The sequence below is a fragment of the Dufourea novaeangliae genome, unplaced genomic scaffold, assembly GCF_001272555.1.
Source record: "Dufourea novaeangliae isolate 0120121106 unplaced genomic scaffold, ASM127255v1 scaffold412, whole genome shotgun sequence".
In the NCBI taxonomy this organism is placed as follows: Eukaryota; Metazoa; Arthropoda; class Insecta; order Hymenoptera; family Halictidae; genus Dufourea; species Dufourea novaeangliae.
The window spans coordinates 58,779-202,957 of NW_015374293.1; the positions used below are offsets into that span (position 1 = coordinate 58,779).

The window sequence follows — 144,179 nt, forward strand, 5'->3', positions numbered from 1 at the left end:
GAAACTGACTAACTGGTAATTAGCATATTTCCAGAATATTTCGGCAGCACGCGATCTTCCGGTGGCTCGTTCCGAAAATGCTCCCCATCGTTCGGATTCCAGCGAAATGGGCCTCGGCGAATTGCACATTATAACGACGTCACACACGATTCCTATTTCTGATGATCGAGATCGTTATTGGGATATATACCACTTTAGAAATCCGTCCAAGAAATTTCATTCTTCCTCGAGAACGTGGATGGACATTTTTATGTGTTCCATCCGCTGGTCCTTTTCGATTCCATCTGAAAGGGTAATAATAATAATATTTATTTCAACGGGAAGAGCCCTTTGATACAAAGATATTATGAATATAAGCAAGGGCACGTGAATAATAGATGAAATAAAAGAAAATACACTTACTAAAAAAATGTTGCGAAACCAGTCAAGGTCGATATTCTAACCGATCATTCGCGGAATAATCATTCTTTCACCGACGGTGGCCGATTATCCGTGTCGGTAATTGAGGTTTAATTGGGCATCATCGATCCTGTGTGTACGATCTTACGAGGGAATTGCTGCGAAACCGTGCGCGATCTCGTAGATCGCGACAGAGAGATGGGGTGGGGGGAGTGGGTGATCGTTTGTACCATATAGGCGCGATTATTACATCGCTAATGACACGATGACTCAATTAGAAGGCGACGTCCAATCGGAATTCAGGCGCCTCCGTGATTGTCTCTTACGCCCATTCACGGGTCCACGCAGTCCCAAGTGCAGCACGATATCATTTCGTATTTGGCATGTCCTGCGCGGGAACCGATCTCGAACGTGGGCCGATCGGTCGCCGTGGCGGTGCACGACACGAATCCATCGAGCGTAGATCGTATCTGACATTATGTCCCCCGCTATTAGAATGATTAACGGTACTTCTGGGTAATCGAGCCACGGGTATTGTCCCCGTCGTCTGTCACCGTTCCATCCACGTCTTGGTTCCTGTTCGAGGTGCGACTCTGGGTTAGCATCCTTTCTAGTGGGCGCAGTCAACGGTTCGCATCGGTGCTGATTGTTCCGCTCGAAAATAGAGAATATTTCACGAATTTTAAATGATTTGAATTTTTTTTTGAGAAATTAGACGGTTTGGGTTACTAAATGTTGTGTCAACAAAATTTGGAAAAAGTTGCAATTAGTCGGAATCGCGAAGAAAATAGTAAATACATATATGATGGTAGCGAATGTGTTGAAGGATCCAATAGATAAGAGATTCACTATTTTCTGAATGAATGTTAATACAGTTTAAATGCAGAATTGCTGATCACCCTTGTGCTTGATAAAATGGGGCGTGTCTGTCTTTCTATTAGGAACAAATAACAAATTTGGTAAAAAGAAGTATATCAGTCGAAATATGGGAATCTTTTTTGTTGTAAGGGAACATGAAAGGTATGTTAATAACAACACAACTGTAAGAAATATACATCGTCGTTTAACCCCCGTCGTCCTCGTCCTTCGAGGGCTTGGTGGATCATTAGCCCTCTTCCGGTTCCGCGGCGTGCCGACATAAGCAGGACAAAACACCATAAACCATATTAAGCAGGCCCATAAAACTCGCCCTTACATGCACAGTATATATACCTGAGCTGCTTGATTTCGAATCCCGGGAAGGATGCACGATCGGGCGTCCTTCTCACCTTGACACAGCCGGTTCGTGTCGTATTTATTCAGACAATAAACCGCAATTATGGCCACCATATGAACGACTAACTAGCCACCTCATGTTCCTCGATCATAATATTTTTCGACCGTCGCCCATTCCTCTTCCCTTCTTTTCTTTCCTTCATTGGAGGTCGAGGGAAAAAGATTTTGGGTTAGTCTTCGTTGACGCCTCGAGCGTAAATCATTTCGAGATTGGAGGAAGAAGTTCTCTGTGCTGCTTCTGTGTAATATAAAAATTGGACTACTCGTTGGACTATACGTTTGACTACACGTTTGACTACACGTTTGACTATACCTAAGACTACATATTGTGCCACACAGCTACGGTACAACCAAGTGTCGAAAAGTCAGTTCCCTAAAGCAGTAATAGTAAGGTAAATACAGTTTAATAAGGTTTCTATATTATTTGGGTACTTGGTAGGATTCCTAACATTTACAGTAAACGATTTTCATGTTCTAATATTGGGCAGTTCAGAACGTAATTTCGTTTTTTGCATGCAAATGAAAGACCATTTGTTTTATAGAAAGAAACAGTTTTATTCAAAGTCAAGAATGCCTCTAAAACCAATGCTACGAGTTCCAGGTTTTGAATCTTTTCCTAAACAAATCAGAAAACTATGTCTGTCCGTGCCAGTGTTGCTCGTTACCCTTTATCGTCGTAGCGCCAACGAGACCAAACGAATCAATCCCGGGGTCTAACGACGAGCTTGTTCGTGTGACCGTGAGTCCCGCGGCTTCGGCCAACGGACTTAATGATTATTACCGCGCCGATGATTGCACCATAAAACAACATATTGCTGTACCTGGAACTCGGTTGCGATGAAACTTCGGCCGGCTCGTGCAACCTCCGGCCCGATAATAGTAGCTGCCCTCGTTTCCGGTTGTTCTGTATACCGGTTGCTCGAACGTAAACGCGAAATCGTCGTGATTTGACCACTCGGGGGATACGAGCGACGATTGGAAAACCGTCGAAAGTGTGAGTAGATGGGCCGTAAAGATACCCCGACCATTTTGTTCTCTTGATTTAGGAGTTAAGACTGACACTTGAGCATCCATCTTTGAGGAATCAGACCACCACTCGTATACAGTGACTCATACATTCATTCACATACTTCTGGCAGCACAATTAACAGTAAAAAAATTTATTTATAATTTCTATTTATGTATAATATACGCTCGGATTAATCATATGTTATTCTAAAGAGGTCGATGTAGCGAAATTATAGGGAGGGAAGACTGCAATTTCATGATCTTTTCCTCTTAGACCAGACTTCGTTCGGTATTTTCCGTCCGTTACGAAGCGAAACTCTTCCCAGAGGGTGCCAGCAGTTCCTTAACAGTCATAGAATTAATTTCCACGAAGCTCGCCCATTCCTTGTCGAGCGATTTTCATGGCGCGTCTTCGAGTCGCCATGAGGTGTAGCTTCGCGGTTCCACGGAAGCGGTGGGCTGTCCTACGCGCGTGATTTCAAATGAATTTTTCATTTTTCACTTCAGTCCGTCCGGAGGCCGTATTAGTCAACGTTGTATCGCGTGTAAAACGTGTGGCCCGTGTACATTCAATTAATTCAGGGCGGATGTTGTGGGCTGGCGATACAGCGCTGGGGTCGCTCCTTATTCTGCAAAACAGGAGAACATCCGTATACACGATCAGGTTAATTAACGCGAGTGAAGAGAGAAAGAATACTTGGTTGCGTGGTACCAGTAACAAAGTATTACGAAAAAGTGATCTTGTTGAACTGTTGAATAATTGAGACTCCAACGTAATTCGTTAACAGGTTGATTGCCACAGTTTTACCTATTGGGACAATATCGTAATAACATACATTTGTTTCAGTTTTTGTTATTAACGATATAAATATTTACGTGTTGAATTGAACATTTATTTACTTTACTACTATTTGTATTTATGAGATGCTTAGTTCTCCTGTTTGGAAATTGAATATTACTTCGTGTAATTTATTAGTTCCGGTCATTGATGATTAGAATGGCAGTCAACGTGATAAAAAAAAAGGGAAATACATTTGTAGGCTTTGCAATATTCAGGGTCACACAAATATACCGCACAATCATCTAATCGCGAAGTCACGCCATTTTGTGTATATAGTATATTATAAATTCTATAGTATAGAAAGACCAGAAGATACTTTAAGCTCCAAGTTATTTAAAAAGGTTCAAATATTTAATATTCCAACATTTTCTGTGACTATTTTAACTACTCCATTCAAGTACATAAATAGTAATTTAAAATGGCGTCTGTGATCTCTCGAAGAAGCTACAGAAAAATGTAGAGGAATGTGGCTCGTATCTTAATTTCCTTACGGTATAGAATTTCTCTCACCTACTTATCTTTATTAGGATTATCCTGACCCACAAAGAAAGAGGGTGCGAAGAAATAGTTTCACGTAGATGTACACAGCATTACATGGGTTATTGGTTCAAACGTGTATCGATAATAAACGATTAGGGTGAGCAGGAAGCGTCGGTAATTTGCGACACGACCCTCCGTGGCTTCCGTTCTGAATGTATCGATCCACTGGACAATTGATAATATTTACCGAAGTGTTTTGCGATATATAGAGCCCCGGTAATAAGCGTGCATCGTCACGGCAGTTGTAGAACCGGCTATTACACAACGCCGCAATAATTAGCTAAATAAGTGGCGTAAACGTTCTACTTTTCTAATCTCCTCTATACAGTCACTTTATGCCTACATTTTGTCGATGAGCGTCAATTAGAAGTTCGTTACTCCTTATCGTAATTATACTAACGCGCTGTTGGTTCGAACAATGTTGTGCGATCGTGTATATACGAGCATCCATGAAGATCTCGTGCGGTTCTATTGATATAATTTAGTAACAATTGATAAGGAATAATTTCGTAGAACTGGCGATCGGAACGGAACGTGACCTTTCATACCTAAGTTAAATAAAAATTATAGAAATTATGGATCTACAAGATCCAATTACCTTGTGCATGATGTAGAATGGAAGTGGAAAATAAAAGATTGGTATCAATGATAGTAATTTTACATATTAGGTGTATCGACATACTTGTCAGATACTTTATATATTAGCGGTAGATTACTATCTACTGTACTTTATTAAATTTAATATTTATTTTGTGAGGAATTAAACGCCTGTACTGTTTAGTAATATTTGTTCTTCTTCTACAGCTGCCTCCACCATTAGTAACGCTAGAAATATCAGCATTCGATCATGCACTCGAATCATATGAAACTAAATTGTATAATACATTGATATGTGTATTATGTAATATAATATGGCATAACATAGTATAATATAAAATGTATTTCCATCAAATTCAGTGTTCGTTACTTTAAGAAAGTGGAAATTCATGATCGGTTACTAGTCCCCACGTTTCATAGTTAGTGCGCGAAAGGATGCAAGCAATATTAGCTGTTTATTCAGGAAAAAAGTAGTGGATTGCGGGAAAAAGTGGTGGATTATACAGTGGTACATCGAATAAAAGTTAACCGGGTGTAAAGTGTTTATCGTCGTAAACAATTCGTCACAATTCGCCGCCTTTTTATCGCCCCCGTCACGAATTAAGACGTTACAGAGCCTCGAACCGACACGCTGATTATCGTTACGCATTGTTCTGGATAGCGCAAAAGCATTAGTCTCGCCGGCGGCTAATTCCGGGGCGAAATTAACGGCAAGGACAGGCTAATTGATCTATGCAATTAAGCCGGCCCGAGTGTAAGTGGTGCTAAGTGAATACCGCGGTGAGCCTCGATTCCTCGTGAATTATCGGACAGCAATTTAGAGCACGGAAAAGCAAAAAGACCACCCAGTACTGGATCGGTTCGATCGCGACGAAAATATCGAACGGTGCCTGATAAAGCATCCTTTACCGAGTATTATAACACACAGTCTCTATCAAGAAAATATGATGCTTCGTTAAAATTATATATTTCATGCTAATTTTATTACTTTATAGTAGCATAAGCGTTGTCCATCGAGCTTCAATATCCCCCTGACAATATTTATTTCAGACTTTCAGAGATTTCATAATGCCTCGTAACATTTACCGCAAATTCGATAAGTGTCTTAATACTTACGAGCGGGAGTGTATATACTTAACGTCTTATATTTTACCAGGTAACTGCTTTACATACATGTTAACACCTCCATAATATCCCGCAGATGAAAATGACCTCCAAGTGGTTAAATTCCGATTCTAAAAGATCCATCCGTCGTTGGTCGCGAAGGAACCGAGAATTTCGGAATCGTACCAGCTCCGACGACCCTAACATTAAAGCCCCCGACTTGTTTTCCCGTAATGACAGTCCGCTGGAGCTCGGCTCGATGAGGGAGAATCCTAGGCCGCGAAGATCAAAGACACCAATGGTCTCGTTCGTTGAAATCCCAGGGTTTTGACCATAATTGACATTTCCGTTTTTAGATTCTCCGATTCCAGTCAATTGTCATGAGAACCTATTACTCGAGGACCGAAATCGTCCTTCGATTTCGTCGAATACGCGGCACGAAACGCGCCCTAGGTATCGAGACTTTCTGCGGATTGATTCGAAGTCGTGTTAATTCTATTAACTGCCATCTTTCTCTCTCTTTGTCTCTTCGAACGACCAAGAATTTCGTGAAAAAGGAAGGGTTAAAGCGACGCGAGGAATAATACATTAACCGATCCCCTTCGTCGCGTTGCCTGTCTTCATTTCCAGGGAGCTTTTTCCGGTAAACGGCATGATGGACGCGACGGCAAGAATGCAGTGGATGGGACAAGAAGGAGGCAAGCTGCGCATTCTTACATAACGATTGCGAATTCAGATGATAAATTATGACTGGGACTCGCGGATTGTGCGCGTTCCTGGTGAAACGAAATAGAATAGAGGTTTTAATAGGATTCTAGCAAGAGTTTCCTTTATTCTTGACGTGTTGACTGTTCTGGGGGCTGCTGATGTCTGGTACCGCGACTTCTATTAGCGATCGTAGCTATAGGTAAATTCGTATATGTTACAATTACCTTTATAAATATAAATAAATACTTTCCAATGGTTTGAAATAGTAAATATCCATATTAATCCTCGGAAGTCAGACGTTTTTGATGATCGCATAGACGACGGTACCTGGGTCCAGATAGACCCCTACTCACCTGTCGTTAGATTAGTTTTGGAACCGATTTTTTGAGAATATGCCAGTCTAAAACATAGAAATCTTGTATTATTTTTAATTTTTGTAACAATGATATTATCGCCACAGTACTTCGACCCTTTAAATCATAGTTTCCCAATCTTTCTTAAAAATTCAGATTCACATCAAGATTACAATCGAGATCAGGATTTAGCGTTTCGTTTCCCCGTTATTTATAAGGAAGGTGGTCTTCCGTCGGGAGATCTCGGGCGGCGCCGAAAGGGGCACAGAGACGTACCATTTCCCAGGCAGAAATCGTGGAAATCGAAAGTGAAAGGCTGACTTTCGGAAATTCTTTTAGACGAAATTGCTTCTACGTTTATTGACACTGATGTGGCCGTCCTGAAATTCATGGCGTCGACGATCCGCGGGGCTAGTAAACCAGACGATAAACATTTTTATACCCTCCGCGCGTACACTTTCCGCCAGTTCCCGAGAAATAAATCCAACTTTCCTCCGTGTATTAAGGAGCCGTCCGCACGGAACGGGTCTCACGAAGACATTTGCATAGACCGACGCACGGAAAGGCAATCGCGATCACGCCAAAACGGCTCCGTCTAGAACTGTGAAATATCGTCCGAGTTCGAGGTCTGGTTTTGGTTTCTCGGAACGAAATCGCTGATCATCGATAAAAGAAAACTTCCTCCATTTCTATTGATCCTTATTTGTAATAATAGGAACGAATGTATACATGTCAATGAAATCAGTGGTTTATCTGGAACGACCTAATATTTCAGGTATTTCAATCCCAAGTGTCTCTTTATGGTCGATTTTTAATGCTCAGAACTCTACGGTTACGACAATCAGCATTCATCCGAGTAATTCGTATGAGTGAAATCTGCCATTTGCTTGCAACGATCTAGGGGAAGAGTGCCGAATTTGGACCATCACCTAGGTTGGACCATTACTATCACTTGTCATGTATGAGCTACTTGCACCAAATTTCTTACACACGATAAATAACAGTAGTGGTCCAGCCTAGGCGATGGTCGAAATTCGGAAATCTTCCCTTAAAATTTAAAGGAGTATTACAATCCCAAGGGTTTTCATATGATCAATTTTTAACGTTTAGAATTTTTTATAGTTACCACAATTCGGCACTGTAATATTCATTCGAGTTCAACGTATCAAGATTTCATTTGCTCGAAAAGAAAATTTATAAAATACAATCCAGGGGGAGGGATACGGGCGCTTTTCCTCTAGATCGTGAAATTCAACCGCTCCAGAGAGAGGCACACGATAACTTTCCTTTCCCTCGACGATCTTTTTCGCGAACGGTGAACGGCTCACGATCGATGCGAATCGAAAAAATGCGGTCGATGCGGCAGGAAGGACGCAAGGTGGACACGCTCGAGAGAGGGTGCAGCAGGGTCGGTGCTTTCCGTGAATGCCGGCGGCTTCGTTTGATGGTTTTTACCGGGAGTCCTGGATACCGTGCGTTCCTATAGCACGATTGGCTCCTTCCACGGGCCCCCGATCGGTCATTGGTCCTTTCCAACAGGATCTTAGGTGCCCGTGGGACGACTTAAACAGACTGTCGCCTTCTCTAAGCTGGAGTTGACATTCTTCGGGCCACGTCCAGGTAACCTTTACGAGGTTCGACTTACCGCGAAAATGAAATAGCACACGGTAGACGGATTTCGACTTTTATGGACAGAGGTGGGGAAACTAAGTTTGTTCTTGGAGCTAGGAACTGTCGGGGATAAAATTCGACGAGGTCTGAAAGGAACTGGGATAATATTTTGGATCGAATGTCCTCCTAAATCTTTGGTTCGAAATATTGTAAGAGAGAGGTTGAAAGGTTAGTCTGAAATTATTCTCAACATATGATAGAGATGATTGTCCATTGGTAGGTACAGGTTATTGCATTCCATAAGTTCAAAGTGGAAGATAGATGATATTCTTTGCATCAAATTTTTCTTGCACGCTGTTAGTGTAACTGACGTTGTAGTCCCTCTTTTTGAATTTGCTAAATTCCTAGAGTATCTTTTCCCCACTTTCTTCGCTGACTATATACAGGCACATTTCTTTGAGAAAGTTGTCCACGCTTCTGAACAAATGGTAATCTATGGGAGAGTGGTCGGGTGAGAAATGCGGATGAGGAAGAATTTAACCCAATTGTTGCAATATTCAGGGGTCTATTGTTGCGCGGATTTGCTAAAATTGCCAATTATGAACATTTCATTGGTACGTGTGCTTAGAGAGACTTTCCTTTACGAACTCTTCATATACAATCTTCATGTCCTATGATTATCTATTTACTTGAATCGAAGACCACTTCAAAAATTCGTAAATCAATGAAATTCATTATGTTATAAAAAGAGGTGTTTAACAAAGCATTTTGTTATCAATTTTGCATTAACATATTAAATATAGGCCCAAAGTCGAAGAGTCAATTAGCAGAGATGCATTTCATTGACGTTAGCTCCACCAGGTTTCAATGATCTGCAGTTAAATCTGATATAAATCGTAACGTTGATGGGCAGTTTGTGGTGTTTAAGTAGTTCACTAAATCGGGGAGCAATGAAAGTTCCAGTTTAGTGCATTTTACATGCTATAGTTGTGATATTTCGAGGTTTTATGGGGAATCTTACGGTCGGATAAAGGCGATGTGCCGGCACGATTCCATTCTGCAGCTCACGAGGGTCTAGTTCCCCATTCTCTGGTTAGATGGTGCCACCATAGTGGTCGATACCTCTCACTATTCAAGAAGAAGGACTGGAGAAATGTTTTAGCTGTTGATGTTTCTTGCTGGACGTAACAAGAGCTACCGAAAGGTAATAATAACTATTATTTATGACTGTAAGTGGTATCGGTGTACCTAATAAGCGAAATGGAATAATTTCTGATCTTAAAATAGCAGTAGAATAGACGTTATGGGTAGGTAGAGAGCTTATACGTATGTAATCTTCATAAGGACATTGAACTTCTCCGAATATTTTAAGTAGATTGTCATAAGTTATCACACCTTAATCCAAATCGAATCTAACATTGGTCCGACGTATTAAAATGCAATTATTATTTATGGTTTACTATCAATTTATGAAATGCTAATTTCAGTATGTAATAGTTTTAATTAGCAGTAGTTTTCATCCTAGATACAATTTAGTAGCACATATGTTCATGTGTCTACGAGGTCTTCATTTTATTTTCACCTGCGTTCGTCTAATGGCTGAATACTCGGCCGATATTGCTTTTACATTACCTGATAAAGTGTACGCAACTTCCAGAAATGAAATCATAATCGTGCCTGATCGTTCGGCACGATGTGTTAACTACAAGCCGGTCCTGTTTCTAGCTACACGTAGACGTGTCCACGGTTCTATTAATTATGTAGATGATGCTATTGCGTCACGGGTCGACGCTAGAAACGCTTCGCCGATTCCCATATATCGAGGAGAGCGGCGTTTAATATTCCTTGAAAAGAAATGGCCTGAAGAGGATTACTGGTAGTCAGCCTCCTAATGAGCCGTTGTATAATACACCGCAGGAGAAGGGGGGGACGTAGGAACCAAACTGAAGAAGCCGATAGAAAGCGCTAAACACGACGATAAACCTTAGATTCTCATGAATCAAATGGAAGATATGTATACCTACAAGATGAACCAACCAGAATGGAGTTTGGAAGTTAGCAGATTAGCGAAATTTCAGATCACAATTGAAGATCTTGTTGGATGACTACACGCAAGACACGAAGAAAACCGTAATAGGACGCAAGTCTCATGAATCAAAGGGACAGTTCGACAATACTCATAATCTGGCCCAATGAACTACATAACTCGGGGCGAAATCTCGTTGGACGTCCGATCGTTAGATGGAAAGTACCAAACACGTTGATGAAGTGCTTACAAAACGTTGTCCAGGAGAGAGACAGAACGGCAGGAGGGAGGAGGGAGGAGGAGGACTCCCCTTGCTGTTCCTTCAATTCAATTGAATTCTATTCCAGCGTGCAGTTGATATCATTGAGGTCGCCACTTAAATCCTCATTGTCGTTCGTCGCTTATTGTTTCACCCTTCGTTCGGCTACCGACGAATGTACATACGTACGTTTCTCTTTCACATCCGTACCCGCACCTCTAACCGGCCTAAAGGAGAACCAGTAGCCGAGGGTTCGGACCAGGCGGCTAAGAATGTAACTGTCGTTGCCGATCAAAAATACGCGGTCCAGACAAGGAGGAGTGGTTTTCAACGTTTCCGGGGGAGGCTAGCACTCGATCGATCCTCTGGTGGTCTTATTGGTTAACTTTCTAGGGGATCGAAGAGATATATGGTAGCTCTACGCTGGAGATTTGAAGAGGATTTCAAAACTCTCTTATTGGGAACACCCTACAGATTCTATGAATGGAAACTACTAGACGGTTTGTCGTTATGTACCACGGTGAAGCTTTCAAACTCTCGGATACCTCGCTGATAGAGTCATCGTTCGTACATTTTAATATCCCAGACGTGTTTGAATAACACTCCGTCCGACTTGTAATCACAATCATCCTCCCAGAGACGAAGCCATCCATACGAGACTGGGTAGCACGCTGGAGATAGATGAGTCTGGACATTAACCAAAAATTTGGTCACCCAAACCTTCCCCTCCCATCCGTACCCGCCTGAAGGGTTTCCCTCGACTTCATCACCGCTCGAGGACGCAGGTAGCGCCATGCGACTCGACGCTACTTGCCGCGTAGCGAATTTCGAGAAGTGCACTCCAGGGTCTTTCAACAGTGGCCGGTGCGGTGGAGAACCCTTCGTGTACCGTGGAAGGCCTGTAGTTCTGGGCACGATGTTGTTGGCAACGCTTGGCGACGGGGAACACCGCCGGCACCCCGGCCACATGGAAACGTGGACGGAATAATGGACGAAGTGAAGTGCGTCGCGGTTGCTCCCGAAGTGGGCATTGTTGGCCCACATGCTCGCTCGAACAAACCAGGTTGATCGACTTCGTAGGAACACATGGGAACGTCGACCGACGGCGGCCTCTCCTTCTCCTTCTTCGCCTTCGCTTCTATTTTTCTCACTTCTATTCCGTACGCTTTTGTTTCTCGGCCCGGGTATACACGTCTAATCTGGTTCCTCGGTCTTCTATTTCCCACCGCGATGCATGGACGACAACATATTCGGGGTTCAATGTGCTTACAACCCTAACGATACTTCCACGACGTGTTTCCGTTCGAGATCAAAGGGTCTCGAAGGATCAGAACTTTTCCCCTGGGATAAACCCGACGGAGTCCTGGACAGGCTTCCAGAGGCTCGTGGCGATCATGTAAAGTGAATTATCCTGACTGATTATGTCGTCATTGTCATTAGGTTCTGATCTCGATCGCCTTCTCTCTGTCCCAGCCACCTACGGTGCCCCCGTTAACAATCCCACTTGATTCCGTCATTGGCGACGTTGGAGTTCCTGAATGAGTTCGTAACGAGATGCACAGCCAGAGGGCTGGCCCACGTCGGGGTTGCCAGCACGTGTCCTCAATGGACCAATCAAAGCTCACCCTCTTCTCGTCTAGTCGATCTCGCCGACTCCCTGCGTTTCTCTCTCCCCGGAGTCGAGGCTTACGTAGATTAGCCTAATACGATATGCTCGCTGAGGATTTTATGGGTCGGGTTGTATCGTGTGTAGGAGGAATTGCGGTCGGCGTGGGACATTTCATCGTCTGTCTTGACAAACTTCGTACCCCTTTGGCAAAAGTTCATGTTTTCTGGGACCATATTCAAATAGATGATCTTCATACACACAGGGAATAATTGGAAAGTTAATTAACTAAATGCAGACCATAGATTTCACTAGAAAATGAAACTCGACTATCATTAAATCACGCAAAATCACTCGTTCGACGGTGAAATATAAAACTGTAAGAACGTATTACAATTACCCCCGTTTCACCGTTCCTTCTCTCAGCCGGAGAATCGAGGCTAGGTCTGTCTCGACTTGCCAGAGTCAAAGTCGTAATTAATCATCGGACCACTGACGTCCAGTCCCTCTTTCTCCTGGGGAATACTACAAGGTATCCCGATAGCCCGTTAACGATCATCTTGCAAAACGTTTTCTAATGAATATGGTAATTGAATCCGAATCCGGCAAAGTACGAAGAGAGGACGTGGATGACCAACGGGAGAACACACGACGTCGATTCGCACGCACGTGCGATTACGTGCATGCTTGTTCGAGCGAGATGAAACGCGCGATCGCGTAGGTTCCAGCGAGCAGCCTGAATGCGCGTCCAAAGAAGATCCGTAGCCCCGGCTAGATCGAATGGATCGTTTAATCGCCGCGTGGTACGTAGCTGATGTATGTTGCCAGTCATCGTAACTTTCCGCGGCGACGAATTCCATGGGGGGGCTGAGGGGCGCGCAATTCCGAGCGAATGAACACGACGCGCACCCTGTGGAGTGGACCGCCACGTAAACGCGCTTAATTTGCAATTTGACTTCTATAGCGACGCATCTCGGGCTTGCGGCCGCTTTCAGAGCATGTAAGATGATTCATCGAGTAGATTCTGCTATTGAGAACCAGCGAACCAACGAATTTGTTTGCTACCGGGTGGTGCGAAGGGTTGTTCGAGTTCCTCGAGCAGCTTCGAGATTTAACCCCTTGCCTTACAATATCGAGTCAGACACGTGATAACGATTTCAAACTGAATCTAGTAAACATGTGTATTATTCGGTTTTCTTTGAGTCGAAGTGAAATGGCTGGTGAGTTGCTGGCATTAATATTCAACTTTTACAGTAAAAATACAGTTGCAATAAGTACAGAATTCCTTTTGTATCTGGGAAAATATTAACGATAAAGTAATTCTCCAGAGTGAAGTCGTAAAAGAAATTGTATGGCAAGGGGTTAAACTTTGCACGGATAGTATCGAGTCCAGTTTGTCATCGGTAATAATCATTCAAAAATTGAAAAGAATGAACAATTCGAAGATCACTTCGAAGAATCTTTAGTACGATGATCGAGAACAGATATAAGGATGTAAGGGGTTAAACCATACATACGTAACAGTTATGTAACGATGGCTGACAAAAGAACCGCAAGAACAGTTCTGGACGTTTCGTTCCTCCGCAGAGTTCCAGGAATAAATAACTGAACGCAATTTGCTACGGCGCAGCTCCAGAGCCACACGTACAAGCCGCGTCGGCGAGCGGATTCAGTCCTGGATTATTCAGGCTGCAAAAAAAAAAAAGGAACCACTCTGCTACACCTCGCCAGACCGTAAACCTCGAAAATCATAATTGCACGCGTAGGTAAGAACGCAATAATGCGTTCGTAACCGTGCCTGGTCCTTCGTGTGTGTGTGTGTGTGTGTAAGTGCATAATACACGTTCGTATATTCGAGAGATTACGGAAAGACGTTGAGTTGCGCAGTCGGGGCTCAACCAGCGCACGGTAGTTCGCCGGGAACGATTGCGACACTCCTTTTAACAACCACTCTCGACATCCAGGAGAAACTTGTGACATCAAAACTTCAGCCGATTGCCGACTCCGCGATTCGCCGGGGGACCCGGAATGCCCTGGATCGAGTCTGGTTCGTCCCTCGACTCGAGAAACCCGTGAGACGGTCTGCTTCGTCCTCCAGGGGACTCTTCATCGCCTTTAGAAAACGCGTATATACATCTACAGTTGAGATACCTACGCTGAAACTGAAAAAGAATAGTTCTTATAATCAAAAAGTTTTCGATGAATTGGCTCCTACATTACGCTACAAGTTAGCAACTACCAAATATCGGGATTATACGAACCAGCAAAGAAACCAGAATATATACAGAAGCCCATGCATTTGAATCCTGATCTAGTCTATTATGAATGGGTTCCCACATTATACTACAAGTTTTCAACTACCAAAGACCAAGCCTGAACGGACCATCAAAGAAACCAGAACAGCCTTACCGCCCTTGAACCTTGATTGAAATCCTGGAAATCCAATCGAAATTCATCGTAAAATTCCTATTTCCAACCACTGGATATATCAAGATTCGCCAATGTTCCCAGCGTTCGCTGGAAACTGGCATCGTCCGCGAAAAGAACAAAAGCACTCGACGGATACGCGGGCCTAATTGAACGAAATCTCATGGACAGACGACTGGTCCAGTAACAAAACGGTGGTGACTTTCGCCGCGGCGCGGCTCGTGGAACGAGAACACGAGGATTGGCTCGGGTTTCCACGGCGCGAAATAAAAGCCGGGCGCGCGGAGTAGATTCAATCAGGGCATGAGGGGGTTTGATGAGGGGATCCCGGGGGGTGCGTGCGGAACACGGTCACGATGGGGGAGAGAGTGCTGTTGCCAGAGAGGCGGGCCGGTTGAAGTGCAAAAGCAAAGGGCTCGGTAAATGCACGCAGGCACATGCATTGATCGAAAAAGGATGGAACGTAGCCATGCACGTAGCCGCGGTAGCACTGAGTCTGTGTGCGCGCGCTCCCTAATATCGTGGGGTGCATTACGAGCGTTAAGTTAAGTTACACTTGAGGATCGTCGTTGAACAGGATTACGTACATACACGTTAATGCACGCGTAGTCGAGTGCGTATTGTCGAACGGCAACTGGGAATTAAATGAATTCTATCTGACGGATACTGATACGAAATTGGTATATGTATAACTATGAACTGTGACCATTTTGACTATCGTGTTATGGGAAAAATTGATCCTATTGATCAGATACGAAATTAAATCAAATTTGTTTGGGCCTGTGACAGTGGTGGCCAAACATTGTCAGAACAGGAGCCATATATCGCCTATCAGAAATGCTCTAGAGCTGGATCCTCTATTTGGACCGGTATTAAATTGTGAGTTACACTTTTAATCTGCGTGTATATCACATTGTATAATGAAGTTATAAAAATGATAAAAATATCATATTACACATGTGTAAATTCAAAACTTTCCACACGATTGGGTAGTCGGTTTCAGCGGAACAGTATTAGACTAGCCAATTGGCCGCATCTGTTGACTGGGAACCGGGTGACCTCGCCTCTTATCAAATGCGTTGATGCGATAGAAACCAAGAGGTCCATTTGTCGGGCGTTAACGTTGCATAAAAGGGAACCAGGCAAAAGGGAGGGGGGACCCACGGTGGTGATTGTGCGATGCGATTGTCTCCGGGCCGATAAATTCGGTCCTTCGTAGGGCTTCTTTTCTTCACTTGTCCCTCCATGGCCCACCACGTAAATTAGACAATTACGATTAAAATAAAGTCCCTTTTGATCCCCTCTGGTCGAACGGACGTCGCGTCTTCGGTGGACACGTAGGTAGCCACGAGGTCGAATCAATTAAATCCGTCTACTCGCGACGGTGACGGATCGGGATGAATAAACGTCTTCGCGCGCCGGGATTTGTGTGGCGCAGTTCTGCCACGCGCAATGCGATAGCTTTGTGAAAGCTCGGGGACGAGGCTCTGTAGCAGTCAGAGTGGACTCAAACAATGGATTTCATGATATACTTACGTATTCTTGGGATTGTCAGGGAACAGGGGACTGGGCCAGATGGTAGCACAAATTATTAGGGGATGACTCAACCATTAAAAATGAAGTAAGTAACATTAATTTACATATTCTTGGATTTCTCAGGAAATAGTGGATTGGATCAGAAGGTTCGACTTATTAGAGGCTAATTTAACCATTAAAAATGAAGTAAGGGAATAATATGCACATATTGGATAACAGTAATCTATACATCAATCCCAAGTGTCAGTCATCGTGAAATTATAAAAATTACTGATATTCTAAGGACCCCCCAAATTCTTTCCAATGCAACATTAATTGAGTTTCCTTCATTTCTTTAAACCCTTCTTCCCCGCGTAAGTACAAGTGGACGTCGTTCGCTTGTTTTGCGATGTTTAATTCAGGATACGGTCAGAGGATAAGCAGCTCGATTAATCAGTTCCATTAGGTCGTACAACTCGTCGTTAAGGCGTCGATGTCCGGCATCGAGGGGCGCCGAAAGAGTAGTCGGTCGTTAATCGTGGAAATTCGGTGAAACCGTAATTAGCGAGACTGATCGTCGTTTATGGGGGCGCACGAAAGTTCGCCGGACCAAGCAGCAGCCTAATGAACTCGTTACATATTTACACGTTGTTCGTGCCAAGCCAAGCGAGCACGATGGGCTCAGAAAACCACATCGAATTAAGAGGTCCTTTCGCAAATTGCAGACGGAACACGAGAGAACGATTTAAGTTTATCGATCCGCCGAACGACTTTCTGATCTGCTTAACACCCACGTACCAACCCCACGAGCGTTCCCTGGTTAATGACACTGGACACGGTTGTTGAACCGCTAATTCGAAACAATTTGTATATATGTATATAGGTATACGTATATCTATACATATTTAAATACACCTGGCCTGTAATTTTACCCGCGTTCGACGTTAAACACTTTCGAGGTGGCTCTTTATGCTGTCGGAGGTATCGGGACACGTGCCATGAATCTAAAATCGAACTGTGTCGATCCTTAGTGTACTACTTAAGCAATATCAGCGAGAGAAATATAGTCTGAATTCAGATTGATCGTGATTGGACGGTACCTTTGACCGGTAGTGTGAATCTGTCTTAATTCGTAACATGGGAACCACTCTTCTGGAGTCCTCTTTCAATCAATGTCGATGGAAGGTCGAAGACCAGAATGATATTCGGTGGGAGATTGAAGAAGACGGAAGTTGGAAACGAGTCGATCGAACCGATGAGCGGTTTCACAGGCGGGGGGTGGGATAGGTTTCGTGCAAGACGAAGTTGGCGTGGATCCACTTTGTCGTCCAGCGGTCTCCAGTTCAAGGTCACCAGTAATCTAGGATACTCGCATGCCCAAGGAACGAAGCAACGATGTATCGGCGTTCGGTGGCCGACCACATGGTGAATTAAGGGTCAGCCCATTACCGATTTGACCTCGGATGACCCGGCAGTGTATACAGAGCTGGTTGCGTGCTGCTTGATTCAATTAACCCCCACGACATACAAACACGCGCGCGAGCGCACACGCACCGCGCGTGTGTCGTGTCCACACACAGACACGGACGCGTTTGCACGTGTGGACGAGAGTCGAAGCCTCGGTCGAGGACTGAACCACGACAAATTGGCGAACCTCGTTGTCCTCGTGAAAGAACAGACGGAAAAAGAAGAAGTTCCCGTCGGGGATCAAACGAGACTGAGATTCGGCAATTAAATCGTCTATGGATAGATTGGATCATCCTGGGAGTGATGTAATTTCTGTAGCTATGGTCTCGAGTGGCTGAAAATATGGATCAGCTGAACTGAAAATTTGCAGTCCAAATCTGGGACCAGTAGTAAGCACCAGTTTAAGTAGGCTAGAAACAAAGTGGGGAATAGAACCTTTATTGAATAAGTAGAAACATTTTAATGCGATGCATCATTGGTCGCTACCAGAGGGAGTCCACTGTGGTTCCCACCTGCATAAACTAGAACGAAGTCCTTCACAATCCCTTTTCGACTCGTGTAAAACAATTTCGCTACAAAAAAATGTGTCTCCAGTCCTCACCCAGTGAGCAATAAAATTCTAAGAAAAGCTGACCACCGTTCAGACACGAGAGAAACTCGTTCCGCCTTTACCAATATCCCATCGATCAGCCTCTGATCTCGTTCCTCTTCGACACCAAGTAACACAAGCTTCGAGACACGATTTCAGACCTCACATCGAAAAGTTAATGGTGTCCAGCACTTGTACACCGACGAATACAACAAAGACGATAGTTGATTGCACGCTCGTACGTACGGTACCTTAAACGTTCATAAGCCTGGACCGGATACCAGGGTGGAGAACCGTGATTTTGGGGTGGACGTAATCATCTCATCGGGGACACCACACGATAAAGAGTGCGTGCGATTCCGGGAATTGAATTACCCGAGGCGTGCCGCGTAACATGCTTAATATCTTCATGCGGCAAATTACGGATACGATCGACCCCGATACAATGTTCGCCGGGAAATTATACGTTCCCGTCACATTGTATTACACGGTACAATATTCCCAGTCGGATTCCACGAATCTCAATCGCGGTGTGTCCTGGTCCGTGTTTTCGCGTCACAGAAGCGAGGACGCTTCTTCTCCACCTCTTGCCGCGACGGGAGCCGAGAGTGTGACCAATAATTCTTGATTAGAAAGCCGGCTCGTCTCATCGGATGCGAAGGCGTACATGGAGAAGAACGCGAAGCAACAGAAGAAGGGGAGGAACGTTAGGGAAGAGAGAACCACAAGTCTGATTCGCCGGACGACCGCTCGGAGAGAGGAACCATCAATCACGAGGTGTCACCGGGCACCTCAGCACAGAGAGAGAGCGTTGCTTCTCGCCGGTAGCAAGAAGCTGCAGAACCTCCGCAGCCTTTACAACGACGTCGCGGAGGAAGTCCAGAATCGCCTCCACCAGGCTTTGCTCGTTCCCCCCTAGGCCTCTCTGACAAGGCAAAAACACCGTAATAATCGGCCGTTGTACCCGAGGATACGAAGGAAATGACATTGTTCTATTTTCGAGGGATTCGGTGAGAATCAAGAGAAAATTAATTAATTCGATACCACCTGCGTCTGGAGAAATGTTGGATGTGTTCGGTCTATAAGATATACCGAAGAATATTGTCCGGTAGATATTATAGTCTCGCTAATTACGACCAAAGCATCGGCCCCTTAACATTCGTTAATCTTCCGTTTGATGAATGAGGGTTGAAAAGATGGGCGATAACTAATTCCTTTTTTTTTTCATTTCGATGGGATTAACCGGGTCGCCAGATTCTAGGAGATTTCCGGGCCCCGTGACGAAACACAGTCGAAGTTATGGGGGACGGAAAGACAGCGGTATGGAAAAGAGGAAAAGAGGAGGAATCGAGACTGGTTCAGGGGTCGGATGGAGGAGGAGGACGGCAGCGGGCTATCTCGGAGGCGAGATTGTGTGTTAATGTATGGCTGGCATTCGGACGACAACCGTGACAAATTGCTTTATTAGGTTGGCAGCCCGGGAGCCTTTCCACTCGCGGCTCGCACCTCAGGGCCGCTGCCTCATCGTGATTGTACGCTCTATTCTATCTCTCGCCTCTGGTTTCTTCTTCCCCTCCCTCCAGCGTGGGTCATCCTCTTTCAGTCGGCCGGAAGACAACGTAACTCGCGGCCTGGGATGAATGGATGAACGAGAATGCTCGCCGCGGGAGGCCGATGCTTTTTTGAAATCGAACCGAATCGCCTCACCGATACCCCGGCCGACTCTGGATCCCATCGATTAGCGACCTAGGGTGCGGAGTGTGGCTACGTGGAACGATTCCCACGTACATAATCGTTGGTTCGATTATGAAAATCATAGGGCAAAGGGTTAAACAGTCTCAACCAATATAAGAGTACGTGGTATTTAATTTCGGAGCGTTATATGAAGCTATTGAATGTTCTCTCAGGATAGTTTCCTCGTCGCCAATCATCTAAAAGATACAACCTCGCCAGAGGTAGCACGTGATTACGGATCATCTATGAATGCAAGGAGGAGTCTGGTCTCGGTTCATTTGTACGGTAGGGTCGAAGAAAGACACTGCTTGCCTTCAGGAAGCCAAGAGGGAACGAAAGATCGGACGCTATTACGTCACCTGGCCAAGGCTGCCACCTTGCAGCTCGCGCGTCCGCGCCGGCGATCGTGGCGAAGCTGCGGATTATTAATGTTTGCGTCGGGTCGTTAATGGATCGGGGTCTCCCATTCGTGGCGCGCGGGGAGAACGTAGAATGCGGGTCCAGCTGTGAACGCGTTATAAGATCCTTTTTTGCGCGGTACAATGTCCTGGCGACTCCCGGATGCGGCATCATTAAGTCACCTCCTCCCCCTCTCTCCTCACCTTCTCGTCGCCCTTCTTCCATCGACCGTTCCGCCGCTGGTAGAACTTTTGTAACGCGCCGCACCGCCTGGAATCGAAGAACATCGACGCACAGGTGACTTCTCTGTCTCTCTCTCTACCGTCTCTCCTCCTTTCGCTAGGTTATTAACTCTCGGCCGGGGGTAATTAGCCACCGGGTTGTGCTTAAACCGAGTCAACTGCCTAATGATCTATCGTCACCTTCGTCGAGTCCCTCCACACCCGTTCGCGGCCCGTCCTCGACGATTCTCGGACGTGATGACTCCTCGTTACCTTTTATCCCACACCTGTTTGGCCAACGAATCGGCCGGCTTCGAGAATTGACGCATCGGTTGTTTGAAGATCGTTACCGACATGTTGGGAATTACGAGTCAAGGACTCGTTCGGCCTCGACGGATTGCCCGGCACTATTTTTTGGTATGTTTGAACGGGGGGCGATGATGGAGGATTTTGCCTGCCGGAAAATTGTTTGTGGTAGAGATGTTTGACGGTACATAACGGATCGATGGTTGTATGGGGTTACGTCGATCACCGGAGGCGAAGACTGCGGGTATTGACTGCGGGTTAGGTGACAGTAGCAGGTGTTGTGTAATTGGGAAAATATTTGAGCAACACTCTAGGATTTCAAGGATTACTTGTTGAAAGTTTATTTCTTCAAGGTGCTTTTCCATTCAGTAAGAAGGATGATCTTTTCAGTTGGAGTTGCTTTTTAGTCGGCACAACGCATGCAGGTACCTATCTAGGAAACCTGAACGATCAAATGCGAGTCCTGATAGCAATGTTCAATATTTTCTCGAAAAATGATAACTAATGCTCAGTAATTTCGAGAATATTTTTGTGTCCGGATTAGTGTGATAGAATTGATTTTATCAGACTGAACGTCACGTTTCATTGACGATACGGATTCGCGATTTCTATTTGCGGAGCGTAGAGGTCTGGTTTGATGGGGGACGTTTGCGTCATCAGGATCGGGGGATGGGTGTTGATTCTGGGGGCTATCAGACATCGTCTAAAGTCAGACGCGTGCGATTGGACCAAATGCTATAAGTGGAACATGGGAACAGTCCGGATTTCTGGTCCACGATCACGTCGCGCACGTCGGGCTCGTTAACGAATAGATAACGAAGGAGAATGAGCTAGTTGAGGCGGTTTGATACATCGGCGACATCGCCGCAACATTCATCTGCATAATTCATTCTTATCAGTACGATTCCCTCAAGCAGGGTTTCTCAACCATCAGTCACACACTTGAAACCACAATAATAAACGCTATCACTGAAAGAGTTTCTACCATTTACGATTTAACAATGTTGAAGAAGATTATTCTTTAACGACACCTATTCCATTTCAATCTACTGTCTAGTTCAATTCATTTGAAAACACTTTCAAATAGTTTCACTATCAAGACGAATGATACTTCGTGAAAAGTGTATATATACAGTAAATCATCGATCATCCTATTTTCTTAGGAAATAAAATTAATGTTCAAGGATCAATGTTTGTAATCGGGATGATTCGACGCGATTCGGCGTATTCGCATTCACCGGAACCAGAGCGTGTTCCAGCCGGGCCTCTTTCGACTGAAGTGCCGACATTGTTAACGTCGTTAAACTCGCCCGAGGATAGGCTAAGCCGAGCGAAGCGACGGCTTTGACGCGATCGCGCGATATTAAGCGTGGTTCACAGGTCGCGGGATTCGCGTTCTCCGCACGTAAGAATACGACGCCCACCGTATTTACCCGCTCTGAATTCCTGAGTCGCGGTTCGCCCCCTCGCGAATTGTTGCGCAGCGCAAACCCAAACTCTTAACTCTTAAGCTCGCATGACTCGGCCGCCGGACGATCTACGGGGTGTCCTTAAAAAAGCGTATCCTCCGAAATTTCCCAAACCATCGATTTACCAAATAGAGATTCAAAATCACTTACTTTCATATTCTGTAAATTATTTCAAGTTAAATCTAAACAACGAATACTGTAAAAGTATTCCTTGTAATTTTTATATTTATCCGAGTATCGAAGAAGGTTCAATGAAGAGGATAGTCATAGATGATGACAAATACTTTATTTTCATTTTTTGTTAGTGTGACTAAATGTGCGTGTAAATGATAGAATTTTTAGGTTTCAGTTTTTGTTTAATGTTAGAGTAGGTCGAAGATAAATCGAGATACTTCAAGAACACCCCGTACCTACACAGATGTTTAAGAGCTAAGCAACTACTCAGAGCGAGTGAGTTGATGCGAGCCGCGTATCACGAGAAGGAAGTTCAATTTAACCCAATAAAGGACAATCAGAGGCCGACGGCGACCAGAGACGAGTACCTACTACTCCTCTGATGGCTAAACGGATCGACCGAGGGACTTCGCCTTCAGGTCTTTTCGGCTCGGAAGACGGAAAGACCCAGATCGAACGATCGTCAGACCGTGTACGTTTTCTCGTCGAATTGCAATCGATCGTCGCCATCTTAACTTTCCTAATGATTCGAGGATATTTTTAAGGTATTCCACAATTGTCAATACCCAGGTAAAATTGACATGCACAGTTCCATCACCAAACTTAGGATACACTTTTTACTTAAATATCAAAGTAATTCAGTTGGGACAGAAGTGAGACTGTAAGGATCATAGGAAGCTAAGTGAGTTAAGAGAAACTTTGAAAAATACACATTTCTCGAGCGATTCATATAAATTTTATTCCATTATGAATTGATTAAAGCATACAGCGGGAAATTTTTCTTTTCACAATTTAATCGCCGATTTGTTTCCAACGTTACGGTTTTTATCTCCTATAAGTATTATCGATTCACATATCGAGATTTCGAATTGCCCAGGAGAGCCCATTGCCACCGATAATAAAGCGCATTGCGCGGGAATATATCATCGTGCTTTCCACAAAAGATCCACGGGGATACTCGCGGGATGGGTGATGGCAAAGAGGCCGAGAGCACTTTCAAAAATCTCGTGACTCGCCTTTTCCCTGTCATGGTAATACCCTGGTGGATGAAAAGAGAGGCTGGGTCACCGGGGAAAGGAAGGAAGAAGAGAGACGGCGGTTGCGCCTCGTAAAAGGAAAACGGAATCGAGGGTGAGCCAGAGCGTGGCCATTTTGTCTGTTTAGTTCCACACGGAGACACCCGATGTATGGGCTCCGCGGTGCGTATAATCGCTAATGCTCAAACCCCCTTATCCATCCACGGGGTGGGCTAAGGCCGGACCCCCGCTAATCTCGTAGCCTACCTCTCCCTTTTTCTGCGACACTGTCAATGGAACCCGTGAGACCCTAAAGACACTCTCGGTGCCAGTCAACTGCCCTGTATACTCTTGTTAATCATTAGACTGTCCTGGAGCATGTATAGCTTCGGATCCTTTGGTAATAAATACTAAATATAATAATACTAACTGTTACAATAGATTCTATGTAACTTTGATCTTTAGCCATTATTTTGTAAAGAACACTATAAGATCGAAATAAAGGGAAACAAAGTGACCGAGGCTATGCAATGTTTTCTGGGGCACTGTCTTGTCAGTAACAAAGGGTGTAGGTTTGTCTACTATAACTCTGCTTATGCACTATGTTTACCTCTTTTCGGATCTGTCAGACGCGATGTTCCCGATCAGCGATCCGAAATCAACCCTGTAGAGAGAGCCATTTCGTTCCATCCCCTTCTCACGGTGGATCGTCCGCGGCCTTTTTGCGGTCTTTTTTGTGGGCTTTTGTAAGGAGGCTCGCTGCTGCCCCGAAAATCCACTTGGTCCATGTCACTGTGTTCACGGTCCATTGGATCGTGAGCTAGAACGGTCCTTGTTCGCGGGGCAGCGAGCCCGAAGAATGGCCCCGAATTGGCCTTTTCCATTTTCGCGTGGACTTACTGGCCCGTAATACGCACTTTCGCCAATCGAGAACCATCCCCCCGGTGGCTGGAACCAGGAAAATGGTTGAGCACCGGGTAGACCAGATGTGGCTAAACAGAGTCCTAAACTGGGATGTCTGCGATCCTTTTGGAATATTTTGGTACCAACGTATTTGCTCGACTTTCGTTAACTGGAGTAATATAATAGTGATTTATAAATAACAACTTCTGTTTCAAACGGTAGTCTCTTTGATGATAGTCACCATCGATAGGGTATTAATATAATAACTGTTTTAACAGCATGCAATTTAGGTATAATTACGTAAAATTAGATATACATTAGGAAACAAGAGTGAAAGAACACCGTTTCATTTTTTCCAGTATTTATTTCAGCAATAGAATCACCATTACAGTACAACTGTCGTAAATTGAGTGCTAGTTTCTCCAAACCAAAGAGCTTATTTTATCACCAATCTTCTTCCAATTCCAACTTCTCCATTCCTTTCGGCAGGATCCACCGATTACCTCCCCGATCAAAACACGTCGGACCATATGGTCTCAGCGCCCCGTTCCCCTGGAATGTCTCCCATAGGGTGCCCCTGTCGCGGCGTGTTGCGGTATGCATCGCCAAACGAAAGTAGCTTACCCGTCGTGGGTACAAGATCTCGGTGTCATCCCCTTAAGTGGGCACAATGGGGACAAATCCGATTTTCGGAATGATCGCGTTAAACGCGCCCGGGGATTTGCCGAGGGCGGATGCCCCTCTCAATAGCCGATGTTTACCGGCTCTCCGAATGGAAAGGGATTACCCCGTGCGTATCCATTGCACGGGGAAACAGCGCGCGTTCTCTCCGTCCGAAAACCCCCGTCGCGATGGGGTGGGGATGCTCGCTAAAGTTTGCGCCGCGGGGCGCACCAGCGCGTGATCTCCCCGAGCGGAGTTCTTACGGTGTCCCATCGCAGACAGACGAGAACTGGAAGGTGGAGGAAAAAAATTGGAGCGATCCACAGCTGCGTCGTGTGAACGGAAGTCGCCTTTCATCGGGATTTCAGATTACAACTGCAAGTATTCAGACATTCGAACTATTCGAATACGAATCATTTATTCGAAGTATTCGAATAATTTATTCGAAGTATTTGAATGGTACGAAATATTCGAAAACATCCGAACACTCATGTGTCCCTATTAGTTCGAACACAGGAGGCTCTACTGTGCTCGGAGACTCAATGGATGAAGTAATCGTATCCCCTAACGATCGCGAGTAGGTACAGTACAACAGGAAATTCCGTGCGATGCACGGTTTTGGGGCCATCGTAGTTCGAGTGTATTGATCCACGCGTGCACTGTCAGGAAGTTCATTCAGAAATTAAGACAACCACCGTTCGGCCTTTGCCGCGACGACTTTAATTGCGGCTAATTGTTACGAAGGTCGGAAGCAGCCTGTAAAGACGCGAACCCACGCAACTGATGGTCACACCACGCGATAATACTGGGTGATCGAAGAGTAAGAAGTCACGTGTCGTTTCCTTATCGATAACTCAACGGGGCAAAATGATTGTCAACGATACATTCGACGTCCACCGACCAAACGTAACGTTAATTTTTCGTCCTTGAACGTGTGTGTGCACGTAATATTTCACGTGTACGCACGTTACGCCCGCAGGAACGAGAGGGGGAGGGATACGTATTGCCTGTAAACACGTCGAAAGTATCAATCACCGATAATTTATATCTCCGGGAAGCACGGTGGAATCGTTGTAATTACTTCATTAGTCCTGGAATTCTAATCCATCATTGTCAGCCGGTTTGTCCTTTAGTCCCTGCCCGATACAGTAAGGAATCAATTATAATGGTGCCCCACGGGTAATCGCATTAGCACACAAACGCCCGCTTCTAGACGAGAGAAAAGATCGAGCGAGAGAGGAATGAAAAAAAAACACACGGAGGAACGTTACTTCGGTCGTTGCGTAACAGAGATGAAATCACGGAGACGGTTTTCCCGGGAACGAACGGATATTTTCTCGCGAACCCGTCGACAAGGACAAAGTTGGGTTACTTAACGCTGTTCCGCGATTGGAAACTTTAGGGGAACAGTTCAATCTGGTATTTGTTTTCAAGCATACAAATGAAATCCATTTTATTAGGTGCATCGATAAGTTCTAATATGGTAGCGATACATTTTGGGTTCAGAATATCGTTCCTTCTTCTGTTTAGTCAAAATTTCGGAGCATGATGGGAACTAATAACGAATATTGTTAAAGTAGGATAGGTATTTGAATTATTTCGAAAGGAATACGATGTGTTACAGAGAATAGTGGATTACTTATTCGTACACCTAATATAATATAATTCTACACTGCTCGAAACAATTAGTGGGTCGTGTATTACAGTCTTTCATATAAATAGCACTAGGTGTTAGTACTGTACGGAAAAGATGTTTATTTATCAAATCTGTAACACTTGTTTTGTTTCTTTAACGTGGTGGCTGCAACACATGAAGTGCATTTGCTGCTTATAACATACAGTTGATAGTCATGACATCGGTTGATAGTCGTGTCATCAGTCGATAGTCAGAAGTGGTGTAGTATTATGCGATGAAAAATAAATGCATAGTACAACATTTCATTGGCACCCGGTTCTGAAGTAGAATACTCACAGCAAAAGCGTTAACATTGATTCAGTTGCCTACTGGGTTGCGTTAGAGCGTTCAAGAAATTTCCGTGACCATTCTGCATTGAGCCCGATGAATAAGGAGGGACGAACAGAGAACGAGGAATCCCATGGAAAAATTCTAGCGTGCGTTTCGCCGTGCATCCATTCGTCCGACTTCTTTTACTCTCATCTCTATCCCACGTTACCGAAGGAACTCGCGAGGTCTCCCAAGGTTGCGGGCTCCGCTTTTCGTGCCGGCCACGCAATCTGCCTTTCGGCCATTGTCATTTCTGCACGATACTCGTACGTGGCCTCCTGTGCGTGTATCGTCCTCTTCCCGTCCATTCTGCGAGTAGAATAGGGAACCCTGGGCACGACGGAATGCCACCGGACCGCGGCTGTCTTTTCGAAGAGTTTGCATAAGAACCTGAAAGTTTCTCAGACGGAACGCATGAAAACGACTACGGGGGTATACTCGCGAACGGGATGGATCGTCGATGATTAATTATTCGCGCGATTAGCACGTTAACCGTGTAATTCCTCGATAACTGACATCCGTTTAGGCAAAACAGAAGATAAATAGAGAGGATTCGATGTGTCTTGTCCACGACAATCATGACTACAATGTAATTTCTGTTGACGTGGATATTAAAATGCAGTTAAGCGCAGAAACCGTTAGATTAACGACTAGAAGAAGGAAGCCTGTTTTTAATCGTCTGTAGGAAAACCTACATATTTTTACACATTCCGTAGTCAAACTGGGTCGTTTATTCTCAAGTTTCGATTTTTTACGGATGTAGGCATTCAAAGTATTTAAAAGAATTCCGAGGTACTTATCAAAGTCTCTAGTACATTATACAATCATTAATCAAGTCAAATGTTTAAAACTATTTTCAATTCAAACAAAAATTCGGAGGATAGTCCGGAAAGAAGGAAAATGTTTGGTTAATTCAACGTTCAAGTTTAATATTAACTCTTCTTCCTGTTCTCACTTTCTCAAATGCCGTTCACGTATACCCGCGACAATTTCGTATTCCAAATTAAACTGTTACAGCTCACGGCAAGTAAATGAAATAAATTTCACGAACATTCACAACTTCGTTAGGAAAGGAATGTTAAATGTCAAGAATTTGCTGTAAAGACAATTGCTGTCAAACCGATAAGTTACGTACGTAAGAGGATGGACCGGGGCACGAACATTCCCCAGAGCTTCCTCTGTCGTTCACCTGTCGATAAGAAGGGGGCTGGAAATAATAATTGAAGTTGGCGAGTTTCGGTTCGTTTTTCATCCTGGCAAGAACGAAACGAGGCGTAATGGCCGGTCGAGGAACGAGAGAGTAGATCTGGCCGTTGGCAGCAGGCGCGACTCCGTTGGCCAGGTATAAACCGATGGGATTCTGGGATTCATTAGCGTAATTAACGGGCCCTCATTAAGCGTATTACGGAACGAACGGGCCTGGGCGACCTTGCTGGCGAGCCTCCGCATCGGGTATATCGCTCTCCGCGAACGGAACCACGCGTCAATTACATTCGAGTCGCGTGCTGGCTCATTTCGGTGTGCCTGCGCTCGCGCGCGCGCGTTCGTCCGTTTGTCCTCCAACATCGCCAGGACCTGCCTTTTATCGAGGGGGAAAGGAGGGGTGAGTTTACGCACTGTTTTGCAGTAATTAACCCTTTCAAATTGAATTCATTTCAACGGCGCGGTCTTAATGAACGTTAAAAAAATTGTCATACTCTACACTTTGAAATATTATTTTGGATTTTCGAGGTTAGGATCATCCCTAAAGTAAACGAATGTCTAACAAATTTATCAGAGGATAAGGATAGTATCGTTTTAGACGTCTGGAAATTCGGTTACATTATGAAAAAGTCCTTCGACCCTTTCTGTTCTAAAAGTCCTTTGTGCGGCCGTATAATGAGTCCTAAGTTGCACATTCGCGTTGATCCCTTTGCCCGGCAAATTCGAAAATAACAGCCAACCGGGGCCCTGGTTGTAAAATAAAACGGGCCGTGATGCGTGTGCCCGACAAAGGTCGAAGGGCGTCGCGCAACAGGGGTTGACGCGTGCCACCCGAGCCCTGAAATCGGAGTCGATGATAGGCTGAAACTGTGATCCCGTCCCCGTTCTGGCTCCGACTGTTTCGTTATCGGGGCGGCTACGAGGGATCCCCCCATTGAACGCCCCTTAATTTTTCATCTTACTTTATTCGAACGTTAAACTCGTCCGCGAGATACGATCTATGTGTACACACACAGCCCCAGCGACTACGTGTGTAGGGATAAACCGATAACGTCCAGGTATCGATACTTTTACTCATAACTTGTGTCGAAAAAAAGTACCGGTATCTACTTAGTATCGGACCAAAAGTATCGACATTTACTTGTATCGAAGGAAAATCAATACAAAGTTCTCTTTTATTAATATAATATATTTTAAATATATTACATATATATTATTACTTTGACCATCTATGATTTTAGCGAAGATATAGCTCTATACGTGTGTTATCAGGCGAGGCAGGCTCGAACAGTTGCTCGTAAATACGGTTTCTTCGCGCTAGGAACCTGGCTGGAGAGCACCTGAATATGGGGGTACCTGGAATGCAAAGCTATGGAAACACGTGCTCCACGTTCAGCGTGTGCTCGGCTTCGTGCAATGTATGTGGCTAAACGTTGATATGTAAAACACCATATGTTCTCGTGATAGCAGAAGAGTACTGAAACCGAGTATATTTATAGTTTGGTAAAGGGAGCATGGGATCGGGTATGGGAGGGGTCAGTAAACGCAAGGAAATGAAACACTGCGACTCAGTAGGTTTTTCTATTCAATTTTATTTGCTAGTAGCTACAACACTGCCAACAACTCAGCGTGATATCACGAGGAGGGTGTCGATGGACCTACCCAATCTGTCACATGACATCTCCATGGCGTGGTCTTGGTTAACCAACGTATACAAATATCACAGTGTCACCTATATAACCATTTACATCAAAATTTCCTTCATTACTTCATAATTTGCCCTCCAGCCTTATAAAACATTAGAAACATTCTCTGACCAATACGCAACCCTCGAAAATTCATCTGTAGACCGTAGTATTAAATAATATACACATTTGTCCGACTATAAGAGATTCTATAGGGTTACACAAATAACTATTATAACTATTGTAATAAATCTCCATCGACACAAGAATTCTTTTTTCCACAGATCAACACGTCAAAGGCATATTCGCCGTCCCGAGGTACTTCGAAGCGTACGATCTGCCATGGGCGTGTCCGGTCGCGAGGGTTGGCGAAGGAGGGGGTTGTCGCCAGGAGTATTTTATAAATTAACGTGAATGCGAACGGCCGATATCCGGTTACACCGGAAGCACCCGGTACACGCGGCCGACTTACTGCCAGGGGTGGTTGCGACCCAAAGGAAAGACAGAGGAACAGGGGGGTGTAGGCAGAAGGGGGGGGGGTAGAAAAAAAAAGGAAAAAAAAACTTTCGGGGGGCGCGCCACCGATTCCTCCCACATTGTGAAGTACCCCCGGCTTTTTCATCGCGAGCGTGTTTTTTTCTCTGCACTCCTCTCTTTCTATTCTTCACCCTCCTTTCTGCCGCGCGACCCGATCGCGATTGTGTCCGAGACACCGGGGGCGTGAACTCGCCGATGTCGGCACTGGCCTCGAGGCGTTTTTCGCATACACAAAACGGGCCCCGAAGACCGTTGGGATCCGCGGAAACCGTCCAGCTGGCTACGCGCGAATCGCTTAAGGTGGGTCGACCCTGACTCTCTAGTCAATACAGCATCATATTAATAATTGGTATTAAACACCCGCTAATATATTTTAATAATGCATAAAAGTTATATCTATGAAATTCAATGACATTTCCATTACACATTCTTCATTATATTATAAATAAAAAATATATTTTGGTTAGTCGTATGACCCCACGGTGCATGGCTAATCGCTCTTGGAAAATTATCACACATGCTATAACATTTAATTATTACAGTTTTATTTACAGTTGAATCTGAGTTTTTGTTTATTAAGATATTGCATCGATGACATTTTCAATTTTTCGAGAATAATCCTGTGCACCAAAGATCCGAGGATAATTACCCTCTTCGATTTCTTTGCTTTTGATTTGATCTACAAAAAAGCCACCGACTCTACTAACTTCTCCAATCATTTATTTAACGTATAATGGTGCGTCCGTTTGCTTTCCAGTCCCTTTTCTGTACGTCGACATTCGATTTCGAATCGTCCAACCTTCGACTTGGCTAAAGTCTCTAAGACGCGTCCACGGGAGGGTATAGAATGTCGGAGCGAGGGGTGGCTAACGTTCCAACCCCTCAATTTGAAACGTTGACCTTCCTACGTTCGTGCAACTAAATTAATAACATCAGAAGTCTCTTAATTTATATGAATTTCGTGCGAGCGAAGTTGGGAGCTTTGTTCCACTTATTCTTTACCGCTGTCGTACGTCCTCTCTGTTTTAAATATTTACGATCGATCAAGGGATCGTCAAACACTCTATTGAAAATTTTTCTATACGAACAATCACATCATATAAATGCGTATCAACTTTACGTCTTACATAGTGAATTATGGAAACAATAATTACTACGTTCATTAGTTTCTCAAATATTTAACCCACCAAGTTTTTCACCCGTCAAATTTAATATCTACTTTCATCCCCGCATCATATGCATATTTTAAACCAAATGACATCTATCCACCATATTTCAACGTTCCACCCATCTACTAAATCCTCTTAAACCTTATGTAACTAAAATTTCAGAACTATCCCTCATAAAAAATTTCCGAAACTACCCCTCAAATCAACGGCAATTCACGAATCATACATAAAGTATCAATCATACACGACACAATATCGTCGAAGGAAAAACTCCAACTCCATATAGAATGATTCAGAAACACAACGGAAGAAGAAACACACGTGAGCTCAGTCAGTTAATCTGTAGAATTCGATTTATTAAATTGATCGGTTCCCTCGGGTCAAATTGACCGGTTCGTCCAAGTGTTCCCGTCGTTATCGAGGTCCCAATTCTCGTCCTCGTGTTCCAGGGTCCCCGTGGGCCGGCCAGATACGATCTAAGATTACCGCGGGCCCGTTAACGTCAGATTAGTGTCACCAGCCCTTTTCTGAAGTGACCCCACTCGGGGCCGAGTGGGTCAGAGGGTCGGACGCGCGCCCGCTGTCCAATGGGCTTTAAATTCTCCCAGCTTTACGGCTACCGTCCTCAGTCCCCCGAATAGACCTTCTACCTAAATCTGTTTATTTTTGCGTGGCTTTGGCCCCCCGACAGGTAGGTCCCTCCGTGCCCGTGTTCCCTTTCACGGAGGCCGCCGTGGCCTGGAAGAGGACTCGTGTCCCCTGGAAGCCGTGTCACCCCCCACCCCCTCCCCCATCCTAATCCCCTTAACCCTTCTTAACGTCAGAAATAAAGGAAGATGTCGAAAGATCGGTGCTCGACGTACTTGACTTTCGCCTGAAACGGAATCGGTGAACGTGCTTCACGACTTCTCGATTTTTGCTCGACTACAGAGAATCCTTCAGATTAAGAGAATTCTTCGGTAAGTTAAAGTCGTGCGATAGACTTTTTCTTGAGACGAACGATAAAAAGCGGTGGGGGGAGGGAGATTTTACGGCGCAAGTAGTTTACGAGGATTGAAAAAATGAAAAGAATTTATGAGGATGAAGTACTTGCAGGAAATAAAGAGACGGAGATTCGATACATCGGGATTAGCCCGGGCTCCTTAATGAGCATTAATGGCACGTGATTTCTTAATCACCTTAATGATCACCATGCGCATAACTCGTCGCCGTGGACAGTAGGGACCAATAAAAACCAATTTATCCGATATACTCGCCGTGTTATGCCGATTCGTCTATCTTTCTTATTTTCTCTGTTTCGTTTCTTTTTATGCGACGTTCTGACGATTCCTCTCGACGATAAAATGATTGCGACCACTTTTTTCATACCTTATACCCGTGCTTTTTACGGTACACTAATCCCTTGATCACACGAAATATTCATTAGAGCAGTGATTTTGCATAAAATTCCAGTTGAAACAGCTCAATCCATAATATTTTGAAAAAATTAAAGTGTAATTCGAAACTTATTGTATTTCCTTGAGAAAGTTATGTGAAAAAAAACAATCACAGAGAACACTTTCTCTTAGTTTCTGAATTTTATTTGACCGATAGATTTTGATCGAAATTTTCGTGCTGTAGTTGATCTTGCTGAATCGAGTCAAGTTGCCGGCAGCCTTCGCTGCTTAATTCATTCAGCTCGTGTGCGTCTTTCCGCCACGTGGCTTCAACCCTTGTGAGACAAACGATACGCTGGGCGGAGTTCTGCGTTCGTTTCCTTTCGACCTTTGTGCCCCTGTGCCGTGCAAGTTCGCCAGCTGGATGTCCATAAGGCGTCACGACAATTCGGCATTTAAACCATTATACGGGGTGTTTCGATATTGGTGAACACCTCTTTAGGGGTGAGTTGTAAAAAAAAAAAGTATTAACATAGCTGCTGTATGAACGCCCTGTTTTTAACAAAACCACAAGACCTTCTGTCCCTGAATGACTTTTAACTACAAAACAAGCTTTGTCCAGCTTTTAATCATTTATTAAGATTTAGCTACTACAGTATCCGACCCCTATTGCTAATTTATAATTATCGAAAAAGGCAACCAAGTCCTTCCAATAGAGATCGGATCAAATAGATCATTCTATTGTTATAAAAATTCGTCTGAATATTTTCACCATTAGGAACCCATAACATTTGATCAAGAATCTTCCTATTTATTTTTCCACGTTCGCCAGGCGAGTCGGATTCGCTTTAATACCTGCAATCGCAAAAGTAATCCGGCAAAACCGACCCTAAACGTCGTTTTCTCGCGGTCTTCAAGGACGAATTCATTGGTTTTTCATCCACATAAGAGAATTACGGGATTAACGCGCGAGGGTCGTCGAGGGAAAGATGGCAGGGGGCGGCCAGAAGGTTAGGGTTGCCCGACAATGTCGCGCAAACGAGCGAGCCACCCCATGCGCGAGACTGCCACGCCCTTCTTGCTGCGTGGAATCGCAAATTGGCACCCCAACCTGACCACCTCTTGCTTCTTTCCACCTAACATTCCTCCCCTCGCTTTTCCTCTCTTTTTCTGCCAGCCGTAGCCTTCGTTCTTTTTTCCCTCGTTTCTCTCGCGCCACCCGTTTGGATCGTTGAACGCGAATCGGGCGATTCGTTGTTTCGAATCGAAACATCAAGAGGTGGTTTCACTCCTTAAAGTCGCGTCTCAGCCGATAAAAAAAAATACGTATCCCTTATTTTTGACTGCTTAACAAGCATACGAAGTTTCATCAAAATCGGAGGGGGACACTTCTGTGCCTTCCCTTGTCAGACTAGTCGATACGCGGATTAACCTTTGGTCACTTCGGTAGCTTCCAGGGCGATGATTGAAACGAAGGACACATTTATCAGCCACTTGTCACCGCGCGTCACGGAACTGTGTCGTCCCCAAAGACAATCTAGCCGCGGAAAGAGTTAGGAGGCCTCGTCTAACGACGATCCCCGAGATCTGATGCCCATGGTGGTGGAAGGAAGGGACGGAGTAATAGAATTAGTTCGAACCAGACGAGGAGACCTCCTCACTTAGCTCGCTATAATACGAGGCAAGTTCCGTCACGAAGACCTTAATATCCGCCACTTCCTCCGCCTCCCACTCGTTCGTTTGTTTATTCGATATCGTCCGACGTCTTACGAGGTCGAGCCACGGTCTTCCTGACCCCTACACGATACTAATTCCCTTTCCTGTTCTACACAACGTATGCGGTCTATGAATCCACGAATACATCAAGTAAGGTGCCTAGATTCGATGCACACGATGTAGCAACTGTCAGTGGTTTATTTATGATTTTGACCAATTTTATTCAGTAATTCTATGATCCTCAAGTTTTAAATGATCTAAGTTTGGTTCCTTTGGGAATCAAAAGGGAGCAAAGCAACCAATGAAACCAAATTCTGATCGAACCAATTTTACCATCGAACAGATTTCAACGCTTGCAACGAAGCTATGCTACTTGTCTCGCCGGTGGAAATTCGGTCTCAGGCCGAGCGATGAAGACTGATGTGGGTTAAATGCTAATTGCTTAAAGTCGAGCAACCCCGTGGCCGGGTCGTGGCACGATCAACGGCCCCGATAAACGGGAAACTACACGAAGTCCGCGGCGCGCCGTTCTTCTCCTCGCCCACTGTTCGGGGCCTCCGTTAAAAGATGATCGTGGCGCGCGATACTTAAGTTTCTCGAGCACTTTAATAGTTTAATTTTCTGCTCGCCTCCTGTTTGTTCTCCACCCGTAGATTCGGATCTCATCTTCGGCAACGCAATTAAAGACCCGCGGACAAGGGAGGTGAGAGTGAGTGCAGGGAGAATGAGGAGGAAAAGGGGGCTTAGCTAATAGAATAGGGGATGTTGAGGGAAGTTGAATTAAACGAGGCTTTATACAAGGCCCCTGGAGATTTGTTTGGAACACGATCTGACACGGATTTTTATTAGACGGAAGCGACCGTTAACGATCGACGGCTCTTGTACTCTTTTCATGCGGCATAATCAAGCTCGATGACAGATAAATTTGTGTATTTAATTGTATCCCATTTGCAGCTTCGGGTATTGATACTTCAATTATGTGCTGTTATTTGTAGAGAACAGGCCGGTTGATGCTTCGAGAGATCCTGCGGTAGATATAAAACTAGATACGGGCTGTTCAAGTCCTTTGCATAATGTGATAATGTGGCATACATGTGACGCATCGTTGGACTCGTTAGACCTGATCCCGCGCTGGTTCATTCGGATCTACCCTGTGCACTGATTCGAAGTGAATTGTTCGGATGCAATACGATATTTTGATGCGATACTTATGATATATTACAGATTACATTTTTTTTTCGACTTGGAATATTTTGACAAGAGTCAATTCGTTTGGTGTTCACTAGGCTGACAAATTACTGTTATTTTCACTGAATTTTTTTGAATATCTTCCTTCACATTCGTGAAACTTCAACAAACGACAATTCTTTTAGATTTCCTTAAGTCAGTACATAGTTATCATTCATCTCAAGAATTTATTTTCTATCGTGTATACTGCATTCTATGACTGTATGATCGATTGTTAGGTAACACGTAACTAATGATTCTTTTTTTTGTATAGTAGGCCCATGTGAATATTTAAACAGAATGATTAATACAGAATGACTTTTTGATGAGATTTAGCAAGTGATAGAGCTTGAAAATCGAAAGTCAATGATATTTGTGTCAGCCAAATATGGCCCTTCGTTTATAAAATATTTAATGATCAGTGCCCAGGAGTCTTCGACCACTAATCGAGTAGTTACTGTAAGTTCCTCAGAACTGAAATCCCTTGGCACGAAATCCAATTGAACAACAACGAACAAGTTTCCAAAACATACAAATCAACGAAAGGTACACAACATACTCCATGAAAGAGGAAAACCATCGAGCATATCCACTCGACGTAATCTTTTCTAAGGCAGAGAGAGCCATGAATACCGGCGCCTTCCAGCCGAAGGCCCGCAAACCGAGATCCATCGACCATTGTGTCCATTATAAGTTTTTGTCCCCCGTTGCAAGGAGGTTTCCCGTGCGTCTTGCGAGACTTTATGCCGCCGCATTGTCGTGCCCCGGTGGTCCCCTCCCTCCCCACCCCGTTCTCGTTGCCCTCCTTCCCTTTTTATTTCCCTTTTCGCTCGAGTATAAGTTTACGTTTGGAAACCGCGGCGAGACGCGCACGCCTTGCATTCATCGGGTGCATCGGGTACACCTTTTTCTGCCCGATGGGTCCCGCACGGACGAGCAAGCGTAGTCGCGCGTAGCGAACGATCAACATGGCCGCTTTTGTCGGGAGTACGAGTGGTCCTTTGTCTCGTGGGGGAAATCAATATCCAGATAAACGAACGATTTAATCGAGTGATAGTTAATCGCCTTATTAAGCCCCCTCCTCCCACTCCGTTGACGGTTATTAGGAAAAGAAGTGGCTATAATGCGCTGGTAACTGGTGCGTATGACAGTGATCGGCGGTGGAATTGATCGAAACGCAAGATTCGTGTGCTCTGCATTAGGATTAGTATGGATTTGAGAATGAAGGATCTTTTTACATTGTAGAGTACAGTATGTCTTCGATGAGTGCTCGAAGGTTCCTCGGCATTGAACGTTAAATATTATTGAAACTAATTGCCATATGCAGCTGAAACATATATCATTGGACTGTAACGAGGGAATCACTGTACTTCGATCGAAATACTATAGTTATTGCACTGCCCCCAAGTTTTCCCCCGTACTTTCCGCAGGTACGACTTTTCCAAGACACCAGGTAGACACTCGGCGAGACGTGGGATTGTCGGTGGGTTCGCTTTAAGCGAGAGATAGGAGTACAGTTATCCATAAAAGTAGAGCATGCGTACGCCGGCTCTAGAACGGCAGGTGGTGTCCGCCGTTGGTGAACAAAGAGAAAAGGAAAAAAAAAAGGAACTCGAACCTACCATCAGGACACTGCGAGTCCGTTCGGTGGCCGTTCCTCTGAAATGATTGAATAATTGACCGGCTCGCTCGAAAACATGGCGTTTCGTGGAACACGTCGACGAACCCACAGTTTTATTGCACCTTCGGGCGACGATACCAACGAACTGTGCATCAGACTGATACAAAACAATAAACATCATCCGCTATCTGGCTTTCAATATTCTCATGTTCGAAAAGAAAAGTCAATTTGTCGTCCGAGTTCTTAACTGTTTCAACTACATTTTTTTTGTTTTAATTTAGTTAATCAATCCATGTGCGCCTCATGGGTACAACAAATGCAAATTCACCATGATATACAGAAAATTGAACCCAGAAGACAGGAAATATTATTTTAAGACCTAACTCCGAAACTTTGAAAGTTTTCTTTTCTTAATGGTTAGATTTCCAAATACTAACAACAATTAAAAATTAATGCTGATACTAAGATAAAATTTTCTTAGATATTGTGATGAATAGCTATTCAGTAGATGATATTAGAGTGTGTTTGATTATTTCAATACTTTCCTGCTTCTATAATAGTAAACTTGATAAACTTTACATTTAGTTTATAGTTTATAAATTAGTGCAGACAGAAAAATTAAGAACTAGAGCGACGAATTGTCATCCATTACATTATGAACTCGTGCTTTCACTTATGGAAATGTTAATAAATATCCGACTAAATATATTTTTGGCGTAAAATTTCCATCCACTGGTCGAGTTACCTGAAGAACGCAAGAAAAAAATGATTTAAGGATAGGGTAAAACAGATCGACAGGTCTTGTTTAAATTGAATTAATTAGTTATTATTCATATTTTATACAATAGTAATCATAATTAAGGTATCTTAGTCCATAATATCTATATTCGTACAAGGGTACTCGATAAAATTGATAAATTGGGGTCTGCCGTGTGTTAACCTATATGTATATAGACGATTTCTGGCTTCTCTCTCTTTCTCTCGTTTTCTCTGTCTCACGTTTCTTTACACTCTTATCACAATAATCGTATTTTACACAGATTTTATTTCATTTACGACTTACACACTAAAATCGGGGCAAAGTTTGGGGGGGGGGAGGGGGGGGGTCATGGTGTAATTTTTATTGCGTCGGGGCTAGTTTAAACGCTAGTAAATTCTACGGGGGCTCTCTGTCAAATTTTTTTCAAATTTTTATCTTATAACCTCTCGTGTGTGTGTGTTTCGGCTGGGTAGTACGCGGTGTATGTGTATGTGTTCGTTTCTATTCGTCTCGCGTTAAGGTGTTGCATACCTTCGAGCTGTTAATTAAGAGGGAAACGTAAACAATTTTTTTGTATATAAAAGGTATGTAACCCCTTAAATTCGCGGCAACGTCCAACGGCCAGTGCGTTCAGTTATTCCATGGCGGCACGACTGAAAGCGTGACGGAGCTGAAATCACACGTCGTTTGATGTCCCGTCGACGACCACGCTTCCTCTCATGCATCTGACATGCTCACGCGTCGAACCACGAATTCCCGGGAAACAAAGTGTTCACGTACGAGAAATTTCAACGGGGGTTAACGGTCCCAATCGTCTTTCTTTTCCCCTCCCCCTATAGTAGTAGAAACCACACAGGCGCAACACTCTCCGTCCAGCTTCCATCTGTTCACGCCGCCTCTCCGCAATTTACTCGCTCTCTACGCGCAATTTAGGAACTGAGGGAGCTTCATCTTAAATTATACACGCACACGCCTCTCTTTATTGCACCGAATCGAAAACGCAAGTACCCGTCTCTGTCTTTCCTTTTCCCAGCGGCCGTTCCGCGCCTCGTATCTCTGCGGTCGAATCTAACGGCACTTATTAGTATACACGGAGGAATCATTGTCGTCCGGCTAGAAACGTTGTTCTTTCATCTCGGTCCATCCACCAGAGAAACACCGAGTATCTCTCAATCGTAACTGCCGTGGACGACGCTTGGAATCACCAGGAGGAATTTTGATTGACCGTGTGCGAACGACATCCGATTTTCGTCGCAGATGTCCGCACTTGTCCCATTACCAGACGTGTTCTCTCGTTGATTTAGACGTGGAACTGCGTTTGTACTACGATTCTGGTACTGAACACTTAGTTTTTTTAACGTGACCTGGCGGAATCGCGAGATCGAAGCTTCATCGATGGGGACCAATGTCTTTGCGATCCTCTAACCGGATACAGATCGATCCCCTAAAGTATTTTGTCGGGTACGGGAGGATTTCGTGAAAATTTCGCGTTGTTTCGCGAATTCAACGGCTTCGTCTGTCGGATCGTGGATCTCCGGAGGCGAAAAAAGAAGGCAGTTTCAGGAAGTAAAGGGACCGTGCGAGACCGCGTTCTCATGGGACGACCATTGTTGCACCGACACGCCGAAGGATTTGGGTCAGCGGTGGGGCTCGCAGGCCCTCCCAGTTTCCCGTGGTCGCAAACCGCAACCCGTCTTTTCTGCGGTTTCGTGGTCTTCGTCTCTTTGAAAGCTAGCTATCGCTCGCGCGGATGCAAGACCCGGCCATCGTGACCCAGCATGGCCGACGGAAAACAGTCGGGACGACGTGAATCTTGGAACGTTTTGAATACCCTCTGGAATTTTACCGGGGACGGACAGGATGGGAAGTTTGGGGAACACTTTCGCTACCAGAAGTCACGTATCTGTGATGGTCTGATTCTTACAAGGGAAGTTCGATAACGCGAAAATTCCGATTTTTTTAAAACTTTCCTGGTTTTTAGGGGACCTCAAGAGAAGTATAGCGCAATTTTTGTTTTTGGCCCAATTTCAGTTCTTCAGGGTGAAAACATTTCTTGAAGGTAGATAGGTGTTACCATATTTCCCTGTATATCTTTAAAACTATTGTAGATATAAAAAAATGGTTATAATAAAAATTGAATGGTTTTTTATGCCATATAAAACGTTGCAATTAAATTGATAAAAATTCTTTGTTTAAATAAAAGCATCCCCCCCGTACTTAATTATCAATTTAATTGCAGCGTTTGATAGAGCATAAAAAACCATTCAATTTTTATTATAACCATTTTTTTATATACCCCCCTATGGTATTGCGAGGGTTAATTCACTAGACAACATGACAAATAACATTGTGCATATAATCTGACAAAGAAACATCACGTGAACAGATTTCCAGGTTACTGAACACATACACAGTTTATTACACTTTATTCTTCCCATTCTTATTTATTATACTTCTTTCGTACCAATTCAAAACACACGAAATGTACCCCAGTATACGACCGAAGATTCCAAAAAATGCCCTGTGGTAGCGAACGCGTCGTTGCCAAGAAAATTCAAATTGCTTAATTTTTATTCTGGGAGGGTTAATTCCATAGAACATCAGCGAAGAGCTCGAAATTACCGCCGTTCTGCTCGACATTCGGTTCTCTCATGAATTTAATGATCAGGTCAGGACCGTCCACACGCGTGGTCCGAGAGGGTGGGGAGGTTGGAGGGAACGATACTTTTTTCCCCATCGTGTGGATTCTACGAAATCGCGCGGACTCGTATCTCGCTCTCCGTCTCCGCTCCTTTTCGGAGGAGGTCCCCGGCGGCGGGTTGCTTCATGCGGAAAGGAGGGACCAGTGATTACACCGTGATTGCCGAGATCGTTTGACTCACGAAAATGTCATTAGGGTTTCATTACTTCCAACCGCCTTGAGGAACGACTACTCAACGGGTTTGTGCAACGCGTTCCTCCCTCCACTCCCTTCTCCTTCCGTTCCAAGTTTCGCGTCACCCTTCCCGTTCTCCGTCGTCGTTTGATCCCAGCGGCACGAAGTGGGTCAGTACACGGGTTGGCCAACTGTCACAAGGGATCGACCGATCTAACGTCATCGACGATTGACATTTACCATAGGAGATACCAACGTTACACGCAGAGGATCGTGCTGGACTCGAAAGCACGATCCTGTGAGGGTGACGAAAATATCCATTGTCCGAGCGTAGGATAATTATTCATCGACCGTGCACCTAGAGGATCGACCGCTATCTTGACATTTAAGAGGATCGACGACAGAGTGTGTAAATCTGGATCATTGAAATTCTACAGAAATAATGAGCGGTGGTTAGATCGTGCCGACCTCCTTTGATCAGTTTCCTTTTCATACATTCTCATCGTGAAACAATGACTCACTTGATCCCAGGTTTAAATGAAAACTTGGATACTTGATGATCTACAATAAGAGGCTTTCCTCTAGTTTTCGGTCGGTTCTTACTTCGATTCTCAGCCGTGCAACTCTTCCGTTGACGTCTTCTTTCGTCGAGAGTGTCGTTGCATCTTATCTGTCCAGAGATAGAAAAAGGGTTCACACGCGATCGTCGAGTATTAATTGGCGATCACCTGGATCTCACACACGGATCGTTCGTGGGTTAAATCGCTGGTTTGATTTTCACTGAAACTGTTCGACGACGTGTACTTCCGTTGGTCCCCCGCCCGAGATACTCGTCGTGGTGCACTTCGACGGAACCGAGGGGTGTCTCTGCGTGTGTTCGCGGCTATTAATTACTATGCTTAGATTCCCTACGCGGACATGTATCACGGCGGCGGCGTCGCGATTAATCTAGGTTTTCACTTCGGCGTAGGACCAGCCGGCCGGCCGGTCGCGGCTCTCGACGTGAGAACGAGACAGGAAACAATATTAACATCGAACGCGAATTCCATCGCGACAGGTGCTATACGTATTCACACTTTGGGGCTGGGGCGCTGGCACGGCCGCGGTGCTACGATGAAACGGTTCCTCCTGCACACAGCTCGAGGGACATCTTCGTTAAACCGCCGGCCACACCCTGAAAAATATTAAAGACGAACGCGAACGTTAGAGGTGCACTGTTTTCCGCCACTGATCGGGAACGAAAAGTGCAGTACATGATCGATAAATGCTCGAGGGCTCCTCGGCGTTGTACGTGAAATATTTTATAAACTACAAACCCTGGCCATATTAACACTAGAACTACGATAAACGCATATTTGTTTCGATCGGTGGATAAACGTGAAAAACTTTTGAAAATTTAGAAATTTAGAAATTGACTAATTTCTTCACTTTCATATCGTAATAAAAGGTGTAAAAGATCTGAGAAAATGTATTGTTGTAACATTTTGAGTTGCTTGGTAGTTCTACTGTTAATGTGATCACATGTCTACTTTAAACAAAATGTAACTAATGCCAGTTTTCGGAAGCATGACATGTTTCTATATCAAAAGGTGTCCGATTTCGTGTGGAATACCCCAAACGCGTCTCCGTTAAAAGATATCGTCATTGACGACCAGACAATATCCCCTACGGTTCAAAAGTTATATCAAAATGTCACTGGACTTTTCAATTCCGACCACTGTGAGTCGGAGTTGTCAGTCGATCAGAGTCGGTCCAGAAAGAAGCAGTACTCACGTGAGTAGTCCGGGATTGGGGTCCGCCTGGTACCAGGAGTACTGTGGCATGTAACCCGCGTGATGCGGCGGCGGTGGCGGCGGGGGTGGATGGTGTCCAGGCGTGTGGGGGTGGTGGTGGGTGTGTGGTGGCGCGTGCGGATGCGGATGGTGCTTCATCTCGCCCGGCCAGGAGGGCGCAGGCGGGCTTTCGTTGTGCTGAGGCGACATCTCGCTTCCGGGGCTCGAACTGCCGGGGGTGTGACCCCCTGCACCACCGCCCATACCGCCGAGATAGCCCGTCGTCGGACTGCCCGATACCGAACTTCCGCCCCCTGAAACAAAACGGAGAACGATCCCAATTAATTCCGATATATTTCTTCAATTACACCTACACAGCCCTGCTAAGGATAACAAGGGAAGACACGGAAGTGTCCCTCCGATTTTGATGGAACTTCGTATGTCTGTTAAGCAGTCAAAAATAAGGGATACGTATTTTTTTTTATCGGCTGAGACGCGACTTTATGGGGTGAAACCACGCCTCGAAGTTTCGACCCGAAAGTACTATCTCGAAAACCAGAGGAGATACATGAAAACTTCTAATGGACGAGGTTTGCGGTTTTTTATGCAGAATAATATGGTGATAACAAATTGTCTAATATATAATTTGTTGACACCTTTCCCTTATCTATGATTTTTACATATTTCGGATTATGAGAGGGATATTAAAATAATGTAAATAAGTTCAAATGGTTTCAGTGAGCCGTAATAACATTAGCCTAGGTAGTCACTGTGAGTAAATTTCTGGGATACGGTCGATTGTGAAAATGTGGATAGTAAATATATATTTATATCGCGATCGTGTCAAATCCTTCAATTTTTATAGTCTGAGCTTGTAATTTCGTTGCAAGAAGCTGAATACCTATGCGAAATATGTGGATAAATCGTGTCTCATGAGCGCATTATTTTCTCGATCTAATATGGATGAATTTTGATGTTGTCAGTGGATATTCCAGACAACATTTCAACCATATTTCATTAGTTGCTGTGACAAGGAAGCTCTCAGAAACCCGACACGTGTCGATGACTCGTTACACGTACTGACGCAACCAGTCGTATCATAAAGTCGACCCAGAGATGTGGATCGGCAAGGTTGTCGAACGGTTCTGCGCCGGTGGCGTTACGATTCGATCTCTTTAATTGATTTATATCTTCCGACTGGATTCGCAAGTCTCGTTTGTGCCCGTAGATAACACCGATTCAAGCTTCTCCTGACCCGTTTCGACGATAAACTCCGTTGCAATTAACGTTATTTCAGGATTCGCGTGAAATTCAATAGATACGCATATTTTTAACGCAATTTAGGTGCAACAACCATCTGTTATGTTATTCATACGACAATTATAAGGGAGCCACGTACCTCCTTGCATGAGGCTTCCGGGTTGTCCCGGTTGAGGGGATGGTCCTCCGGGTATCCGCCTTGCTGCGCCGCCTTCATCATCTTCTTGTACTTACTCCTTCTGTTCTGGAACCAGATTTTCACCTGCAACAAAAATCGAAAGAACGGGTCAGGTGAAACTCGTTTCGCTGGTTGTCAGTCGTTATTCCACACGAAACGAACAGCCGAGGGAGAGAGAAAGATAGAGAGAGAAACAAAAAAGAAAGAGCAAGAGATGAAGAAGAGGTAGGGGGTGGAGGGGGAGAGGGGCGCAAAAAAGAAGTCGAAGAAAAGGAGAAGGGAGACGGGACGGTCGGGTTGATGCACTATTTAACGTGGTTCGAGAGACGTGGGAAGCCAGCAATTTTCACTGTCTCCGCGCCTGTCCTTCCGTCCGTCAAACATCCGATAATTACAGGCTCCGATAGAAATTTTCTGCGAGTACACGCGTAATGATACACGCTTGTTCGGTTCGCGTATATACATATATACATGTATTTTGCGTGAAAGCGAGACCTGGGTCCCCTCGACCACGATAAGAGGATACATTGTGTCCACCGCCGTTTTCGATCGGTACCACCTGTACAGTATATCCTCGATGAGTGTTCGAAGGTTCCTCCACACTGAACATTAAATATTTCATAAACTAATGGCCATATACCACTGTACTCAACCTCAGTAAACGATCAACGTTACACCTGAGGACCTCACCTTGTCAGTGCTGAGGAGCCTCCGAACACTCATAAAGGATTTACTGCAATACGCGTGTGTGTCCGCGTCGTATCGTCACTACCGGGACACAGAGGAGAAGCAACGAGGAGAGAGAACGAAAATAAAAAAAATACAGAGGAAACAGAAAAAGAAGGAACTGCTCGTTTCGTAACTGTCGTTTCTTTTGCCTGCCTCTCTACCTACACGCTGCATACAACGCCGGGTACGGCCTGCAGCGGATACTAATGCGCGTGTGCCGCTGTTAGGATTGCACATGCGGTATTTTTTTGTGTCTTCGCGATCTATACGTACGCCGCGTGCACGTGACGGTGCTGCTCAATCTTACGTAACCTTAGCCTCATAGAGGCGAGCTGCGCCGCCTGGCCGATAGAAACGTCTCGGATGAGGAACACGGAGTTGTTTTGCACGGGGACCCGAGCGGTACACCGCTTGAACCCTTGTTCCTGGACGGTTACAGGAAGACGGAAGGATCGTTGGTTGCTTCGTTGACTTTTTAAGGGAACCGTTAGCGAATTCGTTTTTTCTCTCTCCTTGGGACGATCGTGAGTTCGATGGGAATTCGAAGGCATGAAGAGGAAAAACATAGCGAGGTATCTAGCTAAATCGGTTAGCCGTGATAGATCAGTTCTGTAACTCCACCAGTTAACGATACATCTGGTCAAGGAAACAATTCGTTCGCTAAAATGTATTCCCAGACCTAAATTCTCCCGATACATATCTGAATACACGTCGTTTATGGCAAGAACCAACGCACGGAGCTGCATAAATTTCGAACGCATTTTCATACACTTTCCTCGCCGCGAACGATAACGCTCGGGTGGCCAATACATCAGACTCTGATAAAAGAACAAGACTTTCGTCATCTATCATCAGGCGTGCTTACATAATTCTCGACGGTACCAATTCCAGCACGCTTCTTTCCGTACACCTGAGGTGCATCAAGACCCACGACAGGCGGGTAGCTAACGGATGAACGGGTCCTACTTGTCAACCCTACGGTTCCGTCGTTGTGTAATCGCTGTCGGAGCCCTAGGTGCCGAGCGTCCACGACTTCTGACGCCTCGGGGCGTCAATCAAAACCCGTACGGTTACTTTAATTAACCGAGGTCCGTGGGCGGGGGTGTAAAGGCGAGGTGGTTAGAACCACGTACTTCAAGATGCAGTAAATCTTCAATGAATGTCCGAAGGCTCTTCAGCACTGACAAGTAGAGGTCCCCAGGTGTAACTCTGACTTTTTAATGAGATTCAGCACAGTGATAGAGTAGATATATACTATACTTTATTTGTGGAACTCAAGTGGGTCACTTGAAATTATGAAATGGGTCATTTGGTGACTCGTGGATCATAGATTGCCGACGCCTGTTCTAGATATTAATATATTATACAATATAATTTAGTGCGCATTCAACTTTGATAGTTCTAATGTTAAAGTTCAGTGCCCAGGAGCTTTCGAACACTCATCGAGGGTTTACCGTAGAGACTCTTCGCGCAAAACAAGGGGTGGGGGCATCGTCACGTCAAAACGAGTTCATTAAAACCGCACTGCGGGCTCGTCCTAGCCACGAAAGAAACGCACCGGCCCGGCATTGTTTCACGTTTCGTAAGCGTAGTCGGTCCGCTGGAAACCGCGACTCGCGTGCACACCCATACACACACCACTGATGTACCCGCCAGGCAACGGAATGCCTCGTGTGCCGTATAAAATGGCCGTGTACGCACGGTACCAGGCCGAAAAATATGTTGCTGGTGCAACGCTGCTAGAAAGAGAGAAAGAGGAAGTCCTCCTCTTCCCTTCACCCCCTATCGGCGCGAGCGTGCGCCCGGCGTGCCGGCGCAAATAAATCTCTTTCTAATTGCTCGCTGAAAAACTCGGCCGCGGGTTGCGCCCGGGTAGATGGCGCCCCGACAAAGGGCCCAACGCTGAAGCTCTCATCCCGCCGGTGGTTTATTTCGTTAGCGAGTTCTGGGCCCACGAGTCGGTCTACCCGTCGTCACGGCTTTGTTTATTGATATTTACAACCGGGGTTGACACGCGAAGAGCGACGTAACCCGGACCGGAGGTGAAGCTTTTGCCCGCGAGGCTGGGACTCTAAAGGGGTCGCTTTTTTCGGACGCGAAGCGTCGGCGTCCCCTTGTCGCGAGCGCAGGTGCAGATTCTTGCGACGTCGGAGGACGGGGATACTGTAGGCGTTAGTGTATGTAAAATTGTTTTAGTAAAATGTTCTAATACTTGAATAACTTGCGTGAGTAAACTTTTCTGATTACTCTAACCCCTTGCCCTATGATTTTTTTCGTGTCTCCGGTCTCCAGAATTACTTTATCGTCGATAATTCCCCAGATAAACGTCTCGAGACTCGACCCCAAAACAGTCCGTGAATTAAACCACTCGAGTTCTATGCACTAACAGGGTTAGTGAATAATAAACCGAGCGTCCGTGTTATTTAATCAGAGGCTCGGTCGTTTCAACCCTCTCCTCCCCGTCGGGCCGATTATCGCAATCAGTCTAGCCGCACGAAGGGACATCCGTGGGCCGGACGGCAGCCGGGCAAGAATTCCGGCAAAAAACGCGCACGGTCCGCGGTTCGAAATGTATGCAAATGCGCGTGACGAGTCAGCACCGCCTCGCGACGGAATACGTAAGTACACGAAGCCTAGAGGGATAGAAGGGGGTGGAGGAAAAACCGAGCGGTGGAGGAAGAAGAAGCGGACGAAAGAAGCGATGAAAGAAGAGGGTGAGGTGTGTGTGTGCGCGGACCGGGGCATATAACGCCGATGGCCACTGAAACGGCACGGTGGCAAGCTGCCTGTTTGTCTCTTTCCACTATCCTCGTGCAGCCACGTCGAATGGCCGTCGGGCGTCCAGCGCGCAAAAATCAACCGCTTGCCAGCCGGTGGTCGCGCGAAACAATTTTTCGCGACACCAGACAAAAAACAAGAGACGATCCGAGGGGTACAAGGTGAATGTAGCCCGCCAAGTTTCGTGGCCCCCCCTTCCGAATGGGACCACGCTCACGACGTGTAGCTCCCGGCGAACCAGAGGAGGCAGCCTTTCGTAACAGCCCCCGCGCTCTCTGTCGATATCGACGATGCATACTGAATGAGCGACGGATCGCCCAGCCGGAGGGTGAACGGGAGGGCCGCGAGGAACACACTGGGAAAGGGGTACAGCAGCAGCAACCCGGGACAAGGTCTCCGAGTAAAAAGCACACCGTTTCGCCTCCGTGAATCCGAGAGCGCGCGCGGCCTGTTTAATATTTATGAGGGGCATCTAGGAATAATCTACGTCTAAATGAAAACGCTCCACACCGAATCGGGACTCCGTGAGCCCAGATGCCTCGACACTATTGCCCGCTTGGTTAGGTGAGGCAGGAAGGAAAGAGGGACGTGGTGGATGTGATTTTTATTTTGGATTTTGGGTCACTTTAGTCGTTGTGTCTGTGTACTTCGTTCATTGATTAGTTAACTACTTTTAGTCAAATTATTTAGAAATTACTGAAGAAATATTTTGTTGTGTTTTAGTGTATATTACGTGTCACATAGATGAGTGACAAGGACATGTCGAAACTAATGCCATTTTTCATTCGTTGCTATTTGATAAGTTTTTTACTTTTGTCGAAGTTATAAGTGATCATTCGCAGTATAATGTTAGTATACGTAATAGGAACCAATTTTTCTTGCCTTTAATCAATGAGCCTTCTTGAAATATTTGAAAGAAATTAGAGATTTGTATGTTTCTATTATATTTGTAACAGTGCTCGACACTTGAATTCCATAAAATGAAAGGGACAAAGGACTGATAATGTTGTGTTTTACTGATGAGCTTTTAAAAGGACATTCAAATTTGTGCCTTACCATCTCTACGAGATTGGAAAAAAATATTATATGCTCACACTTGGAATGAAAGAATTAACACGATAACTGTCACAGTGAAACAAACAGTATGTAGCCAGACACACTTTTTTTATTTTTTAAATCACAAATCGTCGAAAGTATATGCGTTTAGTTAACCCCAGATCGCTCAAGTATCGTAAAAATTACGACCTTGAATTTGCGATTCTCAGAAACTTTGATGTCAATGTTGTCAACATGTGCCTAGATTGTGTTGAATAATTACTACCTGAATTTTCCATTATTTTTAAGTATGACAAGGAAGAGTGATGTTGAAAATGTGTATATGAAGATTAAATTTGCATTTTAGTTTAGGTCATAGATGACTTTCATCTATTGCTTGTGGAAAAGAAGCTTAATTGTGATAATCTTTGGAAATTGATGAGTTCGGTCTTCATAAGCTTTGACGTCTGATCATAAATACCTAATTTACTGTATAATTTGTAGACAGATAATAGAAATTATACTACAGTTTCTTACGGTTTTAGCTAGTTAACCATTAGACGTTGGACATAATCGATGTGTTAACTAAGAAAGATTTCATTAACGATCTGTTTCCACTGTCTAATTTGTACACAGCCAGTTATTTATATCCTTGACTACTCCATTATCAAATTATACTTCGTTTTTAAATTGGAATGGTAAATATATTCCTATTTAAAACGAAGTGGTAGCAATTAAAAATACGCTTTTAAAATGAAAATATGTCTGATCGTTGACGATCTCATTCTACTGTCCGGTTTCTGTCTAACCGCGAACAAGCATCGATTCTTTTATGTTCGTGAGAATCGGTTCGAGCACTTTTCTAGCCTTTTCGTGGTTTCGGTTGACCGATATACGTTCTGTGTTTTATCGAATGATGTATGCCAGCCGTGGATACCTGTAATTGGTGCTTGCAAAAATGTAGTCCTTGACTTGATAATACCCGCCGATAGCACCACCGCGTTTCAGCGTAGTTCTGTTAACTGTAGTTACAACCTAGTTACAACGGCTCGAGGCATAAACGATAAAAGTTTTTTGGGGAAGGCTTCGAAAAGTTATGATAACGCGGACGTGAAAACGTAGAAGTTCTTCGGGGAGAAGAGTTGCATCTGACTCGCAGCTGCGAAAATTTCTCGTGAAAGGATATATTAAAATTTTCTTATGTCGATCCAATTAATAATGATCATTATCAAATTATTATCATCATCGATCGAAATCGAACTCTTACGATTGTCATACCACGAATAAACGTAAGTTTCTCGAACGTTATTGGCCATGAAACCTGCTAAATATAAGCATAAATTGTGTCAACGTAATGGTTTTCGACAGACTCGGCGTGTTATCTATTTTTTATTGGAAGGTTATCTATTCCATTAGTAGGTTCGTTCGAATAATCGAAATGGACGAGTCGTACAATTAAATGCAATTACTCTAATGGCGTTGGGCTGAGCGAGTAATAACACGATATGAAACCAATAAAGCGATGCTCGGAGGCTACGAATTCACAGGAATTGATAAGCTCGAGGGTTGACATTGTTTCACGTTTTTAACACATTCCGTTAGACCACCGGCCACGATCGTTATCTATAATATATATAATTATTTTGTTTTCGAATAAAACGCATCCAGGGGAACCAGTTTACGCGTGCTCGCACTGCGCCAGATATCGGCCGTGTACCTGAAGAGTTCGATCGCCACAAAAACTAATTACTCATTGTGTTCTTCTATTTATATTTAGAAGCGACTGAAGTATTCTTTTCCTGGTATCTTAATCAGAATTTCATTAAAATTAAGTGCATACCTATAGGGGCGTAGGTATTCCATTAGAGGGTGTAACAATCACTTCAAGGTAGCGTCAATCGATTCAGAAGGTACAACCAAGACACCCCAAATAAATATGAATTCTGGATCAATTCATTCGGTTGATGCACATGAAATGTTGACAAACACAAAAAAAAATAAGGTCGAAGAAACCGTGTGTGGTTAAAGTTTCATTCGTGAAAACAACATATTTCGTATGACACCAACGCAACCATTCACTAAAGCCATTTTAATATTCCAATCCGCTCTCCTCCTCGTAATGTGCTCTCCACCCCATTGGTCTACGATCGAATCAACGAATCAACCCCCAGACCGAACCCCATATCACCATCAGCGTATCAGACACGAGTCTTATTCCCCTATCCATAGTAGACACGCGTTTCTCCAGTTACGCAACGGTGCTAGAATTATGCCCATGAAAATCCAGCCGCGAATTATATTTCGCCAATCATCGTGTTCCCACCCTGTTGGGCCCCAGCCACCCGCAGCGCGTGCAGATCGTCGCTGACACAAAATTGGAGGTTATATCGCCGTATCGCCGAATTGGATCGAGTTATATTCCCGCGGCGGGTCGATCCCCAACGTACAGAGGACGAAGAACGGAAGGGGGACCCCCGTCGGCGTGTTCTGAATGATCCAATCTGTCCGCACAATAAATAATCACGCGTATCGGCACGGCCTACCTGCGCCCTCCGTAAGCCGAAAGCCGTAACAAACTAATCCGTCATCGGTACCGGACGACCGCCGCCCGTACAAATCGCTGAAGGGTTTTCCAACGGGCTGCAATCAGCGCCGCGCGCGCGCGCGCCGAGGATCGATCGCGAGGCGAGAGAGCAGACTCCCACGCGAAACTATCGGAATTCTGAACGGACGAAATGAGACTATTTAATCGTTCTTTGTCGTTGATAGAAGTGGCGGAGACTTCTGACGATCCTTATGAGACTGGTCGATGATCGATCATTGGAGAGACTGGACATAGGGCTCATGATTAAAACATTGGAAGGTGCTTATAGGTATGTCTCACTGAAAAGTTATGAGAAAATCGTGAATTTAGACTATGAGACTGTTAGGATTATCAGATGAATATTAGGTAAAGTGTCTAGTGATAGGTTGTTTGGAGTTGGTTTCATTGTGGACGTTCCTGTTAGGGGATACGAACCCAGTTGGCCCACTGTACACTGGGCATCATATTCAGTGATTCAGGGCAGGTGGTGTGAATTTGATATACTCACATTCAGTTTTAAAATAGTCTAATAAAATTTAGTCTACAGGTGTAATACACTGAGACTTCTGTTGTGGGTCTAAATGACTCCAGATTCGCTGCTGTAATGGATCCGTGATATGCACCTTCTGAGGATCGACGAGTATGATCGGTGTACACGTTTCTCTTTGCGCTGTGTACAGATCAAGAATTGGACAAATGTTGTAGCTATTGTCGATGAATTGAACCTGATCCGAATGTGATCGCTGTTCATGAAACCGTTCGATGATCCACGTGAACAAACGACATATGTCGCGTTTTTCAAACATGGTCGCCTGTGTCGAGGCGTGCAAGCAGGTATCGTAGATACCTACGTTTTCTACCAGTCGAGGGTTCGCCGTGGTGGGGATAATAACAGCCGTGTAAATGCGTCACTAGGACCCCGTTCGTTCGCATAATGCTATAATGCCTCTTTTTTTTTTTTATTTCGCTCGCCCCGCTCACTCCCACAATGCAACGTCGAGTTCCCCCCCGTGCCCCCTCGTTCCCCCGCACCGGCCCTCTTCGCTGCTTCGGCGATTCCCACTTCCTGCCTGGCATCGGTGATGCGCAGTGCCACCTTAACAACAACGAAATTCCCCAGTGGTGCAACGGCCCCCTCGCGCTTTGTTATTCATCGCTGCGCTTATGCTTCTTTCCCCTCCTCCTCTCTTTTTTCTTTTCGTCCACGACGCTACATGGATACTTTTCTGGATCGCTGGGACGACAGAAAAGTCGTGAAGAATGTGTGCTTGGAGGTGTGTTGTAGCAATACTCGAGGAATCGGAAGTTCCGTTATGCCTCTCGAGGGAAATTCAACGTGTGTCACATGAAATTTTTTGTTCTTTGGTAGCAATTTTGCTGCCATCAACGTTATATCTAGAATATATTCGATAAAATTAATAATTCATCACAGTTAAGGATCATGAGATTCCTCCAGAGGCATGAAAGTACCTCACCAAGTCTTGCGTAATAGATCTTCTTAGGAAATGGATTTCAGATCTCTGGAATATTTTGTGATCTGCTACTCTGACGTTCCAAGAATTTCATCGTACATTCGACGTGTTTCTGTTCATCGATGATGCTAAGATAAAAAAGTGCAGTTTCATTTGAAACTTCTATCGTGGACCACCTACCGTGGTTAATTCGGTTTTCTGTTTTCAGACAGACTGTCCATAGAGGGGAGATACCGATCGACGTACGCGCGATGATTCTCTGGTTTTTTTTTTGTTTTGTTTAATCACGATTGCGAGAAGCATTTAGTTGCTCCCAAGCGATCACAATAGAGCACGTGCCCGAGCCGTTTGTTTGTCGACTGTAGGAATCTTAATCGGAAACGCGATTATCGCCGGCATTATTACTGTGGTCCCGCCGTCCCTCCTGCGTATGGATCCCGCAGAGCTCCATTCGAGGTGGCGAAAAATGGTTGAAATCGAAACGCTGTTTTACACCGCGATCACGTAGCTGACAGAACGGTGACAGGCCGGAATACGAGCGCGGCAAAACGGTACACACGCGTACCCTGTCACCGTTCCTTTGTCCCGGGACCATTTGTTATTTTGTACATATTCATAACGCCGTTACATCATCGCGTACCGATGCATTCTCTCCCGGCCTTCCTCCCCCCGGTTTTTTCCGTTTCTCTTTCCACCAGGCTCGTGCTGGATACTGTTCATCGATACTCTACGCGTTGACAAGAATTTTTCAGAGGGATTTAATGAAACCACTCTGGGGTCTGAAGTGTGTCTTCTATCTAGAAGCATCCAAATAGTCTCTCATCCAATATAATTTTCTTTCCTAAAAAGTTTCCAAAGAGTTCAAAGCGTTCCTCGTAAAGAGGGATGTCCAATTTTGTGACGTGAGTTTTAATTACCGAATATTAAAATTTCAACTGAAGTCCCGTTACTCGTTTTACGCGGCGTCCCGATAAAATGCAGATCGGAACAAAACGTTGAACCACATCTTTCTCTTTCTCTGGGCAGCACCAGCAGATCCTTGCGTTACGTGAGAAATCTTAGGGAACCGTTATTGTATATCGTACTCGGCTGTCGTTCGCAAGACACAAAGGCCCTATTCATCCGCATGCAATCGCATGCATAGGAACTGATCCTGACTTCCAGCATGCCTCGCATCGCTTCGCGCCATCCTCCGCGGCGGGTATACAGGTAGTATGTACCTCCTTGCTCGCTGAACCTCGTTAGATCGTGGTAAAAGAATAATATCCGGCGTACAGGGCTGCCGTTTCACCGAATCAGATCCCGATTATACCGTGCTTCCCGAGACTTTCACTCGCCCCGCACTGTCGCTCAAAAACTTTGTATCTCATGCATTCATCAGCCAGGAGGGTAGTGATAAATATGCTTCCAGTATATTATTCAGGGAAGTACTGATAGTAGATCGTGGTAAGAAATTCATGAAGGATCGTGGTACCCCTTGGATGACGCCTTGACCCTAAGAACGCGCAGAGAATTTTACATATCTACCGTAAACTATTCTTAAAGGGTGAATTTAAAGTTCATAATTTAATGCTTTCTCACTATATATTATTCGAATAAAATTGTGCCCATCTCTGCTTCCTATATATTCGGAAGGTAAACATATCCTCTAGGAGATAGGTCCTCGATCCTAGTCTCATAGAAGATCCCCTAATCCCATCTCCTGAACGGTACCCTAATTCATCAAAGAATAGCCAGGTAGCGAAAACCACGTCAACACGATCCGAAGATTCACAATGTCTCAGCATGTCTTTGAATCAAAAGACAGTAACAATACATCAAGCTAGTCGCTACCAGAAAAAGGAAAAAGTGAAACTGCTGAAAGGACACGTTAACGAAGAACCCCGTGATCAAGAGCTCCGTCGTTTCGGGTATACCCGTGATTGTCGTAATCAACGATAAAGCGGGTCGAGCGGACCCCGACCGATTCCCATGTCCGTATTCGCAAGTTTCCACGAGCTGCTCTCGAAATAAGTCCTCGTTTGTAGGTGGATACCTTCGTCACGGTGAGCGGTCCGCACCATGGTTTACCGGACAATCGTGGTGGACGCGCTCGAGGACGATGAGCGGAGACAGGACAAGAGAGAGAGAGAAAGAGACGCTAGGGAAGGAAGAGGAGCGGGGAAGGGGGTCGAAGGTGGGGAAAGGGGGAAGGAGGGAGGGAAAGAGACAGATGGAGAAGGGACCTTCTTCTTGGTAGCGGCCGCGGAGGAAGAAAACGAGAGACCACCGGGAACCGGGCGGCAAGGGGCAAGGAGAATGTCGTGCTGTGCTCATCGAGGTGTAGATCCTCGTCCCCTGGGTCGTTCCTACGCCGTGGTCAGCGTCCCACTAAGCCACGGTCACGTTTACATTCGCGTTCTGACTACGTTTAAATTGCAGCCGTACATAGAAAAATGAGCCTCGGCTGGTCTTCAACAACCGTGGATCAACATATTCCTCGAAAGAAAAATATCTAGGTATCCTCTTTGTTCTACGAGCACTTCGATCTAGGAACGCGCTATGTATCGCAGGTAGAAGCTGCGTTAAATACTTCAACACATGTAGTACCTTTTACATTGAAGGTGTAAGTCAGTACTTGTAACAAAATATTAAATGAAGTTAAGCTACGATCCATGAGGATGATACATGTTAGCTTGTACATATATATGGAAGTGTCTTCAATATGTATGATACGATTTTTCGACTTGCTTTGACGCAGTAATAATCCAAAGTCTTCATTTCATGAGAGGGGCTTCTAACTTCATGGAAGTGTCTTCAATATGTATGATACGATTTTTCGACTTGCTTTGACGCAGTAATAATCCAACATCAGGCTAAAAATCTGTCGTCCTGAGCGGCTGTCGAACTCCCTGTACAACTTGTCGTTAGACCAAGTTTGGTGGTCAACGAAGTTTCTCTCCCGTGTCTTTATCTCCATCGACGATCGTACACTAAAGAAACGGATAATGCAAGCACGTCGATCGTAAACCCCGTGACCAAGTAGCGCTCCCCAAGCGGTGTATGTATCCACAAACGCGTAGAAATACTGGTCCGATAAGATCGTGGTGTCGGCAGCTTCGGGGGTTTCGCTTCAGCGATCGTTTCGCGCCTCGAATCGCACCTGACGGGACCGTTTCCAGGTCGTATCCGCGGCGGCTAGGCTAGTCGAACGAGCCGCCTCTCAGACGGGTCTGAGGGGGATGTTAGCCAGACCACGGATTAAGATGTAAACGACACGTTGTAACGAGGGGCAGCCCAGGCCACGGATAGGTCGACCGGTCGGAGGGGTATCGGGAAGGGGGACCTCTTTATTTTCTCGTTCGTGGAAACAGTAAACGCCATTTGAAGCACTCGTGCACGGGTTCGCGGTCCGATGGGCTGCGAGAGCGTTTCTGGACTTTTACGGAAATCGGGAACCTGGGAGCACCGTGCCGCCATGTACAGTGCTCGGCCTATGGTAGCGAATGACCTAGCTCCGTCCATATGCGTATGGGCTGCCCGGGCAAACCACGCTTTCGAAGCCCGACGCACGCTCGCGATCCTCCCGTTTGTGAACACGTCCGACGACAACGCGTCAACGGGAGAGGAAAAAAGAAAACCCGATTGAGATATCGGGACACACCGGCTGATAAACGAGCCGCCTCGGACTGTTTTCTTTTATCAGGAACACGGTCGTTACGCGGTCGCGTACAGGGGACGGGAGAAATTGAAATGCCTTGGATGTTTCTTTGCCCTTGTTGGCGCTTTGAACTTGCCTCTGGATCGATGAGCCTTTGGTTGCTCGCGCACGTGATGTCTATGGAATAGTATTTCACCAGGGGATGCTGAAGCTTGATTCGGTGATGTCTACGGTGAGGAATTGAGTTCTGTGATATTCTGGATAGATGGAAGACTCGGTAGATGTGGATCAGTGGGAGACCAGCGGATGACTTCTGTGAGGATCAACGGAAATGGATCGACAAGAGACCAACGGATAATTTCTAACAAAATGGTCACGAAGAATCGTTTTACCAGTACACTAAGTATACATCATCAACAAACTATTCTAGAAAGTCTACCCATAAGCTAGACATCGTGTTTTCATCAATAAACAACGAGTCGTCCGATTGGTTGGAGGATTTGCGAGAGAACGACATAGCCAGTGTAGAACGATAAAGTGGACTCTCGTTTATCCAGGATACGCGTCGTATCGTAGCGTATCTCAGGTGCATCAGACTTGTATATGCATTATTCCGATCCAAAGCTGTGACGCATAGATAGATAAAATTCTTATCGTTCCGCCGAAAGCATTCGCGTATATCCGCTACCTAATCCGGGAAATCCCCGGCTATGATTAACATACAGCTTCCCAGCGGATCGTTGGAAAAATTTCCATTTGATCAGTGGTACTTGGATGCCGGTACAGTAACCTGATTCGCGGTGGGGAATTCGCGCGATCCTCTACCCCCACTGTGCGGGTCGAAGCGGTGATCTTTGGAGTCTCGTGCGATAAGATCGCCGTGAATTAAATACCCGCGTGTTGGTTTCCTTCGGTCGGGATTCCTGGCTGAAACGCGAGCGACGACGCTGCCTGCCGCCGTTGCTTTCGATTCTTATCGTCGAGCGTCTGATTATCGGGGCCGCGTGAGCCGCGGCCTTATGAATTTTGATGATATCTGATCGATGCACTCGCCGCGGCGGAGAAGGACAGAAGCGAGAGAGAAAGAAAGAGAGAGAGAGACAGAAAGAAGGAAGAAAAAAAAGAATCCAGCTCGTTAAACGAAAATTTATCACCGACCTATTCCAGTTTCGTGCCGGGCGATCCTACGGACCGACGGACGTCGGAACGGTAAATTATGCACGTGCACCTCGCGCATGCACTTTCCATCGTACATCCTGGCCGACGATGGAAGCCAGGAAAGACCGCAGCTTTCAGCGGCAGCGGCCGTCTCTTCCACAAGGCGATACACAGAGGTTTTTACCGCCAGGGGGAACGTCGGAAGATGTTGCGGTACCCGGGGAACGTCCGGCCCCTTGGAAAAAAAAGTCGGCGGTGCCACGTCGAGCATCGCGTTCGAGGGCACTCGCCTATGAAATTATTTATATTACGGTTCTACATGATTCGATTTGCTGGGGGAGATTCATCGCGAAGAAACTCTATATGGAAACAAATACATTTTTTCGGCCTGTTCGGGGCTGACGGTCTTTTTCTGCCGTGGACATTTGTGTGGATGAAATCGGACGTAATGAAGATGATACTTCTCTATAGATTGCACAGGTAGCTGGATTATTATAAATTCCGTGGACTGATGCTTGGAATCCCTTAAATATTCCAAAATAGGGATATGTAAACAGAATTATGGATCATTGAAGACGACACATCTCTACAGAATGTAGAGACTTCAAGGTTATTATAAATTCTACTGAATGATGTTTGGAATCCCCTAAAAACATTCAAGAATAGATATACTATGGTATATGTATACACGAGGAAGTAAATTCTGTGAAGAGCATTGAATCTAAATTTTTAGAGTTCGGTGCACCCGCCCGAGTTCTTCTGTCAGTCGACTCACTAGCAACAGGATGAAGCAGAGGTTCCATAAGACGTTCAATCATTATACAAAGTACTCTATGGAGTCTAGCGGGCAGGTGCAATTTTCGAGCGGTTTCCGCGAGCTGGATATTGAAGAGGGCAAGACAGAGGGGAACGATGGCAAGAGGGAGGGAGGGGGCCTGGAGAGGGCAATTTTAGACGGTAATTTTACGCTTTTACTCGGCCAGGTTAGCAAGGCGCGGTTCGTTCTCGTGGAAAATGTCCTCCTCGCGGGTCTCGTATCCAGTCATGGCTAGGCTAGATCCCGCGTCTTTAGTAAAGGCCTTCGAGTGGGTGCACACACGAAAACCGCGAGACCGTACATCCAGATAGTTACGGGACATGACTTCCTCGCTCGCAGGATTTTATCGCCCCAGAAATCTGCTGCCGTGTGCATGAACACTTACGTGGTCGTGCATGCATACACACTCGTCGTACCGTTTTGCCGTCCTGAAGTTTACCGCTGCCTGAGATTCGCGACTGTTCACTTGTTCGTGGACTCGTCTTGAAATGAGGGGAACGATGGATTGTTAGGTTTTAGAAGACGGTCCATGGTGTACTTTCAAGGAAAGTGGGTACTGGTGTAGTTTGTAGCTTTAGATACCTAGGAATCTTTGTTCCTGGTAAATCCCAAATCCCTATAAAGAGCTATTAACACGTTGACTGCCACAGTGGAAAAGGCAGTACGTAGTCAGACACGCTTAATTTCAGTTTTTTAAGTCAGAAATCTTTGAAAATATATGCGTTTGATTAATAGAGATTGCTTGTCTTGTTTTAAATTATACTGTGATATTAATCTTATGTCAAAATTTTGTAGAGGTTTTTAAATAATCCAGCATGTTTGCAATGTTTCAACTACGAGTTATCTCGTAGCTGAAATAAGGGATACGTATTTTTTTTATCGGCTGAGGGCTTTAAGGGGTGAAGTTTCATCAAATTGGAGGGGGACATTTTCGTGCCTTCCCTTGTAAGCTCGGTTCCCATACAAAAACATTCGTTTACAGCGACATAATTTCTCTGTCCCTTGAATGTCGCTATAAACGGACTCCACTGTATTCTCTAATGTACCATGTTTAACAAATAGGTCCTGATTTCTCACTGGCTTTTAAAGTATTACCTATTAAAGTGGAGGGTAGATTATCGAAGTTATACCAAGGTAAAGACGTTGAAACGGATGATAATGGCCGAGGGTAACGTTCATTTCCCGACAACCACGAGCACGTCCAATTTTCTTTTCCTCTTTCCGTGCTTTTTGCACCGTTCACATAACGGCGAAATCTACGGCGTGCGGGTTTGCGCCTACACGCGCAGCTTTTACGCACGCACGCGCTCGCCGGCGAGCTCACGCGAAAGGAGTGTAGGTATATACCGACTCGTGTTGTTGCCCGAAGAGTCAGCGTCGGCTGTTGGCTCCTCGGAGGCCCGAGTTGAAGGAGCAATCGTTTGCAAGGAGCAACGAGAGATCGTTGATAAGGGTATAGATGCGCCCCGGGTGTAGGCGTAATAAATTGTTTGCTGATTCTATTGAGCCTACACGATGAAAACAATGGGGCAAATCAGGCGGATGGAGGACGACCGACGGGGGAAAATGAAATATCGTCCTGCTCGCTGATGAAACACGCTCGATTTCTAATCGGGACTTTTTCGTTCGAGGAACGATTCATCGTGACATGTTTGAGACACAAACGATGATCGAATCACCTACTGCTGATCCATCGATCGTAAGATTATTCCTCTTCGGAGACCGTCATAGATATAATGTCCTAGTCGGACCCTTTCAAACATTTTCATTCTAATATTCTCTTCAGACATAGTCATCTTCAATGTGACTGTAAATAATTTCTACAGTACACAATAGTAATGTATTTAAAGCGCGTGTAAATGATATCTTTCTACCAGGAATTATGTTACGAAGGGTTTAACCCTCGTTCCCTGTCAATTTGATCCAAACTTTGAATTGTACTCTTTATCAGAAAAACTTGTAAATTAACTTTGACATCAGTAAGAATATTTCCCTAATTCGATTTTAGCTTAGAGTTTCATTCGAGTAACGCAACAGTTTATCGAACAGATCGAGAGATTTAAGATAAAAGTTAGCACCCGAGTTGAATAATTTCAACCTCGAGCCTCGTTTCCAACCCAAGCTTCTCAGCTGTTAATCTCCTCGGGTTAACTCGAGTGAAGCAAATCAATTAATTCGATCGAGTGTAAACCAGCGACAGCAACGAGCCAGCAGCGTGTCCACTTCGTTTGTCACGGATCGGTTAGCTGGAAATGTCGCTGGTGGCCGTGGTCCGTCGCGGGTTCTGCCTAGCCGTGAATCATTAGTGTTCCTCCGTGAAAAGAGCGCCGCGCAGCGTACACATCGGGGTTCTCCCACTTGTGTTCGGTACTCCGCTTCAGGAGTTAGGCACCGGGAAGATCGCGTATCTCCGCCACCTCGCGCTGTCTCACGCGAGAGCATTGTTTCACGTTTAGCGGCAAGGTGATGTTACGCAATCCCCTTGGCCGCGCGGAGGCGCAAGAAGAAGACGAGGACGAAGGAGAAGAAGGAAGAAGAAGAGTAGGAGAAGGAGGAAGGAGGCAGTGAGAGATCGTATCGCGACGGTACGATCACCGTAGCTAACTATGATGCTCCGTGTATGTGTATTTACGTGCACCCGCCTTTGCTTGGGTGGTTTAGGACCCCTTTCCCTTTCTCTGGGCCTTTTTCCACGCGTTGTCGACGCGTGGGACGGAAGTTGAACGGTCCCTCGTGTACGAAATTCAATGGAGGGCGGGGAATCTGAAGTCCCCGATAGCCAGCTTATCAACGTATCATCAGTTTTTATTTCAGTGAGAAGATCCCATAATAGGGTATATCATTGGCATTTGAATTGGCCCACTAGGTCTATAACATTCCTAGTGATGTTTCTCAAAAATAGAGGATCGAGAATGCTAATTCCATCGAGCAGGCTAAACTATTTCCAGATAACCATAACTCGAAGCTTCTCACTGAAGGCTACGTACAGAGAGCCTCCCCCTCCCGTCCCCTTTCCGCGGGAACCTAGATGGCCATTAAAGTAGCTCTGAAAGGCACGATTTTCGCGCAAGACAATGCACAACGACCTTAAGAAGCGTCGTTTTCCCGGCGCCTATAAGGCGCACGTTCATTAATCTCAATCGGTGAGTCAGACACCGTGGAGAACTTTCATCGAGGCGTGGGCCCCTCGTCCGTTCGAACCTCTTTTACCTACGAATACTATTCACCAATGGTAACTGGACGATCCCCGGCGACAACGAGTAATTTCCCATCGGACGGTCCGAGAAACAATGACTGGACAGCGAAACAACCGCGCCCAGAATGAATGCCAGATCCTTAATAATGCTACTAGTTTTCAGAAATGTTTATGTTGATGTTTTATAATGTATTTTTATATATTATACTTTATTCGGGTCACTTGAAATGATCAAATCGGTCATTTGGTGACCCGCGGGTCATAAGTTGCCGACGCCTGGTCTAAACTTTAAACAAACGACTCTGAAGCCATCTGATTCCAGGCCGCGGAAAGGCCGTTATAAGGTGGTGGCTGGGAATACGGTGGTTAATAGGACAAATTACACTAATAAAAGGTAACAACGTCGGCCGTTTTCACGGTAGAATAACAATGGGGCCTGCACCAGGGTCCATTTGAATATTTCCCTAATGCCCCTGGCCGGCTTGGCCAGCGCGGCGGTGCCGTTTGGCGGACATGCGCGCGCTTTTTCGTACGCATCGATGCCCCGCAGGTCCCTGTTCCGTTGGTCGTCTGTCGTCCGGAAGGGTAGGTCCTGCAGACTACCCACGAAACTGTTCCCGAACCGCTGTGTGTCTCCGCCGGGGAAAGCGGCCAGCGTGTCCGACGACGTGGCATTAAATTCGTTCTGCCACCCCGGCCATTCGTCTGCGCGCCTTGGGAGCGTGTGAGCGTGCGTATCCGCTCGCCCGATGCATAGAATTTATTGTCTTTCGTAATTGGATCGGCGAGCTGTGACCGTGGTCGCGCCACTCACCCCGAAGTTTGCTTTTCGGCTGTTTATTAATAGTTCATTTTGTGCGGAGAGAAGTTTATGGAATGTTTTAGTAAATTTTCACGGTCTATGAAGTACAAGTTTGTGGATAATAATCGAATAACGGAAATGGTCTTTTAACCCCTCTATGGCCTAGGTGGAGTCTTTGAGACTCCGCCCAGTAGAAGGGCTCTAGGATCCAAATATGATTGACGGTAAAGGGTTAAGGAGTTGTAAACGGATAGAAATTGTCTTACAATGATGTAAACAAAGAGTTAACGAAATTAAGTCAATAGGTAAATTTTCTTAATGGAAACTATACAGGGTGAACCACGAATCGTGATAAGCAGTCCGATCGAAAATGTATTTATCAGGTATTGCATGGTTTCAAGAGAGCGTTAACGTGATTATCGAAAATTTTTTGTCAACTCTTTTTTTTTTCATGATTTTTCAAGGTCACCTTCAATTTTTTGAAAATCATTTCTTCGGATATTTTGGTTTTTATTCTGTGGCTAAATAGTTGGTATACAACGAGAAATTGCTTAATAATGAGATAGTATTTTGTTTTTGTTATCGAAAGCTGAGGTAAACGCGATTGAAGAAAATGGAGGATGTTGAAACCATACGCCATGCTTGGCCGTCATCGAGGACTGGTTAGCTCCGACGGTATTGGACGAGGATCGATTGCCAGCGCAGGGCGAGAGCTGGTCGAGGGGGTCCCTCAAATGCGGGTCTGCGTTAAAAGCACGCTTAATTTCGCCGTGACACGGAGCTATCGTGTTCCGGCCAATCGGAGCATGGAACGATCCGCCTGGAAAAAGGAGAACGCGGATGACTGGGAGCTGTATGGTATTCGAGGAGGCATCGTTGAGTCGAAACCTTCACGGTTTGGAGCACACGATCCATGTTGCATCCAGCCCATATCGACGTCCATAATTCCAATATCCAATACAGTTGGCTTCGTTAAAATTATGAAAAATCTCTTATCGATACAGACTCCATAGGTTTTGTTTATCAGGCAAATATTAGAAAATTATTTTTGGACTATCGATCGTTATGGCTGTAGACTGAACTAAAGAATAGTTGTTCACATATGTGTTTATGACAATGGCGGTTAACGTTATGACGGTAAACGTACGAAAATTCGCGACGTATACGTAGGCGTCGCCTGAAAAAAAAACATACACCCTTACTTGACAAAGAACAGGATGCCTGACCTGTATCATATCTCCATTTGTTTTCAGCCGTTCGACCACCCCGTCTTCATTTGTCCTTAAGGTATCGTCCTTGGTACCAGGTATCTCCTTTGTTGTACTATTTCGACTCGAATTTTAAGAACATTTCCTCAGTTCAATCGCAGCAGTCAACGCGAACAGATCTAGTCGACGCGAAATAGTATTAATTTATTTATTATAGTGCGTTTTATTTCAGTTTAAATTCATTTATTTAACGTGTGTATACTGTGGTTTTTCTTGTGGATTTGAACGAGTGACCAGGTTTAATGTCTGGTAACAATTCGCATGTGCTCTTTCAAGAAGTATCGCAAGATAGTCCAGGATCGAGTGTAAGATGTTAAACATCAATTTCTCAAGTACCAGGTAACAGTGTATATTTTCTCGTTAGACACCAATGTACGCGCTGTCTTCAGGAGTTTTTAGTCAAAACTTTCAACTGTTCGTAACTCAAAAACGAAACCTCGAAAAGTTTTTTTTTTGTTGAATTTTTATTTTTATTCAAATTCAAAATGGCGACAATACGAAAATATGGAAGATGTGAAACCCACTAAAAAAACGTACCTACTAATACAGCACGTGCACCGTTCGATATTTTTTTCAATGTCCTGAACAGTTTTGTTTAAATTGTAGATTTAATTTTATTGTTTTTTAGGAGCGGTCCAATCTAGGAAACCGGTGGTCCAAACTAGGAAACCAGTTGCCTGGAATGGACCGGAGTTATTAGTTTAGTTTTTTTAAGATATTACATTTATCATACATTTTTTCAATACGAGTAATACACCACACCACAATCTACCTATAATGCTTGTCTTTTTTCCTCTTTGCATCCTGCGATGTTCTATGCTTGTGTAAGAGAGAAAAAAGTGGACAAAAATAAGCAACTATCCTCTATCACAAACGACGTCAATGTCGTTCGACAGAAAAAAAAATGGCGGCCACCTGCGGGATAAGGCCTCCCCGTGGTTTACCAAGTTTCTACCCACATCCCATTCTCTCTCCACCGGTGGTTAAGTAGCCAGCGTGCGCGCGCGCGAGAGGGATAGGTGGGGAAAAAACACCCACCCCGAAGATATAATTCCCGAGCGTGCGGTGCACGTCCGTGGCTCGTTAATTTCAACGTGTTCACCGGCGGATGCGCCGTAGTCCGCTCGTTTCCAGGCCACTTTTCACGAGCTCTCCGCGCGGTGCGGTCGGACCTCCTCTAACGGCGATCAGGTGTCTTCCTCGTCGAACACCGCGGTCGCATCGCGCCTGGAATGGGCGGTGTCGGACTCGAACGGAGCGTTTGAGTCCCCGACGGTCAAGAGAAACCATAAACGTACCTCCCCGTAACTTAGCGACCAGCAACGGGGCTGTAAAGGCGGCCCCCGGATTTCCATGCAACGGCTGGAAACGAGCGGACTCGCGCGTCCAGAGAACGTAAAATCGCGGGTTTCCAACCCCTTCTCCACCCCCCTTCCCCAGGGGGGGAGCTTGGACTGTAAAAATTATGGTGGTTCCTCTTTTTCTTCCTTCTGACCTCGCGCATTATTATAATACAGTGAAGGCTCTATGAGAGTTTGAAACTCTGGACCGCTTCAAAACTTTTACGGTGCACCGTGAATCGTTTCGACACCTCACAAATATATTTTTGAGAGATATTGTTCCACCCTCCCCGCCAAATAGAAATAATGAAGTCGACATTGTTCCTCTAACAGGAATATAATACACACATGTATGTTGAGTAGTGTGTAGCACTATGCCATGGAAATTTTGCCTCTTTTAAAAAGATTTTTTCCATCGTTAATTGGAAAATTAATTCTCCATAAGACATCGAATAATATATAATATACCATTTATATGTATAAATACGCTTTTCTATATGTCTGGTTCTCACAGATAAATCTTCAAATAACGATATTTGCATAAGGCTCCACGCTCTACCCTTCAGTCAATGATTCACGGCTCAATCCGTCCGTTCCCCGATTAATCCCATTAATCCTGTTCTCGCTGTTCAATTAATTGCCTCTTACCGTACAGACACCGTTTCGCCCCGTGAACGTTTAACAGCGCATAATAGGAAAATAATCGACTGGAATCCCTCGTGTGTACGCGAATGCCTACGAATGGAATGGGTGGTGTTCGAGATCTCTTCCGTGTCCGGGGCAAGATGCGGCCGATCCGACGAGATATATTATTCCGCGGGGCCGGTTGCGCCGCGGGTAATTATCAAAGTCGTAAGGGGCCAGCCGGCTAATGAGGGCCGCCTCGTTACGACCTGTCGATTAAAATCGTGCTGACCGTCGCTCGTTTCGCGCGCGCGCGAGCAACTCCGTCCACGCTTGATTCGCGTTCATTGATACCTGCGTGTACAGGTAAACGCAAACGAGCTTCGGAATCCACCGGGATCGGTTGGGTTTTCATTCGACCGTTGATTCGAGATTTAACTGATAAGGTCATTGCTCCCTGATCCAACCGAGAAATCAACTGAAATCGGTCAGTATAGTAAATCCTCGATGAGTGCTCAAAAGTTTCTAGGAACTGAACAAATATCATTGGCTTCAGAATTCCAAGCTCTATCATTGTAATAAACCTGGTAGAAAAGTCTGCGTTATATCTGGGCACTTTTCCTTGTCAGAGCCAAGAAGCCTTCGAATACTCATCAACGATTTACTGTATCACTGAATCGATAGAACCAGAAGGTACGTTCTCCTCAGATTTAATGGAGGGATCGGTTAGAATCGACCTTTGCCTCGATCAGTTCAATATCAAACAATTAGGTGAACTGGGAATCTCGTAAAAGTTGGTCTCGATTGGTAAACAGTTAGATGTAGACCAGGCGAAGGTCCGGCGAGAATGATAATTCCGTAATTAAACGTACTTTTTATATATATTTTATTCGACTTTTTTTGTCTCTGGCGGATGTTCATTAATGAATGAATAAATATCGATCGATTTTTGCCAGATAACGGACGTCACATGTGAACTTTGAGCTAGCTGACATTTTTCTTTCACGCGTTCACCGTGTTCCCTTTCTCGGTAACGTTTAATATTAATGCGATACGATTGCGTGCAATTGATAGCAATAGTGTCAATTTGACTTTCGACCTATAAATATGTTATATATTTATTACCGTTGATCTTTAAACGCGTTAATTTATTAAATTGCCCTGGATACCTTCACTCGATTCTCCATTCACAGGTGAACCATCGAGTCATACGAGCGATTAATTAGTCACGAGAAAAAAAAGTTAATGTAATCGACAAAGTATAACTTTCTTACTGAATTTGCCTCAGGTGTGTGAAAGTCAGTAGTCTCCTTGACGTTTCGATCCACGTGTATGCCATTTTCCATCGTTTTTTTTTCAGTAAATATGTTTATCGTATACAACAGGAAAATCAAATTATAAAATCGAATAATGTTCAGTTACAAATTTAATTCTAGCAAGAACGATATTCCAATTTCTCTTTCCTCTGAGTCTATCCCCGTCGACTTTCCTCCGTTCCTTTAAAAGTACGTCCATAAATCGTCAATCGTTGGATTAAGTTGGAACCCCCGAAAAGGGAATCGACACGGGAATCCGGTGCCATTCTCAGCCGCCCCGAAAGCTTTCCTCTATTTGTTTTTTTCTTCCTCGCGTCTCGTCGTCCGAGCGAAGTTCGCGCGAAGTCTGGTCGCTTTTAAAGAATCGCGTCGAACGGACACGGCATGAAAGCGAGATAGCGATCCGACAAGTTTAATTAACTTTGACATTGCCGGTGTAATTACGGGCGTCATTAAAGCCACCGGCATTGTAATTGAGTTAAGAAAAGCGATTTCTGCCCGCAAAGAACCTGGGGAAAAGTCTTTGCCCCGTTCGGGCAACTAGCGCCGATTTTGTCGTTAGCCTGCCCACATTGGACGATTCTCACGATTCCAGGTACACTTTTCATGTCACTGATATTTATTTAGTTACTGGTAGATTTTAACTGGCCAAAAATTGATGATTCAATTTTTTGAGAATAGATTTCCTTACCTACAGGATAGAAATCGATGATTCAATATTCTTTAGGACAGATTTTGGTGTTTACAAGATAGAAATCGAAGACTCAATTTTGTTGAGAATGGATCTTGATGTCTAGAATTCGGAAATCGAAGATTCAATCTTGTTTAGAGTAGGTTTTGGTGTTTACGAAACAGAAATCGAAGGTTGGATCGTGTTTAGCAGGTTTTGGTGTCTAAAAAACAGAAATCGAAGATTCGATCGTGTTTGGAACAGATATTCCGGCGTCCAGAAGACAGAAATCGAAGATCCAGAGCGCGGTCCCGCGTTTAACAGTGCGATTCCTCTTCGCACGCCGCCACGGCCACACAATCTGCCTCCGATCTCGCGGGGTCAAGAGATTATTTTATGAATATGCATAGGTCTTACTCATACATATACATGGCCCGAGTAATTCATAATGGTCCACTCCCCCTCGACGTGCAACGACTCCGCATTAATATCTAGTTTACTCTCACATTTTGCGCGGCGGCCTCCTGTGAGTGAACCAGGGGACGTTTTTAAGTGGCTTGTCGACACTTTGACAGAAACACGACTACCACGAAACTGATATAACGTCATCCAGTGTAATTTCGCTTATGAATAGTTATCGGCCACGGCATAAGACAGAGAGTAACGTTGAAGAAAAAAAAAAAAGAACGAAGAGAGGGACAGGACACAGATGTGTCGTGGAGATTCAGGCGCTGTGATAATGAAAGTCTCGCTGAAAGTAAATCTAATGAGGTCCTGATTAGCACGATGTGATTATTTTTGTGAACTGGGCTAAATTATGGGGATTGAGGCTAAGTCATGATCAAATCACTGCTGTCATAATTGTCGATCCCTGACATGAAATTACATTCAGAATAAAATCGTCGGCCGTTGAACAGTCCAGGTTGTTCCGTCTCCTCGCAATTATTCCAAGGAAAATAGTGTTAGGATCCATCGATTCGAGACTAGTACCTTATACACCATCGTGAATTATACATGACTCGTTGCCCAATCCCTTCCTACCCCAGGTACGCATCCACCTTTCCTCAACCCCTCCGCGGTGCGTCAGACGAAGACGGAAAAGAGAGACAGAACGCGCGATTCACGAGGGGGGGAATAGAAGGAGCAATGGGCGAGCGCTCCGGTATTGATGCATAAAACGTGCATATTTACGAAGCCTGTTTTCACGGATGTGAACACCCGGTATGCGCCGCTCGAGAGGAAGGCAGCAACCGGGCCCCGGGGACTGCATCACGAGCGCCATTTATTTATTTTATCCCGGCGGATGGATAAAACTTGTTTACGGTACATGGACACACCAGTAGACGCGCGCGCGTGTACACGCGTGTAGCAAAACGCCCGGGCAGAAAAGCGCGCGGATTTCGCTTGTAATAAACGACGACAGCATCCGACAGAACTCCGTGGCGAACGGTGGCCACTGTTCCTTTGTTTTTCCGTCAGCGAATACTACTCGAAATCCAGGGGAATCGGGAGAGTATTGAATCAATTATGTTCTAATACTATTTTGAAAGTATATCAAGTTAGTGTGCATACACATTTTACGAAAGGGTCTAAACTTCTGCAATGATTTCCATTATTCTTCTTTCTCTCACTTGAATGGATCAGCATTAACCAATGATCGAGTTCTCACGATCAATAACGATCGAGCAAACTGAAATCTTTCAACACAATGACCGAATTTTTACTCCCTCGTATCGGGATGATTGATTCCACGGTGATACGGAAACGTTCGCTGCCGGTAAGATTGATTATATCTGCGCGGGCAAGTGAAGAGTTAATATACATAATCGTCGTAATTTGCATATGTTCAGTGAGCAACTCAATCGGGGCTCTAATTATTAATTTGTTGCGTCTGAGATTGCAGATGGGCGTGTTGTATAGTCGTATATTCAATTTTCATCGGCCTCCTTTCTGGGAATCACTTATTCTCATGATAATCTGACAATTTTTATTTGGAAAAACATAATGTTTTTATCACATAAATTACCGATTTATCGTCCACCTTCCTCTACATTTTATCCTTGTCAATGTTAATCGATTTAATAGTGACCGATAATAGATGGAAATTTGGAAAAAACCAACTTGTGAGATTTACACGTGTAAAGAACGTGCGCTGGGAAATTAGAACGATGTTCGAAACGTTATAATTATTAGATGAATAGCGTAAAACTGTATCGATTCCACGTGGTAGTTGCATAATGAATATACAGATTAATTATGAATATTGTTATTTTTGTCGTTTCGAGAGAGGGACGAGCGAAAGAACGTCGCAGATCTATCTTCTAGAGCAACGCAAGAGTATATTATACGTGTCGTGTGCGTGGGTAACACGCACTTCCTACGCGCTACGTGTCGTGCACAGTCTGCCCACGTATCTGGATCGGCGGTGAGTACGTATATGACAGAGATAAAAAAAATTTTATGCTTAATATCACGCATCGCTACGCGAGACACACTGTGTTTGCATTTCAATGAAATCAATTTCGACGATCAAAACAATTTCATTCTCACGATCAATCGTTTGCCCGTGATTCCGAGTGGAATTGAGACTTCAATGTCCTCGAAGAACAACATACCATAATTCGAGAGACCAATGAATTTAATAATCTTATCGTCTTGAAATACGTACTTGAATGTAACATAGAAAGGAGCAATCTTGTCTGGTCGATTTTTAGGTTACTGATCTGACTATTCCTTTCTCCTAAGAGTTGAGTATTATTAATGAACATATTATCGTCTGATTTGACACTCACTGCTGAAACGAATATCATTGGCTTTCGAGTTCCAAACTCTATCACGAACATTCATCGACAACAGCTCTATTTCGAACACTCATCAAGGGTTTACTGTACACTGAATGATGTTACACTAAACATGTAATTTTCTGAATTTCCATAACCGATGTAACAAATATCGTCGAGTTACGGCAAATGGTTAAATAATCACCACCCTCATGTATGTATAATCATCGAGTAACAAAATTGTCCTGCATTCGATATCCGATACCCTGTCGTCCGTGTCATAAATTCACCCATTTCCTGACGCACGACGACGTCTAGAGGTTCGGGGCTCGAGTGTGCGGCGAAGGTTTCGTCGGGCACGCGAACCCCATTTCCATGATGTTTCAAGAAGGACGAGAGAAGTGCGGGCACCAGCCGGCACAGCCAGTTGCTGGTCGCCAACTGTTGCCGAATAATCGTTGCGTCGTCGTTCGATTTACTTTCCGCGTCGATAAATTACGTTCCCCTGGGCTCGAGAGACCGTAGTAATTCTTGTTAATTTCACCCCGGTGTCGTTCCGATGGCCGAGCTCTCGTCAAAGCAACCCTTGACAGGAATTAATTCCTCGATGATTAACTCTTCGAGGCGCACGATTTTAAAGAAAACAAAAACCCTAGTTGCACAGAATTTTTTTTAATATAAAAGGAAATTATATAGAAATAAAATATTAAACTGCATGAGTATGAGTAACTTCAACTTTTCTAGGTGGGTTAAAATATATCAAACCATGCATAAAAAGCTAAGCAAAAGGTGGGATAGTTTTTAGTTCATCTAACCCTAAAGAGTCGATTCACTGGTATGTAAAATACCTGTGTGTATATATGGGAACTGTTAGAAACGGTTCAAACACTTTCATTGTTGCAGAAAGGTCGAGGAAATAATTTTCAGCGCGCGTCCTTGGAGGAAGGGGGCATTTGTCCTCCCATCCGCCGACGGGCTCTTAATGGGTTTTTAGCCGGGGCCGTAAAACGCATTAAAACTCGTACCGATGACGAAGGAGGAGGTTCCTTCTTGCCAAAAATCAGGCTGTGCATCAAGCCTCTCTTTCTCCTCCCCACCTCCTACCCTCGAAAATTCACGGCGCACAGTGGTACTTAACACTCTTCGCTTCGATTGGCCGGAACTGGTATACTTCTCGGATCGTTGAATTAATCATCGTGATTTCTGTACTGCTATACTGATTTTTATTAATGGACCGTAATGAAAGTGACAGTAACGAAAGTAAATTTTTTATGAATCGATCTCTATGATATTGTAACTTCGTCGAAATACTTGAACTTTATTATTATCGTTTGTTCATGCTTCAGACTTATGTTTTGAAATTAGTAAAATATAAATTTGTCGGGTTCAGAAAGTACAAGATATTTAATACTGTTGAATTTATTTCTAACTTCAACTTTATACGTAGAATGGAAATTTCTTATGTTTATGATGATCCGTGACGAAATTAATTCTTTTAACAGCGAATAACCACCCTTAAATGTGTCCAGTAGAAATGTGTTTAATTTCATTTTTTTGTCGATGAAAGGTGAAGAAACTGAAATTTTGAGATTCGGTAATTATTTTATATTTGATAATCTGTAAAACAGGTTACATTTACTTTGAAAGCGTAAAAACGACTTTGTTCGTATTTTCTGGTGTATTGAGAAACACTGGCAGGACCATCGTGGGCGTACCTCAGCACATCCCATATACCTATAGACGTTATATACTGCTTTTCGTGTTTAGGCGCAGTCTTGTGGGCTCGCCGCTTTCAAAAACTGCCGCAGTAAGACGATACTAATTTTCTATTAGGCTGCAAATGTGCAAAAACCGTCGTTATTAGGTGACGAAAATCGATCCCTGTCCGCACCCCCTCTCGAAAAATACCGTGTTTCTCTGCCTCTCCAAAAAGAGGGACAGCAACTCGCACAGTTTCTCATGTCCACACAAGCAGATTTCATCATACTATAAATTTAATTTTCATTTTGAGCTACATGTACTTTTCACCTCTTAATTTAATTTAGAATGCCCTATGTATTGTTCCCTAGGTTCCCCCGGGAAAATAATAATTCAACATCATCGCGTTAAAATTTCTCGTTATTACTATTCATAACTGTTTCATTGAAACACATCGATACCCACGCAAGAAGTGAATATTTCTCCTCTAATTCCACAATCCACGCGAACGCGTTAAAAGGTGTAAACGCAAGGCTCAATACGTATCTGTCCCTTTGCACTTCCGGTACCAATACCCCATTGTCAGTGTTACGCAAGTAGCCACAGGAAGCAGGTTGTCATCGGTGTCTGCCGATTACAGACCCAAACAGAAGTCCACATTCGATTGTTTAGCATAAACCCAAGGATCCCTGGTCCCCGTAGTGCTCCGTCGAATTGGGCCCATGTTGATTAGGCGTTCGATAAACTGCTAGAAGTCTCGTTCGATCTATTGAGTCGTTAATCCGAAACGGTGACTCGATTACAATATTGGCAGCGCGTAATTAACCGAGCACCCGTTAACTGCTCGTTAAATCGTCTGGCAGAACGATACGTCCGATCACCATAACACACTCCGAGCGATCCGTTACCTTCCTGGTCGTTTGCGAAGCGAGAGCATACACGCGGCGACGGTTTCACGTTCCCGCGAAACGAGTCGCGGGGCAATTTGCACGCCTTTATTTCCTGCTAAACACGCGGCCGATCTACGCCGTTTAGCGTTTTATAACTCAATCTTGCCAGGCCATGCTGGACCCGGATCGGGAGAACGCCGTTTCTCTCAGGATTACCGCGCAAGTTGTTTCTGTCGGTCCTGTTTGCTTGAATCTCGCGAATGATTCTCGACAAAGACAGTATAATAGCTGGTATTGACGCCTATGGTCGTTTAGAAATTTTATTGAAAGTATGCTGCTGGCGTCTATAGGCGTTCAAACGATGTATTGCTCTAACTCTTAGAACTCGAGGGGCGTCTCTCAAGGAAATTTTTTATCGGCTATGACGCGACTTTAAGGGGCGAACCAATACGATGATACGCAACAAATGGATACGCACCTTTAGACTGTTCACGTATGTGCAGATATCGATTTTTTCGGATCAATATAACTTAGAGTCAAATAGGAATTTGATAGCAACATTAGGGCTTCTATAGGATTCAACGGCAAATAACCTTGGTAAATTTAAAAGTTTAACTGTAGTTTCTTTTAAACGCAGTTTTTACGCCATTGCAGCTGCATAAGTAGACTATGCTGACACATCTACCAGCAATATGTACATTGCTTTCGTGTAACTCACAATCGTTAACGAGAAGTATTCCTGTTCGTAGACTCAATTACAGTTAGGGTATGTGTCGTCTGCAAGGTTCACGTTGGAATCTGTTGCAACGAAATGGTTACTCTGTTTATTTCGAATTGGAACGATTAAGAAAGTAAAGCTTCTCTTCGTTCTTGGTGTCACGGCTTACTATCCTCATTGTACACGCAATAGGTAAAGTAGTCGTTATAATGGATATGAAATGTTCTCAGCATTATTGATCACGAAGTCAGCACCGTCACTTTTCTTTTCCTACGTCTCCCCGAATCGATACTCGTCAATCTGGGTTCAACTTTTCCATCCAACTAGGACTGTTTTTAAATTATTGTTGCACACACAAGCATCTATACACACCGTTTCGTCAGGAACACGATTTACAGCCGGACGGTGCACTTCACTCCCGTTTTTTGCTAAACGAGGATTACGTAGCTCGTACACCATGACTTACCTGTGCTCGTCTCGCAGACCAGGAATAGCTAGAGACCGATTAATTCGTAAACGACGCATCAAGTCCGCGAAAGGTCTGTCGTAAATTTTTCATTTGTTTCTAATGCGTTCTGTTCACTCCAAGTCTCTCGCAACTTCCTCGCTAGCTCGGGGTCTATATGTATATCAAAGCGGCGTGACCGGCCACACGTTCGATATAACGTCATCGAGCATCGAATCGATACACTTCCGTCACTATACAGTCTTGAGCACTATTTCGTATGAGCAATAGGAATAGATCACTTTGCTAGGCAAGTCCTCGATTTAGAGGGATTTTTTGATCTTCATTAACCAAGCTCCCAATGGCGTTGAGTTAAAAAACGTATAAGATCAGCGAGATCCACAAACTTCACCGTGGAACATCATGTTCCAAAGGGGATTTTTTTCCTGAGAAAATTACACGGGAACCCGTTCGGCCATTGTGATCCTCTTCCGCTGGTGAAAGCCAAGACGTGTATACTCGCCACACCGGCGAAAGCCTTCGAGTACCGCCTACGTTTTAGCAGCCACGTGTATTGTAATAAATTCTTTCCTCGATTCGTGGTAACACTGAAACATGTGTCCTCCTTGTTTTTCGATGATCCTTGATTGAAATGTCCTCCACGTTTTTCGATCGTAATTTTCTTGCCGTACGATCGTAAACCATGGACGGAAAAACGTTCTTGCAAGCCTTTCCGTGCCTCGTCCCCGCGATTAACACGGCTTCAGGAGCGATAATTACGTCATAGTGGTACGGCTAGGTGATAATTCCCTCGCGATGCTCTTATTCTGGTTTCTGGAACGCCGGTGATACCGGTCATACGCACCGTCGCGGAAAGTAAAAGGTATACTATCAGACTGTTGCATACGAAGTGTGCCTCTTTTTCACCATGAGTGGTTCGTTTGGATTTTAGACAAAATATGTTACAGTATAAGTGGATTAATGGAAACAGAAAATAAAAAGCGATCACAAAAGAAAGATACTAGTAAACGTTGTTTTCCCTAATACAAATGAATTAAATATTGTATTATTTTTTTGAACGTACAAAATTTCTTTTCATACAATCTCTTCTGATAAATATATAATTTCTATATTCTACAGCTCAATTAAAGCAAAAACTCAAATCGCGGCGTTTTTCCATACAGCCACACTATATTATAATTATAATGGATTATATTTATTAATAATATATTATTTATGGATCCTATAAAAGTTGCAGAACGCGTGAGATTGTAACCAGGATTCTTCCTTGACAGCGATTCTCGTAGAATTGTCCATAAAATCGTGAAATTGCATAAACATCAGCCTACTTATGAACGATCTCAAAATCGAATGCATAGTCAAGTCACGTTTAATGTTTCCGCGGTCGAACGTATACACGTCAAAAAAAAAAAAAACGAGTGATTGAAAAGGGTTTGGAAAAATTAGTGAATGTTTAGAAGTAGACTGGAGTCGCTCGAGGCGGTGTATAGATCATTAGCCGGTACAAATTACACGGAGGACAAGAATCGCGGGGAGGAAAACGGGGAGAAAGAGAACGCAAGATCGAGGGAAACGTGTAAATTGCACGCCGGTTTCGCCGATACCGATCTAATATGGTTCCCGCATAACGCTGATTAGAACACGACTCTGAACCGATTGAGCACCGTCGATCGACATCGATTCGTGGATATATATCAGAACGTCGTGCTCCAGTGATCTAGTACGTGTCAAAGTAGCTGGCTCAGTCGCCCCGGGAATTATATAACTCGTGGATTCGTGAAAAATTCATTGTTCATCGTGGCTATCAACGTGGATCTACGTTTTTTTTTCTTTTATGCAGGAAACGATCTATCAAATAAAAGTCAGAATGTAGGAATTGCACTCACCGTTTAAACCGTATCAATGAATGCTAATCAATGCTGTAACGTTCAGATTCACATAAATTCTCATAAATGAATACGTTAATACAGAAAATTCTGTCGTAAAAAAAGTCTTCGGGAGTGCATGTCATTTTTATGTGTGGTCTATAATGTACCTTTTCAGGCGGAAATTTCAGAAGACTCTCTTCTTGGGACGAACTCGCGTCCAATTTTAAAAGAGAAAAAATTTGTTTTTGCTGTTGTCAAAAATTACGTTGGAAAACTGTAATTTTGCATAAAAATCCGCAATCTAATTATCACGTTATTCCGACCACTAGGGGGTCCCCCTTTGGAACCAATCAGAACAGAGTAAACAGAAGCTAAGCAGAGTCACGGCTGAATCCGAGTTTGTCGCACTCATCGAGACATTACTGTATCTCCTCACTCGTTCACCTCTATATCCCCCATTTTACTCCGCCACGATTTTTACCCGTTAGCTCTGTCAAAAGCAGGATTATAATTCAATAGGGAAACAGATCATTGCCGACCGGTTCGTGTGCTCGAAACGAATCGATGTAAAAGCCGTAGAGGGAGATAGGAACAGAGAGTCAGATAGAGAAAGACGCGCGTAACGGCCAGGTATCGATCGGAGCGGAACCTAAGGTGCATACAAGTGCATCCGCACACGTGGCTCGGGTGTATAGAAGCGCAGAAGTGGCCAAGAGGTAAAAGCGGCGGCGGGCGCGATCTTCTTGGCCAGGTTGGCTTCAGACGCGTACATGTGTACCGGGCTTGTCGAGGCTGAATATTTATGCGCGACCTCTCTCTCTGTTCATCCCTCTCTTTCTCTCTCTCTCTCTCTCTCTCTCTCTCTCTCTCTCTCTCTTTCGCGCAACCGCGGCGGGAACGAAGAAATCCGCCGCATTCTGGAAAAGATACCGACACCACTCTAGCGGGGCCCATGGCTCTGATTTATAAGACGAGGCACGGGGATTGGAGCTAGATCAAGCTGCGGCCTCAGCTGCTCGATCGACCCGCGCAACCGATCGGTTCCCCGTCGAAAACGATCGGTATCGCCGGGGCCCCGTGCGTCGTTATTTATGCGTTTCACCTCTTGCCACCCCCTTATCTGTAATCTCTGCTCGCCTTCCACGCGTGTAATACCCGCGTTTTTTCCGGCCACGGAACGGCCTGCTCTCGCGGACTCGTAATGTGTGTACACCAACGCGATTGCCGATCGAATCGATCGGTGGAAAAAATTTCGATCGCGTTCTTTCATGGGATAATGAACTTATACGTGCGGATTTCGACGGGAAATTTGTTAATTGGGTTGTATAATCTTGCTTGAACTGTATTATTGATGTACAGTAAATTATCGATGAGTGTTCTAAGACTCCTCGGCACCGAAGATCGATATCGCTTATCGATCAATCTATATGTAAGTCTATTTTCTGAATTCGATTTTAGACCAAGTTTCGAATTTATCGAACGCAAGGATTAACATCAATTTTTTTTATAGAAGAAACACGAGTTGAAGTTTGACCTTTTGTACACTGAATACAGTGTCGAGTTCGTGTCAATCAAACGACATATAATTATTATTGAACTACTTCTTTAATATGATCGAGCCAGACTTTGTCATACTGAATCACATTTAAATTCACTTCCGTGAACCATAACAGACCTATAACACTACGCGGCAAGCACATCGATCGATCAGTCAGTTTCTGTTAACGTAATAACCATTTCTTGTTTTCGTTCGTAATTTATGATTACGACAGATAAGCCGTCGATTTTATGTGTTTATGCATAACGCATTAAATTAATAATACCAATGAAGTAGCTCAACCGATTTTTTTCAAGCCCAATAAAATCCTTCATAAATACTGAACATTAACCCACAAAAAACGTGACTTTCGCGTGTGCTTATCCCACAATATTAATCCACTTCTGTCGTTCGTTTCAGTCGGCCGACACGCGCCCCCGAACGGTTCCAAAAATAAAATTCGAGGCCGACCCCGTTGCATGTCGCTCGACGGAACCGAGTGACCGACGCGTGACGAGAGAACACAGTGCAATGTCACAAGTAGATCCTTAAATGGATGTTTCTAAACACGATTCGAAGTTTCCACTAGAAGTCGCGAGGAAAAATCGCGACGACTGGTTGCCCGTCGCAAAAATCCATCCGCCCGAGGCGGACGACGGTTAACGAAGAAGATTCATCGAACGTGTGATGAAACGCCGCTTGACAGGTGTAAATAGCCGAAGACACTTTTACCATCCACGTGGTAAAAGTCGAGAAAGAGGGATCCTGGTCCATTAGGTATTTATCAGTTCTAGACCACGGGGAGGGGGATAAAGTCAAGGGAATAAGCGATATCGAAGTGTGACTCTCCACGTGTATCGCGAGGAATTAATGCGGTAACGCATCCGCGAACCATCCGACGCGAAATACGTATCGCGGATGGTGCAATCTTCGTCAATCCTGATTAATCACTGTATGATAATTAATGACCAGCATTCCGACTGTTTTTCTACCTGTTCCCCTCCCCCACTACTCCACCTGGTTGTCCTTTTCTTTTTATCCGTCACACGAGCAACATAGTTTCAGGTTTAATTATTCATGCGATATTCCACGAGTCGGATCGAACCGTTTACATCGGACGAGCCTTCAATTAAGCGTGACTTAATGAAACGAAATGTGTTACACGTGTGTGTCTGTCTGTATCATTGCCGTAAAACACGGAATTCGATTAACGTATCATTATTATCGGCCGGTGGATATTTTGGAAGTGTTCGCCAGGTGAAAATCGGTATCCAGAAGGGGGAGGAGATGCCGTGAAGGTATCGATACTTTTACTGATAACTTGTATCGCATTAAAAGTATCGATAGCTACTTGTATCGAAGGAAAGTGAATCAAAAACTCTTCTTTTTTAGTAATATAATATATTTTAACCAGAGTTGAGTAGAATTTTTACATTTTCACATAGATTAATGGCTCCATTTGATCTGAGTAACTTCTTTCGATACCGAGTAGAATATATCGCAACCGAAAGTATCGATAACTAAAAATACACGGTATCGAAACGAAAGTATCGATTATTTCATCGTATTTACTTGGATCGGTTCATCCCTAGGCGCATGTAAACGTGGCTTTATCCTCGTGTCGTCACGTTTCGCGATTTCGATCGAGCCGCTCGATTTCAAGGTTCTCCAAACAGATGGTCCGGGGTAAAAGTGTGCTAAACAGTAGCCGCTTCCGGCTTGCCCCCCACCCCCCTCCCCTGACTCGCGCGAGCGTTCAATTTCACGCTGATTAAAGTCGCGATGTAATTAATATGGGAACGGTAAACACCAGGCTGTTGATTATCGACAGGGGTTTGAATAATAATGGCGCAGGTTCCGAGGCGGAAAGTCGATTATAGCCACGCTGTCCATGAACTGATTTTCGTGTTTCTTTTTGTTTATTAACGAGGCCAACCGGACAACAACATCGAGGATAAACGAAATTATAAAAAATACCAAGGGAATGAGAATCACGATACGAGACACGGTACGATCATTCTTTTCCTGGATGATTTCGTGTTAGGTGATCCTAGTCCCTTTCTAGTCGGCTCGCCAGGTCGAATAAAACGGAAATTTCGTATCTTGGCCGCGGCAGGCCGGCATAAATCGCGTTCACCGGCTAATTAAACCGTTGGTTATCGCGACGATTAATCGATCGCCGTTTCCTCCTGGATGCTGCCGAAGCACCGGTTTCCCTTCACCCCTCCTTCACTCCTCCTCACACACACATATCTATCGCCCTTTTTTTCACCGAGTCGTGGAACCTTTTCTGTCTAGCGTACCACGACCTAATATACCGGGCCGAGCTGTGTTCCTATTTTTTTTTCTTTTTTTCTCGTTCGATACCGTAATAGAATCGCGTGTTGCTCGTAAAGACTACGAAGCCCGCTAATGGAGAATCATCCCGATCGTACCCCGTTTTAAATGTTTGACGGGAAAGGAATTCGGCTCTTTGTTGATCCATCTTTGATTTCGACGAAAACGGCGTGGTATTTCAAAATAATTTCAAATTGAAAGGTATAGACGTAAAAATCTAATTTTCGTTTACCGAACATTTATTAATATTGTTATCATTGACAATTCAATTTTAATAGTTACACAAATCTCTTAAGTGTTCATTCATTGGTGTGTCTACCCTATTATTTGAACATTCAGCGTCACTAAATAACAAAAAATAATCAAGCCTGTAGACCCACTAGAACTCGTCAGAATGGCAAAACAGTTGTTCGATCAATACCATTCCGCGTCGATCGAATCAACTTTTGCCCTCCAAACAGATGACTTCCGGTCCTTCCTGTGCCCGTTCTGAAAGGGCCGGATGCGTCGAACCGCGGGCACTGTGTCGCGATCTTACGCAATCAACTGCGCGCATATCGCTTCGTGGGGGCAATCGTCATCGACCGCGTCGACGACAGAGGAACGCCGCAGCTCGGCTCTGTGGAGAAGACGGACGGAGGACAGAAGGATTAGAAGTGGTCTCTCGACAACAGACGAAGTGGGGAACCGGGTTTACGTAATTACGTCTTCTTCGAGCAGCTAGCTGCCGATCTTCGCGTCGCGAACTGTCGCTCTGTTACTCGCTCGTAACGCGTTATTGGCTGAAAACCGCGTGACTGTTGATGTTTATCCACCGTTTCGTAGAAATCAGACGATTCGTCGGCTTGGGTTTATTAGCACTCGCAACGCGATTTTTCGCCGACCACTGAGGACGATTTTTGTCTCTTTTCGGCATACATAGTTATAACAGTAACATTACTTTGGGTCCCAATTGACCCCAAGTTCACGGGTCACGTGAGTGTTTTACAGTCCGCTGTCCGAGGGTTAATTAAATCGAGAGAGAATCGTCCGATTAAAGCCGCTGATTCATTCGTTCCGGCTGTGCTTGCTATTTCCATACGGATATATCATTCAAATTTCCGGAAAAATCAAACGCAATACACGGCATCCAAGTGTCGCGAAAACCTAGCCGCGAGATCCTGCCCGTGTCGCGTCGTTCGCCGATCGATCGGTTTTTGCCACGCAACGCCCCAGGCGACACGTGTGGTTTTTTTTCTCTTGTCTGTTAAGATTCTTCTGGCGCGTTGGAAAAACACATATTTATATGTAGGCCGCGTGAAACTGAGGATTATTTTTCAAAACGAAGTGACGCCTGTGTACAGTAAATTCAAGATTAGTGTTCGAAGGCTTCTGGGCGTTGAACGTTAAATATTTCATAAATTTAATTACCATATGTGGGTGAAAAAAATATCATTGGCTTCAGAATTCCATGCTCCATCACTGTGCCAAACCCATTAAAAAGTCAGCGTTACGTTTGAGACCCCCTGGAACACTCGTCGAAGATTTACTGTATTATCGCACGTATGGAATTATTTTTCGTCGCGATCGAGAAGCGAAATCGACTGGTAACGAGTCATTCGCGGTGTATGTCACGTCAGCCGTTGATCGCAGGTATTCTGTGTCCTCCCTGAAACTGGATCTCAAGACCGCCCGTTCTTCCAGCTTTCTATCATTCGATGAATTCTGAGCGTTCCCGGAGTACTGGCCAGGTCGTGGAATTCATGCCGCACACAATGCTGTCGCATTGCTACGCGTTCCACAATCACGATTATTCGAAAGCGAGCTTCTTCGCTGGGTGAAAAACTTGGACGACTTTTACCTCCTAACCATATCTCTTTAGCCTGTATTGAGTTCTCTGTCTTTCAAGAGAACATCTCAATGGCGACAACGCCTGCGCAACCGCGCCTACTTAACCCTTTAACTACAGCTGTCGTCGATAGAGGACGAATGGAAAATTTCGGTGAAACACGGCTGTGGTCAATAATCGAGGTTAAGATATGTAATAAAATTATATATTTACTAGTGTATATGATTACTTATTATTTTCATTAGTATCATTTATTGACCAATTTTTCTTTCCCTTTGGATGGCCATTTTCGTGAACCCGTAGTTGAAGGGTTCAGTTACGAGTTATAGAGCTTGGAATTCTGAGCCCAAAGATATTTGTTCCAGCTACATATGTCCATTAGTTTATGAAATATTTAATGTTCAGTGCCGAGGAGCCTTCAAACACTAACCAATGATTTACTGTATTGAATATCGTATCGATGAATGATCGTGGCGCACACCTGTTCACAAATATTTCTCTCGACGACCGATATATCTATCGATCGATTCGTTATCATCTCGTTTCTGCTCACGCACGTCTTCGCGATACTTTATCGCCCTGTGAACTGGAACATTCATTATTAGCGACGTCGCGTTTCCTGGAGAACCGTGAAAGGGCACCGCGGGCGCGCAAACTAGCTACAGGTGGTTCCGCGAGCGCGTTCTCGCGTCTCCTTCCTAGCCCCCTCCGATCCCCTATTACCTGTTTCTCTCCCTTTCGCCTCTTTTCACCCCTTTTGTCGCGCGCGCATAGCGGCTCCCACTTTACGCGCGGTGCTTTTAATACGCGCCCGTGATCAAATGGAAGCGCCGCCCCGGGCATAATTGCTTGGAATTGCGGCCGTGGTGCCGCCCGTTCACCGCGATAAAATATTTCGCCTATAAAACGCCAGTTCCGGCCATTTACAAAGTGACCGGGCCGCACTTTTATATTTGGCACGGTGCAGGGCTTGGACGAACCTTCGAGCTCGACAGGGGAGACCCCTCGACCAGAAATCCTCTACGGAACTACTATTGTCGTAGACACATACACGAACTACCGATTAACAATTGCTTGTTAGTCGATTTTTAGGTACGTAAAATACTAGGACATTAGAGTGACAGGACAGGTGGAGTCTCAGAGACTCAGGTAATTCTATTTACCTCGATTTCCTTCCTATAGTTTCATCAATTTAAGTTAGGTGTAAAAAATCAGTACAGTAAATCCTCGGTAAGTATTCATGGCTCCCCAGCACGGACAAGGTCCTCAAGAATAACGATAAGTTTTTAATGAGGTTTAGCACAATGATAAAACTTTGAATTCCTAACCCAATCATATTTCTTTAAGCAGCATATAACCATTAGTTTATGAAATATTGAATGTTCAATGCCGAGGAGCCTTCGAGCACTCACCGAGGATTTACTGTATTCGTACCAATTCCACCCGTTCCCCCCGATCTTCCAATACCGTTCACGTTCGACATGATCGTCAGTGTCGTAAATGACTATATTTCCAGACGTCGAAGCAACCGAGGCCTTCGGTTCCGCTGAGGGGAAACGCGCGCGAGCGCGTCAGACGTGGAAACCGTACAACGATTGTGCGGCCAGATGCCGACGCGCGTGTACGCGCCTCTGGATCCATGGATCACGAGAGAAAGAGAAAGAGGGGAGGAGGTAGAGTTCTATAGGTGCGCGTAATGACTGCAGCCGCGGCGAGCGGCCGATGGATCGCTCGAATACCGTGGTAGCATCGTAAAGCCGCATTTTTCGCGTAACTGGTAAGACTGCGCGACTCTGGGCGCCCTTTCTGCTCGGTTCGCTGGGATGTGGAGGGGGAAACGAAGGGCGAAGAAGGAGAAATACGATGGGACTGACGGGAGAAACAGAGGGTGAAGACGGAAAGAGGATCGAGGGATCGTGGAAGGAAGACTGGGCCCAAAAGGAAAATTCTGCGTTGGCGTTTCTGTCGTCCTCGAGATGGAAACCGTCCACCTTGGTGGCAGATTGGAGCGCGTACGCAAGATGGACTGCCACGCTCGAGGGAGTCCCTGACGCGTCGCATCCGCGCAACCGACGGAATCTTACATAACCCGTCGCCGTAGCCACCTCTCGTTCCACGTTTATTGTTGCCTTCGTTTCTGTCGTTTGCTCGAAATGCCGATGTCGTCATCCGGTGCCGCAGGAACGGCCTCGGCTCGTGGAAAGGCGCTGGGAGGCCGCATCGCTTTTCAGCCGACCAGGCTGAACGATGGTTTTTCGTGGGGAATTTTAAATCGAATAGGAAAACTTTTGTTCCCATTGTTGTGTATTTCTGGGGTGGAGTGAGACCTAGATAATAGTGTTGCCTGGTATTTACTTCGTCATACTTCGCCTTGAAGCCACGGTTACTTGAGCTGAGTACTAATTTCAGTAGGAGGATGTGAAGACGTTCAGATGAAGTGTCAAGGCTGGAGGATTACATGCTCGAAAGGATGAAAAGGTTGGATAATTTTTTCTACGAGAGAAAAGTAACATTGAGCCTCTGGAATAGGTCATGTGGAAAAATGATTACACATCATTGTGCAGCAAGAACCCGAAGAGTCATCGTCTGAGAGGAATGGTGTCCGGATTGGGTGAAATTCCGTTTTCATCCTATAATCGACCCAAGGTTAATCGTTTCAAAGATTTCTCTGGCTTTTTTTGTTTCACTGAAATATCTTTCTTTGCTGTATTGTGATCGAAACGTAGATGGAACTCTTTTCAGCCAGCTTTCGTCTTTCGTGCAAAGAACATCGGCGCGTCTCGCGGAAGTTCCGTACCGGTGACTCTGATTGATCGACGAACGGGGTAAAAAGTGGGACGAAAGGAGGCGCCGCGACTCGTACGAGGCGCGAATCCCGCGGCATGAAATCGCCGCGAAGACGAGAGAAAACCTACGTGGCCTTATAATGGGCCCGAGCTGGCTGGAGTTCTCAGGACGACGCGGCGGCCCGGGGAGAAAGAGAGAAAGAGAGAACAGGTGCGTGACGTCAGGTGGGCAGCACCTCAGGGCCGCGCGAGTCAGGCCCCTTACTACTTTTCACTGAAACAGATCGCTGGTCAAACGGCGCCGCTCGCAACCGCGTGCTTCCACGACTATCGAACCACATACATATATACACATATACATTCCTCCCGTGTGAGGCTTCCTGCTGTTCTTTGTGATATCTCGAAGCATCCCCTTTCGAACACTTTCATGAGATTAGACTGAACTGATCAGTACACTAATGGTATTCGTAACGAAGACATTTACGTAGTTAACGTGCCCCGTAATCTCGTTAATTAACAGTTCCAATATGCATCCTACCTATGGTAGCTAAAACGATTTCACCTGAAGGAACCTTGGATCTCATTACAATAGGATCATATAAACAATTTTGGGATGGACTCCATCCATCTATTGACTGATGATACAAAATTTTATTACAAAACTGGACTATCTACACAGTACCCTTGGGTCCAATCCTTTCAGCTCCATACGTAGGAAGGTCTAAATTATCCCCTCCAAACGCTCGACAACTGGACACACCGTGCATCGTTATAATGACCGAGTGGAATCGTAGAAAGCATGAAGCGGATACCAGCTTTCCCGTGGCTGAAAATAGCTGCTGAAAAGAGAAAAATTGCGAGTCACGCGAAGGTGGGTTGGGGGGGGGGGGAAGATAAGATCTGCGGTGACAATCGCGGTACCATAAAACGGTCCTGGGTACAGTATCTCGAGGGTAAGACAAACGATCGGCTATCGAGGAGACAACGATGCAGACCACATTGTGCTCATCCTCGGGACTGCGTCACGGGGCGAGAGGGAGGGAAGGCGAGGACAGTGGCGCGCTTGTAAATTATGTATGAGAGTGTACTCACGGGGGATTACATAATGGCTTGTTTACGGCCACATGTAAACAGCAATCAATGGAGCGGCCCCGCGATCACTCTCGCGGTTCGTCCGAGATATCCGTTGGTTGGCCAACCACGGTGAGGCACCGAGTTGGCCTTGAAATCGCGTAAAATCAAGTTAGGCGTGGGCATAAAATGGTGGAAAAACGACGCAGAACCTGAACCGGGCGGGTCTATTAATTATTTATATAGAGACCGGTTGATTCTTTAACACCGCCGTAGATAAGAGTTCGATACCCGTCCGGCTATTTCTGAAACGTGAAATTAAATGGAGCAAATTGGACTGTGGGTAATTGACGCGAAGTAGTTAAATTGATGCCTTGTAATATAATATATTCTGGTTTCTATGTCCCGGTCAATTTTCTATTCAGCATACATTGTAACGTACAATTAACACTTGACCGAGCGTTTTATCATACTGTAGACACACTTATCCCTCCACTTTACGCATAGTCAACGTGAAATGTCGTTGGGGGAGGGCGTCGATTAACGCGTAGGATTATGCCCTGTGTCGTAAACATTCGAGCTTCTGGTCCCCGGTCGCTTCTCTGATACGATACCGCTAATCGTATTACGGAATCTCCGTAATTCCACGGTATATTGCACGCCAGGACATATGGGAAAGATACCGCGAGCGGGGCAACAGCGTGAACACCCGACGAAAAAGAGAGAGAGAAAAAAAAATGCGAAATCCTTAATGATTATAACTCTCCTGAACATCGTCGCCCGGGAGTTGCGTGCCGGTGGCACGCTAGGATTGTAAATTACATGAATTAATTCGACGGTTTCTTTAGAGGCTTCTAGCTGGGCTTAACGAGCGTTTAACACAAACGTGGCCCTCTTCCCCCTCCACGCGAACGATTATTAATGACAGGGAATGCGTTAAGTACTGTATGAGTGTCTCGGGAAATCTGTTTGCATCACGACTTGCGAGGAAGATAGCTGGCCTTCCGCGTTTAGCGGTTGGTCCCATCTTTGAACGACGACATCGCGCTTATTTTCAATTACACCCCCATTAATCTGAAATTTGCGACCTAATTACCGCATGGTCGAGCGAAGACGAATCGCTCGATTTCCACGGGACGATGATGAATGGCTTGGAATCCTCGATTTTTCGAATGATAACGCGATTACTCCCGAGAGGTTTCTTTCTCTTCATCGAACGATTCTCGGGACTTTCTTGTGGCCCTCGCCAACATCCCCCCACCAATCCTTTCTCTCTGTCTGTCTCTCTCCCTATCTCCGGCCAGTTGCGTAGCAAAAATGTAATTAAAGGCGTGCGCTCGCGCGCGGGCCCCGCACACGTATAATGAAAGTGGATGGCAACCGGCGCGGCTTGGGCCGAGTGAATGACGCCCGAAGGCCACGAAGGTGCCGCAACATGTGTGCAGTTGTGCAGTGGTTACGTGCACACACGTGCGAGCGCGCAACACCGTCGCGTAAGTGCCAGTTACACGTATGTACGTTCTACGCGGGTACACGCATCTCCTTCCCGCGGAAAAACGACTCCGATCCATCGATTTGCCATGGAGGCCAAGGGGAGAATACGCGTTTCCTGCGGAGTGCGTTTAGGTGACGCTAAGACCGCCCTGTTCTCCATGTTTCCCTGTGCTCTTTACTGCTTCTTACACGGGTAACCAGCTACCATTACTGGGAGTAGAATATGCCGAAAAGTCAGAGTGCAGTAGTACCTCGATACTTGATCACTGCTCTGAACGAGCTTCAAGTGAAGCTTGGCGCTTTATTTCTAGACAAGTAACGAAACGTTACCGTAATTTTCAAAGTCCTACGCTCTTCACAATCCTAGGTATCTATGAATATCGCATTCAAAAGGGTGGAACATGGACAGCCCAGGTTTGGGGACTGAGCTAACTACAAAAGAATAGGCCGCGGCCGCTTTCCACGTGTAATTGGGTTAGCTACCACTCCCACCTTCCCTTTTTCACCCCCGAGATTTCCCATTATTCTTTCCCCCGGTCGACTGTCGATTCACCGCTAGTAAGACGATCGATTCCACCGTGTGGCGATCCCTCGTTTGTAACCGGAAGACCGGGAAAGGTATCGAGAGAAAAAATCCGTCCCTCTTCGCCGTACACCGAGCCCCGTTGACTCGCCCGCGCTAATGGGGGGGATGTCTCTCTCTAGCTCTTCGCCTCGCGTCTCCTTTTTCCTAAATCAGGTAGACGTAACCATTATCCTCGTCTCCTCTCACCCCCCGCGTGGTCGGAGGCTGCCTTGCAGCTTCTCCTGAAAACTCTTTCAGACCGTTTTATTCACAACGCCCCCTCCAACACTGATATGGTAACTCGGTAGGGGGGATTTAATTACTCAGGGGGTGGGTAGGGAAAACCGCGTGTGAATCTACGACAGCGGACTGTCTGTCGCGATTCGAGGTCCACGTTGGAGCAAAGGGTGTGCCGTACCCTAGGGAACAAGAACCGAGGAAAAAATGCTCGCGAGGCGTGAACGCAATTAACGCGATAGTTCAACCTCGGGCGTAATTGCCGCGCGTCTTGCGTTCGGTTTTCCATCAGGCTGGATCAAGATTGCCTTTTTGGAATCTCTCAGACTTTCAATCTGCCGAGAGTCCGGGGAAACTGGGCAGGACCGACTCTCGAGCGTAATTGAAAGAGAGGATCCTGACCAATATTTTTCGAGGTACGTAATAAATTCTTCGCTGGAATACTAAATTACGGTCGTTCGTGACGAAATTTTTGTTCGAGTGGTAGATGATGAATGAAAGAAGTACACTCCCGCTCATAAGTGTATAGGACACTTGGTCTGTGCGAAAAAAATGTGATGTTTCGTAGAAATAATATGCTTTAGGGCATGTTTATTACTTTCTAGTAGCATACCTAACTTTAATATCCCCGAGACGATATTTATTCTGAAATTAAAGGATCTAAGATTAACACTCGATTTATAATGCTTGTGCTACTATACGAGACATCACATTTTTTTCTCCAAAAGTTTGAACTTTGGGTAATTTCACATTGCCTTGTACATTTACTGCATGTTCGACAAGTGCCCTAATACTTACGCGTGTACACAATCGTCCAAAAGTATGGGATCAGGTCTGATAATTAAAGAAAGAGGAAGATATTACTGTACAAAGATTTAATGAATGTAATATCCATGGCAAATGATTTGTACATGAACCGATTCCGTAACATTTATTATATCGTTACAGAACAAGGGGTTACCGTTCCATCAATCATGAACCCTCTTACTTTTGGCCGATTAGTGTGTGTATAGGAAAGTTTAAGTCCTTCGAGCCGGGGATTGAGGTTTCAAGTTGTGAAGATGTACTCGGACCTCGAGACATTTTTTAATAAGACGCTGCAACCAAACGAGCCGCAACGAAGTTGCTTTTGTTTTTGGGGGTCAGAACGAGAGGAGAGTGTTGAACAGCACTAATTGACCTCAGGGGCCCGACTGACCCGGCGTGCGTCCGAGCTGACAGCCCGGACCAGCCGACGATTAAACTTCCCGTTAATATTGTTCGCTCGTTCTCTCTTTTTGTCTCTCGTTTCCTCCCCGTCTCCGCCACCCGTGCAACTTTCTCACTCGCTCATTGTTCCACGGCCCACCTCTTCGTCTCGAACCTTCCCCTCCTCTACCCCGCCACCACGGGCAGGTTTCTAACTTCGCCTTCTGCCGGGCTCACCTACACCTTGGATCCAGCCACCTATGAATATTTATGACGGTGGTAATCTAATACCGCCAGGACGCGAATCGTGGCGTTGGGAGGGTGGAACCACCCCCCTTTCGTCGAGCCTTCCCTTTATTTGTCTTTCCGTTCGGCCGCATCGTGTGATTTCCAAATGGCCGGAACCAATCGACTTGTGAGTGAATTTCAACTACAGTGAATCTTCGATATTTGTTGCAGCCACATATGGCCATTAGTTTTTATGAAATATTTAATGTTCAATGCCGATGGACCTTCGAACACTCATCGAGGATTTACTGTATTAGTCACAGCGTGAAAGACGTAATTAAGTGAAGTTCGTGGGACCTACGAGTAGTATTTTATGAGAATATTTTTGAATAACTATGATCTGAAATAATTTCAGAAGAAATGAACTACATCTTTTTGGTAAGAGTGTTTTTTCTAGATTATTCCAAATAGAACATGGTTCTGTGCAGAAATATCTCATTAAATCGTTCCGAGTGTCTCTATTCCCTTCGACTATAAAAATATGTGTTCACGATGAGCTTCTGCACGGTTCGCAGAACCCATAACTCTACCGAAAGGAGAGCGCGCGGTGCCCCTTCCGGTCCTCATTGGAGGCCCCCGGTTTCCCAGAAACTGCTTTGCCTGTTTTCGGGTTGCTTCACGGTTCGAGACACCTCGCCTGATCTCTGAACTATCCCAACAGGAAGTCGGTTTTTCGGATCGAACAGGGAAACGAAAGGGCGAGCGCGCACCACAGAAACGGCGCGAGGAACGAGGTGATTTCGTTGATGAAAAATTTTCGTTGCCGCTTCCGGATCTGCTTGTCCAGGCTGTCCGAGAGCCAACGAATGAGCGAGCACGAGCACTGATGCAGGGGCCCCTGTCATTATTTCCCACAGCCGCCGTATGTTTCTACGGTTCCGCTAGGCTAATCCCGAGACACGAAGAGAGGATGATAGAAAGATAGGGGTAAAGAGAAGGGGAGCGAGACAGAGGGAAGAAGTTAGCGAAGGAGAGGGAGAAAGTAGCCACTGTGAGAGGAAGGAAGGATTCCTCGAGGGGCCCCGCGTACAACCTGTCGTGTCCGCCTTGACAAAACAGCGAAATTGCCTTGGGGGATAACGGCGGCGGCAACCACCGCCAAGAAGAGCAAATTCTTCTTTATCAAATGGAGAAAGAAACTGTCCGACGGTTTCGTGAAACCGCTGATAGGCCGTTTCTCACGAGAGCCGATGGCCAGGTTTGGTCATGCCTCTTGAAGCGAACGAAACATGGATTTCGATGGTAGAACCTCTGTATATTGAATATTTATGGACTTTGCGACGATTCTTGATTGAATCGTTTTAGCTACTACCTTATAGTCCAATCAAATCTTGTTGGCTGAACAAACACTTTCCTAACTTTGGACTATGTTGTGCTGAATTGTTGTCTATACTTCGTCTAACTTTTCAGGATATAGAAAAGTTGACAGTAAAAAATCGATTTTTATATTTTCATCTGGATAGCTTATAGACTTGATAGAGGAATTATCTTCAGTCTTCTGAGGCACTTTGTTGCAATCTTTGTGCACCTCGAATAGTAATGTAATCAAGACGTTATTATGCACATTAAACGGTGTAATGAATTTTTCCAGAAGCGTGAACATGAATCTCAATTAATCGATAAGCAAATCATTATATTTTTATCATCCCACATTAGAATGCAAATTGTTTCTGGAGCAAAGAAAGACAGCAATGTGCATCACCAACCAACGCGGTGGGGGATAGATTAACTCTTTTGATCTCACTCATTCATAGTAACTCTTTACATCCTTTTTGTATATTCACGCATAAATAAATTTGCAATCATGTAAACGATTTAAAAATCTATGTATTTATATAGAGTAAAAAATATTAGACTAGAGTTTAAGACCAGAAGCGGTCTATTGTTCACGGGCCAAAAATGATTAATTCCCTTTAATATCTAACCACTTAGGTGTATACTGTAAGGACTTGATGTGAATTATGCAGGTGAGGCCAGATATGAAAGTTAGGTCGCTGGGGTTCGTAGGTTCGTGGTCGGCATACCGTGGTGCAGCGGCATCCTGCCTTTGTGAGTGTTTTTCTGACTCTCCCTCTCTCTCCACGCTGCCTCCTATCCTCGTAGCTGTTGCGCCTGCACACCTACTCTGGTAACTTCGTATCCAGGTGTGTACACGTTCGCGAAAAATCAATAGACTCGATGTTCAATATGGAGCAAAGATAATCGAGAAACGCCTCGGGCTTAATTCCACAAAACCCCTTCGAGAACGCTCTACACTCGTGTATAGACGCTATCCTTGAAAAAAATCCTCCGAGCACTTTCCGACTGGTGTGTACAGTGGAGGTGTAACAGTTAGAAGATAATTAATACGTGAAGTGCAACGATAGTCAAAGTACTTGATAAAACTGTAAAAAGCTCTATCTTCACACGCCTGTATCTAACAAAAACCAGGAACGAAACTACGGAAAATTCTCAATGAGTGTTCGAAGTCTCCTCGGCCCTGACAAGGGGAGGATCCCCAGGTGTAACTGATTAATGAAGTTTAGTATCGTGTTAGAGCTTTGAAGCCTGAAACCAATCATACCTGTTTATGAAATACTTAACGTTCATCGCCTGGGAGCCTTCGAATACTCATCAAGGATCCACTGTATTTGTCTTTACTTCCTGTAAGGATCAAGAACCAAGTTTTCTCAAGACTAATCCTGACCCTTCTAGGAACGTTCGACGATTCATACTCTGCGAATCGATGTCACTCGCGTGTAAGTTCTCAGGCGATCGTCGAAAAGGTCGGCATTCAATTCCGGAGCTAGGCAGGTGTATCGACCTAGTACGGTTTGCGAGTTAATAATACCAAAGAATCTGGGCCCTCGTTTCGCTGTCGTTGCTCACGTCGCTGCGGCGTGGAGGGACGAAGGGTTCGGTAAATGAAAGAAACTTTTAATCCGTGGCCGCGAGCGTCGCTATCGATCCCACGTCGTTTATCGTGGTCGCCGTTCCGGTGGTAGTCGGGGCACGGTAGAAGTTTGCGATTTAAATTACCGGGATAGGTTCGCGCGCTCGCTTACGGGCTGTACAGTCCCGGTGATGGCGATACTCCTTGATTGTTCGACGTAATCAGGGTCCGGAGAACCGTCGACGTCATCCCCTATCGTTGACATCGTCGTGTGTCCAGGAAGTATAGTCTGGAAGTATAGTTCAGCCAACGGAAAGACACGTTACCAATGAGACAGCTGTTTTTTTTTTTCGACGTTTCTGTCACGGAAGTGACGGGACTATAGCGTGCAATCCGTACATTCGACGAAGTTCAAGTGACTGTTCCGTGACGTTGAGACTGCTATTATCCACTATCAACGCCTTGATTTTTCCTACCTTCGTACGTTACGTGTCCAAAGAACACGGATACACGGCGGAGGATTCATTCGAAATTCAGTAGGGCCCGAGATTACGGATCTACAGGGTGATACGAAAAAAGGGTTCGTAACTTCTGGGGTAGATAGTCATTTGGCAAGTACCGTCTACCTCAGGAGCTGTAAACCCTTTCTCGTTGCACTCTGTAAATACATATATAGGCTTACCGAACTTCTTGGTGTCTTGCGTTTCTTTTCGACGGTCCCATGAAAGCGACACCGGAAAGTTATTCAAAATTAAACGTTCTACCGCGGCTAGACGTTTTTGCACGCGACCATTACCTGGTCCGGTGTTGTAACGACGAAATTAACGATCCGTGAGACCGATCCAGCGATCTCGATCCCTGCCTTAAACGCTGTATTACGGTTCTCCCCCTCCATTTTTTTTTCACGGTTTTCATTTTCACGCGGTGTGATTCCCCGTGACATTATTGTCAACGATTATTAACGGTACGGTTGTTTAACGGCACGGAATGGTGTACTGTTTAATTGAATTTGCGTGGCTCAGTGACATAAATACGGAACATTTTATCGTGGATTCAGGTAAACCTGTGTGGTCACCGTTGCTCGACACATCTGATTCGATGAAAAAGGAAACATGATGGTTGTATAATTTACAATATTTAGACTACCGTGGATCGTGTACGTACAAATTAGACGTACGTGTTCCAGTATTAAGGTCTGGTTGTACACCACTCGAGGGGTAATACGATAGCGGGCCGATTTACAAAGAGGATCGATCGACAAAGGGCATCTGATAGGCTCCGTTGGGATTTTGCTTTGAATGGATCAGAGGTCCGCTCGTGGTGTGCTTTACACGCTCCCAAACGCGAAGTGGTATGATACTCGGGGTGTAAGCCTGTGAAACCTTAAGCCTGACTTACACGCGACGCTTCACTGCCATATTAACCGGTCGAATCGAATTTTGAAATTGCGACAATTTCGAAGAAATATCTCTTAAAAACCTCAATTTGTCAACCCTGAACATTATTAACCCTCGTCCGTCCCTTGTGTCAATTTTAAACAGTTTCCTCCTAAGAAATGACGTTATTCTGTGATGTGTAGGTAAATTTAGCCGAGGCTTCGTGATTTTTACTTCAAAGAATTTGCAAATTTAACTATTTATCACATCATTGTATTAATTTTTACCACTGGGTCAATTTGACACCGAGGGACAATTTACGTTGGTAAAGTAAGAGGGTTAAAAAATAAACGCCATTATTAGGGATAAAGAATTACAAACACCTAACATGGTTCATTGCTAAAAGAAGAATGATTTTTTCCGCGTGTGAGGCCGGCTTAACGCGCCGCTGTCCGATCCTACGGTTTTGGAGGAAGAGTACAGAACGCAAAGGGCTCGGAGCAAAGACGAGACGGTGGGCGGGGCGCTTCTCGGGCTCCAAGGCGATCCACTCCGACCTCTACCTTCTTACTTAGAGAGATAGTAGGCGCGCATCAACGCGTTACATCTTTCATGAAACGGCAAATGAAAGTTAGAGATTGCAGAAAAAACCGCGTGGCCTAGCGAACTTGCTCGCGCACGGCCGTTCGTCCCCCAGGAACAAACGCAGCGAACGGCAGCTGCTTGAGATACCATCTCCGGGACCGAAGATCCCCGATTCCGACAGCGCATTAAAAATCACTCTTTTTTACGGACTTCCAGTTATAATAACCTGCCCAAAATGAGCATTGCCTTGGAACATAGGTGGAGTCCACCGGTTGGGGAGTAATTACGGGCTCGTCCAAGTCACAGTCAGAGCTCGTCAAGTGTCACTCACGGGAGAAATGACTGGGACCGATCAAGAGATACCGGGGAATTTTATTATAAAATTTGTACTTCTGGGAGGATGTACTTTTAATGCCATGGGACCTACATTGGGTTTAACAGAAATTGAAAATTACGTAATACATTCTCTGATGGTTCGAAGGAAATGGCTCAGAAACTTTTGCTGCAATTCAGTTGCTAGATTCATTAGGACATAAGCGTAAATGGAGTGAACAAGTAAAGTATTCAACTACTTTGCATATATTCACATAACACCGTAATTAATCTTTGAATCTGTATATTAGAATCATTTCCGAAAATGCTAAGGACACTCTGTCTATCGAATATAATAGAAAATTTCATCAAGGGGCCCAAAAATGGTTTTATTCCGGTAGATCAACTCCCTATCTTTAAAACAGATGTTCTTAACTTTTCTACTAGGAATTCTAGAACCATAGTGTTAATGATGGTAATTCATTCGCCGTTTTTTATCAGAATTAGTTAATAATTCAGAAGTCGAAGTCGAGACGTTTAGATTCCAAAGTGGATGACAAATGCATCGAGCGGCGCATTCAAGCGTCACCGGGTCCGGGCATCGATTATTCATTCGCTACATTGTAAAAATCGAACAGATCGCGGATCGAGCCGAGGCAAAGACACGTGGGGGCTCGTTCAGCCGCCGCTGAAGCCGAACGGGTAACCGAACGACCGCTTCATTTTGTATTCAGGCTGCGCATGCGCCAGTTGTCACCGCTGACACATCGTTCGTCAATCCGTTTCTGCACACAAAGCTGCGGAAGAATAAAAAGATCGAGGCGGCGTGGATGCACCCCGAGGGAACGACTCAATCGGCATCGATCGTTCGATCCACGTCTTCTTCTTGCCATCCACCCTCGTGAATCCTCTGGGTTCCACGAGAAATTTCCCCTAATGATCATTTCCCCCGTGGTTTACTTTACGAAATACTCCGAATCATCGATTATACTCTATCTTTCAAGAATAAATTAGGATCGATTTTTGAGTCCTTCCTTCTTTTAGGTAGCAATGAAAGTTAGGTATTTGAGGCTAATGAAACTGTCACATGAACATTCCTCATATACGATTAACAACTCGATGAAAACAACATCTCTCCACAGACTAATTGCACGAATAAACTTTTCTGAGACTTATAGTGCTCTATACTGTGCAAAGATCAATGTTCTATACATATACAAAAGCCTCAGGCGCTCTATGTCGAAACTTGGAGCATAGGATTCGATGCCATGAAATATGGCAAGGAAGTCGTGAATTAAGTGAACGTGTTCTGATCGTAATGAGACGCATTAGATAGTCAGTGAACTTAACTCACGCTTTGTTATGCTCCCCGGAACGGCAGAAAAACCGAGTAAAAAAGCGAATGAAGACGTTCGTACCCGACGTGATCTGACGATCTACCCGCAGATGCAGGATCTTGCCCTAGCAATTTCCCCCTTTTTTTTCGAACAGTAGTATCGCATGTTCCCCGTGGGTATCGCGGCGTTTTTTTCGTTCAATTAACGTCATTTCGTGCGGAAGAGAGAGGAGGCCGATGAGTCTATCGGGGATCGGTGGAACACGTTGAATGGAAACGAATAAATTCCCGGGGTGATGCGAATCGAGAGACACGCGCTGGGACGGTCTCCGGCTCCGTGGCTTCCTCCGGTATTCGACTTAATTTATTTCTTTACCGCGGCGACGACGAAAGAAAACGGAATGCCTAGCCTGATAAATTGAATCGATATAGCTTGTCAATCAAGGTCGTGCCTCGCCTCACGGAAATTCTCACAGTGTAGGAATAAACGTCACGTAACCCTGGATTACATAATGCCACGCACCTGCCCGTTTTGCCCGACTGATTGGACAGAGACAGCTGCAATTGCAAATATTTTTCCGTGAATAAAGGAAAAAAAATATATGCGCCCTATTAAAGAGTGAACATCTTTATTACAGCTTGCGGTACGCTATTAACGCGACACGGCTATGTTAGCCACTTATACGATACCGTCGATGTGGATCCAATAAGATGACTATCTTTGGGATCTGGTATCGAGTGATATTAATTCGATAGGGGCGTGCATGAGGCTTGTTAACGTTCCTGAAACTATTAAAACGAACAGCCAATCCATAGAAAGTCTCTGGGAAGAAATGAATCCAACATTGTCTAACAATTACAGCGCCAATAATAGTAATGAAGACATTCAAGAAATTGTCAAGTTACTATAGAACTCCGCCTAATTTACAACTTAAACCTTCGACTTTGGTTGCAAATACTGTATCCCATAGTCACTGTTTCGTGAAAGGTCACGACTGTCAGGATTCTCAAGACTCCCATCAGCTTCAACATCAGACTTGATATACCTAGCGACCATCAGGCCACTGTCATCCACCAAATCGTCCACGAAAACTATTCTTTCCAGTATCCCTCATAGGGTACGCACCTAAGGAGGTCCATACCTTCCCAACGAAGCCCAGGGAACACGAGAATTGTAAAACGAGGCCGAGCCCGGGAGCAATGCCGCAACTATGCGGTGTACATAGGGTCCCCGAAAGGTGGAGAGAGAGAATCGAGAGCCCCGGGGATCAGGCCGAGTCGACACGGCGCGGGAAAGAGGAGAAGAGAAACGAAGCGAACGAAGAAGGACGGGAGACACGAAGGGAGCCGCCATGAAACAAACGAATACCGAAAGGGCTGACCGGGAGAGCTGTGTAAGGCTGTCGCGGTGCGCAAGGGCAGGGAGGAAGGAGGACGGGAAGAAGAAGAAGAAGAAGGCGACGGTAAGAAACCGAGAAAGCAAAAGCGCGGGGACGGTGCCACTTCAAACGACCCGCGCATACGTCCTCCCTCCACCCATCGGCGGTGGTTGCGGTCCAGGTGGAGGGAGGAAGACGCTACGGGAAGAAAGAAGGACGGAAGAACGAACGAACTGTAGGGAAGGGGCACCCAGGACGGACTACTCTGGATTCCTATAATTGTTCATTTTTGCAAATTCCCGGGTTTTTGCCCGTGGCAGAGTTCGGTAACCCCAATGGAACCACTTCGTGGCTTGGCCCCGCGTCTCCGTTGTCACTCTGGAGCTACCACCGGAGTGGTCTGCTATTCCATCGTTCTATTTCTGCAATACGGGTTTCAGAGATCATTCGTGATCTATGAAGTGATATGAGCTTCATTTTAATAGTTCACTTATGGTAGTTTGAAGTGTTCTAGTCCGATGAAGACACCGGAAACCGAGAGGCTATCTCGAAGTGAAATCTTCAGCACTTTGAATCGCTTTGCAAGTATTCACCTTTCTTGGGATTCGTGATGGGTGATATTATATAGGTACTCTAACATTATTTGAACGTTTTAAAGTGTCTTAGTACACTTCGGTACAGTTGCAAAATTGCACTGTACAAACGGTGCCCACAATATTTCCATATAGTCTCGACCGGAATCAAAATTTAAAAAAATTTATCAATCATTACTGCAACATGCATGTAATAATAAATGAAGGCCAGGAATCTTTTTTACCACATCTTCTTAGCTTTCTTTAAAAGAAATTCGCAATTGTCACTTTTTTTCCATTCGCTAAAGGGGAAAGGGGCCTTAAGTAGTAGAAAGTTCTCATGAGCTCCAATCTTGACACCTATTGCAATCGATAATCGCCACGTTTCCAGCGTTGCATGTGCAACAAGACAGAAGAGTCCTCATCATCCAGGGGTCACGAGGTGTACCCCAAGAGACAGGGTTTCTTCATAATTTGACCGTCAGAACTTCCCCAGGATATTCCCACCGGAGTCCTCTACCCTCCACCGTCTGCCCCCTATTCCCCAAGATTCCTTCTAGCCTGTTTCTTACCGTTTTACGCTGTTCCAAGAAGTCGTAGAATGGTCATACTCTCGTCCAGCCTGGTACCTACTCGTCGGCTTGCGTGCGAATCGCGAGAGTTTTCGAACTGGGACGCCTCGTTACTGGATCGCAAAACGCGGCAACGACTACTGGCGAGAGAAAGATCCGTTCCTCTTTGTCTGGCTTTGAGAGCGAGGAGAGTCGTCCGGTTTCGCGGAATCCGTTCGGTAGGAGTGGTAGAATTGGTAGCCGAGACGTAGCCGAGGTTCGGACGCATCGTAGGTCGCGGAGCTTCGGGGTAGAAAGAAATCCTGGTAAATTATAGCTTTGCGAGTCACGAAATCCGGTCCCCCCACTAGCGCGCTTTCTTCCGTTGGTGTCTCTTCGGTTCCTTGCGTGGAACCGCGGCAAATTAACGTTATCCCACTTACGGCGCCGGGTTATTTACGGAACGGGCAATTTACACAATTTTGTTTCGCCTCGATAATATTATCGCTAAACCTCCCATCATTTTATTCGTCTTTTTCGAGACCGGAGGAATTTGATTCTTAGTGAGATGACAACAGAGAGTGGTTGTAATCTAAGTCATAATCTGGTGTCAATTTTATACAATGTCTTGTTAAAGACAAGTATGGTTAGTTTCATTTCTTAATTGGGACCAGGAGGAAGCTACCTCGAACATGACAGCCGTTCACGTCACTTAACTTTTCCACGAATCCTCAGGATGTCTCCGACATGCTAGTTCCACAATGAACTGTCTTCATGCACCGTGATACATAGTATATCTTTCTGTGGATTCTTTCCTTATTTTCGAAGACTTCAATTTCATAAACGTGACGGTACACGAACTGGAGGTCACCTTTTCCCGAGGACGCAACCTAGCTAATTCTGGGTGTTCCCTGTTCCTCGAATTCTCATCGGATCCTTTCCTCGCGTTGTTGGTTGCGCGACTGCCACGGGAACCAGAGGGCTCTCGGATTTACCGGCGAAATGTTGGATTTATTAGATCGAGATACGCGTGGGCGTGCCTGGACGTGGCTCCCCTACCTCCTCTGCACCCCCGTGTGGTTCGACCTTACCGTTAGCTACGTGCACGGGGACGTCTCGTCCTCATCGCGGTTGCAGCCTAAACTCAGCCTAGACGAAAGGGATCTCTTGGCCAGCGCCGCGTCTCACGCACACGTTAACGTGCTCGGAGGATCGATGATAGAGGACCAAAGAGAGAGCGTATAGACGCGGCGTTGATGAAACCAAAGGAACGGTATACCGTCCGGAACGTTGCGCGTCGTTCTAGGAATCGAGGGAGGACGATGGGTATCGTGAATTCGATCGTCGGGCGCCGAACGATGATTTACGGGACGAGAGGGGCGAGAAGGAGACGCGGGAACGACGGAAGAAGACGCGAAGAGGAAGAAAAAGATCCCATGTAGAGAAACCCACGGGTAGAAAGGAGTAGAGAAGAGAACATCACATTGAAGTTACCGCGTGGTGTATACCTTCTACAATCGTGGGAATCCGTGATTCATCCCCCATAGGATTGCTAGAGGATTCTCTCACTGACCAGGATCCGATAGAGCCAAGAACGTTGCCGGATTGCGTGTCGTTAACGCGAGGCCGAGCGCTAACGAGATGCGTAATACGGCCGAAGCAATCGAGCGGAAGTCCCCGGCCGTGGCGAACCACTTCGGCCAGGGAAAGTCCGTAGCGCAGGGTAGCACGGTAGGAAGAGAACGTCCGAGACCTAACTACGACCTATCTAAAGACCGCGATTCACTAGCGCGCGCACATACACATAGACACACGGTTACACGTTGGAGAGGAAGCCTTTCCTTTACCTCCTGGCGGCAAGCAACGCCGCTCTGCAACTCGCCGGGTTATTTACAGCTTCTTGGCATGGAGGTGAGCTCTCTCGCGGGGGCCCCTCTGCCACTGCCAAGCAAGAAGGAAGTAAGGATGATTTATATCCGCTGCTACCAGTCCTGCTCCCAACCCCGCGATAATACCAATCATTATCATCGCTTAATAACAGGCATTACTGCCAACATTGAAATAATGTGTGTGTGTGTGTGTGTGTGTGTACCCTAACCTGGCTGAGCCATGGCTGACCCATTCCTTGCCATAAGGTGGTGTACTCTAGCTATCCTTTGCACTCTTATGTATTCATCGCTACCACTCGTTCGAATCACCACCACCTTTCTTCCGCACCCTACCACTCCTCCACCCATCCCTTTCTCTATGCCTGTCAGAACTATATGGCGAGCCAGACCCAGGGATCATCCTTGATATCGTAGACTCTCTTTCTCCTCTTGCCCATAAACTTGGTCAGGTGCAAGCGCGCGCCACAAACGAAACGCATTGCGCCGCCGGTGATCTTCCTGAAAGATCTTCCCGAAGAAGGCGGGGAGACGGGAAGAAGGAGGGTTTCGTTCTACCCGAGCTCGGTGCAGGGATTCCTCGCACGAGGGAGGAACGAGGAGGGCGCGCTTCTGCCCGGTCGAAACCCCTCGAGCCTGTTTTGCGCGAATTCTTCTCGACTCCGCCGTGGTTCTCCAGCCGAGGGACCCTAACGTGCACGCTCGGTTCGCCGCGACCGGATTTTTCTTTGTTGCTCGGAACGGTTCACTCGAAAAAGCGCAACGACGTTCACGGGATCCACTGACTTCACTAATTTCATCCGAGGCTTGATACTGATGGTGTTATTTCGAAAATTAGGCAAATTATCAGATGGAGTCGAATTGATAATATTTTGCTAATTTCCTAGGATATCTATTTTATTTTTTTTACTTTGTCTTTATTGAACGTTTCTCCTCTTGTTAGCGAGGATGTGCAATTATCATTTCACATCAGACAAAAAGAAATTATTCCTAGTTAACTTTATTACAGACTCCTCTTGATTATTGTGCCGAACTCGGGTCCGCGCCGGGACAATAATCGTGTAGGATTTTTGATCAAAAAGTATGCACTTGACACGGTTCCACCTCCACCCCCCAGTGATGGGGATAATAACTGGACAATAATCGTGTAGAACAAGCCAGACGATAATCGAGGAGTCTGTAATACCGATTTCGTTTATTTCAATCAATTTTCAAATAATGATTGGACAACTGAGAACCAACCTGACTTCCCAATAGCATTCTTAATGTAGTTTACAAACATCAATCTGAATCCAATTAGCACCAGTCAGACCATAAAAATCGATATTTACATAAACATCCATAGTCCAAGGAATCATGCCACTCGATCAAGATATCGCGTAGAAAGATGCCCCAAGGTTTTCCACACGGGAGAAAGGAGAAAGAACAGAAAAAGGAAGACCCAGACAGCTCGTTTTTCCTCTATCGAACGATGATGTGTCCCCCCGTTCTCGCGGGGATCTCTTTCTCTCTGTGTGTATGGCTTGGGCTCTTGAAGAAGCAAGAGAGGAGGCCGATAATTATTTTCACGCAGCGGCTCGTGCATGTACGTGCATCCAAAGAGCTTGGCGTGCCTCCCGGGACCTCCCACAGTGCCTCAAATACCAATAATTACCGGCAGACGAGTTCGATGTTTGCAGAAACACCGGGGCCGCGCCGCGATTCCTCGCGCACAACGACGCGAAAACACCGCCACCGTGTCGGAGGAATCAGGGGGGCGCCACGTCGAACCGGAGAGAGATCAGATGTGGATGGCGGGAGAGCAGGAGGGGAAGAAGGGGAGGGGTGCTTTTTTTATTGGTTCTCACGTGGCGTGTACTCGATGATTTCTCCGAGTCGATCCGCGTCTCCGAAGGCTCCTTTTTGCGCGATATTCACGAGGCCGCCCGAACAACCCCGGAGGATCTGTTCTTGGAAATGTCGTAACGAGAGGTGAAACACACGGCTCGAGTGATTCTTACGTGTCCCCGTGAAATTGAAATAATTGTCCACGCATGATTATCCTTATTGTTAACATCGTCACGATCTGTATTTTCTGGCATATATTTGGATCTCTTCAGGGCACTTCGGCGTGTAGTGCCACTCCGTTTATCGTCTTCACGTTCTGTGTTGACAGAATTTTTATGGTGAAGGGGATAGGCAAATGGATTTGCGAAAATACGGAGTAAGTCAGAATTTGTAAGGCAACGGGAAGTGATTGCTAAACTGTGCATTGTATGCATTTATAGGGCTCTATGGAACACGATAAAAGAGGAAACTTTCGTCAGATGAGACGTGTTTAATATTTTATTATTAACCCAATAAAATACTTTCGAGATTCTTACTCTAGTCTTTACGAAATTACTTCAAGAAACGACATTATGAATGTGTGCGGTTTAGTAATTGTGATAAGTAGAAATGGTAAACCATGAACAGACACATTATTCGACACCTATTACGTTGAACCGTTCACAGGCCAAAGTGACTAGCTCTATTATTTGAATTTCTTCAAACTTCAGTTCCAAAGCACTCGATTAGCATTCAATTTTTTCTACTTAAAATAAATTCTGAATATAAATTGTATGAAGTTAATTACATCGGCAAATGAACGGCTCAATACATATGCGTATCTAACAAATTCTATGTTGCATCACTAATTCGTCCTCGCATAATAAAGTTTCCTGAATTATCATCATTTCCGAGGAAAGTGTTTCTAAAAGTAATTATTTCAATTAACGAACAAATGTTTGAAGGAGCGAATAACGACGATTTTTCAAAACAAATGTTCAACCGCCCACTGCTGTCTGAAACCGCCAATTACGCGTTCTCCGTGACGATAAGAACATTTAAATTGAATGTCGTGTTGCGTTTGCTCAATTTCGAGGCAACGAGCGACGTCACGAACCCCTAGACCTCCGAGACAGGCGAAACCGCAGAATCCATAACATTGATGATCGAATAATTCTCCGTTCCAGACACGATCTCTAGTCCCGGCCATTTATTTAACCCGATTTCAATAATTGCTCGCAATCTACCGCGTCGATTATAAAAACGTCCGTTGCGGTCGCGAAGTTGGACGCAACGCGAAAGGGTAAAGACTGATAAAAAAAATGGTGGTTTTGATGGGGGAAAGAAGTGACCCATTATTTCAAGGATACACGAAGGAATGAAAATCGTGTAATGTTTTTAGATGCCTTATCCTTCGATGAATTGAGTGCTATTAATTAATATCGTATTTTTCATCGCGAGGAACGTAGCCAATGCGTACACAACATAATTCCGTCAAGCGTCTATGACACGCGTGAAGTGGCAGGCGAGAAACAGTGTTACCGATTGCAAGTTTCGTAGCGTGCAGAAAAACTAGTATTACTGGATTCACGTTTTCCTTTCCTTTTTTTTATCGTAGAACGGTTAAATGCGTTTCCGGAGCGATCGCAAAAAATGGCGACCGAACGCGTCAAATATTAACGAGGACATCGAACGAAAGTGGCTGATAACGCGTGTGAAACTCGCGGGTCGAGGCTGCAAGGTGATCGATGCAAAATGTAGTTTCCATCGAGACCATTCTACGCATTACAAAACTGGATATATTTTATCGCGATAAAGATTTTCCCTGAATTGAAGTACTAGTCGAATGGTAAATGTTATATTTCATACCGAATGAAAAATGTTTTTTGTCGTTTTAGTACCTAAGTGCCTCTGTGTCAAGGCTGACGGAAACAAAATCGTGGTTAAAAATAATGTCGCTACTGTCCCGACAAAATATTCATGTCGAACGTTGATCGAGCACGAGCGTGGCTGTATCTAGGTGAAGGAAAGTACACACTGAACCCGAAGACGTATGATTACAGCGACAACGCAGCCCATTAGACAACGGAAACATCAATCCTACGGCGCGTTGCATCGTGCACGACAACTCTCGTCGAATCTGAGGGAAAGTTTTATCTTCGCGTCATCGGACATCTTGCAACGGAACATCCTCGATCGGAAGACTGGAATTCCATTTTTTTTTAAATAAACGGCGTAATCTAGAATCTACAACGGAGAATTATCGTACTCATACCGAGTCAGAAAGCGTGGAAGTTTTAAGGACATTGTGATGAATCCAGGATAACTTCATTTGTTAAGGACATCTTTTTTTTCAGAATACTTTGCACCCTCTGAAAAACTGGATCGAAACGACATAATTCCCTATTCCTTGAGAAAGATTTTAATATTGACAAATTTCTTAGGTTAAACGGATAAAATAAGTTTCGAAAATCAGCCCCGATTAAACAAATCCTCACGATTTCTTCCAATAAGAATTACTGGATCATCCCTTAACAAGGATCAAGGGACATCAAGAATGACCGTACACGACCCTCCACGAAACAATCAAGATATTTATGTCAAAGGGTTAACGAGTCAAGCGAGCATGACTCGGTCCCTATAAATTTGAATTAAACAATATCATGCAAGATTTACGAGTGTATCGCGAACGTACGAAAATACACAAGGACGGTCGCGCGTGGGCGATCACGAACGTCCACGGGATAATAAGCCGTGGCGTGGCTCGCGTGTCTCGAAAACTTTCCCCATTTGTAGCCGTTGGACAGATACGAGCCGATAGGCGACACGTCGGTCGAACTTCTATTAGTTTTATTGCCCGTGTCGATAATACCGCCGCCCGAGAGAATATCAATCCAATACACGCGCAGAGACTAGGGCCTAAGCTGACCACTGGTTGGACACATCCCTATCTTGACACGCACGAACCAGGTGAACGCGTCGATGAGATAACAGTACGATAAAGCTGGTTCAATGCCGGTTAGTTGGCTGTAGACTGGGACGAAGAGAAAGATAGACAAAGTGCCCGGGGAGAAAGGAGGAAGGAGAAAAAGAACTAGCTAATCGGTCTACTTCGAAGTCCATGGAAGGCTATTTCGTATCGAGTGCACTTTGGTATACCACTTTGTAGTAAATCGTCCAGACACTTGGATTATTGAACGTCTTCTGGCTCTTTGTAGCCGATAAAAGCTTCGGTGACTTGGACGTACGATACTTTCTCGTTAGTAACTTCACTAGGTACCCATCTTATAAGCCTTCTCGCAATCTTATGACGATCATCTAGCATTGTCGAAGCAGTCGGTTAAACGCTCATAGCCGTTACTCGTGGCGATATGAAGAAAACACTGTTGCCTGAAACAATGCGAATGACATTCCCCTGGCACACCACTTTCACGCGCGGCGCGGTCGCCTAGCCCAGCCCCGCGAGCGGCGTTCTCCAAATGATTCATACACCGTCCACCGGAATCATCAATTATATTCGAGCCATTGTTCCGTGACTGGCGGAGACCGGGCCCCCCTTTATCTAATGGCATCTAACCTACAAAACTGTACGCCTCTGGCTTGGATCTGATAAGATTTCCAGGGGAGGCGATCGCGGAGGATAAGGATAAAAATTGACACCCTGGATTCTCAGCACCCTCTCGAAACCGAGAGTCTTCGAGGGAAGGATGATCTTCCGATCGAGGTGATTCAGCATTAATTATCCAATCTCAAGGGGGCCCCCTGATAGCGGTTGTAGAAGCCGCGACCGAGTGTATCACCGGCGGCGGCATGTGCGCGCCCAAGACGCCAGTGATAGGCAGATAAATGGACGCAGATAAATGAGCGGAAAGCGGCTGGAAAGGTGGAGATACGGGGCGGAGGGACATGTAGGTATACATATACGCACGGTTGTTTCTCGACGTCTGCCACCGCGGTTTCGCAAGTGATCCGGTGTTACGTAGCGGCCGGCCGGATAAAAAGGGGAAAAAGACAGCGCGAGTAGGACGATTTTTTGCGAACCGTTTTCTTTTTTACGCCTGGTCCCCGTATCAACTCTGCCGCGGTTTCATATGAGAGAGTTTTGTCGGTCTTGAAATTGTTCATCGACGTTGAGACGCAATGGTTCGGTCATCAATGAATCCTGAACGAAGTTGTATGTGAGAACACTTGGAGAATTATTGACTACTGTAGAAATAGGTTTTGTATACTGTTATTAGGCAGTTAGCTTAGGCAAAGTATACACTTGGAAGACTGTATAGTACAGTAAATCGTCGATCAGTGTCCAAAGGCTCCTCGGTACTGACAGAAGAGGTCCTCAGGTGTAACGCTGACTTTTTAATGAGGTCTGGTACAGTGATAGAGCGTGGAATTCTGAAGCCAATGATATTTGTTTCAGCCGTGTACGGCTATTAGTTAATGAAATATTTAATGTTAAGTGCCGAGAAGGCTTTGGACAATAATCGAAGATTCACTGTACAACTATAAAATTCATGGAGTTCTAAGTGGAGTACGCATTGAAAGTATTGTCCTCTGATCTAATACCTCGTGTTAACGCAATTCACAGTCGAGGTCTCCATTGACGTCAAGGCAACGGTTGAAGAGGCACGAACCGGCCGAAACATTGTCTTCGGGAATAGTTTTCGCGTTTTTATCGAGACATCTTCCTTGGTCTTTGAAACGCGAGTAATAAGTAGCTCGTATCACGCAGGAATCGCGATCAAGGTCCCGGACGATGAGGCACGCGATAGATCGTGCTCGATTCACGGAAAACCAAGCGCGTCGTCATCGTGAAAACGCCGGCGCGGCGTAGATTAACGCGTAGATAACTATCATCCATGCATGAGTGCGTGTAGAAACGAGCGTGCTCGCGTTTCCGTGTATCGTGATACTGGTGCGTGAACAGTGAAGACTCGGATGGGGGATGAAAAAGGAAAATTGTGACGGAGAAGCAGCTTGGACCCCCCCTAAAGTCGCAGACATCAGTATGCGGATAAACACGGAGCGAAAGGCGTCGTTGGTGGATCGATCGTACGGTACGTCGTCTTTCGAGTGACAGTATTATCTTATTCCCGGGGCGTGGGAGTTGACTGATCGATGCGACAGGCTAAGGGGGTAGTTCGATCGTGTTCCTTGGCTGGGGGATACGTGAGATAGCCTGACCCGCGTTCTTCTTCTGGTCTCAATAATAAATAACCAAGAGATCCTCGAGGGTTGTCTTTCGTTTCAGGGACGAGATTCCCGCGGTACGACTGACGTCGATAGAGTGTATCCCCTTGGCCCCCCAATGGCTGCCCGAAAAATTCGAGGATTTCGAATTCACTTCGCGTGCAGCTTCCCTTCTGGTGCGCGACTTTCGAATCTCGTTTCGACGCGTTGGCATTCCCGGGGCCAATGAGGAGAGATCGGCCACGTTGGTCGAGCGAAGACGAAGAAAAAGGAACCACCACGCCCAAGGTACGTGGCAGGAACGCAGAGAGACGGAGCGGTGTTGGTACCTATGTAGCCGAGGCGTCTATGTGTCTATCCACCGGTGTACATGTACACGGTCGTCCAAGACGGTGTGCACTTCGCGTGTACAAGTACGCCCTGTCTTTCTTGCCAATCGCGATTTCTCTCTCTCTCTCTCTGTGTTTCTCTCTCTCTCTTTCCCAAAGAAAAAGAGATGCGTGGTCTCACTTCCCTCGATCCTCTCCTGGCTCTCCTTCCCTCGCTTTCTCTCGTCTTTCCCTCCCCCTCTATCAGTCTATCTCGCTCGTTGTTAGCGATCTCTCGTTCCCTTCCTTCCTTTCCTCGTCTTCGTCGTTTTCCACGGCTGCAAACACAGAGAGAGAAGGAGGGAAACCGTGCCCTGGTGAGAGCGAAACGGGAGGAAGGAGGAGACCAAGGGAAGATGGAAGAGTCTGAAGGCTCGAGGCGCCATGTTGCTGGCGATGACAAGAAACCCGATGCGACGGTAGCCGGGCCAACAGTGCAGGCACAGGCGCTTGCTCGAACGACTTGATTGGCCGATTACAGATTATGCACGGTGCACCCTGCTGCGACCGAACGGCCGCGAGCTTCACCCGCCGCGCGACTCGCCGCGCTACCAGAGCCTTTGCTCGTCGGGAAAAAAGAGTACCATGGGAGCCTGAGATGGTGGTCCCTGAGCTTCCTAGGGGGGAAACTACGATTGATTCTCCGAGGACTTGAACCGAGAAGTTAGCTTCGAGTATTTATTATGAAAACGTGGATTCTGTCGTTTGCTTATGACGGTACTTTTTGCCATTCTAGGAAATAGCTTCTCCATAACTTTTATATAGAATTGTTCGAGCACAGAGTTTCCCTATTTGCTAAAAATGCTCCTAGCAAGTCCTCTAGAAATATGTCGCAAGTATACCTTGCCCTATGATTTTCTTGACGTCTGCAGTCTCCAGGATTACTTTGTCGTCAATAGTTCTCCAGAAACAAAAGGAATTCTTGTACTTATCGCAATTGTACATTTACTCTATAAGTTAGAAATTAATATCAGCAAACTAGTATTTCACTTTGACTCAAAGAAAACGAATAATATTTACGTTTGTTGAATCCATTTTGATATCGTCACCAGTAGTCTGACTCGATGTTATAAGGCAAGGGGTGAACTAGGTTCTCCTAAAAGTCCTCAAGAGATCAATAATTTCAGATCCTATCAGTCTATTTAATCTTATTCAGCTCTCGATGGACGCTGGAAGATAACGAAAGAATGCGGAAGATTGGCTTAGCAGCGCGAGACCCCTGCCCCAAACATGTCAAAAGGCTAAAGACTTTTTTTATAGGTACGCGCGCCGTGATACACAACTGCGTATCGCGTAATCACGGGGTAACTGGCTGTCGTAGCTCGTTGATGTCGTCGCAGGGGGTCCCGGACCGGATAATTTCATTAGCCTGAGCACCGCGGGAGTTATTCCCCTCTCTCTGACCCAACGAGGGAATCGAGCGCGACGCAGCCTGATGAGTAATCGCGACACTGCGTCAGGTTGTTTGGAAAATAACGATGCACCTTCTGTCGTCACTTTCGAGAGGAATACGTCTATTATCATTGTTAGATCTGCATATCATTTTCGCGAAATATTAATGAAATAATAACAAAGATCAATGTATTCGGAATATCTTCGTAACTTCTTGGACAACAGGGATGAATACTGTTAACTCTTTAGGGTTAGGTGAGTTAAAAACTGTCCCACCTTTTGCTTAGCTTTTTATGCATGGTTGGATATATTTTAACCCACCTCGAAAAGTTGAAATTACTCATAGTCATACAGTTCAATATTTTATTTTTATATAATTTCTTTTATATTAAAAAAAATTCTGTGCAATTAGGGTTTTTATTTTCTTTAAAAAGGTGATGAAGATTTTGTACTTTATGAATCGGATTCACTGTATCAAACTGGATTATCTCGCGGTACAAAGGAGCTACTGACACCGTATAAATATTCTTCATCGAACTCGGAGCTTTAGAATTTTCAACAACTCGTCAACAGCGAATAATTGAACGAAACACCCCGAACGGTTAATTGGCCCGGATAATCCGGATCCCAGGTCTCCCGATAAATCGGCAATGTACGTAGAACCGCGTGGTGGTTCGCTCCAATTAGCTTCGAGCCGCGATTAGGGTCTAATAAATCGTTAATTGGAAACCGTGGGACTATCCGCGAGAAATTCATGGCCCCCTGGAGAAGGCTACCGCCAATTAGCTTTTGACCACGAGTTCCCCCGCCCGTTCTAATAAATCGTTAATTGGAAACCAGCCACGGATAATTAGCGGAAAGTCTTTCCGATGTCCTGCGCGAAAAGCTGAAAAACCCCGACGACGATGGCGACGGTCCGATCCCGTGGAATATTTATGACCGTCTCGTTAGCCTTTTCTGCCCGAGTTCTTCCTCTGTTCCCGCGCACTGGACACTGCAACGCAACCCTATCCGCCGATGTCCAGGGCGTGGCGGATCGGTGATTTAGTAAAGTCATTTGTGCCGATAATGCTGACAGATGTCGTCCATCGAGGCTCCTGTTACGCTGGACCAGCCGTGAAACAGGACACCATTATGGTCGCGGGGGGGGGGGGGGGGAGGAAGAAATCGTCGATCTCGGCCGGATCGAGGTGGAGATCCTCGAATCTTTTATTTAGATCCATAGAAAGGCAATCATGCTCTATATTTTTGGTGGGAAATTATTTCACAGTAAATGAAAAGAGTGGAAACACCCCTATCCATTAAAATCTTCAGAATAAGACTACAGTAAATCCTCGATGAGTATTCGAAGGCTCCACAGGACTGAACATTATATATTTCATAAACTAATGGTCATTTGCGACTGAAACAAATATCATTGACTTCAGAATTCCAAACTCTATCCTTGTGCCTCATTAAACAATCAACGTTACACCTGGAAACACTCCTTGTCAGTGTCGAGGAGTCTTTGGACATTCATCAACGATTTACTGTATTTTTCAGTTATATAGAATTGTCTTCGATATTATGTATAGCCTGAATATGTCTGATCTGTTAAATTTTAGGAAAATATCAAGCGTGCAGTGAATATATAACCCGTAGTTTCCTTAGAATATTTTATATATCGGTTAATGGTACAGTGATTACAGACGGTATTAGGACAGACAGCTGCTTAATGACAGTGTGAGTAGCTCTTAACCCTTAGGTCTTCAACAAGAACCACTTGATCTTGTGTTACGTCGTGTCTGCATGAAAATTCTCTATTTTGTGAATCTGGATGTTCGATTCGCCGGCTGTATGAGTATCGTAAGGTGTATTGACAAAACTTACCTGCGTCTGCGTCAGTCCAAGGCTCGCCGCGAGCTCCGCTCTCTCCGGTAGCGCGAGGTACTGCGTCCTCTGGAACCGCCTGTTGAGCTGTTGCAATTGCAGGCTACTGTAGATCGTCCGTGGTTTTCTCATCTTCTTGCCTTTACCGTTTCTCAACGAGCCACCGCCGCCGCCGCCCAGTTCGTCGACGAGGCTGCCGCCCTTGTCGCCGAGTGGCGAGAGGTCTGCGAACATGCACCACCCTAACATCAACTTTCAGAGTCCTCGTCATCGGTGGCGTACGAACTAAAGAGAAATTTAACTGAAACCTGTCCAACCTAACCATCCGACGAATCAACGTAAAAAATACAAGACACGAAGAACGGAAGTTAAAAGAAAAATGTAGAAACCGGCGAAGACAAGGGATGATAAAGTATCGAATACAAGTGACGACGGTTACGGTAGCCATCCACCATGGTAAACGGATCGTTAATCTCCGGTAATTCTCCCAGGCCGATTGTTATCGCGGTACGAACAATATCGAAGTGTTAACCGTGGTGTAATTAATTAACAGAAGAGAATTGTTATAAATTAATCTCAATATAATTACGCGCCGACTAAATAAACGCCATCGTGCCAAGCAGACGTGGTACGCTATCGTCGGTTACGATCGCGCCATTATGTTTATACCCTAATTACAATGTAGCGTAATGCTCCGCGGTGTGAATCCTTGAACGTGTAACACAGTCATTTAGAAATCCAAACAGGCTGCCTTGTCATTTTCCCGACGGTACGGACCCGTTGTTATTTTCAAGGAAACGCGAGAAAATCCACCATAAATCGTTGGTTGCCGGGAACGGGGTTGGTGACGCTGGGAGCTGCAAGGGGGGTTGGGGGTCGAAAGGGGGGTTGGCCAGTAGGCAGAGACGAGTGAGATGTCGACGACGAAACTCGGAATTATCCGCGTAACGTAACACCGGACTGCCTCTGCCCGCGGTACCTTTCCCTGTGTGATAATAAGCGTGACTATTAATTAACGTAATTTATGGCGAGCTGACCGGACATGCATACGCGCGTACGTACACGGTTATGATTCTCATGATTTATTGTTGTCCGTGTCACCATCGCTCGGGGGCGTGGACGTCTGACCCGTGGATCAACGAGTTTTGCGATCGATCGCGAACCGACACCGAGGATTTTCATTCAGGACCATGGAAATTAATTGTGCACTCGTCTGGATCGATTAGGAGACAGCATACGAAAATCTTTAAATAATGGTAGAAACAGTTTGAAGAAACTTCTTTAAAGCGATGATACTCGTGAGTTCCTTAAAATGGTACCAAGTTCCTCAAGATGTTCATCAAAATGGAAGATTCTGATAAGAAAAATTGCAGGACAGGATTGTGTTTTTCCTTCGCCTAAGGATTTGTCCGTAATAAACGGAACGATTTTCCCCGTTTGTGGGGTACGGTATCGTGGAATACATTAGTTTCGACGATTAGGCAGGCATTGTTCCTGCATTTTGTCGCGCGACCATGTTTCCCGGTAGCCGGACGCGATAAAATGTCCATTGCACAGGTGTTTGTTTATCGTGGCACGAAAAAAAAAAGAACGTGATGTCATTGGGCGCAGTCTGAAAAGCATGGTGGATCGTTTGCCGTTTCAATGACTTCGAATACTACGTCGACAGGAAATTACGCTATGCAGAATATTTCATGATCCAGAAATAGATATTTTCGTTTGACTTTTGTACTGAATGCAAGTAATCAATTTGCATCATAGAGGATGTACACACTACCGACAGAGTATTTCGAAGTAGAATGAGTCTTTCAAGGACAGAACGCCGAAAAAATACGCGAAGTAGTCTGGTACGCAGGTAACGCAATGAAGTACAATGTATGGGACCCGAATTTAGTACCTGCTTCATTTATCAGGCGCTGTTCGTAATAAAGAGAAGGTCAGCAGATGTGGACGGTTGTAGGGTTTACCTGAGTCAGGAATGTGACCGGTATTTGGGTTCACTTATTCGTCACTTTTTAAATTTTTATTTCTGGTAGGGGTAGTTCTAGGTCTTCTGAAAGTTGCCGTTTAGTTTCTCGTTATCTATTGAAGCGAACGGACGCAGAAAAGCATATTACGTGACTCAGATAGGTACATACATAGTGAATTTAAAAAGTGAAGTGAATTATTGTTCATACATTAACATTAGAACTACCGACGATAAATGTACTATTTCTCCCGGATCGATAAACATGACAAACTTTTAAAGATATATAAATTTATAAATTAACTAATTTTTCCACTTTTATAATGCAATAAAAATTGCGACAGATCTGAGAAGATGCATTGTTGTAACATTTTAATCGTTATAATAATGTACCAATTATTTCACTGGTTTGGTAGTTCTAGTGTTGAAAATAGTGATCGATATGACAAAACTGTCCTTTGTCAGTGCCAAGAAGCCTTTGAACACTCATAGATGATTTGCCGTATTTTGGTGAGAACACATAAATGATTATAGTCCTAAACTATCCTTTACTTGCTATTGCTATGTTTCTCATTCCTACTTTCTGATCTAACTGCTTAAACATAAGATTTCATGAAAAGACCTCTTGCTTTTATCATTTTTATTGGTAGTATAAATTATGAGACGAAATCGCGACACAGCGAACAAATAAGAAGGTACTCCTAGGAGAATTATGTCGCGTTGGATCGACAGGAATTGCCTCCTTATCACGGATCACAATGTATTCCCGACTGGCATCGATCACAAAGACTAGGCCCGGTAATCATAGTCTCTGATGCAACGTCGAACGACAGGAGTGCATAAAACCAGTCGAGGAAAAAATCACTCGGTGGAAGCCGCCGCGTTTTACGATACATTTTTCTCGCGCCGCGAAAGGTTATAGTCGTTAGCGCGGCAACACAGTATGCAAATCGGACGCTGAAAACTGCTCTCCGCCAACGAGAAACTACTACTTTAGCGTAATTCACACGGGTCATTTGCGCGAACGCCGCGGTGCGTTTCACGTCTCCTTCTCCTAGGCGTAGTCTATTCTATGAAGTCGCATGATCCGCGCGCGTGTTTCGGATCGATCCGATTACATCCAGGGAATAATCGGTCTCCGAGGTAGCAATTTATTGACCTACATCCCTGCGCCTGTGCTGGAACTCATACCATCGCGTATTAATTCAGTTCCGATCGAGAGGAAACTGTGATTTCCATAATTAAGCCTGGATGAAGGAAAAGTCTCTTGGGTTCTAGGAAGTCTGTAGGGTCCAGGTTGGGGGACACTTCAAAGACAAAAGATTTCGCGTTATATTCCAAGTTCTGTGATCGTGAAAAAAAAATAAAACCGGGCAATAGAATGGTTTATCGTCGATCATCGAAGCCAGGCGAAGGATGGCGCTCCGTGCACTTTGCGTGACGAGCGTTCGAACCCTACTTTTCTCATTGTCAGCTGGGATACGAACGAATTCCCAGGATCCGGTTGAGTGGCAGCCGCGCACGGTATCTACGGATGCTATCTACCGACCGGCGAAAACACGACTTCCGTGTAAAATCCTCGGAGGACCCAACTCGGTACAGTTCCCGTCATCGCTACAGCCACCACCATCATCCCTAGGTCCAGCCTCCCGTCGAGATCTAAGCGATCCCGGCGCAGTCCTCTCCTAATCCTTGTGAAAACAACCGTTTAATACCTAATCCATCACCCTGACCCGGGGGCGCTGCCGGGAGGATTGGCCCGCCATTGTCTTTGAACCGTTCCGGATTAATTTGGCCCGCTGGTTAGCTGGCAGGTCGGTGACTAATGTAGAACTCGGTAAAAGTACAAGGTACCCTCGGCTAATTGGATTCTGGTTCCCCAAGGTTTGCTGCGCGGAGCAGCCCTCCTCGTTGGACGGTTCCTTGGACCCGTCGACGACAGGGCAACACGAGAGGATTCAACTTTGGTGATGTTAATGGCTGGTTCATTTGTCCTGGAGACGGAGATTGGGAGATGATAGCGGCTACCACTTCGGATAGCTGCTGCACACCCTTTGGACAGTGGGTGAGTGAGAAATCGTTTGATGAATCGTGATCGTTTGAACGGGTCAGATATTTCTTTATCGTGATACACATATATCTATATGTGTTATTTTCATCATATACTGTCAGCGAAGTGGGGCGATTTTATTAGGGACGGAAAATTCAATGCAGGGGTAAAGTATTGTTTGCAGTAGCAGAAGACAGGGAAATGCAACGAATACAAGTGTTCCATGCACTCGAATCATTTATCAAGCTAGAATAACATCACCCAAAAGTCTTTTCTGTTGATCGATTTTTAATACAAGCAGCATCACGAACGGTAACTTCTCAAATTTCAAGAAAATCGTCTTCCATTCGCGTCACTAAAATCCACAAAGTCACGAACAACGGGGCGTCGGGTGGCCGATGCCCCGCGGAGGATGTGCAAACAATAGCGTGCTCCTTGGTAATTAGCTCGATCGTGATTCCGAAACGATATTTATTATTTAATTAAACCAATCGTCTCCATCAGCTTGTTCCACGACACCGAGAAACAACATCATTACGCGTGGACACAGACCCGCGTTTGTCAGATTCTTGCAATTTGTCGCGCGAATAAACAAGCCTCCGTGTAAGGGATTAATTATTGATGAGTACTATGCCCGGTGCATGATAAACTTGCATTTGTTTTCGCGTATTACTGACGAATCTCGTGTTCGCTATCATTTTCATGCGTCTTTGTACACCTCCACTGTACCCACTTGCATCTAGCGATAAACCGTTATCCTCAAGGCATCGATTTTTTTGCAAACTGGATTATTTTTTAAAAAATTAAGATAAAACAAAATTGCAATTGAAGATGTTACTTTTGATACGAAATAATTCTGTGAACTCTCCCGAACAAAGTGTCATCTTTTTGCTTTTTCATATTTTATACGGAAGGTTTTTTTTTCACCTTTTTTATATAGAAATGTGTATTAAGTAAGTATTCCAACAACTTGATATTCTAGTTTTTCTAACATTTACCATAGGTACTTTTAGAACTGTCATTTTTTAGGATAACTATATCATTCTCGGACGGAGTGTATGCATACTAAATTAGATTGTATAATACAGTGATATACATAATGTATGTATTATAGTATAATTCAACATATAAAACTCGACATAAATGCCGCCAAAGGCACAACTACGTGAAATAAGAAACCTGCAATCCGTCATCTTTACTCTTCTAGTAATCCCAGTATTACGAATCGATGCCACAAATTTCTGACGTACAGATTCTACTCCCTTATAATCCGTTCCAACCTCAATCTATCAAAACACAATCAATCGAATCGCAATAGTATCGTTTACAGGGTCAGCCGTCGATACACGTGAATCGCGTGGCACGTGGCCGTTGATCGATACACGATCAATCGCAATCGTAATTCCCGATTCGACCATAAATACAAAAGGGAGTCGTCGTGGTTACTACATACAATGTCTTGTCCAACGATCGTTCGAGACCCTCGAGCGAAATTTTCTAACCGATCCGGTTCTCGCGCGGAGGAGTTCTTACGTGTCGAAGTGAACCCGTCGCGCGTCTAATGGTTTATGAAAACCGAGCACGAAGGAAATTGTTATCCTAACGAGAGAAAATGACCTATAATCTCTGGACTATTTCCTCGACCGTATCGAAAAACACGATCATTACGATCCCCGCGACCCTTCCCGACGAATCGCGGCCGTATTATTCTCGATGCTCGAGCGCTCAACTTTTGCGAATCCCCGCATGGCGCACCGATACGCGAAAGGGTTAAAGTAAACTAAAAAGAAAAAAGAAAAAAAGTTATGAGAAATGCAAGCAAAATTACCGAATGCATACAATCGTCTGTGAGAGAGAGATTCGTAGGAAGGAAAAAAACGCCACGGGGAAAATATCCAGGGGATGAACCCTTTTCTTTTTTCCTGGCTCCACCGGAATTATTCCGCTTCCTAGTAATTTTCGACATGCCCCCAGCGGCGCAATATTGCCTATAACCGATGCGCTTGCGGGTTTAAGTGCGCCAGGGGGTTGGACCCCGACATCTTGGTGATTTTCATAATGTAGAAACACCGTTCTTCGTATGTTCTGGGGGGACAGGTGGAGTAGGAGGAAGAACGTTGGGTTATATTATTAATTTACGTGCGTACACGGGGGTTGGTGAAGGGCTAAGGGAACTGTCGCCTGGCAGACGGAAACCAAGATCTGTGGAATATTCCTCCGTGATCGATTAGGAATTTGTTAATTGTGGGGAATATTAGCTTAACGATAGGAAGACAAGAGCGAATGTAGAAGTTTCATTCTTCTCCTAAGTGTCTTATTGGGTTCAGAAGAAAACAGAAAACTCGTTGCATCTGATGAATGTTTTCGGAGTCTTGTAGGCCATAAATGCATAAAATCTGCAGACTATTCATTTCATTATTTAGTTTTTCTCATAATTTTATGTTATATAAAATACAAACATTTGACATTTATTTAATAGTTTGCGTTGGGTAGATTTTCCAGAAAGTTAAGGGGATCTGTTAATGACTGTTCTGCACGGAACACAAATGTGATGTAATTTGAACAATAGTATTATGATGTAGAGGAATGCGAGGTTATTTAATTAGAAAGAATGTCGAAAAGTTCCGGCGACGAAAGGACGAGTTGACTCATCTTCTCCGGTTAACAAAGTTCATTTAGAGGTAAAACTTAACCCTGAATTGTGCAGTAATCCGTTTAACCTGTAAACTGGGTAATTTTTTCATCACAAACCAGATGTGGGCACGGTTTAAAACGAATAAAGACGGTTTGACGCATCGTATCCTGCGGACTAGTCGCTTGAAACATGCCCAGGTTTCTACAATCTGTGTCGATACGACAAAATTGCCAAGTTTTTCGGACGTTCTTCCACCAGTAAGAAGGACTAGTCTCCTTAAAATTGAACTAATTGTAATTCAATGAAAGATACGAACAATGAAAATGAAGATAAATGTAAATGACGAATTGACTCATGTTCGAGTTGGATTTCATCTGGAATACAAGAGAAACTGAATTCTTCTATTCACTCCCAAGAAACGAAAGAAAGAGTTCCTCAAAGGATAATCTAGTAACCGAACGCAAACCAATATTCTTCATCGAACGGTGAATACTCTTCATTCTCAAAGAAGTTCAGTGGCAATGTCTGTCAAAGTTCCTTCGTTCGCGTACACAACAAGAGAAATTGTCTCTCTATTCAGCTCAAGAATCGGACAACAGATTCTGTAGAAATCCGATTCTCCACTTCTTACCAAGAAATATTCTTCATCGACCAAGAAAAGAAATTCCTCCATCCGTTCACAAGAAGAAGACCCCGAATCTCTCGACTTATTCTTGAAAAGTGGCGCAGAACGAGACGCATGCCATGCAAACTGAACTTCTCATCGCGCATTGACCGTAATTCTTCATCGAAATAGTCACAGCTCTTTCCTGAACGATCGATATTCCACATCCACCAAGATAGTTCGCAAAACAGAAGTGTGCGCTCGGTAACGAGTAACGCAATTAGCTGACTGGCGATTTCACGCGATGGAGAGAAAAGTCGCGATCGAGTCGCGACTAATGCGATTCCAGGGGAGTAGAATAAGAAGAAGAAGAGGCCAGCGGAAGAAGAAAAGAACAGTTGCGTATCTGCCGGTCTCTGAATGTCCAGAAGCGCCTCTCGAGGACGCGGCCAGCCCGCGAGTCTATTCTCATTCAGGCCAGTAGAGGAGGGGGCCTTTTTGTTTCGTTCGTTAGCCGCTTTGCGGGACTTTTTCGGGTCCCAAGAGGATTCTCTTTCCTAGTCGTATATCTTATTCCGCGGCCACGGCGTTATTGTGCCCGTCCACTAGGCAGGCCGACGACCGACCGCTACCTGCTACTCTAGATTCCCTCTTCCGTTTTCGTTCCTTTTATCTTTTTTTCTCTTTTCGTGCACGCTCCTTCTCGTCGGAATCAGCATAGAGGTTTACGACACCGATTTGGCGCCCCGCGATGACGAATGACGCCGACGCGACATCTCGACACTCGAGCAACAGATCTTCGTTGTTTTGGAATAAATTGGAAGATTTATAGTATTCGAGAATTTCTGGTAGCTAATCTGATGTCGATCTATTCTAACAATGAATATTTCTAATAGCTTAATGTATAGTTTCTCTAATTAGTAGATGATTTCCAACGGGATAGGTTGCATCGTCCAAATTTCTAATGTTGTGACGAAATCTAACGGTGGATGAAGACTCGAGACACTAGAGTAGGCATGAACTGTCATTGATAGGACTTCCAAGTGTTTTCAACTATTCTCACAGGAACTAACATACATCAGGGTCTTCGAGTCCTGGCACAATGGTCGCTTCGCTTAACTCGATAGTAGGCGCGCTATGATCGAAGACTTGTAAAACTTGTCCGAGTGCACAAGGCATCGCCTCACGACGTAAACAACCTCGCGGAAAGCAGCAAGAGTGGAACGCTTTGGATCATATATTTAAAACCATAGAATCGGTCCTAAAGACCAACGCGCGCCTGCTCTTGAGTGACTACACTTACATCTAACTTGTACCCTGAAGAGCTCACGGTGAATAGCCTGAAATCCATACAAAACTGTCTTACAAGACACGTCCAGGTCAGAAGGAACAAAACACCGCCGGGAATTGGACGTTTCAGGGTTCATCCGTTATAGACGAGTACACTAATCTCATCCCGTGAGCACTTCAACCGCTCCAGGTCCCGTGAAATCACTGAACACAGCCGCGATCCCCTCGAGCCTCTCTCGCCATACCTCCGTCGATCGCGTCAAGAACGTTAAACGATCAAACGTTGCACGCGTTTACAAGCCGACTCGAGCGGAAGCGGTGATCTGGCGATTTCCAGGAACAAGGACGGCGACGGCCATCGCCGATCTGGGTTAACTATCTCTATTATAGAATAGTAGGAATAAAAAATGGCTGCGAATACATACAGTTGGGGTACTCACCGTCCTTGGGCGGCGAGGGGCATTGGGGCGCGTACGATCCCAGGTGATATCCGTAAGCGTTGTGCTGATGCATGGGCGCGAACGGATATCCGGCTAGCGCGGACCTAGGACTGGGGAATCCTGCCTCCGCGTGTTGTTGGTTCCCGCTACCGGGGCCGGACGTTTGATGTCCCAACGCGCCGACCTGATGCGAGAACTGATGGGCACCGGGCACATTGTGTCCACCGGGGTAACCGCCCCGTAAACTCGCGGGATTGTACAGATTGTTGTGTTGCAGCTCGATGAAAGCTGATTTCCCGCTCTGGGAGACCGGTGTGCTCGATGTCGTGCTATCGCCGCCGTTACCACCCGGCGGTCCAGGTGTCACCGAGCCCAAACCAGTGTGATGAAGATGTTGCTCCATGTCGGAACCACCGCCACCTCCGCCCGCACCGCCACCACCGCCGCCTCCACCGCCTCCAGATGGTCCACCGCCTCCCGACATGCTGTTCGGGGTCGGGGTACTAGACGGACAGGGGTCGCCCGCCCCGAATGGGCTCCCCAGGTCCGTGAAGTTGAGCGTCGTCGTGCTGCCCGGACGCTCCACCTTAGTCGCGACGTCGATGCCGCCGCCACAGCCCACGGTTCTCGCGGACAAACTCGCCGACGACGTCGTCGCCGCCGCCGTCGCGCGAATACCGTACGGAGCACGAATCTTGGAGCCTCTATGTCACGCTGGTCTTACCCTGGGGGGGTATATCTTTATAATTACGTGGAGAATATTAACAAGGCGGGTAGAGACATTGGGCCCTGTACTCAGGGTATATTTGGCTCCACTGTATCACGTTCCGGTTCTGGTCGAGTAGGGATCCAGAAGGATACTTCACTGTCACGATTGAAGGAACAATTGGACGGTTGTAGATTGTCACTGATCAAACAGTCTCACGTACATATATATGTATATTCACTCTACTCCTGGATGGTTAACTGAGAGTTCGAGTTTGCTCAAGTTGTGTCGTCACTAACCACTTCACCCGCGTAGCCGCGATCCAATATTCGATCCCTTCTTGATACGTATACACAAGATTGTCAAGCACAAATTATAGACTCGTTCGTCACTGTACAAGAGCCGCTGTTGTACCCGGTCAGCTCGCGATCGATCTGTACGGAGCGTCGTAGGTTACGCCGCGGTTACGCGAACTGTCCATCCACATACTGGTTCTTTTCACTTGCGCGACGGGGGTCCCTCGCTCAACGATGGATGCGCGTCACTTCTGTCACCATAGAGAGAGATAAATAAATAGAGAGAGATAGAGAGGGATAAAGCCTCGCGTCGAGATTCGTACCGCACGGATGGATCACGGCACTGACCGAAAATACGCCGCCGCCGCGTACGGTTGCCGGAAACCGACGGCGGTTTGATGGATCCCGGATGAACGGGTGTGTCGGTGGTCCAGCTTCTCCGACGGGAACCGGTAATCTGTGTCGACCCCACCGTCACCGTGACAGTATGTACACTCGCGCGAGAACCGCTGCTCCGGGACCGTGATTTAATTGTATACCGTCGCCGTTGACACAGGCCGTGCGCGCGCGCGCACACGACACACACACACACACACACTCACACACACGCTCGCTCGTTCAGGCCAGCTAGCAAATGCCGTGTATTCCACGCGGGTGCCGCCGGTTTGATTATTCGACGTGGAGGAGCATCGTGGTCGGTTCCCGACGTGGTGTGGTTTGTCGACGTCGTAGGTACGGTCACGACGGGTGTGTACACGCCGGCCAGCGTAGGAAGGAAGAAGAAGAAGAAGACGACGATGACGACGACGACGAACGTACGAACGAACGAACGAAGAAGAGAGAAAAGCACACACGCGCGCCTGGCCCAGTAACTGCAGTGCACACCGCGCGGCGCGGACCGGTATAATGATACATAATGAAGCCGGAGCCTCTCCCCGGAGCCCGGTGCACGGTTTCCTAAAGTCGCCGCTGTGGTGGCGCCACTGAACGCCACGCCCCTCACGCCCGTTACACCGTCGTGCTATTGGACCGCCCGTCTCGCCCCCCACTCCGCGAACGTGACGTCGTGCATGCTAATTGGCCCCGCGGAGGCCATTATGGTGGCCGACTGGGCGGTACCCGCTCCAAGCCACGCCCACACTCTGCCTGACCGCCTCGGGGCATCGTCGTTCGCGGAGGTGTTCTCTCTACCTGTCGGAGGCGCTGGTTTTGCGTTCGTCGTGCGCGCACCTTAACCGCCACTACTCCCGACAGACACCGCCGGGGGTATAGCTCGGGAAGAAACCGAGAGACCCACCGCTCCCGGTCGCTTCTATGGACGAAGCACAGTTTCGCCCACCGCCGAGGCATTCTCCACTGTCCCCTATCGACCGCGAATTCGACGGGGAATTGAGGGTTGAGGGGCTCGGTGACATCTGTAGCGCAAGTGGACTCGGGAGGGATGGTGAAAATATTTGCGCGCGTTTTTATTTCGGTCGCAATTTTGTGCTACTCCGATCTTATAGTTCTTGTGTTGGAATTTATTGAAAGTTTTTTATACTTGTAATTTTTAATAGAGAGCACGGGGTCGCCTGGTAATTTTATTGGAATATGACGATTTTTAGGCGATCTTTTATCGACATCCCTGAGATAAATGTTCTTCTTTGAAATTCTTGGACATCGTGAATTAAATACAGCATTCCGAAACAGAAATGCACATCTTCTCGTGTTTATTCAGACAGGCTACGATTCAAGGGGAACCCCAATTATTCGACACGCTTGCATACAGATAAGGAATTAAGGACGCGCATCGTAATGAAAGATACTCGAATGTCGCCGTGACAGTTTGGCAACAGACGACGTCCTTGGCTCCGCCCATTAACCCACCGCGAAAGGAGTGGACCGCTAGCAGGTGGAGATGGGGCGGCTCGTACGACACGTTTTTCCGTTCCCGTGTACACGCAACGTCCTCCTCCCCCTGATACATCGAATTCAATCTACAGAAAGAAATTTTTTTTCTTCGACGGATCGAACACGAGTTTTTATTAAGTCTTCATAAAACAGTTCTTCAAGGTGTATTTATTAATAACTCTGGCAAAAACTAATCGAGCGATCACTTAGTCGACGAAAAAAGAGGTGTACACTGCATGAAAAACTATTGAATCGCTTTCCGATTCCTGGACAGAGTCAAATGATCTCTTTTCGACGACTGAAAATAATTATCACTTAAATTAAAGATAACTTTTTCGATCTACTTCCATTTTGTTCCAGAGATAACAGATCGAAATTCAACAATTGCTTTATCGTACCTCCTCCAAAACTTCTCGAATTTGTTTTCCAATTTTCCCCGAGTCTATTCTCAAGGTACATACATTGAAAATTGCATACCACGAATAGGTGTAACGCGGTGCTGTGACCCAAATATTCTTCGAAAGATGCCAATCTTGCGAGAGGTCGCATTATAGGTAATAGAATTTTTTATCTGGCCAATTTCGCGACACGTTAGAATCCAAAGGGTAGCAGAGCACGGTCGAGGGCGGGAAAAAAAAATTTCACCCGGCGAGCAAATTTCGTAACGCGACAGGTCTTTTCGCTGATCGTATCTGCAAATACAGCCACGGTAGACAGGTGAAGGCGCGGAAAAAGGATCAGATCCCATACGCGGATAATCCGTAGCTTACCTGCACGCCCACGAGCTACCTTTGTCTTCCAGTTCAATTAATTTAATGTAAATAATTTCGCCTCGAATACCCTGCAATTTCATAAGATCGACAAATCACTTCCGTTTTCGCACACTTCGCCTCGCAACCAGTATTATCCCGAATCATCCAGGGTGGGGGGCGATATTTCGCGATCTCTTTCTGAAAGTCTCTGAAGGTAAAGCTTCATCGCTTAAGGTCTCATAAAGTAAAGCTTTATCATTTAAGGTCTCACAAAGTAAAGCTTTATCACGTAAAGTAATCATCTTCAAGTTCAACATTGTCTAAACCGTTCCTGCTCTCGTTTGATAGTTTGGATGTGCGTTATTGGGCCTCGTTACGGGGCGAGATTGAAGCTGACAAGATCAGAGCGACAGAAACGGGTAATTACGTCGAAAGTCTCGGAACGACTGGGAAACGACATGTTCCTCGTCGACGTTCAGGTTTTATCTGATCGTTCCTAATCGTCTTCCCAGAACAGACTCCTTTTTTCTTCCTATCCTTCGACAATTTTTTTCATCGTTCCCTCGATTCATTGTTTACTATCGGCCCCGCGGCGATCATAAGTTTACCCAACCGCGTAATTGACAAATGATTTTAATTAACGAGCAGGGTTGCTTCTGGGGCAACGGAATGAATAAAGAGAGAGAAAGAGGGAGAATCGCCGATGGAATCGAAAGCAGAACGGCTCGCTCGACAGACCCAGTCAACGCGGGGACATTTCTTCGGCCGAATGATAATTACGCCTAATCAGTCGGCGAGCACGATTACCGAGCTCGACCACAGGTATCGTCTCCGATGATACTAGTTACCGAGATAATACCCCGTTCATTAACATTGCATCACGCTCCACCGGCGCGCGCGCACACCTACTCGATACTTCAATTACAACGAATATTTATTCCCAATACCGTCCGTCTAACCACGTGAGATTAATCGCCACCTGTGGGACAATATGGAAAATGGTTTCCATGTAAGCAACTCTGTGATTCGTCTTCCACAGATGAGTTCATCTTGTTCCTCTTATAATCAACTTCACCGACCTAATATCCTGCATTGTAACGAGTACCAATAGATACATCTATAAATTCTATAATCCCCTTTTGTTAGCTACCAGCTTTCGAGTTACCATTTATTAGATAATTAACAGTTACACATTCCTTCCACAAACATTACGATAAAGCGACCCATTTCTGATATCGACCTAAAGTGGACCAAAGTGATTCAATTCGGGAGCAACTGGAAGGGTTCGAACAGAGACACGACGATTTTTATCAGTGGGTCAAAGTCTCGAGGAGAACCGGTCCCGTGGGCCGATTGCATATCCGCCGATGGATAAAACCGGATGCAAAAATAGCCACGGTGAACTGGCCGACGGTGGTTGTGGTACTTAAAATCGAATTTTTCTACGTCTCCCAGAGAAAATCACTTCCCTCTTGGTAATACAGGGGTATACCTGAGCGCCCTCAGGTACGGCACTAGGCCAAAAGAGCGTGGCACGCTCTTACAGCGCGAAATTACATTGGGGGGCTAATTGCACGGCGGCGGTAGCGCAAACACGTGTCATCAGTTGACCACCACCACCACCATCACCATCGGCATTGGTATGGCCAACACCATGTCCATGGTGGGTAGCTGCGCGCGCGCGCGAGCGGTTGGTTGTGTACGGTGAATTACGTAATTGAGGTAAATGGTGGCTATCCAAAGTGCGGGGAACTGTGCTAAATAAAATGCCATTCAATTAGGCGACGAGAGAGAGAGAGAGAAAACCGGCGTGGACGTTGGCCACCGACGATTGCGACCGGCCATCCACCGCAGAACTTTCCTAAAGCCGATAGGTCCTCCCGCAACCCGTCGCGAAACTTTCCACTTTAAAAAGATATAATACCGCCCCGTGGCTCGGTCGCGTTGCAAGAATCGACGGATAATTGGAGACCTAATCAGCAAGCCTTTTACCTTGTTTTCGATGGGGATTGTGGGAGGCGACTAGATTGAATGTAAATGAAGAGATTGCAACGCGGAGCGTTCGAGTTTTGAGAATAGTTCGAGGCTGTGACTGGTGGATTGAGGGGTTTGTTGTTTATTTCGACTAGGGGAGGGTAAGATTGTAGGAGAAATAAGTTAATCGATGGGTAATTCACCCTTGGACTAGGAGAAGGTGTCTAAAATGCTCATTATTTAAATAAAAGTAACGTAGTTTTTGTGAGTTAGTCTATTCATCTTATCATTGGTTTAAATAAAATTTAGCTACCTGAGCAATTATATTTTTTATTCGCATTTCTTTGAAGGCATACTTAAGAATCATTTTGTACATGTATGTGTATTCTAAAAATGAACAATTATCGATTTCATGAACATTAACCTTCGTCCTGTAGTGACAGAAGGAATTCTTGCCAGCCAACATGTTGAATTCTTTAGAGAAAGGGTCGGAGAAAAAATATCCAACGCTTGCACGGAACGATTTCTCAACAGGCTTTTTACAGCACAATTTTACATTCCTCTAATCGAGAAGGGGAAAACTTTAGCGGCAGTTCCCCCGATGAAAAGTAGAGTATAAACAGGAGCAGCGTAGAAACTTCCGCACGAATTGCCCTGGCGAAGTGGTAATTCTGTTCCACGGTTCTCGTATCCAGGCCGAATGAAACTGACGTAAAAATATTTCTAAATTACACCGCGAACGAACACTTTTATCGCCCGATGTAATTGCGCTCGCATCTCGCGAACCGGAGGGGGGACTTTCTCTCACCTCTAGATTTCGTAGTTTCCCTGGCCTCTTCGAAGCGAATCCTGCTCCAAAATATTATTCTCAAGTATTCTCTCGCGATCTCTAACTCTTGTGAGCTAAAAATCTATGAATATTGTCCTCCAAATAACAACTTTCAACAGTGAAAAAATCTTGAGTCTCCTAATTTCATGTTGATAATAGCAAAAGAAACGTACGAATAGAGTAAATTCGGGATAGACACCACACTTGTAATATCTTCCGATTGGGAAAAAATAATTACATTATACATAACATATATAACATACATTAATATATATTTTTTCATAGAATATGATTGTGTTACTGTAATAAAAAAATGATCGTATTAATTGGTAGAAAACCAGGAAAGTTATCGACTCTCAAAGGGTGGCGTCTCCCCTGAATTTACCCTATTGTGCGAGTGTAGTAGATTTTAGGAACGACGTAGAACGAAGACTGAAAGTTCTCCTTTCGGTCTGAAACTTCGTCCATTGACCGGGGGCCAAGTTATGAACGTTGACTTTTCGCTCGAAACGTTTTCCACAAGTTTCATTTACATTACTAATGGGCACGTCTCGGGGCCGTATACGCAGAATTGCGCGGAAACGAGCGACTTTAGGGGATCGGCTGATCTTCGAGAGCTACACGACTGCCCGGAGCAGTGACAAGCTCCGATCATAATTTTCGTTCTTTACTGCCGGGCAGTAAAAGCCGGGGCCAGTATGGGTGGGCGTTGCCCGCAAACAATGTGTTTGACCGTGTTCCACACACGGAGTATTACTCGGGCGTCCGAAATCGTTTCCTATATTTAGGACCGCGTCCCACCCTCTCCTCTAAGACACACGTAGAAGCACATAAAAAGTGATAGTATTAATAAAAAATATGATCGATAATATTGACAGAGAAGAGATGAAGTAGGTATTGTTACGTAATGATCAAACGAATGACATTTATCTATTTGTGGATAATTTGTTACCATTAAATGACGTCAGGACTTTTAGGGTTGAAAATCGTTGCTATAAGGGAAGCTACTGTTGGAAGCAGAAGTACTTCAATTAATTGTGAAATTTTATGAAATTGTGAGGAGGTATTGCTGAATCAGATTTGTGCCTTAAATAATTTATGCATTGAGGTATGTTTAAGGGTTCTTGTGTCTCTCAAACACTCAAAGATGATCCTGATAAAAAGATTTTTTTCAAGAATACATCTATTCGATCTAGAGTACACAGTTAATCATCCTGATAAAAGTATTTTTTTTGTAAAATACAGGTGTTCGGTCGAGTATACACTGTTAACAATCCTGATAAAAATACGATCTAATCAAGAATCATCGTATCAACGTATGACGCGTTCTTGTAGTGACATCGTATCTTGTAGTGACGCGGGAACAAATAGCATCGTACCTGTTTGCATTCATATTTTTCGCGAGGCTACCTGGTGCATGCAGGCGTACAGACGTATGCGGGTATGAAATTACGGATCAGGTGTACCAGATCATCAGTAGGAGAACATCCGGTTCATTAGAATTTCAATTTCGTTTAATTCAACGGCATGAGCAGCTTTTGCGGTAGAGGAGATCTCGGTAGGCGCGAAATACAAAGGAACTGTTTAAAGGGAGCACGCAACGCGCGGGAAAAGAACGGAACCGCGACGTGAGAGGGCTCGTATCGATCGTTGATTTTCAATGAGGGGAAAAACAGTGTTACACGCCGCGTGTCGATGCGGTCTCGATAAAGTGGACGAACGGTTTTCCGATCTATGGCGTGGCGTTACCTTAACACCGTTCGCTCGGGAACCGAAGTGTCGGGAGAACAAAGAGACGTTCGCGAGCGAGCGAGGAGGAGGTGGAGGAAGAATGGAGTAACTCGCAAGGGGGAGGTAGATAGTTACGTAAGATGGAGGTACGAGGAAATTCTGAGAGGTGAAAATTGGATGTACTTGCGACGGAAATGTGGACACTCTGAATTAATGGAAGTTGAGAAATTCGTTTTCAAGAACCAAACTGTAACACTGTGTTCCAAGAGAATCAAATATTATTCGAATTCAGGGATGAGGGAATAAATAGACTGAGAGTGTCAGGATTGAAAAGAATTTATTAAACGACGAATGTTCTTTTTAACAATACAGTTCGCTTGTTGTTCTAATACTAACGATATAAACTATGTGTACACGCTGGAACATTACAGTATTAACACCCTGCACAGGTGATTTGTATCCTGAAGTCTAGAGAGGTCTGTATAAAATCGATAGTAGCGTAGATCCCCGGCATTTCCCAGGATTAGACGAACCTCGATCAGGAAAAAAGAAGCAACATCCGCCGGCACTCGTAACCTCTCATTGAAAGGACGCTCATGGCTGTAGAGGCAGCGCCACACCCTTCGCGGTGTAGTCCTTTCACCCTCACCCTCCACCCTCTGAAGGGCAGGGGGGATCGTCACTTTTGACATAGCCGATGAAACGCGGCATCCTTTTGTTTCAGCCGTTCCATTCACCGTACGGGCGACGACCACCTTAAGAGCCGAGTCCTCTTTTCCTTTTCCACGTATTCCAAGGTAGAGCAAGAGAAAAAAAAACATACACACGTACACACACACAACGGGAGTAGCGGTGCCACGGCGGGATAGGGGTGGGGTGAAAAAAGGACGAGAGGCAACGGAATGGAAGGGTAGGAGACAGAGTAGGAAACGGTCCTGTATAATTACAGAGGCGATCTTACGGGAGACCCGACGTAGATGAGTGACAGTGGAGTCCACCTTTCTCAATCTAATGGGTCTTCCGCAAAGGAAGTGGCGATCCGAAATTAGCCTGGAAAAATTGGTTTTCGTCGAACCGGCGTAAACTCTCGTACACGGGGGTGGTTGGAGGATAGGGCCTGAATGGTCGATTGAATGAAATAGCTTAGACCTATAATTGCATCCAACCTTACCATTCCACGTACTATCACCGAATAGGAAAACTGAAAGATGCCAAACATCTCGATACCAAACACCATTTCAAGTCCAGACCTACATCATCCAACGTCTCCAACGTCGATCTCCTTCCCGAGATCCTCAGCATCCCTCGACTCCTCGATGTTCGTTTTCCGAAGTAGGCACCGTCACTCGAAGAGACTCTCCGGTGGGATCATCCGGTGGCTCCGGTGACTCGGCAGGGAAGGGTGGCTCCGGTGGCCACGCACAAAAGCGTGGAAGACAATGGCGGGGCGGAAAAGAGCGACGCGAGGAACGCGCGCCCGCGGGCAAAGGGGGCGGTCAAGCACGTTCGGCGAAGAAGAGGCGAACGGCGAGGAGGGTAGAGAGTGTATCGAGAGAGAGAACGCGTCAGCTGGCCGCGTTCTCGCGTGACGCCGCCGTCGCCGTCCGAACCCGTCGGCTCGGCTCCCTACGTCGCGGGAAGACCCGCCTCGGTATCTCTCTGTCCTTCATTACTATTCCATGCGCTCGTAGCGGAGAAGGGTGGCCTCCCCCTCTACCTTCCTCTCTGTCCCTCTTTGGACGAGAGACGTGTATAAACAACAACGGGCAACAATCAGGTCGTGTGCGTGCCTAAGCCCTGCGTGCACGCGCTCGCGCACGACCGAGCCTCTAGCGAGGCTACTCGCCGTTCCCTTTTTCCAGAGAACCGCACGCCGGGGTGTGCGCTCGCATGTGCGTGTTTCCGAGCTACGAGCGCGCGGAGAGCCACAGCTCGGCTCGCCGAGCCGGCCAAGCTGGCCGGCCGGCCACGCTAGCCCGCAGCGCTCGATGTCAACTCGTTGCCATGCATCTGCCCAACCGGCCTTCGGCCGTCACGCCATCGCCCCTTTCTCGTGAAACCCGCGCCGCGCTCGATCTCTCGAGACGTTCCTCGTTCTGATTCCGGACGCTCTTGGAACACGAGGAACTCGAAAAAGGACAAGCATTTTCGTCCGATCGTTGGGAACTTGAAGATACGTATCGCCGGTCCGATGGTAGAGTTGCGAGACTGCAATTTGTGGGGATCTGAGCTGAATGCATGATTTTATTTGGTGGTGTCTGCTTACTTTGACAGGATGAAAAATAAATGCACCACCGGCCAAAACTATGGGACCACGTCTGATAATTAAAGAAGGTGAAAAATGTTATTCCACAAAGAGTTCAAAAGAGTAATGTGGTAAAATTGGTTGGAAATTATTTGTGTATGTACTGATTCCGTAACTTTTATTATATCGTAACCGAATAATGAATTGCTGTTCTATCAATCGTGAAGTCTGATCCCATACTTTTGGCCGGTAGTGTGTAAATGGTATGGTTGGTGGATAAAGTCAGTGCAAGGTAATTTTACATTAATTGACAGAGTGGTTTTTTTTCACACCTGGACTATTAGGTTTTACCATTGGGATAAGGGTATTTTGTTTGATACTTCAGGGTCTAGTGAAACGGCATTTATTATTAACAGTAATGATTAATACAGTAAGTGTCATCATGATAATACTATTTCCCATTGTAGATGACGATTCGTAGATCTGTATTTTATATTTCATAGTTGCGAAAATTTTAAAGGATATGGCAGAGTACCTACGCAAAGAAGCGCGAAGATTCCTCGCGAGGAATTCGAGGGTAAGAGGGTTAATCCAACGGGCCCTAACCAGAATCCGTGTTTCCCCCTGGCCTGTAACATAATTGGCCCCTGCGCGGTTCAGTCTGGTGCCAGAAGGGATTTCTAGGAGTCGATGGGCGAGTCCAATTTCGGCGGCGTTTATATACCGTCGAGGAACCCGGGGGGGCCGGCACTTATAGGTGATCTAATAAAAGTCGAATCCGATCTCGTCGATCTGGCTACGACTGTGTTATTGTGAAGAAATCCAAGATACACATAACAAAGAGTACAACGAATTCGAATTTTAGGGTATCTGTTGTATACGATAGATGTAAGGAACATATGAACAGTATAATGAATTACAATTAATAACCAGTAAGTACTAAATGTTAACGCTGGAGAGTGTAAACCGTAGACGATCCGCTCAATGAGACAATGAACCACTTCGTGGGGACATAAATCGTATCGAATGATAGTCCCCAGAGAACAAAGAAGAATCAGTTAGAAGGGACAGACACGGGGCCGATGAGAGGGTAGCCAAAATAATTAGCGGTAAGCATCAAGAAGGTCGGGCGGAAGGTCGTGGCCAGGAAGCGGCGTGGAGAGTCCTGTGATCTTAGGGAAGTCACGGGTCAGCTATGTGTGCTTTGGCTCGTTTTTGCTTGCGAATATTACCACGAGCAATTAGCCGAAGCTCATTAGTTACTGTCCAATCAATCAAGCCCCGCTGGACGGAAGGAAGAGACTCTTGCGAAACGGATATATAAACGCGACAAAGGTGAACCCTTTAGTCTTCTCGATAAAAAGTAATCTTCCAAGAAATAATCTCGAACAGTTAGTTTCTTCTATTATCAACACGTATGTATATTAACGTGGTTGTTCTCAACGCCTACAGTAACTACAATAATTTCTTTAACACAATCCAGTAACGATTCTTCCGTTTACGAGCATTCTCGTCGAGGAAATTGTTAGGCAATATTGAAGCGGCCAGACTCCACGGCATTCATCTTCCTCAACTTATGCCGGTTGACCCTTTCCACGGGAGTTTAAACGAAAGCCCAGGCAATCTTGCCGGTTGCTTTGGATCCCGCAGGTTCATTAGTCAAGAGACTAAACACCGTTGCCCCATGCTGCTAAGTAAGCTGTAAAGCCCGGTCTATCAGACCCGGCCGAGAGGACAGTGGAGCGAGACCGAACTCGATTGATCGTCGCAGGATGATCGTGCAAAAATCGTTGTCGCGTGGCTAGTTAGATACCTAGCAGCAGGTGGTGCACTCTTAATGGACCACTTAAAAGTCAATTAATTACGCCGACAAGTGACTGGAGGAAACAGCCCTATCGACACCTATTTGCGAGCTCTCAGACTCTTCCAAAATGCTTCTGTCAAACCTCCTCAATCTATCCTACTAAGCCAATTGAGGTATAGCATCATACATATATTATTAGACCTTAAATTTCACCTTTCATCCTAGAGACTAAAAATTATTATTGTGCTCTGTATAAGTACAAAAAGAATTTTGCACTCTTATCTCATTTCAAGCTTCAGGAGTAACACCATCATCGATACATATTCTACAATATTCGATCGTAAATTGAAATATTCATTTTTGTAAATAAGTGCTTTTCCAATTAATGTAATGCACTACCAAATGTTGTCTATGTGGCTTCGAAGTGACTGCATAATCCTATCTCCAAAGGCAACCATAACTTCTCCTACCTAAGCTCACCAACGCTATCGTAAGATCTCATCTCTCAGAAGCAACCATCAGATTCCGCCCAGTGTCGCCAAATTAGTTCGCGTCAAGCCTGCTCACCTCGTTTGTACCGGGGTCGAGATGGTATCGAGGGTGGGCTGTACAGGGTCGGTCAAAGTCACGGTCCCAACTAACCCCAACTACGAGAGGGTAGCACGTGGTCACTTTTATGAAGTGGGGGGGTAAACATCGGGGGACGGTGGTGATGTGTGTGACGTGGCTTGACACGATGTCGAACCAAGTCCCGCTGGTCGGGTGGGTACACATCGTGGTCGTACATGATGTATATGGTGCGCGGGAATAGGGGCGGGGCGGAGACAGATGGGCGTGCGGAGGATCCCTTTGAGGCTGCCGCATGCGGCGCCAGTGCCTCTGCCCTGGAAGTTCTTCTTTTACCTCTTGCCTCCTTCGAAAACCTCCGGACAACGCTTCCAGGCCTGAAGAAGCTCCGAGCACCTACGAGCCTTTCCCTGGCGCCACGGCCAAGAGAGAGAGAAGGGACTCGTCGAATCCTTTCGACGCGAGAATAACGCGTTCATTCGTCACCGTGATACGTCCAGACACAAACGGGGGCCAGGATGTTCTAATAAAAGATGATGATTAAACGCACTGTACACAGAGCTGAAGATTGAGATACCAAGGTGAAATTTGTGAAACGACGCGCGAAATCAAGTTGATCTTTCATGGGCAAAAATAAAGCAGAGTTTTTGTAATAATTCTTTTCTCTCACAGGGATACAGGTTGAAAAGGAAATCCTACGCTGACTGTATATGTGACTTATGATAATTATACTTCTCCCTGAGGGGATGATCCTTGATCCTGGAGGATCTGATACAGAGGGGGACGCGAAGTGGGCGCTTGTAATGCGAATGTAATTACTCAATTCATCTTACGCCTCGCTTAATTGCGAGATCTACGTGATACTAATTATCCGGGGCTAGTGTAATCGCGGCGTTTAATTTTATGATTCCATGTCTCGCTCGGCGAGAAGATTGATTATGGAATCGTATGGGAAAAACAGTTTATAGAGACGTTAGAGTGGCGCGGAATTACTTCAAAGGCGTTGAATAAATTGATCGTCATTCCTTTAACTCTTTGAGGTACACGATTTTAAAGAAAATAAAAACCCTAGTTGCACAGAATTTTTTTAGTATAAAAAAAATTATATAAAAATAAAATAATAAACTGTATGACTATGAGTAACTTCAACTTTTCGAGGTTAGCTAAGCAAAAGGTGGGACAGTTTTTAACCCACCTAACCCTAAAGAATTAAGCTGTTTTTCTCGAAACAACGATACCTTTTATAAACAATGTTCTGAAACATGTAAAAATTTACTAAATTCAAATATTACCGGTTATGTAATTGAGGATCAAGGTTCAGGGAAGAAGCTAGCGGCCTTCTCTCGATAAATAAAAAGAGATTGAGGATCGGGCTGCGGATGAGGCACGAGAGGAGAAGATGCTAACGCCCAGGGCTACGTAGTCGCCTTTACCAAGAAGTAGAGAAGCTGGCTAGAGAGCCAGGAATTTCCCGCGAGGCTCGCGTGTCCCGGATTTCAGGATCAGGCCCCCGTGAATCCTCAGACGTCCTCGATCTTCTTGAAAAAGAAGGCCTCTTCGAGGGGTTGACTATAGTCCGCCTAGGAGACGTCGGGGATCACGCGAACCCTCGGGCGACTCGGAGGTTAGCACGGAAACATCAGCCCGCAGATTCTTTCTTCTTTCTTTCGAGAGGGCTCGTGGACTGGCGCTGCTCTTCGAAACTGACTTATGACCGCTGATTATTGTCGTTGGTCTAGATTCCCCTCGACCGTGTTGCTTTATTAGGGAACGACGTCGATTGGGTGGAGGACGACCCTTCTAGACTATCTAGTCGCAGATAGAAACTTCTAGAATTGAGTCGATGCAGGGATATTTATGGTGTCTGGGAGCAGAACATTTTTAGATTTTAAGTACTTGTTTTATTCGTTCCCTTTTTACAAGTCGTGCATTAATATTCTCAGTTGCAATAAGGGGATTAGCATTGAAGGTAAAATGGAAGTAATTATTGAATACTTAAGATTTTTTAGTAACTAATTTTATTCTGTAACATATTAATGTGTGTAATATGGGGTATGTAATGTATATAATATTAGCGCTGAAGATGGTCGGTAGGATTCCGAACGGTGGCAGATGAGAAGATAACAAAGCATCCCAACTATCGCGAATTCTATTGCCTCTGAAAGTCACAACAACCACGTTTTTTTTCGTCTCGAATAACAGTCCCCCAAGAATTCGGGTAGCAAATATACGTTTCCAATTTGTCGTCCCCATTCAAGTCCCCTGTCATCGGGAGTACTGTCGGGACACCCAGTCTGATTTACAATCCAGCCTGTAAACAGGCGACAGGGCGTGATTGTCGCGTGGCGGATCGTTAAAAAAAAAAGAAAAAAAGAAATGGTAGGAAGAATGAATCACAGGTAGCTGTTCGACCCCGGCGGGAAAAAAAAGAGAGAGATCACGATCGCGTGGAAAAGTGTGTCCTCCGACCAAACAGAAGCGACGATTGCCGCAGTGCGGTTGCATTTCCACCAGTCTAACTGGGCCGACACGACGACGACCGAAGATACGATCGGTTACCGGGTAAAGTTCGAATGGGTTTAGCACCCAATAAAAATGTGTAAATGTTTGATGCAAAAAACTTGTGTCTTCCTTTGAAGGTTCAACGATGGACAGAGGCCATCGCCGCCGCGTGGGTCAGTGTCGGTGTCCTTTTGTAGAATATTAGGTGGGTCTTTGGCTGCGCGGCCGACCTTTGTAGTTTCGACCTAACCTCGTTTGTGAAACAAGCCCTGGCTACAGGTACGCTAGAGACAAAGACCCCACGGCTTGCCGTTAGGGTATTTAGGGACCTGGTTATAATTGCTTCCGAGGTCTCTCGAGTGATACTTCGGGCTGGTGTCCTCTTATTATATTTCCTCCTCCTCCCTCTGTATCCTCATCTCAACCACGTCCGCCTCGATGAATCAAAATCGAGAGTTTGATGTAAACCAGCCCCGAAGATCACGTCTACGTTTCACGGTAGCTACGAGTTCAGGGAGGAACAATGGAGATTCGCCGGTGGATCCCGTAGAATAGACCTTAGCTAATCTATTTCTTGCCATCCTTTCAACTCGATTTGCTTCAGCTAGAACGGTGGACTGATCGGTTGCCAATAGGACACGGACCTGGAACCAACGTGAAATTTCTTGGTTCGCGTAGAACCTGAAATCACAGGTTAGTCCAGTTTCCACAGCCCCCCTCCTCCTCCTCTTCACTCCTTCATCGTTTACGTATTGTCGAACCCTTTTTCCCGGTTCGAGCGCCAGGCGCCAACGTTTCACGCCTCCTCAACCGCCCGGCAGAGCAACTCTTTTTCTTTCTTACACAGCGTTGTTAAGGGCCCCGGAGACGTCGTACCGTTTGCCCGGAGTTAATGATTTTGAAGCCCGGAGAAAATTATATCCCTACACCGACGCCCCGACTTGCCCGACAGAAATTGGTAACGCGATAGGTCGAGGCGAACCGAGAGTTCCATCTATCCACAATTGCTGGATATTTCACTTTGAATTAACGATTTAACTTTCGGTGCTCCATTGAAGCACGGAAAAGAGTATATATCCTACTGGAGAGCCACAAAACAATTTTATAATATTTTAAAAGTTCCTCAACTGCACTGTTCTCTCTCGGTATTTTTAAACAGCTCCATCTGAATCCACGAAAAAAAAAACTCGATTCACGGTGAAAGACAAAGGATGTTCTAATAAAGAACGGAGATAAAGTTACAACATATGTGCTTCAAAGTATCCGAAAAGCCGGTCTCGAGTGGGACCAATAAAGAATATTGTTCGGCAACAGACGACTGTTCGATGGTTTACTGTCTTCGGACCTCCTCATCTGCATGCCTCCTCTCTCGCTCCCCCAGAGTCCAGGGAACCACCTTCTCTCTCTGTCGTCCCTATTCCACCGGCCATTTCACTGCAAGTCATTCCAGAATAATTTATAACCCGAAGGATCGGTCCGAGACGGGGCCCGACTAACGAAACTAAACGCCGTGCTAATTTCATTTAACGCCTGTATCTGCCGCGCCCGCCGCGGGGGGTTGTTTATCGAGTGTCCCTAGCCCTGTTTTGGACCCCACCCGAGCCACCCCTTTGCCGCTTCCTTCCCAGTCGGTGGTGTACAACCCTCTCTGTCTCGCGATACCACTCCGGGAAACCAGAAGTTCTTTATTCGTTTTTCTTTTTCTTTGGGCGGGTGCTTAGTGCCACTTCTCACGTGAAAGACCGTCGACCGAGCCGCGGAGGTGAAAAAAGGGGGGCTCCTTCCCTCTCCATCTCTGCTCGGTGATCCTCGATCGTAGTTCCTTTCGCCACGGCAATGAAAACGAGGCTCGACGGCCTCGTTAATGTCCAGTTTTATCGATTTCGGCCGGGCGTAAATTCCGCGGAACGACGATTCCCCCACGTGGGTTCTTTATCGGCGACCAAAACGCCGTCTCCGTGGCGGAAACGGCTCGGCGTTAACACCCAACCCCTCTCGGGCACGATCCCCCCCATTGGAAGTTACGACGATACCGCGGCTACATTAAGAAATTCGTTCGGCTACCGACTTCTTCCCGATCCTTGCAGTAAGTTACGAGCCAATTTCTGGCACGCTTCGCTCTTCTCACGTCTATTAAACACCGTTCCCGATCGAATCAACGTTTTTCCACCGCGCCGTTTCATCGTGAGTAAAGTCAACGTAGGTGTGTATACTGTAAGTACATATTGGGATATTCGAACTATTCGATTAATTCGAAGAATTCGAACAGTACGGAGTATTCGAATATCATAAATTTGTTGACGAAGATTCAGATTCAACGTTCGAGAAACAATTAATTGTAAAGACCAATGTGAATAGAATTTTATGATAAAGTGTGAAGAAATATATTATATTCAGATTCCTTTTCAGTACAATCGAATATTTCGAATACTTCGTATACTTAAAATAATTCGAATGATTCGAATTCTACTGCCATTCGAATGTTGGGGTTGTCTACGAAACGTGGAAAAAGTATGTTGGCCTACGGAGGGTTAACCTTTGTTACTTTCACAAGAAACAAAAATCAAATTAAATTCTCTTAAAGCCGCTGTGACCTCGTGCGCCTACTTAAGGGTTGAATCCTGAAAAATTCACAAGCGAACCACAGAAAACGCGTACTAATAAGACCCCCGAGTGCTTTCCTTCCGCCGAAAAGATAATAGATTTCAAACGACCTGACCATCCTCGTCCGATCTTTTTTTCTCCCATTCCCCTTGTTGCAACAGGAAATCGTTCCGACGATGACGTTTCCTATTCTTCGCTGACGCCCGAAGTCGAGAACCCTGGGTTACGATTCTCATTGGAGGATTAATTACCGCCCAGCTCGATAATATCGGCACCGCGGTAGCTTCGTTTTGGCCGACACTTTAATGGCCGACATTGATTCGAAAGGAACGAACCGGAGGAAAGAAGGGAATATAGGTATACAGTGGACGGTAGCAAGGACGTCTTTTATTTCGTTCGACTCTCTCGGTACTACCTGTTAGACGGTTCTTTCTCTCCGTTCGTAGGAAGATAAAGGATGATAATTGTTTTTTTCTCCCTTTTTTTTTCCACTGGCTCTCCATCTCTCTCTTTCTCTCCTCTCATCCGTCTGTTCTCTCGTCGAGTTTCTGTTCCTCTTCTGAACAGGGCGTCGCGTTGCCTCGCCATCATTACACGGCATGACAAGGCGCCTCTGTTCCAGGCTCCTCGACTTCTCGCCACTTTTTCTGCTCCCCATTCTCGTGCCCACCTTTTCACACGCTTCTGAACGGCAGAAAAGAGTCTCGAACTGGAGGAAGCGACGTCTTCCCTTCGCGCGAACGCGCCCGCGCGCGCGTGATAACCTTTCAACCCTCTTCACCAACCGTCTCCGCATTGTGAACGGTGATTGGAGGGGGAGGACACGAGGAGGCGGCGATGGTAGTCAGCGTCAGGGAAATATTATTTCGCGACTGTAATTACATTTCAAGTGAAAATTCCGTGCATTCCACGACGCAGAAAGAACTGAAATAACTAAACAACTTACTCATCCTCTTCGTCTATTATCTCGATACCATGAACGGTGATTGAAGATTAGAATTGTAGTCAGCATTGAGAAATATGTTAGGTGTGATGATGTGGACCGAGAAAGTCCATGAAAATGGGAACTATTCCCAAACTTTTTTCTTTAATTCTCAGACCTGCTCCTATACTTTGGTCGACAGTGAACCTCCAACCCTCGATGACCACAAACTACAATATAAAACAAAGGACTCGAAGTGACAAGTGAATGTCTTATATTATCTACATTGTGTAGACACTTCTTCCTGAAATTCCTATCGTTATCTTCGCGATCACTGAGCAGACATCGCAAATAATGCTCACAGTTTCATGGAAGCGCTACCGCAGGAGGAATTTATTCAGAAGATGGACGCGACCGCAATTGATTTCATTCCAAGAAGATCACCTCCCTCCGTTGTCTACGGCGTTTTTGCCCCATGGATTCGACTTCATTTTTTTTTTCACACGATATCCCGAGGGAAGTTCAGTCGGCGGATCCCGCAGGTTTACGAGATCCTACACTTGCACAGTCGCCTAATTGATCCGTGGCCGACCGTCTGTTCCTACCTGCGGGGATGAGAAGGCGGCACACGGACAGAGAGAGACACTGGCCAGAGAACCAGCACACGCAGAATATCCGAGCGAAAGCCACGGTCTCTCAGGGTTGAAACGGAGCAGGAAGCAGGAACAGGCCCTGCATTAACTGCCGGCGAATTACCCCGTTGGAAAAAGCTCCGTATCCCGCGCAAGAACCGCTCCGGCTCCGCTCCTTCTTCGTCTTCTAATCTCTCCGCCTTAATTCCGACCAGTCAGAAGGTTCATCTTAAACCTCCTTTAATCGATCCACCATAAGTCGTACGCAGTATCGAGTAAGAAATACGAACTCTCTTAGTTCCTTCGATATCCTCTTCTTTCGCACACCTTAGAACACTCGTTCTGTAGCTACAGTAGACTCGTAGCATAGTGGCTACGCGCTGCGACTGGTAGGCAGCGTTACCACCAAATTTTAGTGACCTGTCTCTTTCAATCATCCATATCTTCGATTATCAAAAACAAATCACGTGATCTACCAATATTAATCCCCCAGTTGAGGATTATAAACTTCGACAAGGTTCCATTACGGTGGCCCCCGGGTGTCCCAACGATCGATTCGGCTCCCATGTCCACGGTGCATGCGAATGTCGTCGAGGTCCCTTGTCGGTGGGTATCGTTTCGACAATAGGGAGAGGGCAGTGGGTCGAAATGTTTGGCGACGCAGCGCCGCGGTCGAATTACCGGTGAGAAAGAATCAGAGGGGTGGGAAGAGGGGCGGGTGGTTGGGTGGGTGGGTTCAGGCTCTATTCACAGGATGGCAAACACCAGCCACCAACAAGTTGGTCGTAATAGGTCGCCGATCGGGGCGACGGCGGTGCTCGTGAAGCACGGACCCGAGGAGAGAGCGAGTTGGGTTGCATGCCACAAATTGGCTCAAATATTTACGCAATTGGCATGATAACCGCATTACGTGATTATGTACGGTTGTTGCGCGCGATCCCGATGCTCACCCTCTCGTCCCATCATCACCCAACGTTCCACCCCCTCCTGCCCTCCACAAGGCCCCCCCTTGCAGTCCGCTTCTCTCCGCGGCAGCGCGTTCTCCATGACCTCCCGTGTAAACGGCAAATCAGGGTTATTAAACGACCGCTCGCGGGACGCCGAGCATTGTTCGCGTTCGCCATGCAACTTCCGCCTCGGTTGTTCTTCCTGTTCTTTTTCGCCGTGCGCGCGCGCTTCTTCCCATTTTCCCTCGTTTTCCATCCTCTGCAGCGTGTTACCGCGCGCGTCTTTCCTTCCACGACCGTGAAACGAGCGTCGGTCTCGGTTGGGAAGAGGACGAAGAACGATTATTTAGCAGGTGAGAAGTATTGTGGGATGAATTATTAATTTATTTGAGGCTTGAGGATCCCCTTAAGGCATAGTTTATATAAAACATACAAATGTTCATTATTTAAATAAAAGTAAAGTAGTTGTTGTAAGTTAGTCTATCTATCTTATCATTGGCTTTAAAAATTTAGCTACGTGATCAGTTATATTTTTTATTCACGTTTTTTTGAAGGCATACTTCTGGATCATTTTGTAATGTATGTGTATAAAATGACAGATGCAAGGAATTTACTATTTTATTCTTAACTTAATAAGATACATAAGAGAAGAAAGGAATTCCTATTTATGTTATTGTCTTTATGAATTACTTTATAAAATGTTATTTTGCATAAAAATCCCCACTCTAGTGATGAATTCATAAAATCTGTAGTCTGGTTATTTATCAAAAAGAATCAAGCCCCAAGTACAGTGTAACTTTCTTTAAATAGAAACACTTAGTGAATATATTTTATTAGTGAATCTGCAAGCCTCATGAGCGAATAAATTCAGCAACAACATTCTCATATACTCGACAGATCACGTAGAGGTGACTCTCTGAAGATTTCTTAATAATTGTAGATTCCTGGACTGTTCTTTTTTCCAGCGATTGTCATACTAATCAACGCGTAAAAAAATGAGCATAATTCATTTCACGGACAATTGGCTCGTGGGAATGCAAATCTTACCTGATTCCGAACTCTGAAAAAGGCACGAAAAAAATGAATCCTGACGGCGACGGTGTAATTAACAGTCGTTTGAATTGATTATAAAACGCGATCAAAAATAGAACGCCCCTCGTTTCGCTGGCAGAAGTATACTGTGTTTTTAGGGGTAATAGATGAACTGCAAAATGCATCCGAGAAGTTGTTTCGCATCTATTATACCAGAATCGATAGGTAAACAAGATCGGCATTTATATTCTAATCTGATTTGCGAATTATTCTCTACCATTCCCAGTCTTCATCAACGTTAATAATGAGGGAATAGTAATAATTTCGTACGATTCCGTCGACAGAGATTTCTCACTAGGGTAAATTCAGAACTAAAAATGTACAACACAAAAATCACTGTGTTTACTAATTATTAAGAAATCATATTTAACAATGAAATAGATACCAACGTTGTCCTGTCAACAGTTTTTCCTTTAATGTTTCCTGCATACGACACGTGCCAGCAACTGAACAAACATAACCTTGTCGTCTTAGGTACTTACACCACTGGGATTATAAAAAAAAACACAACATATGTAATTATCTTTTTTCAATCGGAAGATATTACAAATGTGGCGTCGCTTCTGAATGTACCCTATTTCGCTTCTCAGTTCAGAAAAAACATCCCAAACGTTCCCTATAAAAAGACGTCGTCCAACCGTCATTATCGTTGTCGTCTTCGTCGTCAGGATGACAAAGTGTTTTACCTCGAATCTCGTAGCCACGGTTCCCCTTCCGTGACGCCAGCGCAAAAATGGCAAAACCTAGAGAGAGATAGACGAAACCGCCATCGTGTCCCGGAGGCGAAGTTCTGCTCGGTGATTTCGCCGTGGCAGCGGCCATGGATAGGAGGCTTCTTCTTCTTCTTCTTCTTCGAAAATACAGTTACTCCGGCCGGCGATCTAGCGCCGATCCGTTACGTAACACTCCGTGGAAACGCTCGCTCGTGTCGGCCTCCTCTCTCCGCCTTCGCCTCCTCGGCCGCCACGGCGAGAACGCGCGTTACGTGCGGTTTCCGTAAATTGCTACGTGCAAACCAGCCGGCCGATCCCCGGGCAGACGAGCCGAGGGGGTTCACCGTTTCTGTACGTCCACTAAACAGAGAACGGCGTATACCCACCTCTTGACACATACCGCGAAAAATAAGGACTTCGTGGGGAACCGTCACGCGAGTTCCCTGAGGGACGGTTTTGCACGGGAACGCGTGCCCCCGAGAAAGTATCTCGGCGAAAAATCGACGGAATACGCGGGGGTATCGTGGTACACCCACGAGCAAACTTGGCTTCTACTGGGGGAAAAAGTGACGTAGGAGAAGGACCTTCTACCACTTGGTAAATTTATTTCACGTACTGAAACAAATGTTAAGTCTAATTTTAATTTGGCATAAATTTTAATAATTCCCGATACCAAATTGTAGGAGGCTCTTCTCGTGAAACCTATTTGGGATTTATTGAGACTGACGACGACCGCCAAGATGGCGGACGTGGAGAAAGATTTTAAAAATGCTTGATTCCGTTTATAAAACTATAATCTCGTTGGGGATATTAGAATTTTTATTACGATCGGTGTTTGGTACGGTGGTTTGTGCAATTTATAGAGGAAACGAGCGAAATATATATTTATACTTTATACCAAATATATTTATACTTTATACCAAATATATATTTTGTCACTGGATCGGTTCTCCCATCGCTACAAAGACTCCGAAGTAACGGGCTCGAACGTCTCGATTCGGCGTCGCTGTGACGGCACCCGTTCGCCACGGTAGTCATTACCCGAATTAAATAATACTCGGTATAATTATTTGGAAAGTTTACGACGAGAGATGTATGGGCTAGGGCCCGCGAAGCAGAGGCTTTTAATTACAAACGGCTGCCAATGCTTCCCGAGGATTACGCGGTTCGTTGCCGGGCCTTCGGGGGTAATTAGACGATGTTTAGAAAGCCGATGTCTATCGATGACGCTACGAATCTAGGACGAACGTTTAGGGAAACCGGAATCGTTCCCCATTGTTCCTATGGGAGTTTGATTCGAGGCGGCAGACAGCTCCTTCGACGATGAACCTATAATGAATTGAAATTGCCTGTTACGCGGCTGCTCACCGTGTAAACGCGAATCATTGTTTTTTACGCCGGGTTTATTGTGATTACAACAATTTGTTGTTTCGGAGCGGGGTAATAGGAGCGGAATGGTCTCTTCAAAAGAGACGCTGGTGGCGACAGCTTCCGGCCAGCCACACAAGGCAGCTTTCCTCTATGGACCTCTGGTGCCATCTTCCAAATACCTTCACAAACTAGTATGTATTTTATTTCACCGCAGACGAGGTATAAGAATAGACTGACTTATGTATCACAGACGAGGTATAGGAGTAGACATTTCATCCAATGTATTTTTGCGGTCCACTTTTCTGTGGTTACGTAACCCATTTCCATTTTAATGTCACTATCAACCGTAGAC

At 45.3% G+C, this 144,179-nt stretch overlaps 1 protein-coding gene across 1 annotated transcript; it reads right to left on the reverse strand.

The window, feature by feature from the left end:
* Window positions 1–42,471: 42,471 nt before the first annotated feature.
* LOC107192787 (homeotic protein distal-less-like) lies at window positions 42,472–120,734 on the reverse strand. The gene is given in 6 exon segments (XM_015582124.1): window positions 42,472–42,558; window positions 43,158–43,470; window positions 44,556–44,607; window positions 44,610–44,678; window positions 111,266–111,489; window positions 120,236–120,734. Coding segments are annotated over 6 exon segments (1,176 nt in total). The 3' UTR covers window positions 42,472–42,539.
* Between the last annotated feature and the right edge of the window lie 23,445 nt (window positions 120,735–144,179).